Source organism: Saimiri boliviensis, chromosome 6 (genome assembly GCF_048565385.1).
Source record: "Saimiri boliviensis isolate mSaiBol1 chromosome 6, mSaiBol1.pri, whole genome shotgun sequence".
NCBI classification, from domain to species: domain Eukaryota; kingdom Metazoa; phylum Chordata; class Mammalia; order Primates; family Cebidae; genus Saimiri; species Saimiri boliviensis.
Window position 1 is genome coordinate 125,267,068 of NC_133454.1, and position 135,153 is coordinate 125,402,220.

Consider the following 135,153-nt stretch of genomic DNA (forward strand, 5'->3'; position numbering starts at 1 on the left):
TGCTTCTGAGGCAGCTGCTGTGACCGCTTCCACCCCAGCAGAGAAAATCCGGGTAGCTGGCACAGCGTCTCATGACTGACCAGCAGTGGAGCTGGGATGCCACCTGCCCGGCCTGGCCCAGGGTCTGCTCAGTAACCGCTGACACTGTGGGTGGAGGAAGCAGGAACGGCCTTAGGGTTGCTCTGGGAGACTGATCTTTCTGGGGCCCTGGTCCGTGGGTCCCAACTCAGGGCTCTTCCACCAAGCCTGGCCAGATGGATGAGAAAGCTACAGGCCAGGGACTTTGATCTTGCTCCGGGAGGCCTGAGAAGGGTTAGTACTGGGCACTGTGAGGTGAGGGAAGACATCCTTTCCCAAGGCTCCCGGTAGCAAGCCCAGAGGACTAGAAAGGGCCCCAACCCTCCTTCTGTCTCTAAATAGCTGGTCGTGAAGGATTTCTCTTTTTTTTTTTTTTTTTTTTTTTTTGAGACGGAGTTTCGCTCTTGTTACCCAGGCTGGAGTGCAATGGCGCGATCTCGGCTCACCGCAACCTCCGCCTCCTGGGTTCAGGCAATTCTCCTGCCTCAGCCTCCTGAGTAGCTGGGATTATAGGCACGCGCCACCATGCCCAGCTAATTTTGTGTATTTTTAGTAGAGACGGGATTTCACCATCTTGACCAGGATGGTCTCTATCTCTCGACCTCGTGATCCACCCGCCTCGGCCTCCCAAAGTGCTGGGATTACAGGCTTGAGCCACCGCGCCCGGCTAGGATTTCTCTTATCTAGAGAGGCCTCTCTGTGAAAGTCTAGCCAAATCCTATCTCCTATCCCAAGACGTGCAGCCCCACTGTTGGGAACTCAGGGGACTGCTCACCACCTGAACCTCAGGAGGCAGGACACCGCCTCCGGGAAGCAACGGTGGGGCAGGGGTGGCAGGGGCTCCTTCCCATGCCTCAGATGAGCTCAGGTGGGTGCCGTGCTCTGTGCACGCACCCAGAAGATCTCTCCTCCCTAGCAGGGTGGGGCCAGACAGTCACATTTCAAGGCCCAGAATATTCTCCAAGCTCTGTAAGATGGCGGCTGTGAGGGAAACACACAGCCGTGCAGCGCCTCTGAAAGAGAGAGGAGGCTGATTAACCCAGAAGAGGCGGCATGGCCAAACTACGAACACTACGGAAGCCCAAAAGCAGTCTTCTGCATCAGACAGAACGAAGGCTTCTTGGAAGAGGTGGGGCTGGAAGAGCAGGAGGATGTGAGCAGAACAGAGGACCAAGGTGTTTCAGGGAAGGGAGGTGGGCTCAGGCCTGGGGAGAGGAGTGAGGCAGGAGGAGGGCGGAAGCCTCCCTGCCTCCACTAACAGCCGACGCCTCTTCCTTCAGCCAGTCACACCACAGGCATCTTTTGAGTCCTGCCTAGGTGCCAGCAAGAACTTGTAACTAAACAAGATTCAGAGACATAGGAGAGTTGGGGGACCCTGCCAGATGGCCTGATCAAGGACGCCTGGAGAGTCCTATTTTTATTCCTAAAAACACAGCAACTAAGTACAGAGTGGGAAGAACTTTACAATGACAGCAAGTGCCACTAAATTTATATTCTATCTTGGAATTAAAAAAAAAAAATTTTTTTTTTTTGAGTCGGAGTCTCTCTCTGTCACCAGGCTGGAGTGTAGTGGCAGGATCTCAGCTCACTGCAACCTCCACCTCCCGGGTTCAAGCGATTCTCCAGCCTCAGCCACCTGAGTACAGGCGCACACCACCGCACCCAGCTAATTTTTGTGTTTTTAGTAGAGACAGGGTTTCATCATGTTGGCCAGGATGGTCTCCATCTCCTGATTTCATGATCTTTCTGCTTTGGCCTCCCAAAGTGCTGGGATTACAGGTGTGAGCCACCGCACCCTGCCTTTCTTTTTTCTTTCTTTCTTTCTTTTTTTTTTTTTGAGCTGGAGTTTCACTCCCTTTGCCCAGGCTGGAGTACAATGGCGCCATCTTGGCTCACTGCATCTTCTGTCTCCCAGGTTCAAGCCATTCTCCTGCCTCAGCCTCCTGAGTAGCTGGGATTACCGGCACCCACCACCACGCCTGGCTAATTTTTATATTTTTAGGAGAGACAGGGTTTCACCATGTTGGCCAGGCTGGTCTTGAACTCCTGACCTCAGGTAATCCACCCATCTTGGCCTCCCAAAATGCTGGGATTACAGGTGTGAGCCACCGAGCCTGGCTCCATAAAAACTCTTGAAGACACTTGCTGGAAGACTGGCAGAGGCAAGGAGACCAACGGCCGGGGAATTGCTCTGGAGGAGGGGCCGAGGGCCAGGCCTGCTCCTGGAGAACCTGCGGAACGCGGGCTGGGAGGCAGAGAGCAGTGCAGGCAGCGGGAGACTCTTCCAAGCACCCCAAGCCCCAGCTGCCGGGAAGGGCTGGAGGGCTGCTGGCCTGGCTAGAGGTCGTTTGCTGGGACTCACTAGAGGGAACCAATTCCGGTGCTGCTTGTGGGACACAGCCCCAAAATCCTCTAAGGCCAAAGCGCACTGGCTGTCGCTTCCAGGCCTGCTCGTCAGATCCCAGATGGCAGAACCAGGGAGAAAATGCTGGTGAGCTGAATGGGATAGAACAGACAGCCGAGCAGACAGCCAGGCCTGAGGCAAGGTCGCTCCCTGCACTGAACCTGGACTCGCAGTGGGCAGGGGCTGCCTCTGACCCTCTCACCGTCCCCTGGGTCCACTCCCTTGGGCGATGGCAGCCAACTGACCCAGGATGTCCCACCCTCTTCACAGCCAAAGTCACTCTCTCTTCCTTAGCCCCTCAGGCCAGCTCCCTCCCCCAGCTCTGGAGTCTGTTTGGCTCCTACTCTCCTGCCCCCCACCCCCAGCTCCAGGGCTGGCTCTTTCAGTCTCTACAACCAGTTCACTGCCCTCCTCCCCCACTCCAGTTTTCCCCTGCAGCGGTGGTGCGGGAGTGGTGGGGGTGGCAGGCGGGCTGCATGTGGGGGCTCAGGCACCTCGTCCCTGCGGGACCCACGCTGGGGAAAGTAGAGTCCGGTGTGGGGATCAGGGTCTTGGGAAGGGTGCTCCCTTGTGAGTGAGTCTTCCAGGTTCTGTTTCCTGATCGTAGCAGCTGGGTGTCAGGGCCCGATTTCCTCCGTTCCTCACTTCCTGTCTCTCTAAGAAATGGTTCCATATAAGCCTACTTTGATCACTCTTTTAAAACAGAATAAAACACCAACAAAACAAGTCATATAAAACGGTGTTCAGAGGCCAGGCGTGGTGGCTCACGCCTGTAATCCCAGCACTTTTGGAGGCGGAGGTGGGAGGATCACCTGAGATCAGGAGTTCGAGACCAGCCTAGCCAACGTGGTGAAACCCCGTCTCTACTAAAAATACAAAAATTAGCCGGGTGTGGTGGTGCACGCCTATAATCCCAGCTACTCAGGAGGCTGAGGCAGAGAATTGCTTGAATCCAGGAGATGGAGGTTGCAGTGAGCCTAGATCATACCACTGCACTCCAGCCTGGGTGACAGAGCGAGATTCTGTCCCAAGAGTGCTTGAGGCAAGATTTGGCTTTAAGGGCAGAAGTGAATAGTCCTGTAATCACAGCTAATCATGGCTTGGGCTGCCTGAGCTCCTACTACGCATCAGGCCGAAGCCTCTGACATCACCTCTAGTCCCCAGAACAACCTTCGGAGGTAGCTATTATTGTTGTTATTTTTAGACAAAAAAACTGAGGCTCAGGGAGATTAACCATCTTGCTCAAGGTCACATGGTGAGTAAGTGGTGAAGCTAGGCTCTGGCCTGACTCCTGCTAGACTCTAGAGTTGGGGTTCTTGTCACTCGAGTCCTCAGTGCTTATGACACAAGGGATCCTTCCCACTCAGTTCTTCATTCCATCTCTGGACATTCAGTCTCTGCACCCACTCTGTGCCAGGTTTTGAGGACGCAAAGATGCCTAAGATGAGCTCCATCCAGAAGGTTACCTTCAAGTCGGGGAAACAAACATGGCCTGGGCCAGGCAGCGGAAGGGGAGGGTGAGAACTGAAGACTGGAGGGGGCCCGGCTGCCCCAGGGTGCAGCGACTCCACCACCACCGACTCCACCCTCCAGCAGAAATTGCTGAAGCTCCGGAATATCACCCCATGTCAGAAGAGTTGAGAAAAGACAAAGGAGGAAGAAATATACAGGTGGGCACCTACCTGCCATCTGTCTGGTATATTGCACATGGCATCTCATTTACTCTTCCAGCAGCCCCTAGAGGCTGGCACTGTTACTGTCACTTTATAGACAAGGAAGGTCAAACCTACAGAGGTAAAGAAACAGCCAAGGTCAGCCCACATTCCCTGCAGAGCAGAGCGTCCCACTCCGAGCCTGGGCTCTCTCTAAAGCGTGACACTGTCTTCCCAAGAATATGCGAAGGCAGAAGGAAAGATGGTGGGGACACCCCGAAGCCCAACTGCAGAAAACTAAGGCCAAGATCCGGAGGGAGACCACAGGTGCCCGGGGCTGGCCCCACCACACCACTGCCAGGTGTGTTTGTTCCTGCTAATGTCACAGCCACAGTTGTCTCTGAAATGTCCCAAACCTGGAGGAAGGGTGGGACAGAAGGGCAGGAAGGAAGATGCTGGGGGATCCGGAGGGAGTGAGGACATTCCAAACCCACAGGATCTCTGGAAGGAACTCCCGACATCCACCCCCGACATGCCCTGACCTCCTCCTCCAGTTTCCATTTTCCAAAGCAATGATCTTGGTGGGTAAGAAACTCATCCTGCCCTTACCGCCTCGGCCTTGGCGGGGCCAGTCCAGCCGGTTCCCTCCACCCTCCCCCTTGAGGACTCCAGGCAGGTAACAGGCCTGGGCGCCTCCCTCCCCACGCACAGCGGACTGACGGAGGAGACCAGGAGGACTGGAAGGACTTGCATCCCTGTTACCAGCGGCACAAATAAGAAGCACCAGTGGTAATAACAGGATAAGGACGCTCTCACCAGCACTCAGGCCTTGCTAGAGTTGGGGCTCTGGTGGACTGGGGCTCCCTGTGTGCCGGCCAGACTGGTGCCTCCTTGCCCACCCCAACCAGCATGCTCTCCTTTGACTCAAAGGCCCCCTAAGTGTCTGCTCCCCTCCACTGCCTTCCCGGGAGCTCTAAGTGGTGTTCCTGCCAGGGTTCTCTGAAGCCTTGTGGAGGAACTTCTGTGGGGCGACCACAGCCCTCAGGCTGCAGCCCTATAAGGTAGGTGGTGGGTACTGGAGTCAGGGCAGAGGGGCTGAGAGCTGCCCTGGCTGAGTTAGGTGCCCAGGTTGGGAGGAAGCATTTCCTACCTAAGGAGGCCAGGAGTCCTCTCAGAAGTTTGATTTGTTTGGGGTTTGAAATTTCAGCCTTAATATAAAGAGTTCCTACATCTGTGTAAGACAAATAAAATGAGGCCAGGCGTGGTGGCTCATTCCTGTAATCCCAGCACTTTGGGAGCCCGAGATGGGCAGATCCCTTGAGGCCAGGAGTTAGAGACCAGCCTGGCCAACATGGCGAAACCCTGTCGCTACTAAGAATACACAGAAAAAATTAGCCAGCCCTGGTGGCGCACACCTCTAATGCCAGCTGCTCTTGGGGCTGAGGCACAAGAATTGCTCGAACCTGAGAGGTGCATGTTGCAGTGAGCCAAGATCACACCACTGCACTCCACGCTGGACAGCAGAGCAAAACTCCATCTCGAAAGAAAGAGAGAAAGAAAGAGAGAGAGAGAGAGAGAGAAAGAAAGAGGAAGGAAGGAAGGAAGGAAAAAATAAAATATGCACCATGGGAAATGCAAACAGTATGGATTAACTTCATAAAAGAGCTTCAAATAATAATTACACGAAAAAATTCAACTTCATTCATAATCCAAGGAATACAAATGAAAATTAGATATTTTCTACCCATAAACAAGTCTATCAAGGCCTGGTGCGGTGGTTCACGCTTGTAATCCTAGCACTTTGGGAGACCGAGGGGGGCAGTTTTGCTTGAGGCCAGGAGTTCAAGACAAACCTGGCCAACATGGTGAGACCCCCATCGCTTAAAAAAAAAAAAAGAAAAAAGTCTATCGTAAAACTAGTTACAATATTGAAAAAGTAGAAACAATCTAAATATTTATCCTGAGTACATTAAAAATTATAATGAGGGCTGGGAGTGATGGCTCACACTTGTGATCCCAGCACTTTGGGAGGCTGAGGCGGGCGGATGATGAGGTCATGAGATAGAGACTATCCTGGCCAACATGGTGAAACCCCTGTCTCCACTAAAATACAAAAAATTAGCCGGGTGTGGTGGCGCACACCTGTAGTCCCAGGTACTTGGGAAGCTGAAGCAGGAGAATCACTTGAACCCAGGAGAAGGAGGTTACAGTGAGCCGAGATTGCACCACTGCACTCCAGCCTGGTGACAGAATGAGACTCCGTCTCAAAAAAACAGAAAAATAAAAATAAAATAAAATAAAATAAAATAAGCCGCATGTAATCCCAGCACTCTGGGAGGCCAAGGCAGGTAGATCACTTGAGGTCAGGAGTTCAAGAAACAGCCTGGCCAACATGGTGAGTTCATATCTCTACCAAAAATACCAAAAAAAAAAAAAAAAAAAAATTAGCCAGGCATGGTGCTGTACTCCTCTAGTCCCAGCTACTTGGGAAACTGAGGCACAAGAATAGCTTGAACCCGGGAGACAGAGATTGCAGTGAGCTGAGATTACACCACTGCACCCTCTCCTGAGCAACAAAGTGAGACCCTGTCTCTCTCTCTCTCTCTACATATATATATATTCTAATGAAATATATGTATCTATTAAATATGATGGTATAAAAGTTTTTCAGGAAAATGCTTATATTAGCTTAAAAGCAGGTTCCAAAACAGTATTATGGGGTAGGCACACTTGTTGTTTTTATAAACATAAGTCAGTCCACATGTCTGTAGGAAAAGTGCTTACCATAGCCGGGCATCATGGCTCATGTCTGTAATCCCAGCATGCTGGGAGGTCAAGGCAGGCAGATCACGAGGTCAGGAGATCAAGACCATCCTGGCCAACATGGTGAAACCCCACCTCTAAAAAAAATTTTTTTGGCCGGGAGTGGTGGCTCAAGCCTGTAATCCCAGCACTTTGGGAGGCCGAGGTGGGTGGATCACGAGGTTGAGAGATCGAGACCATCCTGGTCAACATGGTGAAACCCCGTCTCTACTAAAAATACAAAAAGTTAGCTGGGCATGGTGGCACGTGCCTGTAATCCCAGCTACTCAGGAGGCTGAGGCAGGAGAATTGCTTGAACCCAGGAGGCGAAGGTTGTGGTGAGCCGAGATCGCGCCGAGATCGCGCTGGGCATAGGGGCTCATGCCTATAATCTCAGAACTTTGGGAGGCCAATCACGAGATCAGGAGTTTGAGACCAGCCTGGCCAAGATGGTGAAACTCCATTTCTACTAAAAATACAAAAATTAGCTGGGTGCAGTGGTGGGCACCTGTAATCCCAGCTATTCTGGAGGCAGAGGCAGAATCGCATGAATCCAGGAAGGAGGTTGCAGTGAGCCAAGATCGTGCCACTGCACTCTAGCCTGGGCAACAGAGTGAGACTCTGCCTCAAAAAACTAACTAAATAAAAATAAATAAATCAAAGCAGGTTCCAAAACAGTGTTATGGGGTAGGCACACTTGTCGTTTTTATGAACATAAGTCAGTCCACATGTCTGCAGTGAAAGTCATGGAAGGGTAAACACTATAGTGTTTATAATCTTAAATTCTTGCTCAATGGTGAAATTATGATCTTTATTTTCTTTGGTTTTTCTATATTTTGTACTGTTTTCTTCAATCTTCCCATATTGCTTTTGTAATGAAAAGAAATCTTCTTAGTGATTTGAAAGAGTTCTTCAGGAAAGCAATGTTGGAATAATTCACTGTACAAGGATGTTCTTTGAAAAGTGACAATTCCTGCTAATTTAGGCCGGGCGTGATGGTGGCTCACACCTGTAATCCCAACATTTTGGGAGGCTGAGGCAGGGGGATCACGTGTGAGGAGTTCGAGACAAGCCTGGCGAAACCCCATCTCTACTAAAAATACAAAAAAATTAGCAGGGCGTGGTGGCGGGTGTCTGTAATCCCAGCTACTTGGGAGGCTGAGGCAAGAGAATCACTTGAACCTGGGAGGCAGAGGTTACAGTGAGTCAAGATCACGCCACCGCCCTCCCTCCAGCCTGGGCAACGGAGTGAGACCATGTCTCAGAAAAACAAAACAAAACAAAAATTCTTGCCCATCTGATGGTTACAGAAATGGGCTGGGATGGCAATGGGTGGGAGGAAGACCGAGGAGGTAAACTGCTCCAAATCCATGAATTCTGACTTTGATGTTACCATGAAATCTAAAGGGGGGTCAGCAACACTGTGTAGAAAGCACAAAGAATGTGGAGTCCCCGGACACTGAGTTCAAATCCTACGGCTGCTTTGAGGAAGCGGCCTTAGCTTTCTGAGACTCACTGCCTATAACGTGGAAGTAATAGCAATGTAGGATGACGGTGAAGATTAGATAAGATAATGAGTTGCTTTGTGAGGCAGAGAGCGCTAAACAAATGCTGGATGTAGCAAACAGTAACATCCATGTCTAGTTTAGCTTTGGCCAGAAGGGCAGCAGCTGCCGTGGCTGAATTTGCCCTGACTGCTGAGAACGCTGAGCCCTTTGCGGGTGAGAGACAATTTTCCCATAGTGTTCAGTCAAACTCTTGGATTTTCCAATCCACAGTGATCTAGAATATAAAAATAAACTAGCTGGGCACGGTGGCTCATGCCTGTAATTCTAGCAGCTCGGGAGGCTGAGGCAGGAGGATCACATGAGCTCAGGAGTTTGAGACTGACATTGTGAGATTCTGCTTCTGCAAAAAATTTAAAAATCAGCCAGATGCAGTGGCAGGTGCCTGTAGTCCCAGCTGCTTGGGAGGCTGAGGTGGGAGGATCGTCTGAGCCCAGAATTTGAGGTAATAGTGAGCTATGATGACACCACTGCATTCCAGCCTGTGTGAACAGAATGACACTCTGTCCCAGGAAAAAAAATTTTTTAATTAGAAATAAAAATAAAAACAGCCGGGCGCGGTAGCTCAAGCCTGTAATCCCAGCACTTTGGGAGGCCGAGGCGGGTGGATCACGAGGTCAAGAGATCGAGACCACCCTGGTCAACATGGTGAAACCCCGTCTCTACTAAAAATACAAAAATTAGCTGGGCGTGGTGGCGCGTGCCTGTAATCCCAGCTACTCAGGAGGCTGAGGCAGGAGAATTGCCTAAACCCAGGAGGCAGAGGTTGCGGTGAGCCGAGATCGCGCCATTGCACTCCAGCCTGGGCAGCAAGAGCGAAACTCCGTCTCAAAAAAATAAAAAATAAAAATAAACTTATTCTGAGTTAAGAGGAAGGTGTCTGGTGGCCTGCTGACTGCCCTTGAGGCGTGAATGTGCGGTCCCTGATGAAAACCCCTGGTGTGCCGTGTGCTGAGCACCGGGAAGGAGAGAAAACGGCACAAAATGCAGACACCTGTGACTTCCTTCACCTACACCTGTTTACTGATGTTTTGGCAAAATGCTTGGGGGCTGAGTTGGGTGGACAAGGATGCCACAGCTTGTCATCTAAGGAGCCTGGGAGAGGCTGGGTGGCAGTTCTGGTTAGATGGGTCCCCACCCTGCACAAGATAGATGGGCAGGCTCATGAATCATGAGCCCCTCGTGTTCATAACCGATTAGCTAGGTTGTCACAGTGCCACTCTTGTCTCGCCCACAGTGTGGCCCCAGATATCCTCAGAGGGCACCGCAATCTTCAGTCCACCCAGATGAATAGGTTTACAAATCCAATGACAAGTTCAGTACTGACTGTGTTTGGAGGCTGGTTCTTGACTGTACCACTCCAAGTCTTCAAATGAAAGACAATGTTCGGGCTGGGCACAGTGGCTCACGCCTGTAATCCCAGCACTTTGGGAGGCCGAGGTGGGCGGATCACCTGAGGTTTGGAGTTTGAGACCAGCCTGACCAATATGGTGAAATCCTGTCTCTAAAAGAAAAAAAAAAGAAAGACAATGTTCACCCTTTTTTTCTTCCTTTTCTGCTCCTTCTAGGATACCTCTCAACACATTTTCTGTTTTACCTCCTTTTCTTTCAAGGGCTCATTTTAATTGCTCTTGCTCCCCTTGTTCCTCAGTTTCCCTCACCTTCTCCTCATGTTCTCCTCTCTCTGCCTCTGGATCTAGCATCTTCCTCTGTGCTCTTCACGTCACAGGCACCTGCCACCAGGAGCCACTGATGCCAGGCTGTCCTGAGCTAACACACAGGGAGAACCATGTGACGAGGGGGCGCAGATGGTAAGGCAGTCACTGGCCAGCAGGATGGGGCTGTCCTTGCCATCGGGCCACCCAGGCTGTGGCTCCTGAGCTTCGTGGTCCTCTCTCATCACTGACCCCCTCTCTGAATTCTCCCGCAAGCCTTTTACAATCTTTTCAAACAGCATTTCTCCCCATGCTCCTGCCAGCCCTCCTCCCCTGCCCTCCCTCCGCAGCTGCTGGTGTGGACATGCCGTAGACCGAAAGTGCCACTCCAAGTGTGGTTTCGCTTGGTGAATAGAGAGGCAGGGGGTGCCTCTGCGCCCAGAGGTGGGAGACGCCATCTGGGACTGGCCTGGCACTTGGGTTCAGCCAGCACGGCTGCCCCCCGTCCATCCCAGGCTGTTCTGTTGATCCCCGCTATCGAGCGGAGCGTCAGGACAGGAGTTTTTCTGTCTCCTTCCTGTCTTGGAACCCCACCCACTATGTTTTTTCTAATCTGAATTTCATTTCGAAATCTCCAGCCCAAGGGGTTTCCCAACACCTCCCAGTTTTGAATCAACCTGCTGATGCCAGCACTCCCAGATGAGGAATAGAGATGTGAGGTGGGACCTGGCCTGGCACTATGCCCCGGAGACACTCCTGTGCCTGCAACAGTCATTGACAGGTGGCATCTGGACAAACAAATCTAGTCCCCTCCTTAGCTTCCATGAAGGAGATAAACAAGTGGGTATAAGCTGAGGACAAGGCTGGGAGTGGAAGTGTAAGAACAAGGACTGGCCAGATGGCAACACCAAGTCGGCCAGGCTCCTCCCCCAGAGACGCAGCTGCAGGTCCAGCCTGCATCAGGTGGTCCTCTCTGGCAGCCACAGAATCCTCTGCCCCCACAGTGTCCCCGTGGAAGCCATGCCCAGTCTCTCTCGGGCCACCCCACAGCAATATGCGTTTTAGTTCCTACCTATGGCTTCGTGGGGCAGCCTTCTGGCAGCAGGGGTCCAGACCCGGCAGCAGGGTCTAGCGAAAACACAGAGAATTGAGCCAGTCTTCCTCTTTGTCCCACTGCGGCCTCGGGGTACGGTCATTCTACAAATGGGGGCTGAAGGGCAGCAACAGGGATAGAATGGCAACCTGGGTCTGTGTGTCATATTCTAGCCAACAAAACATCCCGCCTTGGATTTTATTTTTAAAATCTATTCAAAGCCTCAGTTCTGCATCCAATTCCCAGAGAGCCCAGAGGTCCAAATGGGCAGAGTGGCATGCCAGCACCAAGCCACATCTGGAGGGATCAGCACCCTCTCACGGAGGTGACCACCATCGCAGACTGGAACTGAGCCTCTCTCTGATTTGAGGAGAGTGAACACCTGATACCACAGCAGGCACCTGCTCTTGGCACTTGGTGTCACTCTTGCTTCATCTTGGCTCAGCTTAAAGCCTTCGATAGACTGGTGGTGATCACCACGGAAGAGAACTCTCTCCTTCGCCCTCCCCACCACCCGCACTCACGCACACTCACACATGCACACCCACACGCATCATACACACATGCACGCACATGTACACACATGCACACGTGCATGCACATGTACACACACCTACATGTGCATGCACACGCACACATGCGCATAAACATGCACCCAATGCACGCACACACATACGCACACACGCACACTCATACACATGCACACGCACATGCACACACATGGACATGCACACACACCGCACACGCACTCACACATGCACACAGCCACATGCACTCATGCACACACACACACATGCACACTCAAACATGCACACACCCACATGCACTCACACATGTACATCCACACGCGCACACACTCACCCACACTCTCACACATGCACACTCTCACACATGCACACACACCCACATGCACACACACCCACATGCACACTCACACACATGCACATTCACACAAATACCCGCTAGAGCAGGAGCCCATCTCTCCAGGAGGCAGGGCACATGTCCAGGCAGAAGTATGAGAGCCGTGTTGTGGCACAGGAGGCCCCCACGGCAGATGGTGGGGAGGAAGGGCCATGTGGACAGGCAGGGGTAGGGTTGGGAGGGGTCCTCATCTTCTTGAGCAGGGCCCGGGAACCAAGTCTTCCGGACTTTGTTGACTTTACCAACATATTCTTAAAACTTGAAATTACTCAGAAGATAACCCAACAGCATAGACATGCACACATAAACAGCAAGCATCCATTGGCACCACTGTGGCAAACTGTGGCAGAAACACAGAGGGATCCATTCCAGGTGTGAGGCTGGCTCTCCCTCTTCAATGTGGTGGCTACCCAGCCTTTGTCAATCGCTAGTGCAGCGCTTCACAGACTTTTTTCTGCTAAGACTGGCTTTTGGCCACCCAGAAAATGTGATGTGCCCTTTCGGTGGGTATAATTACTTGGCGTGATAGAACATGTCCTCCTCTCAGGCTTCAGCACCGCTGCTGCAGCTTCCCAGCCCCTCTCAGCCTTGGTCCTCAGACCTTTCCTCCCTCAGACAACAATAAAGTGATGAATCCCATTGGACTTTGGAGGTCTTCTAGAGTCACCTGCAAACTCCACTCCTCCCTCCCAACGTTGTCTCTAGAAGAGTCCTTTGTCCTCAAGGCTCTCCTTTTGGTGAAGGACCCTAATGGGGACACAGTGCCTTCTCTGGGACACACAGCCATAATATTCTTCTCATAAGAAATCCAACTCTTTGGTCAGGCGTGGTGGCTCACACCTGTAATCCCAGCACTTTGGGAGGCTGAGGCGAATGGATGACTTGAGGTCAGGAGTTTGAGACCAGCCTGGCCAATATGGTGAAACCCCGTCTCTACTAAAAATACAAAAATCAGCTGGGTGTGGTGGTGCATACCTGTAATCTCAGCTATCTGGGAGGAGGCTGAGGCAGGAGAATCACTTGAACCCAAAAGTTGGAGGCTGCAGTGGCCGAGATCGCGCCACTGCCCTCCAGTCTGGGCAAGAGAGTGAGACTCTGTCTCAAAAAAAAAAAGAAAGAAAGAAAGAAAGAAAAAGAAATCCAACTCCTCTGCTACCCATGAGGGAAAGTGGCTCAGGATGAAAGAGAAGTTTGACAGTCCCTAAACATCACAGGCTTAAGAAGAGCCATTACCCAAGAAGTTGGTGTGGAAAGGACTGCCTGCCCCAGCCACAGCTGTCCTCTACCCACACTCCACCCTGCCGCAGGTCACAGCACCATCAGCTGAAAAAGCCCAGTGAGATCTGGGTTACAGGGCTTGAGGCTGCCTTGATTCCTGGCTGTCTAACAGCTGGGCCATCCTGGGCAAGAGCTCCCCCGGGAGGTATGGGGGAGATTCTCTGTGCCCTGTCATTCTGACATCTCCCTGCACAAGGGAGCGGGTGAACCATGTCCTTGCCACTTCATCTTTGAAAACATCTCGTAAAATCGCATCAGAGAAAACAGTCTTTTCATCCCACCTATCATTAGTTTCCAGAACAGGGGCTGGAAGTAGGCAGCCTCCCTGAGAGTTTACAGGATGAGGCAACACAGGCGTCTGAACTACCATTTAGCCTATTTCTGGAGATAAGCCTGTTGATGTCAAAGTCAGGAATGACCAACTCCAACCAAGTGCCCTGTAGGACTGGGTCTGTGGTATCTCCTTTCTCCCGGCCACCATCCTCAGGGCAGGAGACAGAAACCCTAGACCATGGGGGTTTGTGAACTGATCTAGGTAAACAATAACAAGTTGGGCTGCACTCTCCCTGAGGTAGTTCAAAGTACTTTATCACCACTGCCTCACTGATCTTACCAACATCCAAGGAAGGAAGGAAAGAAAAAAGGCAGAAGCCTTCTCTCTCTCTTTTTTTTTTTTTTCTTTTTTGTGAGATGTAGTTTCTCTCTTGTTGCCCTGGCTGTAGTGCAGTGGCGTGATCTCAGCTCACTGCAACCTCGGCCTCCCGGGCTCAAGGGATTCTCCTGCCTCAGCCTCCAGAGTAGCTGGGACTACAGGCGCATGCTGCCACACCCAGCTAATTTCTGTACTTTTAGTAGAGACATGGTTTCACCATGATGGCCAGAATAGTCTTGATCTCTTGACCTCATGATCCACCTGCCTCAGCTTCCCAAAGTGCTGGGATTACATGAGTGGGCCACCACGCCCGTAGCCTTCTCATTTCATAAAGCGAAAGTGAATGGGGGCTGGTCACAGTGGTTCACACCTGTAATCCCAGCACTTTGGGAGGCCGAGGTGGGTGGATCACCTGACATCAGGCGTTCAAGACCAGCCTGACCAATATGGCGAAATCCTCTCTCTGCTAAAAATACAAAAAATTATTCAGGCGTGGTGGCAGGCGCCTGTAATCCCAGCTACTCAGGAGGCTGGGACAGAATTGCTTGAACTCAGGAGGCAGAGGTTGCAGTGAGCCAAGATCGCACCACTGCACTCCAGCCTGGGCAACAGAGCAAAACTCCATCTCAAAAACAAAAGTGAATGGGAAGTGGAAGCTTTTAGGTGAACCAGCCTCTGTTCACCCATGGTCAGTGAAGAAGAACAAGTACCGCAAATATACACAATAGCACTAATGGTGGGGGGCACACAAACAAACTCCGAAGCCCTGACTCTGGCCCACGGCCAGAGAAAATAAAAAAGATTCCTGATCTGGGGAGAGGGGTCCTCAGTTGAGAGTTGGACGGTTCAGACTGATTTCAAAACACGGGCTGAATTTCACCCCTCTATGCTAGCAAGGGTATCAAACCACAAACTCCCCCTGCCCTGACTTCACCAAACTTTGTAAATAACAGAGACGCGCGCTTGAATAATTAGAAGAAAAAGCTGTCAGCTAAGTGGCTTGAGAAGGCTTAGGTGTGGCTGGCAGCATTCTGTGTATTTTCTCTACAGCCAAATGTGTAAACGGTCAGAAATGCTAGTTTAATGAGCTTATAAATTTGGAGTGACTCTTTACATCTGACAGTGAGGTCTGGGGTTCAACTATTTCACCTTTGAAATCAAAGAAGCTGTGATGGGGTATTCATCTCTGACCAATTCTTCCAGAATGTTCCACAGGTTTCTTCCTCACACTTTATGATCCTACCTATTTGACCCAAACAATTCGCCCTCCAGTGTTTTGTGGAGGGGATAACAACTCTGGGTATTACAAGATGTTTTCTGACACCTTCTCTCTCTCCTTCCTCCTTGGTCTGCCCTGGGCTACCTATTGCCTCCTAAACTCAAGCTTCCCTTACCAACGTGCCTGAGACGGATACTTGTCCTGGTTAACTTCTACAAATTCACAAGATTCTCTAACGCTCAAATTCAAAGCACTTGCATCTCTGGGTAATCATTGTTTGCTATAACGCTGTTTAGCTTTTTCTATCTACAATTCTTCTAAACGTTGATCTCATTGAACTTACAAGAGACTGCATCTTGTGTGCCACTTGGCACTCAGCTCGTGTAAACAGTGTCTTGCTGACAGGGTAAGTCTAGCGCAAGAAACCACCCCGTCAGCAGCACTGTCCTACATACTACAAATCCATGATGGCCTCAGGGGCTCCCCACCAGGCACAATGGGTGATGTCATTCTTCTGGGGCTTGGCTAGGCCATAGCTGGGTCTAGAGGCGCTCGCTCTTCCCAGTCCATTTATTACAACTAATATTTGCAATGCCGCTTCAACATTTCCCTCTATTTCTGATTCATGCCAGCCTAGAGCCTTAGACAGACAGAACAAGCCTGCAGCTGAACACACTGTTACCACTTTTTTTTCCCCAGAACCCTAGGAAAAGGTTGTTAATAACCAGGGCTATGCATGACCTTGCCGTCCCACATCATGGAACTGTTTATTAAACAGACGGATGGACTACCTTATAATTAGGTCAACGACATATACTCCGATTCAAGCCCTTGGTTCCATTCCTTTTCTAAGATTAGGGAATTTCTCAATGACCAACAACGCAGAAATGGCCCCCCTCACGTCCCCAGGGAGATTGCTCAGCCTATGGCCACCCCGTGAAGATCTCATGACTTCTGGTATCTGCCCCAATAACCTGAGCCTCTTATCTGAGAGCTACGGTTTTGTCAGACCCTGTTGTTCGCATTTGCTTTCCTGTGCCTGCGAGGATGGAACCCGGACAAAGCGGAAGTCCTGACCTGGCGTATGCTGGCTGGACGGGTAAACACCCTCAGATAAGGAAGACTTGGGAAAACCATTGTGACGTTCTAAGAAGAATGCAAGGTGTAAAAGTTCCGATCCCACTCTCCCACCCCTAAACCAGTTGAGACACAGACTTGCCCTTCCCCAGGTTGACTTGGCGAAACTAGATAGCATCTCAATCTGCACTCCCTCCCTCCCAAGTGAATCAGTGGCCGACGAACCGGTTACCTCCCCAGGCTCCCTAGAGACAACTCCAAGTACAGCCTAGGGGCTGCCGGCTTCTTTTGAGGAGCCTGGCATCCTCGAGAGTGCCGCTCCAGCCCCCTGCTTTGGGCAGATGCCTGGGGAGGATTCAGGGAAGAGGTATTCTGCCATGGACCAGCGCAGGTCCAAAGTCTGGAGAAGCGCCCAGGAGCAAGAAGAAACGAGAGATGAAAGGAGATGCCTGAGGTGCCGCAGCCCAGGTCTCAGCCGGGCTAGAGACCTCGTGACCAAACAACACTGAGTTCTTAGCCGTGATGGAACTCCCAGATTAGCTCGGCTTTCTTCCTTTTGTTTTGTTTTGTTGTATTCATCTCTGTAGCATCTGTTTTCCTCTGGGCATGTGACACTTCCACTTTTTCTCTTCTTTGGTCCTCTTCCCGAGGTTCTGATTCTGTGCTGGATCAGGTCAGGAGGGATGGATTGTTCCGATACACATGGATATGCTGGATCAATATGCTGATCTGACACTCACTGAGAGTTCTAAACCGGGAATCACAGCAGTTGAAAGACACGGCCCCTGCCTCTTGAGCTTCTTTCTGTGGGACCCAGCAGGCTGACGGGCACGCCCAGCTTTATGCATCTGCCCTCAGGAGAGCTGCACAGCCTCTGATTTTTCTCAATGGAAGCCTCATCTCTTACTGACCCACTGGGTAATTGGATTGATTACCCAAGACTGATCACTTGGCCAGGGGCGGTGGCTCACATCTGTAATCCTAGCACTTTGAAGGCCAAGACGGACGGACCACAAGGTCAGGAAATGGAGACCATCCTGGCCAACATGATGAAACCCCGTCTCTACTAAAAATACAAAAATTAGCTGGCTGTGGTGGTGTGCGCCTGTAGTCCCAGCTACTCAGGAGGCTGAGGCAGGAGAATGGCTTGAACCCGGGAGACGGAGGTTGCAGTGAGCCAAGATCGTGCCACTGCACTCCAGCCTGGCGAGAGAGAAAGACTCTGTCTCAAAAAATGGATCTTCTGCTGGTAACAGCTGGTTAATTAGTCTCTGGTTTTCTGTCTTCCTACTCAAATGCCGGAGAAGAGCTCCTCTGTATTTAAATATGCCCAAGCATGAATCTCCGGTCAAGTGAAGACTATTTCTAGAAAACGAGTAAGTCTTCCCAAATTCATGTACCTCAGCTAGGACTGCCATAAATCAGTTTTTCTTGAATTGGTCTCCATTGTGTATCCCATTTTCTTCTCATCTTTTTTTTTTTTTTTTTTTTTTTTTTTTTGAGACGGAGTTTCGCTCCTGTTACCCAGGCTGGAGTGCAATGGCACGATCTCGGCTCACCGCAACCTCCGCCCCCTGGGTTCAGGCAATTCTCCTGCCTCAGCCTCCTGAGTAGCTGGGATTACAGGCACGTACCACCATGCCCAGCTAATTTTTTGTATTTTTAGTAGAGACGGGGTTTCACTATGTTGACAAGGATGGTCTCGATCTCTTGACCTTGTGATCCACCCGCCTCGGCCTCCCAAAGTGCTGGGATTACAGGCTTGAGCCACCGCGCCCGGCCTCTTCTCATCTTTTTTTTAATTGCCAAACAAGAAGTATGCCACCCAAGCCACAAAACGGTAGACAACCAATTTCCATCCTGCTACAACGAAACTTCTCTAAGGTTCTACATATACAAGCAATTATTACCAAAGGACTTGTGCTGTAAGGGAAGAAGAGGAACTGGAAATATTCCAGCTAGCACCAGGACTTCTGGGGACCCCAGCTCTGCCTGGCTGCCTGGGTCTGGTCATTCCCAAGGAGATAATGTCTACGGCTGCTGACAGGTCTCTCTGGTGGCCACGTTTTCAGAACTGGGAATTGGTGGCTGTCTGATGCGTAGTCTGACAAAGGGCCAGTGTGTCTCTGTCCCAGAAATTGAGATTGTCCCAGAAATCTGAGGCCACCTGGTTGCTCGCAGGACAGCTCTGAGAAGACATCATCCAGCTGATAAAGCAGATGTTCAAACTCTCCTCCAAACCCACCTGCTTATTCACAGTTTGCAACTCTCCAACCCCTAGCAGTCTCTTTTTTTTTTTTTTTTTTTTTTTTTTTGAGACAGAGTCTTGCTCTGTCACCATGTGCTTGGCTGGAGTGCAGTGGCGTGATCTCACCTCACTGCAACCTCCGCCTCCTTGTTTCAAGCAGTTCTCCTGCCTCAGCCTCCCGGATAGCTGGGACTACAAGGGTACGCCACCACGCTCAGCTAATTTTTTTTTTGTATTTTTAGTAGAGACGGGGTTTCACCATGTTGGCCAGGATGGTCTCGATCTGTTGACCTCGTGATCCACCCGCCTCGGCCTCCCAAAATGCTGGGATTACAGGCTTGAGCCACCACGCCTCATTTTTAATATGAACTTGAGTTACCACTCTGGAAATAGGATTTTCCCCCATATCTGACTTTGTCCTTTCTGTTTCTGACTAACCTCCAGCAGCTCGTAGGCTTCACTCATGTGTGTTCAACAGCAATTTATCAAGCACCTACTGTGTGAGAGGCACTATGCTATGCAGATTCTGAAAACACAACAGTGACAGTGACAGTGAGGTCCCTGCATCCGCAGGACTCACAGTGTGGTGGAGGATTTCGACAGTGAATGGATAATTGCCAAAAAACTAATTTAAATTATGATACATGCTTATAAGAAAAAATGTGGGCTGGACACGATGGCTCACACCTGTAATCCCAGCACTTTGAGAGGCTGAGGCAAGTGGATCACAAGGTCAGGAGTTCAAGACCAGCCTGATCAACATGGTGAAACCCCATCTCTACTAAAAATACAAACATTAGCCAGGCATGGTGGTGCGCTCCTGTAATCTCAGCTACTCAGGAAGCTGAGGCAAGAGAGTCGATTGAACCTGAGAGAGGGAGATTGCAGTGAGCCGAGATCACGCCACTGCACTCCAGTCTAGGACACAGCGGGACTCCGTCTCAAAAAAAAAAAAAAAAAAAAGAAGGCCGGGCGCGGTGGCTCAAGCCTGTAATCCCAGCACTTTGGGAGGCCGAGGCGGGTGGATCACGAGGTCAACAGATCGAGACCATCCTGGCCAACATGGTGAAACCCCGTCTCTACTAAAAATACAAAAAAAAAATTAGCTGAGCGTGGTGGCGTACCCTTGTAGTCCCAGCTATCCGGGAGGCTGAGGCAGGAGAATTGCCTGAACCCGGGAGGCGGAGGTTGCGGTGAGCCGAGATCGTGCTATTGCACTCCACCCTGGGTAACAAGAGTGAAACTCTGTCTCAAAAAAAAAAAAAAAAAAAAAAAAAAAAAAGAGAGATATGCTAGGCCAGGCATGGTGTCTCAGGCCTGTTATTCCAGCACTTTGGGAGGCTGAGGCAGTAGGATCACTTGAGACCAGGAGTTTGAGACCAACCTGGGCAATACAGCAAGATCCTGTCTCTACAAAAAATAAACGAATGAGTCATGGATGCACGACTGTGGTCCCAGCTAGCTACTCGGGAGGCTGAGATGGGAGGATCGCTTGAGCCCAGGAGGTTGAGGCTGCAGTGAGCTGTGATTGTGCCACTGGACTCCAGCCTGGGCAACAGAGCCAGACCCTGTCTCAAAAACAGAAAGAAAAGAGAGAGATGCTAGTAGTAAAGGAACGTAACAGACTGCACATTCCCCGAAGGCGGGTATTTATGGCCCTGTATCTAGCTGGCTCTTTCCAGATTCAAAAGTAATTATCCCAAAAGAAGGCTTTATGGTTAAAATAAAACCACAGTCCAAAAGCTATTAGAACTGGACTTTGAACAAATGCCAAGAGGACAGTTCTGGACATCTTGACAGAAAAAGAAAGAGACCCACCAGAAGGAAGAAATCTAAAACAAACAATAAAAAATTAAGTAAAATGTTGAAACCTGTTCAACCACCCTACTTCAGTTAGAACGCACTTTTTAACCACATTAGGAAAGCGAAACTCGCCGTGGGTGGGGTGGAAGCGCTGCCAGGTCATCCTGTCTAAAGAAACTCGGGTCGCGCCTACCTGAGGGACGTGCGGGCGCGGCTCGGCCCCCACGCGGCGCCCCGACACCCAGCCGGCCGCCCGGCTCCCGCAGGCACCGCGCCCGCCCCGGCGAGCACCAGCGCATCACCCCGGTGACGTGGGTCACCTGCCCTGATGCGTTATTCCACCGCTTGATGAAGAAACCAGCATCTAAGAATACACAGAGGCGCACATTAGCGTGCACGAAAATGCCCCAGGGAGCTGAGAGCTGGCGAGGTCACGAGTGCCGGGCTCTGGGCGGGGGCTGAGGGCGCAGGTCGGCGAGGCCCGGCCGGGGCAGGAGCGGCGATCCGAGGCCGGCTCAGCGGCGCCCCCTCCTGGAAGGCCGGTAGCGCCTCGCGCGCGGTTGCCGGATGGTCCCGCGCGCGTGCCGCTCTCCTTCCAGCCGGGCGCGCCGCTGCCCCCTGTCGGACAAACGCTTTGACCGTCGACTCAAGCAAGTATCAGACCTCAGCCCCGCTAGGTGGCAAGCACGCCCAGCCAAGCCTCAGTTTCCACATCTCTCAAATGGGAACGACGGCAACGCTATCTGCCTTTACGCCCCTCAGAGGGTGACCAGGGGCAAATGAAGGAAGCTTCGCTGTTTCTCTCTAGGCAGGCCTCCTGCTTAGGCCCTAGCAAAATCCAGGTCACCTCCCTGGGGTCAGCTTCTCCCCCGTGTCTGAACTAGGAGCACAGTTATAAAAACCAGAGTCATGTTGTTCTAAGAGTGGCATCTCTCTTCTAGTAGCTTCGATAACTCCACAAATGTATTTAACATGATTTTCTTTCTTTCTCTCTTTTGTAAGATAAGGTTTCACCATGTTGGCAGGCTGGTTTTGAACTCCTGACCCCAGGTGATCCACCCACCTCAGCCTCCCAAAGTGCTAGGATTACAGGCGTGAGCCACCGCGCCCGGCTAACATGATTTTCAAATAATTTTTTTCTTTCTTTTTTTTTTTTTTTTGAGACGGAGTTTCGCTCTTGTTACCCAGGCTGGAGTGCAATGGTGCGATCTCGGCTCACCGCAACCTCCGCCTCCTGGGTTCAGGCAATTCTCCTGCCTCAGCCTCCTGAGTAGCTGGGATTACAGGCACGCGCCACCATGCCCAGCTAATTTTCTGTATTTTTAGTAGAGACGGGGTTTCACCATGTTGACCAGGATGATCTCGATCTCTTGACCTTGTGATCCACCCGCCTCGGCCTCCCAAAGTGCTGGGATTACAGGCTTGAGCCACCGCGCCCGGCCTTTTTTTTTTTTTTTTTTTTGAGACGGAGTCCCGCTGTGTCCTAGACTGGAGTGCAGTGGCGTGATCTCGGCTCACTGCAATCTCCCTCTCTCAGGTTCAATCGACTCTCTTGCCTCAGCTTCCTGAGTAGCTGAGATTACAGGAGCGCACCACCATGCCTGGCTAATGTTTGTATTTTTAGTAGAGATGGGGTTTCACCATGTTGATCAGGCTGGTCTTGAACTCCTGACCTTGTGATCCACTTGCCTCAGCCTCTCAAAGTGCTGGGATTACAGGTGTGAGCCATCGTGTCCAGCCCACATTTTTTCTTATAAGCATGTATCATAATTTAAATTAGTTTTTTGGCAATTATCCATTCACTGTCGAAATCCTCCACCACACTGTGAGTCCTGTGGATGCAGGGACCTCACTGTCACTGTCACTGTTGTGTTTTCAGAATCTGCATAGCATAGTGCCTCTCACACAGTAGGTGCTTGATAAATTGCTGTTGAACACACATGAGTGAAGCCTACGAGCTGCTGGAGGTTAGTCAGAAACAGAAAGGACAAAGTCAGATATGGGGGAAAATCCTATTTCCAGAGTGGTAACTCAAGTTCATATTAAAAATGAGGCCAAAGGCTGGGCGCAGTGGCTCATGCCTGTAATCCTACCACTTTGGGAGGCGTAGATAGGTGGATCACTTAAGGTCAGGAGTTTGAGACCAGTGGGGCCAACATAGTAAAACCCTGTCTCTACTAAAAATAGAAAAAAATAGCAGGGCATGGTGGTGCACACCCGTAATCCCAACTACTGAAGAGGCTGAGGCATGAGAATCTCTTCACCCTGGGAGGCAGAGGTTGCAGTGAGCCGAGATTGCACCACTGCACTCCTGTCTGGTGACAGAGTGAGACTCTGTGTCAAAAAAATTTTTTAAAGGCCAGGCACAGTGACTCATGCCTGTAATACCAGAACTGGGGGAGGTCAAGGTAGGAGGATCACTTGAGCCAAGGAGTTCAAGACCAGCCTGGGCAACAAGGTGAAACTGCATCTCTGCAAAAAATACAAAAATTAGCCAGGCACGGTGGCACATGTCTGTAGTCTCAGCTACTTGGGAGGCTGAGGTGGAAAGATTGCTAGAGCCTGGGAGGTGGAAGCTACAGTGAACCATGATCACACCACTGTACTCCAGCCTGGGTGACAGAGCAAGACTATGCTTCTAAATAATAAAAATAATAAATAAAATAAAATAAAATAAAAATGAAAGGGCAGGCTCAGTGGTGAGTGCCTATAATCCCAGCTATTCAGGAGACTGAGGTTGGGGGATCACTTGAGTCCAAGTTTCAAATCCAGCTTGGGCAATATAGGAAGACACCATCTCTATTTTAAAAAGAAAAAGGAGGCCGGGCGCAGTGGCTCAACCCTGTAATCCCAGCACTTTGGGAAGCCGAGGCGGGTGGATCACAAGGTCAAGAGATCGAGACCATCCTGGTCAACATGGTGAAACCCCGTCTCTACTAAAAATACAAAACATTAGCTGGGCATGGTGGTGTGTGCCTGTAATCCCAGCTACTCAGGAGGCTGAGGCAGGAGAATTGCCTGAACCCAGGAGGCGGAGGTTGCGGTGAGCCGAGATTGCGCCATTGCACTCCAGCCTGGGCAACAAGAGCGAAACTCCGTCTCAAAAAAAAAAAAAAAAAAAGAAAAAGGAGGCCAGGTAGAGTGGATTATTCTTGTAATTCCCAGCACTTTGGGAGGCCAAGGCGGGCAGATCATGAGATCAAGAGGTCCAGACTATCCTGGCCAAATACGGTGAAAGCTTGTCTCTACTAAAAATACAAAAATTAGCCAGGCGTGGTGGTGGGCACCTGTAATCCCAGCTACTCGGGAGGCTGAGGCAGAAGAATCGCTTGAGCCTGGGAGGCAGAGGCTGCAGTGAGCCGAGATCGTACCACTGCACTCCAGCCTGGGCGACAAAGTGAGACTCCGTTTCAAAAAAGTAAAAAAGACATAAATAAATAAAAGGCAGGGATGATGGAAAAGGTTTTTAAATAGAAAGAGGTTGGTGGTTGCACAACACTGTGGAATGCACCAAATGCCACTGAATTGTACGCTTTAAAATGATTAATTATATGTTATATGCATTTCACCTCAATAAAAACAAATGAAAGGGCAGAATTGTAATATAATCATTATGATCCTTCCTGATTTAGACACTACAAATACTTGATGAAGTCAACATAAAGAGAGTAACTTTTGTACAATGTTCTACAGTTGACATAAACATTTTCCTAGAAAGGATTTCATTTGTCCCTCCCAACAAGCCTATTAACTTGCAAATGAGGAAAACAGGATTGCAGATCAGTGGCACACTCCCACTAGGGGGCTCTGCTCTTTCGGCTCCCCGCTGTGAAAGGACTTCCTCCAAACCACCACTTCCTCCTCCCCTCCTGCTGGGCTCCGCTTCAAGAGTCACCAGAAGGGCCTTCCTCAAAGATTCACCCTCCTCCCCGCTGTCATTCTCTCTCCCTTACCCTGCTTGAGTTTTTCTTTAAAATTCTTAGGACATACTACATATTGACATGATTTCGTTCCATTATACATTGCCATGTCCCCTTCCACGATAATGTAAGCACCAAGAGAACACAGGTACTTGTCAGTTTGTTCTCTGTTGCAATCCTGACATCTGGAATGGTATCTGACAAATAATAGGTGCTTAATAAATATTGTTACATGAATGAATTTGTTAAATAAATGAATAACTTTACCATGAACTTGGCCAGATCTTTGGAGAAGCCAAGGCCTTTTAGGTCACACCACAAAAGTAATGTGATGGAGATAAAACAGCAGTTGTGAGAGGCCTGTGATGAAGTGCTACCCAGTTCACCGGTTATGTCCTGCATGTGCTCCCCGGATCCCCCAGGGCAGGTACCTATCTGCCACATCCCTGGCTCCCAGCACGGTGCTCGACACCTAGGATTAGGCACTGGTCTGCATCAGTAGAAACAATGGATTCTGAGCAACACACACATGAGAACAGAACTGGCCACAATGCACAGCCTGGTCCCACCCTAGTTGTGGACATGGCGGGGAAGGAGGAGTCTCTGAGGACCAGAGGAAGGAGGAAGGAGGACAGGCAGGACAGGGGTCAGAGTCCAGGGAACAGCAGAGCATGGCCTTGTGAGCCCCACGTGATCTGTGCAGAAATGGCTCCCAAGACCAAGCTGATCTGCAGTGCGAACCTTGCACGATCACTTCTTGTTCCCGGGGGAGAACCTGCAGGGCTGGCCTCTCATGAGTGGGATCAACGTGGCCTGACAGGATGGATGACCCCTGTGCTATGGACAGTGAGCCTCTGAGAGGCGGTGGCCACTCCATAATACTGTCCAGTGGCTGCTGATAAATTCCTGCCAGCAGTGGCCGCCTTCTTCCAGTTCCTCAGCCAGGCAGCCAGGTGTGATGGAAAGTTGTCAGGTATAACTCAAAGAACATAGATTAAGAGTCAACTGCAGCTTTGCTGGCAGCTCTGCTTCCTGCACCTGTTTGAACCTGTATCTCTACGGGCAGTATACAGATTGCAACAAAAAACTCACACAGGCATGGAATGTGGTCATTTGTCCAACCTGGGCATGGGCTCAGGGAACTATTGTTAAACTTTAAATGGAACAAAGTATTTAATACAGACAAATGCCTGTTTGCCAGTGTGGAACTCACACTTGAACATAATGGTACAGAAATATGTTTTCACCCTTTAATAAATCATAAAAGTTTACTAAAATATTCTTTTTTGGGGTGGACTGAGTTTCACTCTTGTTGCCCAGGCTGGAGTGTAGTGGCACGATCTCGGTTCACTGCAACCTCTGCCTCCCGGGTTCAAGTGATTTTCCTGCCTCAGCCTCCCAAGTAGCTGGAATTAGAGGTGCCTGCCACCAAGCCTGGCTAATTTTTGTATTTTTAGTAGAGACGAGATTTCACCATGTTGGCTAGGCTGGTCTTGAAAAAATATTCTGAAATGGAAATTTTCTTTCTTTCTTTTCTTTTTTTTTCTTTTTTAGACATAGTCTTGCTCTGTCACCGAGGCTGGAGTGTAGTGGCACAATCTTGGCTCACTGCAACCTCCACCTCCCTGGCTAAAGTGATCCTCCCACATCAGCTTCCCAAATAGCTGGGCCTATAGGCATGTGCCACCACAATACGCTAATTTTTGTATATTTTGTAGAGATGGGGTTTTGCCATGTTGACCAGGCTGGTCTCAAACTCCTGGACTCGAGCAATCTGCCCACCTTAGTGTCCTAAAGTGCTGGGATTACAGCTGTGAGCCACTGCACCCAGACTCTGAAACTGAATTTCTATAGAAAATTCCAAGCTTTGTAAAGTGTGGTCCACGCCCCCATAAACAAACATCCACAGGTACACATGCATGCACGCGTGCGCGCGCACACACACACACACACACACACACAATCTTTCTCCAAAGCTTCCTTATCGTATGTCCAAAGTACGCAGCTCAAAATTCAAGCAAATTATTCATTACAAAACAAATTTTTAAAAAATCCCAACATGATTTGCATATTGGTGATAGGCCGTTACTTGCTGTTTGCCATGGTACGATTTGTATTTTGCTTTAATTTATGCTGGATTCAGGAACTGTGTCCATTTGTCTTTCCTGCACTACCTGTGCAGAACCCTCCTCCCTGTGGGCACTCAAGCATGGGTGGGCATTTAGTCTTTCTCAATTCCCACAGCATGTTTTTATCTTACATTGCCTAAAATTCAGAAAAGGTATTTAGCCATCAGTGGAGGCCTGGGCTTGGCATGCATTAAATGAACAAATACAGCCTGGCGTCAAAGCCAAGCTGAGCAGCACACCTCATGAACAGCAGAAAGGTGGGCTGGGCGCCGTGGCTCATGCCTATAATCCCAGCACTTTGGGAGGCTGAGGCAGGCGGATCACGAGGTCAGGAGTTCAAGACCAGCCTGGCCAAGATGGTAAAACCCCATCTCTACTAAAAATACAAAAATTAGCTGGGCGTGGTGGTGGGCACCTGTAATCCCAGCTACTTGGGAGGCTGAGGCAAGACAATTGCTTGACCCAGGAGGCGGAGGTTGCAGTGAGCCAAGATCATGCCACTGTGATCTAGCCTGAGCGACAGAGCAAGACTCTGTCTCAAAAAAAAAAAAAAAAAAAAAAAAAGGAACAGCAGAGAGGCAGACCCAGGTGCCTGCAGAGGTGGCAGGAGACCCCATACAGACCAGTGGGGCCTGGCCAACGCGGGGTACAAGCCCCAGGTGAGGGAAACACGGAGAAGCAACTCCAGTTCTCAAATGGGCCCAGTGTGGCCAGATCTTCTCATTTTCCAAGAAAAGCCAGAAATGTACTTTTTAATGTGAATCTCTGCATTTTAAAAAGATACTAATTAATTCTAAATATGGTCTTAAAATAGTCTACGGGACAAACACAACACATCTATGGGGGACGTGGCATTGGAGCCACTTGGGAGCTCTCTGGAACAGAAGATGGCTGCAGCAGGCTCCTGGCCCAAATCGGCCATTCCTTAACTGCTGCCTAGAGCAGTGGCTTCACCTCCCAATCATGTGGCACTGAAGACCCAGCCAGCTGCTGGAGCTACTACCCCATAGGTCCAAATCCTCCTCACTCCACCACGTACCACCAACACATACTAGCTATGTCGCTTTGATTGCCCACTCTGACGGGCTTCCATGCCACCCATAAAATGTGGATAGTAATACAATCCTGCTGATAGCACGGTTGTGGGATTAAGTTAGATAACGCAGAGTAAGCATTTCATGTTAGCTGCTGCTGTCTGTGTGCCTGGTGGCTCCTTCCTTACTAGCCATTCACATTCATCAGCCAATTCTGTTAAACAGGACTTTTCATACTCTCTCAAGTCTTGTTTTTATTTCTTCTCTCTGCTGTAATTCATAACTTCATCTTATCTACACTGAATGGTGTGTGTGTGTGTGTGTGTGTGTGTGTGTGTTTGAGACAGGATCTTGCTCTGTCACCCAGGCTGCAGTGCAGTGGTGTGATCAAGGCTCACTATAGCCTCAACCTCCCAGGCTCAAGTGATCCTCCCACCTCAGACTCCTGGGTAGCCAGAACTACTAGCACATGCCACAATGCCCAGCTAATTTTGTTTATTTTTTGTAGAGATGGAGTCTCACTCTGTTGCTCAGGTTGGTCTGGAACTCCTGGACTCAAGCAATCCTCTTGCCCCAGCCTCTCAAAGTGTTGGGATTTCAGGCTTGAGCTACCACTCCAGGTCTGAACTACTCACCATAACAATCTAGTAATCATATCTCTGCTTTACTGCGTGCCTGCACACCATGCCTGGGTGAGGTGACTCCATCTCTGCTTTGGACTTCTCTGTGTGAAGCATGGATCTGATGGCATCATCTTCCCTGTCACCTACAGAACAAGAGTCGCAATTCCTTAATCCTGCCTTTGAGGTTCCCTCCCCAGTCTGGCCCTAGGCTCATATCCTACCAGTTTCATTAACATTCTCTCTGCTCTGGGCTGCGTGTGGTAGCTCATGCCTGTAATCCCAGTACTTTGGAAGGCCAAGGCTGGTGGATCACCTGACGTCAGGAGATCGAGATGAGCCTGGCCAACATGGTGAAACTCCATCTCTACTAAAAATACAAAAATTAGCCAGGTGTACTGGCACATGCCTGTAATCCCAGCTACTTGGGAGGCTGAGGCGAGAGAACTGCTTGAACCCGGGAGGCAGAGGTCGCAATAAGATGAGACTGTGCCATTGCATTCCAGCTTGGGTGACAGAGCAAGACTTTGTCTCAAAAAACAAAAACAAGCAAACAAACAAAAAAACCAAGGCCAACAGCCTGGTTTTACACACTTTTTGCATTCCCAGAGGGTACATGGTAAGTGCACACTGTTTGTTTGCTGAATGAATTAATGGGACCAACTAAGAGTGCATTTTAACCAAAAGTTAATGCTACTTTTTTTTTTTTTTTTGAGATAGACTCTTGCTCTGTCACCCAGGCTGGAGTGCAGTGGCATGATCTCTGCTCTGTTCACTGCAACCTTGCCTCCCAGGCTCAATCGATTCTTCAGCCTCAGCCTCCCAAGTAGCTGGGACTACAGGCACACACCACCACACCTGGCTAATTTTTGTATGTTTAGTAGAGATGGGGTTTCACCATGTTGAAACCCCAGGTTTCAGGCTGGTCTCAAACACCTGACCTCCAGTGATCCTCCTGCCTCGGCCTCCCAAAGTGCTGAGATTACAGGCGTGAGCCACAGCACCCAGCCAAAAGTTAATGTTACTTTAACAAATGCTATTGCCAGAAAGAAGGCTGGGACTACACAAATAATAAAATAATAAAAATATATAAAATTAGCCAGGCTTGAGCCCAGGAGTTTGAGGCCAACCTGGGCAACATAGCAAGACACTGTCTCTATTTAAAAAATATATAAATATATCTAAACACACACAAGTATTACATACATATTTAACATACGTATGTTTATTTATATACATATATAAATGTATACTGTACAAATTAAATATACATACATGTATGTATGTATATTTAAATATATATATATATATATATATATATATATATGTATATAAAATCGGTCTGGAGCCCTGGAATGTGTACGCTTTGGTTAATTTTAGCAGAAAAGGGTATTACCTATGCAAAACTCTAGCTACCTAGAAAACTGAAAATATCTGCACTTACGAGGTAGTTGGCATTTGTCACGGTATCTTGGTCTTCATTTTTCTGTGGCCCTGGTGAAATGAATCTAGATCCCAGGAGAAAATGCAATCCAGCCAAAGAACGAATGTAATTGTTTGATTCATCATTTGTATACCGTGCAGTGCAATTTTCACACAGCCAAAAACTGCCCAAGTATGACCTCAAGCCTGTATGGGCCTCTTTTAAGAAAGGCAATTCCCCAGCACTCAGAGAGTTTCCAGAGGAGGCTAGGAGTGATGATCTCGGGATGGCAGAGATCTAGGAAAGAAAATAAACATCACTTTTTTTGGACATTTATATTCTTTTCTTTTCTTTTCTTTTCTTTTTTGAGACAGAGTCTCACTCTGTCACTCACCACTCAGGCTGGAGTGCAGTGGTGCTATCTCGGTTCACTGCAACCTCCGCCTCCAGGATTCAAGTGATTCTTGTGCTTCACCCTCCCAAGTAGTTGGGATTACAGACACACACCACCACACCGGGCTAATTTTTGTATTTTTAGTAGAGATGGGGTTTCACCACGTTGGCCAGGCTGGTCTCAAACTCTTGACCTCAGGTAATCTGCCCACCTTGTCCTCCCAAAGTGCTGGGAGTACAGCTGTGAGCCACCATGCCCAGATAATATTTATATTTTTAAACACTTGCCACTGAAGTGTTCATCCAGCAAGCATGCGCTGAATGAATGGAAGGGTTGTTATACAGCCTCATTCCCTATCCCTATGCAGGATCTCAGGCCTTGCTCTGGCAGGTGAGGAAGCTGAGGTCCAGGGTTTGTCTAGTAAGAACAGAGGAGGCCGTTCAGCAGACAGAGCGGTTTCCAGATCAGCTCTGGAGTCAGGCTGCCTGGGCTCTGTGCTTGGCTCCGGGAAGAGTTGATAGAGTAACAGTTCCTACCTCAAAGAGCTGTTGGACTAAATTATAGTGCTTAGCATGGTGTAAAGTGTAAAGTGGTTTATAGTGTAAAGTGCTTAGCATGGTGCTGAGTAACTTACTCTGATTATTACAAGAATTCAGCAAGTGTTAGCTGTCATCATCATTTGTCAAGAAGATCTCGCTAGGAGGCTTGAGCTATCTATAGCTTATCTTTATAACTCTGCCCACATCCAGTATCTCCACTTTATTGTCTAATGATGGGATCAGAGTTTCCAGAAAATGGAAGAGCAAGCTCTCAGCTTCTGCCCAATAAAGAGACAGAAATAGCGGAGTCAGGGAGAAGCAAACAGGTCTCATACAAAGAATGCCTGGTTGTGCAACTGGCTCAGCGTAAAAATAGATCTGGACTCTCAATGGCCATGCAAGAAGGAAGAAAACAAAAGCGCACGTCTTTATGCTGCTGAGGGAAATTCTATACCTAGTGAAACCTCGAGTACGAGTATGGAACAAAGACAGTTTCAGGCTTTTGAGGCTTCAAAAAATGTGACATATTCTAAGAAACAGGGTAAATCATTACAGTAATTTCTCAACAGATGTTAAATAATGCTAGACTGACAAAGTCACTGAATATGACGGGTTGATTCATTCTGCAAACACATGCTGAGTGCTACTACATGCGGGTTAGACACTGGACTAGAGAGGGCAACCAGACAGACACACATTGCTGCCAGTATAAGCTCACTTAGATCCTAGTGGGGAGAGATAAATGTAAACAGCTACAGTAAGAAAGCTCTGAGTCAGACGGTGATGAACATGATGGAAAAAGAGAAGTCAGGGCCTCTAGCCTCAACTTCCAGTTGAAGAACTACAGGAACTACAACAGATAGAAGAATGAACTAAATGACACCATCAGGACACAACCAGGTAAGTCCAGCATGTGAAATGTCAGTAAGAAAACTGACCCGAATGGGCACAGTGGCTCATGCCTGTAATCTCAGCACTTTGGGAAGATGAGGTGGGTGGATCATTTGAGGTCAGGAGTTCAAGACCAGCCTGGCCAACATGGTGAAACCCTGTCTCTATCAAAAATACAAAAATTAGCCACAGGCCTATAATCCCAGCTACTTGGGTGGCTGAGGCAGGAGAATCACTGGAACCTGAGAGGCAGAGGTTTCAGTGAGCCGAGATTGTGCCACTGCACTCCAGCCTAGGCAATAGAGCAAGACTCAGTCTCAAAACAAACAAACAAACAAACAAACAAACAAACAACAAAAAATCCTGTAATAGAAACACGTACTTGGCCAGGCTCCACAATCCTCTCCCTGCACCCTGCTGCTGTAACCTCTATAGCAAGGGCCATGCAGATATACCCTAGACAGATTGGAGAATTCTCTGGAGAAACCAGATGGTCTCTTCAATAAGATCTAGAGATTCTGATATTGGATGTACCCAGTAAAAAACCCTGCTTGCGGGCCGGGCGCGGTGGCTCAAGCCTGTAATCCCAGCACTTTGGGAGGCCGAGGCGGGTGGATCACAAGGTCGAGAGATCGAGACCATCCTGGTCAACATGGTGAAACCCCGTCTCTACTAAAAATACAAAAAATTAGCTGGGCACGGTGGTGCATGCCTGTAATCCCAGCTACTCGGGAGGCTGAGGCAGGAGAATTGCCTGAACCCAGGAGGCGGAGGTTGCGGTGAGCCGAGATCGCGCCATTGCACTCCAGCCTGGGTAACAAGAGCGAAACTCCGTCTCAAAAAAAAAAAAAAAAAAAAAAAAAACAACCCTGCTTGCTGCAGTCACTACAGAGTGAAGGCCATAGATAAACAAGCCCCATCCATGCACATTTTGCTTCCAGTGGCCTCTGCTTAATGCCTCAGTCTTAAATATGAATAGCCGAAGATCAAACATTTGAGGAAAACTTCCAACAATACACACACACACACACACAAAGGAGGGCTGGGGAAGGCAGGGGAGGGAAACTTAGGAAAAACAATAAGAAAAGTGGAAGAAAACTTGAAAACTGGAAAAGTCCTTGGAGAGCTAAGAGAACAGGCTCATGAAACAAGAACAGAAATACTATATACAAGAAAAGAAGCAATCAATGAACAAGAAAGTTAAAACGTAAAATTTCAACAGAAAGGATAGGAGGATACACTTAATAAAGTTGAAAGTGGATCTCATGAAAAAAGAGATGAGATTGGTGGTTACTGGAGGCCAGGAAGGATGGAGGCAATAAAGACATGTTAATTAATGAGTAGAAATGTACAGTTAGATAGAAGAAATGGGACCTAGTGTCTATAGATCTGTAGGGTGACTATAGTTAACAATAATCTATTGTACATTTCAAAATTGCTAGAAGAGAATGATTCAAATATTCCTGGCATAAAGAAAAAATAAATATTTAATATGATGGATATTCCAATTGCCCTGATTTGATCTTTACACATTATAGGAGTGTATCGAAATATTACATGTACCCCCAAAATATGTACATCTATTATATATCAATTGTTCTGAAGTTGATGAAATTGCCCAGAGAGTAGAACAAGAAGAGGAAGACAAAAGGAGAAAAAAAGATAACAGCTATAATTCACGGCCCAAGATCCTCTAGTAAAGCCAGAAACAATGGGATGAGGATGCAAGGTTGAGTTAGGGAGCAGTAGCAAACAGGTAATTTACATAGAGAAGAAAAACACTATCTATAGAATTAAAAGAAAAGAACAACAACAAAAAAAACTTACAAATAGCAATATTTGGAAGTTAGAAGATAGTAAGGGAATTAGCCAGGCATGGTGGCACATCGCTGTAATCTCAGCTACTTAGGAGGCTGAGGCATGAGAATCACTTGAACCAGGAGGTGGAGGTTGCAGTGAACCAAGATCATGCCACTGCATTCCTGCATGGGTAACAGAGTGAGACTCTGTCTCAAAATAAATAAATAAATTTAAAGGAAAAAAAGAAGAAGATAGTGAGGAAATGCCTTCAAAAATCTAAGGGAAAAATATTTCCAGCCTAGAATTCTATACCTAGCAAAACTATCAGTCAATTATGAACAAAGAATTGAGATTTTCAGACAGATAGCATCCCAAAGTTTACCTCCCATAGTTATTTTCTCTAGGAGCTATTAGATGATGCACTTGACCAAAGTGAGACAGTAAAACAAGAAACAGGAAGATCTAAGATCCAGGCAGTAGGAGTGCAACACAGAAGAATAAAGAGAGCTGTTATTGACATAGGAATTCTGCAGGACTACTTTCCCAAGGGCAAGCCTAGTTTCCCAGGACACAGGTCAAGAGACCCCACTGACAAAACAGGATACAGTAGGCCAGGTGGTGGCTCACACCTATAATCCCAGCACTTTCGGAGGCCAAGACAGGCAGATCACTTGAGATTAGGAGTTTGGGACCAGGCTGGCCAACATGGTGAAACCCCATCTCTACTAAAAATACAAAAATTAGCCGGGTGTGGTGGCAGGTGCTTGTAATACCAGCTACTTGGAGGCTGAGGCAGCAGAACTGCCTGAGCCTGGGAGGTGGAAATTGCAGTGAGCTAAGATTGTGCCACGGCACTCCAGCCCAGGCCACAGAGCAAGACTATCCAAAAGGGAGGGGAGGGGAGGGGAGAGGAGGGGAGGGAAGTCAGGAGGGAGGGAGGGAGGGAGAAAGGGAGGGAGGAAGACAAAGAAGGAAGGAAGGGAGGAAGGAAAGGAGGGAAGGAGGGAGGGAGGAAAGGAGGGAAGGAGGGAGGGAGGGAGGCAAGGAAGGAAGGGATGGAGGGAGGGAGGGAGGGAAGGAAGGAAGGGAAGGGAAAAGAAATAGTGAAGGACATACCAATAAACACAATCACCATTATAGCATGTGGCTTCTTATGTTTTTTCCTCACTTCTTTCTTATCTCCTCTCCTCCTGCTTTTGTCACTTGGGAGCCCTTCATTCTTCAGGATCTTCTTTCAGAAATTTTGCCTACTTCAGCCTGCACCTTATTCCACAACCCTCGAAATCTATCCTTTATCCTGGTGCAATTCTCCTCCATCTCATACACCCCATCATGTGTCAGACTAAATCCTTCTAGCCCATCCTCCATCCGTTTTTCAAACATCTCCCTATGAGCTCCCCAGTCACAGCTTTTCTCCCAACATCCAAGTTTCCTCTGTCAACACGTTACCACGTCTTCTCTTTCTTCTCCATATGTTCCCACTTCTCTCTGAACCACATACTCCTGTTTCCTTTGATTCTGGCCTCTGCCTTCAGCCCCAGCAGCTCTTCTAACTCACTTCCACTGTCTTTTATTTTAGGCTCAGACTCTCTCGTTTCCTGTCTCAACTTTACCCCTTCGGTGTCAATAATGTTCTGCCTGGCTCTAATTTCTCCTCTGACTTTCAGTACTTCCCCTGTCTGCCTCTATTTCCTTCTTTGGTGTCAACCCTTCATCTGTCTCATTCACTGGTACCTTCACCTATAACATCTTTCTTTTCCGTAGAAACAGATTCATCAGTAATGTCTCTCACTTCAGGCAAGATGCCCCCCTCAATTTCCACTCCTTCCTCAGTCCCTTGCAGTTCATCACTCCCTTTGACACTTTCAAAAGGAATTTCCATCTCATCATCAGTAAATGCCATCACTCTTTCATCACCAGTAACTTTTATCACTTTTTCAATGTTCTCATTTATGCTCCCCATTCTTGAACCCTTCAACTTCTCCCCATTGGTCCCCAACTTCTCCTCACTAGATCTCAGGTTCTCCGCGCTTGACCCCAGCTTCTCTCCACTCAACCTCAGCTTCTCTCTGCTTGATCCCAGCTTCTCTCCACTGGTTCCCAGCTTCTCTCCACTGGATCTCAGGTTCTCTCCACTCGATCTCAGCTTCTCTCCACTCGATCTCAGCTTCTCTCCACTCGATCTCAGCTTCTCTCTACTCGATCTCAGGTTCTCTCCACTCGACCTCAGGTTCTCTCCACTCGATCTCAGGTTCTCTCCACTCGATCTCAGGTTCTCTCCACTCGACCTCAGGTTCTCTCCACTCGACCTCAGGTTCTCTCCACTCGATCTCAGCTTCTCTCTACTCGATCTCAGGTTCTCTCTACTCGACCTCAGGTTCTCTCCACTTGATCTCAGCTTTCTGCCACTGGACCTCAGGTGCACTCCACTGGACTCCCACTTCTCTTCCCTGGACACCAGCTTCTCGCTACTAGACCTCAGCTTCTCTACACTTGATCTCTTTTTGTCCACACTCGGCCTCGGCTCCTTCTCATTCTGCCCCTGTTTATAGCCTCTGGATCTCAAGTCCTCTCCACTGGTCCCTACCTTCTCCCCAGGAGACCTCGACCCCTCTTCAAACCCAGACCACCCCATAGGCCTTGCTGTCATCCCTACACTCTTAGATTTAGCCCTTATTTTGTGTTTGACCTCTTGCTTTCCCCAAATCTCCCTTGGGCTGTCTTTCCCCAAATCTACTAAAGCTTGTGATGCACTTGCTCTGCGGCGCAGCAGCTTCACATCCATCCCTTCCTGACTCGGGCCTGATTTCTCTTTCAAGCCCTCCTTTTCCATATCTTCCAGTCTCCAGGACTCAGACTCCAGCTTTGGCTTTTGAGTGTTTCTACTCAGAAGCTCCACTCTCTTCCCAATCACCATGAGGCCGTTCCAAGGTCCCCAGGTTTTCTCTGGCAGCATCGGCGCCCCCTCGTAGCCCGGCTCCAGTGGCGACTGCCCGCGGAACCCGACCTTGCCAGGGGCGCCCTGGCTTCGGGCCTTGGGGAGCCCCCTAGTCCTCTTAGGCTGCTTACCCCGCCGCTCCCTCCCGCCCAAGGGCGGAAAACTGAACAGAACCCCCTTCTCCACAGACATAGTCCCCTGCCCTGGCCCCTGGTCCACCACCCACATCCCCACCCCCGCTCCCCATTCCCCGTCCCCACCCTGCCACCCTCACTCCCTTCCCCTTCCTGTTCCCCTTCCCCTTCCCTTTCCCCTTCCCCTTTCCCTTCCCCTTCCCCTTCCCCTTCCCCTTCCCCTTCCCCACCGCCTGGTGGTAGCCAAACTGGGCGAGTGCGCACGCGCAGGCCGCACGTGGCGGTTGGAAGCAGGGGCCTGGAACAGCGGCACGAGGTTGGGGTGTTAGTCCGCCGGAGACAGGAGGGAGACGCGGCACGCGGCCTCTGCGACCCTAGAGCTGTCTTGACCCCAGCTCCCACACTGTCGCCTATCACTGGCCTACTCTCCATGCCGCGTGCCCCTTAAAAGCTGAGGCCTGGGCCAGGAACCGCAGACATTCCAGCCAATGGCGTCACGTACAGTAGCCCCGGTATCCAATCGAAAGGCGCCGCTGAGGGAAACGGGTGGGAACCGCCCCCGACTCTAGGCGACTTCCTGGCCGGGCGGGGGAGAGCGTCTCAGTCAGCTGAGAGCATCCGGGCTCGGTCGATTCTTCTGGCGAGTTACGGGGTCGACCTGCGGGAGGACCCGGGCAGTGGCCGGACGCTGAAGCCGTGTGTGCTGCAGCCCAGGAGAGCGATGGAGGTGCATCCGGAGGCTGGGAAGGAGGGCAAGGTAGAGAAAGGATGAAGACCCCCGCCAGCCTCCCCTCACTCCGTGAGAGCCCGTGATGCCCAATCATGCGGTGGCGTGTGCGCGCGCGCCCGCGTGTGTGCGCGCTCGTCTGTGTGTCTGTGGTCCGCCTGTGTCTGTGTTTCTGTGTGTGTATGGTCTGCATGTGTCTGTGTATGTCGGTGTGTCTGCATATGACTGTGAGTGTGTGTGTGTGTGTGTGTGTGTACGTCTCTGTGTGTCTGTGTGTCTCAGTGTGTGTATCTGTATCTGTGTATCTGCGTGTCTCTGTGTGTCTGCATGTGTCTGTGTGTATGCACGTGTGCGTCTGTGTGTGTGCGCGCGTGTCTGTGTGTGCGTGCGTCTGTGTGTGCATGTCGTGTGTCTGTGTCTGTGGTCTGCATGTCTTTGTGTGTGTGTCTGCGTGTATAGTCTGCATGTGTGAGTGCACATGAGATTCTCTGCGTCTGTGTGTACGTGTGTGTCTCTGTATCTGTGTATGGTCTGCATGTCTTTGTGTCTGTGTCTATGTCTGTGTGTGTGTCTGTGTGTGTGTGTGTGTGTGTGTCTGTGTGTGATGGTCTGCATGTGTCTTTGCCTATGTGTGTGGGTATGTGTATGTCTGTGTATCTGCGTGTGTCTCTGTGTGTCTGTGTGTGTACGTCTCTGTGTGTCTGTGTGTCTCTGTGTATCTGTGTCTGTGTGCATGTGTGTGTGTGCCTGTATATGATCTGTGTATGTCTTTGTGTGTGTCTATTTGTCTGTGTGTCTGTGTATCTGTGTGTGTTTCTGTGTGTCTGTGTGTGCATGTGTCTGTGTTTCTATGTGTGTCTGTGTGTGTGGATGTCTGTGTTGGTCTCGTGTGTCTGGATGTGTGTATGTGTACCCATATGTCTCTGTGTGTATGTGTGTGTCTGCACAAGTGAGAGAAGGGAGACTTGAGCAAGGGGGTGGGAAGCCTCTGTGGCACCTGCGTGGGATGCCAAAGAGGACAGTGTTTTGCCTTTGTCCTGACAGATGGAAAGAGACCTGTCACTGTCACTCTTACCCTCCTCAGAACCAACTCATGCTGGCTTGATGAGGGTAGGGGGTGAATGGGGGAGGAAGGCTGGATGTTAGGGATTGTCCTCTTCTTTCCCAAGGTGAGGGAATCCTGTTCAGCACTAATGGCTTCACTTGTGTTCTGAGTTCATATAATCATAAGAACATTTCTTCCTTTGGACTTCATTCAGCAAGGAGTTGTCGAGCATCCACGTTGTGCCAAGGATGGTTACAGCACCCAAGAGAGGTGCCCCCTTTTGGGAGTTGGAGGCATATGCCTAGTGGGCTGTGGCTGAGGATGAGGATGAAGCAGCTGTGGTCCATCTTTGAGGCCTCAGCCCCCTCCACCAGCTGCCAAGCAGTGTAGGTCAGAGGAGAGATACTAAGGCAGCAAGAAGGAGGCTGGAGACTAGGGGACCTGCTGCGCCAGTGAGCCAGACTGTATGTGTTTGGGGTCTGGGGCAAGTGGGAGAGCCTGCCTTGGTAGTGTCAGAGAAGCCAAGAAATGAGGAGTGGGGTTCAAGTGGTTTGGAGGAACAAGAGGGACTGAGAGACACAAAGCTGGAACAGAATATGTCTGCTTCAATGTTTATCTATGTCATCTTCATGGTTAAAGTAGTTAACATATATAAAATGCTTAGGACATATATATCAAATGGTTAGAGCTGTGCCTAGCATACTGTAAAGGCCAACATAAGAGTTAACTATTATATTATTATTATTATTATTATTATTATTATTGTAGTAGTATTATTGCTGTATTTTCTGAGGGTGTGTTGAGCTATTGAACAGATGGATGCACCACCCAGCCTTTGCAGGAGCCATAATCTCTGGAAGTTCACTACTAATACTTACCCTCTGGGTTAAGATTGCCTTCTCTAAGATCCTCCTTTAAATATAGAGACATAAAAGAATATATAAGTAAAAATGTTAATAGAGGAGAAAATGAAATAATATAAAATACTGGCCAGGTGCAGTGGCTGAAGCCTGTAATCGCAGCACTCTAGGAGGCCAAAGCAGGCAGATCACTTGAGGTCAAAAGTTCGAGACCAGCCTGGTCAGCATGGTGAAACCCCATCTCTACTAAAAATACAAAAAATTAGCCAGGCATGGTGCCACGCACCTATAATCCCAGTTACTTGGAAGGCTGAGACAGGAGAATCACTTAAACTCAGGAGGCAAAGGTTGTAGTAAGCTGAGATCACACCATTGAACTCCAGCCTGAGCAACAAAGCAAAACTGTCTCAAAAATAAATAAACCCACAGGATTATAAATAGTTCTACCATAAAGACACATACGCACATATGTTTATTGCAGCACTATTTACAATAACATAGACCTGGAACCAACCCAAATGCCTATCAGTGATAGACTGGATAATGTGGTACATATACACCATGGAATGTAGCCATTAAAAAATGAGATTATGTCCTTTGCAGGGATGTGGATGAAGCTGGAAGCCATAATTCTCAGCAAACTAACACAGGAGCAGAAAACCAAACACCACATGTTCTTACTCAAAAAAAGCAAGATGACAAGTTGGTAGCCTGCTACATCAGTAATTACAATAAATATAAATGGACTAAATTCTCCAATTAAAAAAACATTGTCAGATTGTATTTTGGAAAAAAAAACAGACAACTAGAGTCTGTTAAAAGAGACATATTTTAAATATAAGGACACAGAAAGGTTGACATAAATGGGTGGGAGCTGAGCATAGTGATGCCCACCTGTGGTCTCACCTATGTGGGAGGCTAAGGTGGGCAGATTGCTTCAGCTCGGGATTGTTTGAGGCTACAATGAGCAATGAGCTGTGATTGTGTCACTGCATTCCAACCCAGGAGACAGTAAGATCTTGTCTTATATTAAAAAAAAAAAAAAAAAAAAAAAAAAAAAAAAGCCCAGGCGAGGTGGCTCACACCTGTAATCCTAGCACTTTGGGAGGCAGAGGTGGGTGGATCACCTGAGGTCAGGAGTTCAAGACCAGCCTGGCCATCATGGTGAAACCTCATCTCATCTCTCTCTCTCTCTCTCTCTCTCTCTCTCTCTCTCTCTCTCTCTCTCTCCATATATATATAAAATCAGCTGGTTCTATTTCACAAAAAAAAAAAAAAAAAGAAAGAAAGAAAGAAAAAGAAAAGAGGGTTGGGCACAGTGGCTTATGCCTGTAATCCCAGCACTTTGGGAGGTCAAGGTGGGCAGATCACTTGAGGTTAGGAATTCGAGACCAGCCTGGCCAACATGGTGAAACCCCATCTCTACTGAAAATACAAGAATTAGCTGGGCATGGTGGCACATGCCTGTAATCCCCACTACTTAGGAGGCTGAGGCAGGAGAATGGCTTGACCCCAGGAGGTGGAGGTTGCAGTGAGCTGAGATTATGTCACTGCACTCCATTCTGGGTGACAGGGCAAGACTTTGTCTCAAAAAAAAAAAAAAAAGTATATCAGAAATAAAGAGCAATGGCCAGGTGCAGTGGCTCATGCCTGTAATTCCAGCACTTTGGGAGGCCAAGGTGGGTAGATCACCTGAGGTCAGGAGTTTGAGATCAGCCTAGCCAATGTCATGAAACCCCGTCTCTACTAAAAATACAAAAATTAGTAGTGGCGGACACCTATAATCCCAGCTTCTTGGGAGGCTTAGGCAGGAGAATCTCTTGAAGAGGCAGAGGTTGCACTGAGCCAAGATCATGCCATTGCACTCCAGCCTGCATGATGAGAGCGAAACTCTGTCTCAAAAAAAGAAAAAGAAATAAAGAGGGACATTTTATAATGATGAAAGAGTTGATTCCACAGAAAGATAAAACAATCCTAAATTTATATGCACCTAATAAAATAGCATCAAAGTAAAAGATGACAGAACTAAAAGAAATAATAGGCAAACCTACAATTAATAGTAAATAACTTATTATTATTATTATTATTTTTAGAAAAGGGGTCTTTTTATGTTGGCCAAGCTGGTCTCCAACTCCTAAGCTCAAGTGATCCTCCCACCTCAGCCTCCCAAAGTGCTAGAATTACAGATATGAGACCATGCCCAGCCCAGTAAGAAATTTTAACACAACTCTCAACAACTGTTAGAACAAGCAGACGCAAATATCAGTAAGGATTTAGAAGATTTAAATAGGCCGGGCGCGGTGGCTCAAGCCTGTAATCCCAGCACTTTGGGAGGCCGAGGCGGGTGGATCACGAGGTCAAGAGATCAAGACCATCCTGGTCAGCAAGCTGAAACCTCGTCTCTACTAAAAATACAAAAAGTTAGCTGGGCATGGTGGTGCGTGCCTGTAATCCCAGCTACTCAGGAGGCTGAGACAGGAGAATTGCCTGAACCCAGGAGGCGGAGGCTGCGGTGAGCCGAGATCGCGCCATTGCACTCCAGCCTGGGTAACAAGAGCGAAACTCCGTCTCAAAAAAAAAAAAAAAAAAAAAAAAGATTTAAATAACATGATTAATCAACTTGATCTAATTGACTTATGTAGAGCTCTATACTCAACAACTACAGAAAGCACATTTTTAAAAATGTACATGAAACATTTACCAAAATTAATGATATATTCAGCTATAATGCAAGTATAAATAAAACTTAAAAGACTGAAATCATATAGAGCATATTCTCTGCTCCAGAATTAACAAGGAATCAAAACAAAAACATAACTAGATTATAAAATATTGGATATTAAGCAACATGCTTCTAGATAACTCAGAGATCAAAGAAGAAATTATAATGAAAAATAGAAAATATTTTTAAATTGAGGATTATAAAAATATGACATATAAAAACTCATAAGATACACACAGTGTCCAGAGGGAGATTTATACTACAACATTGCATATTTTAGAAAAGAAAGCCTTGAGTATATGACACTAAAGAAAATAAGTTATCATATTTTTTTTTTTTTGAGACAAAGTCTCACTCTGTTGCCCAGGCTGGGGTGCAGTGGCACGATCTCAGCTCAGTGCAACCTCTGCCTCACAGGTTCAAGCAATTCTCCTGCTTCACCCTCCCCAGTAGCTGGGACTATAGATGTGTGCCATCACAACCAGGTTTTTTTTTTTTTTTTTTTTTGTATTTTTAGTAGAGACAGGGTTTCACCATGTTGACCAGGCTGGTCTCAAACTCCTGACTTCAGGTGATCCACCTACCTCAGCCTCACAAAGTGCTGGGATTACAGGTATGAGCCACCACAGCCGGCTGGAAAATAAGTAACTTAAAAAAATTCTTTTGGGCTGGGCATGGTGGCTCATGCCTGTAATCCCAGCACTTTGGGAGGCTGAAACGGTTGTATCAGGAGGTCAGGAGTTCCAGACCAGCCTGATCAACATGGAGAAACACCATCTCTACTAAAAATACAAAAATTAGCCAGGTGTGATGCCAGGCACCAGTAATCCCAGCTACTCAGGAGGCTGAGGCAAGAGAATTGCTTGAACCTGGGAGGCAGAGGTTGCGGTGAGCCGAGAATGTGCCATTACACTCCAGCCTGGGCAAAAGAGCAAGACTGTCTCAAAAAAAAAAAAAAGTTAGAAAAAGAAGAGCAAGTTAAACCCTAAGAAAATAGAAGGATAAGAGGATAAGCACAGAAATCAATAAAGGCTGGTTGCAGTGTCTCACGCCTGTAATCCCAGCCCTTTGGGAGGCCCAGGTGAAAAGGGAGGATCACTTTAAGCTCAGGAGTTTCAGACCAACCAGGGCAATATAGTGAGACCTCCCCTCTACTAAGCAAACAAGCAAACAAACAAAACTCAATAAATAGAAAATGAACATACAAATAGAGAAAATCAATAAATCGATAATGCCAAAAGTGGTTTTTAAAAAAATATTAATAAAATTAATAAACTAGCAAGACTGACAAATGAGAGATTGAGAGAGCAGAAGAGAGACGGAGAGGAAGGAGAAGAATACTAATTACCATTATCAAGAATGATAAAGGGGATGTCACTAGAAACACTACAGACAAAAAAAGACAATGAGTAGATTGAACAAGTTTTTGCCAAACTCTAGGTAATTTAGATGAAATGGACAAATTTATTGAAAAAGGCAACTTACCAAACCTGAAAGAAGAATAGAAAATCTAGGTAGTCCTTTACATATTATAGGAATTGAAACTGTAATTTAAAACATTTCCAGAAATCTCTTTCTAGCACAAATAAAATCATGTGAAAATTCTTCAAAACATTACAGGAGAAATAATACCATTTTTACATACATTATTCCAAAAAACAGAAATAGAAGGCACAGTTTCTGTCTTATTTTAGGAGGAGAGCATAACCTTGATACAAATATCTGTCAAGGGGAGATACAGATGGTGGTGAGGATTGCACAACAATTGAATGGACTTAGTCCCACTGAATTGTATGCTTAAGAATGGTTAAAATGGGGCCAGGCACAGGGGCTCAGGCCTGTAATCCCAGCATTTTGGGAGGCTGAGGCAAGTGGATCACCTGAGGTCAGGAGTTCAAGACCGCCTAGCCAACATGGTGAAACCCTGTTTCTACTAAAAATACAAAAATTAGGCTGTGTGTGGGGGCTCATGCCTGTAATCCAAGCACTTTGGGAGGCCGAGGTGGGCAGATCATGAGGTCAGGAGATTGAGACCATCCTGGCCAATCTGGTGAAACCCCGTCTCTACTAAAATATAAAAAATTAGCCGGTTGTGGTGGTGTGTGCCTGTAGTCCCAGCTACTTGGGAGGCTGAGACAGGGGAATCACTTGAACCCAGGAGGCGGAGATTGCAGTGAGCTGAGATCTCGCCACTTTACTCTAGCCTGGTGACAGAGCAAGACTCCATCTCAAAAACAAACAAACAAACAAATTAGCTGGGCATGGTGGCAGGTGCCTTTAATCCCAGATACTCTGGAGGCTGAGGCATGAGAATCACTTGAACCCAGGAGGCAGAGGTTGCAGTGAGCCAAGATTCCACCACTGCACTCCAGCTTGGGCAACAGAGCAAGGGCACTGTCTCAAAAAAAATGGTTAAAATGGTAAAATTTATATTATATATATTTTATCACAATAAAAAATTGTTAGGAACATTACAAGAAAGGAAAAATACATGTTAATATCTCTCATGAACATAATGAACATAGATGCAAAAATCATAAAATATTATCAAGTTGCAGCTGGGGTCCAGGCATGGTGGCTCATGATTATAATCCTAGAACTTTGGGAGGATGAAGCGGGAGGATTGCTTGAGCCTAGGAGTTCAAGACCGCCTCGGGCAACATAGAGAGACCCCCGACTCTGCAGAAAAATTAAAAATTAGCCAGGCGTGGTGGCATATGCCTATAGTCCCAGCTCCTTGGAAGGCTGAGGCGGGAGGATCACTTGAGCTCGGCAGGTTGAGGCTACAGTGAGCTGTAATCATAACACTGCACTCCGACCTGGGCAACAGAGTGAGACCCTGTCTCAAAAATTTAGAAAAGAAGGTTGAGGCTGCCCATGGTGCTCATGCTTATACTGCCAGCACTTTGGAAGACTGAGGCAGGAAGATTGCTTGAGCCCAGGAGTTGAGCTGACAGTGAACCATAATCATACCACTGCACTCCAGCCTGGATGACAGAGCAAGACACTGTCTCAAAAAAAAAAAAAAAAAAAAAAATCAAGTTGAATATAGAAAAGGATAATACTTCATGAACAAGGCCTTCTTTCAGGAATGCAAGGTGGTTTAACATTTGCAAATCAATCAATAAAATTCAGCACATAAACAGGTAACAAGAACATTCATATGATTATCTCAATCAAGGGAAAAATAGTTCATAAAAATCAATACTCTCCTCAAATTAGACATAGCAGGGAGCTCCATTAAGCTTCATTAAGATATCCTTGATTAAAAAATATCTAAAAACACTTTGGGGTTAAGTTTTGAATGAAGTCCCTCTTAGATCAGGAACATGTCATCATATCACCACTTCTACATTGTACTAGAGGTCCTGGCAAGTGTCATAGGGCAGTAAAAAGAAATAAAGGTATAAAGGTTAGAAAGGAAGAACTAAAACTGTCATTATTTTAGATTATAGGACTGTATATGTAGGAAATCCAAAAGAACGGGAAGTTGGCACAGGCCTGTAATCCCTGAACTCCAGCAGGCCTAGGTTAGGAGATCTCTTGAGCCCAGGAGTTCGAGACCAACCTGGGCAACATAGTGAGACTCTATCTCTGCAAAAAAATGCAAAAATTAGCCGGGCATGGTGGCAGATGCCTGTAGTCCCAGCTACTCAGGAGCCTGAAGTGGGAGGATCCCTTGAGCCTGGGAGTTCAAGGTTGCCATGAGCCAAGATGGCACCACCACACTCCATCCTGGATGACAGAGCAAGACCCTGTCTCAAAAAAAAAAAAAAAAAAAAAAAAATCTACAAACAATTAAATTTATAAGTGAATTCATTGATTCTGTGACTAGAATTTTTAAAAAGTGAATTCAGCAAGATATTTTAATAATTTATTAAAATTAAAAAGTAAATTTGCCTGGACACATGGTAAATATATAAAAATCTATTATATTTCTTTCTTCATTCTTTTTCTTTTCTTTTCTTTTTTCTTTTTTTTTAAGACAGAGTCTTGCTCTGTTGCCAGGTGCCAGGCTGGAGTTCAGTGGCGCGATCTCGGCTCAATGCAACCTTCAAGCAATTCTCCTGCCTCAGCCTCCCAGGTAGCTGGGACCACAGGCACGCACCACCATACCCAGCTAATTTTTGTATTTTTTAGTAGAGACAGGTTTCACCGTGGTCTTGATCTCTTGACCTTGTGATCCGCCCACCTCGGCCTTCCAAAGCACTGGGATTACAGGTGTGAGCCACCAAGCCCAGCCTCTTTTTTTTTTTTTTTTTTTTTTTTAGATGGAGTTTTGCTCTTGTCACCCAGGCTGGAGTGCAATTAAGCGATCTCAGCTCACTGCAACCTCCACCTCGCTGGTACAAGCGATTTTCCCACCTCAGCTTCCCAAGTATCTGGGATTACAAGTGCCCACCACCATGCCCAGTTAATTTTTGTATTTTTAGTAGAGACAGGGTTTCAACATGTTGACCAGGCTGGTCTCGAACTCCTGACCTCAGGTTATTCACCAGCCTCAGCCTTCCAAAATGCTAGAATTACAGGCATGATTGGCCTTTTTTTTTTTTGAGACTGGGTCCTGCTCTGTCATCCAGTCTGTAGTGCAGTGGTGTGATCGTGGCTCACTGCAGCCTCGACCTCCTGGGCTCCAGTGATCCTCCTACCTCAGCCTCCCAAGTAACTAGGACTACAGGCAGCTGCCACCACACCTGGCTATTTTTTGTATTTTTTTTTGTATTTATTTATTTATTTTTTTTTTTGTAGACACAGGGTTTCACCATGTTGCCAAGTTGGCCTCGAACTCCTGGGCTCAAGTAATTCTCCTGCCTGAGCTTTCCAAAGTGCTGGGTTTATAGGCATGAGCCACCATGCCCAGCCTATTGTGTGTCTATATACAATTATAAGATGAAACTTTTAAAACTATCATTTAAAAGGCAAAGAAAGGCCAGGCACAGTGGCTCACGCCTGTAATCCCAGCATTTTGGGAGGGAGAGGAGGGGATCACCTGAGATCTGGAGTTTGAGACCAGCCTACCCAACATGGTAAAACCCGGTCTCTACTAGGAATACAAAAATTAGCCAGGTGGGGTGGGGTGAGGGGGGGGTGGTGCCTGTAATCCCAGCTGCTTGGGAGGCTGAGGCAGAAGAATCCCTTGAACAGGGGAGGCAAAGGATTCAGTGAGCCAAGACCGAGCCATTGCACTCTGACCTGGGCAACAAGAGCAAGACTCTATCTAAAAAAAAAAAATGAAAAGCAAAGAAAAAAGAATCATCAAATACCTAGGAATAAATATCATAGAAGACATGCAAGACCTTTACACAGAAAACTACAAAACATCAAAGAAGATCTAAATAATTGGAAAAATATTATTTGTTTTTAGATTGGAAGATTAAAAATTATAAATTATAAAATTATAAAGAGATCGATTCTTCCCAGATTGATCTATATATTTGATATAATCACAACAAAAATCCTAGTACATTTTTTAGGCAAAGAAATTAACAAGCAGAATATTTGTAGAAACGTAAATGATCTATAATAGCCACAAGTATTTTGAAAAAAAGTATAAAGTTGGAGGCTTTGCACTGTCTGATTTCAACTCTCACCTGTCAAGTTACAGTAATGAAGACAATGAGATATTATCATAAGGATAAACATTTAGACCAATGGAACACAGTAGAGAGTCCAAAATTTGTCACTTTTAATAGGTCAATTGATACGTGTACACCAAAGCAATTCAATAGCAAAAAAAAAAAAAAAAAAAAAAAATCTTTATAACAAATAGTGCTGAAGTAGCAGGCCACATGGCATAATGAATCACAACCCATGCCTCACACTGCATATACAAAGTGAATTGAAAATGGCCAGGTGTGCTATAATCCCAGCACTTTGGGAGGCTGAGGCAGGTGGATCATTTGAGGTCAGGAGTTTGAGACCAGCCTGGCCAACACGGTAAAATCCCATCTCTACTAAAAATACAAAAATTAGCCAGGTATGTGACACATGCCTATAGTCCCAGCTACTTGGGAGGCTGAGGCAGGAGAATCACTTGAACCCAGGAGGCGGAAGCTGCAATGAGCCGAGATCCTGCCGCTGCACTCCAGCCTGGGTGACAAAGCAAGACTCTATCTCAAAAAATTAAAATTAAAAAAATGAATTGAAAGGCCGGGCACGGTGGCTCATGCCTGTAATTCCAGCACTTTGGGAAGCCAAGGTGGACGAATCATGAGGTCAGGAGATCGAGACCAGCCTGGCCAACATGGTGAAACCTCATCTCTACTAAAAATACAAAAATTAGCTGGGCGTGGTGTCAGGCGCCTGTAATTCCAGCTGTTTAGGAGGCTAAGGCAGGAGAATCACCTGAACCCGGGAGGTGGAGGTTGCTGTGAGCCGTGCCATTACACTCCAGCCTGGACGACCTGAGCAAAACTCCGTCTCAAGAAAAAAAAAAAAAAAAAAAAAAAAAAATTGAAATAGATCATAGCTGGACAGGGTGGTTCACGCCTACAATCCCAGCACTTTGGGAGGCCAAGGCGGGGGGATCACTTGAGGTCAACTTTGAGACCAGCCTGGCCAACGCAGTGAAACCCTGTCTCTACTAAAAATACAAAAATTTGGCCGGGCGCGGTGGCTCACGCCTGTAATCCCAGCACTTTGGGAGGCCGAGGCGGGTGGATCACCAGGTCAAGAGATCGAGACCATCCTGGTCAACATGGTGAAACCCCGTCTCTACTAAAGGTGCAAAAAATTAGCTGGGCATGGTGGCGCGTGCCTGTAATCCCAGCTACTCCGGAGGCTGAGGCAGGAGAATTGCCTGAACCCAGGAGGCGGAGGTTGCGGTGAGCCGAGATCACGCCATTGCACTCCAGCCTGGGTAACAAGAGTGAAACTCCGTCTCAAAAAAAAAAAAAAAATAAATAAATAAATAAATAAATAAATAAATAAAAATACAAAAATTAGCCAAGCATTGTGGCAGGTGTCTGTAATCCCAACTACTCAGGAGGCTGAGGCAGGATAATCACTTGAACCTGGGAGGCAGAGTTTGCAGTGAGCCAAGATCATGCCACTGTACTCCAGCCTGGGCAACAAAGCAATACTCTGTCTCAAAAAAAAGAAAGAAAGAAAGAAAGAAATGGATCATAGACACAAGAGCTAAAACTATAATGCTTCTAGAAAAATAAATAGAATATCTTCATGACCTTGGGGTAGGCAAAGTTTTCTTCAACAGGACACAAAAAGCCTTTACCATAGAAGAAAAGACTGTTAGGCTGGGCGCGGTGGCTCATGCCTGTAATCCCAACACCTTGGGAGGCCGAGGTAGGCACATCACCTGAGGTCAGGAGTTTGAGACCAGCCTGACCAACATGGAGAAACCCCATCTCTACTAAAAATACAAGTTAGCTGGGCGTAGTGTCGCATGCCTGTAGCCCCAGCTACTTGAGGCTGAGGCAGGAGAATCACTTGAACCTGGGAGGTGGAGATTGTGGTGAGCCGAGATCGTGCCATTGCACTCCAGCCTAGGCAACAAGAGTGAAACGCCATTTCAAAAACAAACAAACAAACAAACAAACAAAAACTGTTATGTTGAGCTTGTAACATTTAACATTTGAACCATTAAGAGAGTCAAAAGGCCAACTATAGACTAGGAAAAGATGCTAACCAAACATATAATCAACAAAGGGTTTATCTGCAGGAACAGAGTTCCTACAAATTACTGAGAAACGGATAATCTGATCTTTCAAAGAGGTGGAAGGAAAGAACCAGAGACCTGAACAGGTGCTTCACAAAAGAAGATATGCAGATGGCTGATAAATGCAGAAAATGCCGCTCAGCATCATTCTTCACCAGGTAGCACCAGTGACACTCCCCAGGCCTCAACTAACAGGGCAAAAGTAAAAAGACTAACAACTCTCAGCTATCACAGTGGTTTGTGCCCAGATTCATCTATATATTCGACACAATCACAATCAAAATCCCAGTATGTTTTTTAGGGGGTAGAAATTAACAAGCAGAATATGTGTAGAAATGCAAATGATGTATAATAGCCAAAATGATTTTGGAAAAAAAGAATAAAGGTGGAGCCCTTACGCTATCGGATTTCAAGTCTCACCTGTCAGGTTACAGTAATCAGGACAGTGAGATGTTATCATAAGGACAAACATATCGACCAATGGAACAGAGAGTCCAAAGTTTATTATACTTAATAGGTCAATGAATATGTGTACACAAAAGCAACTCTCAGGTACTCCAGAGGATCGCCTGAGCCCAGTTCAAGACCAGCCTGGTCAACATTAATGGGACTTTGTTTCTTTAAAAACAAAAAAAGAGGCCAGGTGTGGTGGCTCACGCCTATAATCCTAACACTTTGGGAGTCCAAGGCAGGTGGATCACGAGGTTAAGAGATTGAGACCATCCTGGACAACATGGTGAAACCCTGTCTCTACCAAAATATTCAAAAATTAGCTGGGCATGGTGGCAAGCACCTGTCGTCCCAGCTATTTGGGAAGCTGAGGCAGGAGAATTGCTTGAACTTGGGAGGTGGAGGTTGCAGTGAGCCGAGATCTTGCCACTGCACTCCAGCCTGGCACCTGGTGACAGAGTGAGACTCTGTCTCAAAAAAAGAGAAAGAAAAAGATAAAAATGACTAACAATTCACCGGGTGTGGTGGCTCAAGCCTGTAATCCCAGCACTTTGGGAGGCTGAGGCGGGCGGATCACGAGGTCAGGAGTTCAAGACCAGCCTCACCAATATGGTGAAACCCCCATCTCTACTAAAAATACAAAAACTGGCCAGGCGCAGTGGCTCATGCCTGTAATCCCAGCACTTTGGGAGGCTGAGGCGGGTGGATCATGAGGTCAGGAGTTCAAGACTAGCCTCACCAATATGGTGAAACCCCGTCTCTACTAAAAAAAAAAAAAAAAAAAGACTAACAATTCTTAACTATTGGCAAGGATGTAGTACAGCTGGAACTTTCATGCACAGTGCTGCTGGGAGTGTAAATTGGTTTAGTCACCTTAGAAAATTGTTTGGCAGTACTGACTAAAGCGTTTTAAACATACAATATGCCTTCCCTGTGACCAAGCACGTTGCTTCCGGCCCTTTGGAAGGCTAAGGTGGGAGGATTGTTTGAGCCCAGGAGTTGGAGAGCAGCCTGGGCAACATAGTAAGACCCTGTCTCTAAAAAAAATAAAAAAAAAAATTAAAAAAAAAAATTAGCTGGGCATGGTGGTACATGGCTATAGTCCCAGCTACTCAGGAAGCTGAGGCAGGATGATCACTTGAGCCCAGGAGTCTGAGGCTGCAGTGAGCTACGATGGCACCACTGCATTACAGCCTGAGTGACAGAGAAAGACCCTGTCTCAAAAATAAATAAATACATGTTGAATAGCTCAATGCAAGAGCAAGCTAGTAGCTCAGTGTCTCGTGGACCTTTTTACTTGGAGAAATACACATGCTTTGCATGTAAGCTGTTGCCTCTTGGCACCAAAAGTAGTAAATGGAATGGTTTTGGCAACCCCCACCAGAAGAGGTGGGAACACCTCATCCAACTCACTTGAAGCCTTGGTTAAGGAATGCCTGAGGAAGCCAGCTGGGGAAGGGGTGGGCAAGTAACTGAGAAAGGGCATGGGGTTGGGAATTAAGAAACTGAGTTTCGCCCGGCGCAGTGGCTCATGCCTGTAATCCAAACACTTTGAGAGGCTGAGGCAGGTGGATCACCTGAGGTCAGGACTTTGAGATCAGCCTAACTAACATGGTGAAATGCAGTCTACTAAAAATACAAAAATTAGCTGGGCGTGGTGGTGCATGACTGTGGTCCCAGCTACTAGGGAGGCTGAGGCAGGAGAATTGCCTGAACCCGGGAGGCGGAAGTTGCAGTGAGCTGAGATTGCACCACTGCACTCCAGCCTGGCAACAGAGCAAAACTCCATCTAAAACATCTAAAAAAAAAACAAACTACAAAACAAAACAAAAAACTGGGTTTCAATCTGGTACTGTTGCTTTGCAGCTGCATAACTTTAGACAAATTACTTTACCTCTCTGGTGGTCTCAGCTTCAATATCTGTAAAATGGGAAGCATTCTGCCTGCCTCCAAGGATGGAAAGGTTAAAATGTTTTGGTAGTTCCCAAGCTCAGGTCAGTGCCTTATCGGGACCCCTCTCTGGTGACCTGGGGCATTGTGGAAGCAGTGCTGCTGAAGAGGGTTCTGCAGGTGGACCAGGCCTTCAGGGCAAGGAAGGGCAAAGGGGCCACGCTCAGCCAGGCCAGAGACCTCCTTTCCTCCACAGCCTTCCTGCGCATTGGTGGAACTGCAGGGAGACAGCTCCTTACAGGTGGAGATCTCTGACGCAGTGAGTGAGCGGGACAAGGTGAAATTCACTGTTCAAACCAAGGTGAGGCAGTGCAGGCCGCGAGCAAATGTGCTGGTGGCTGCCTGCAGGAGGCCTCCCTCAGGGGTGGTAGGCACGTGCCAACACAGCCTGTGGGCCCTGTTCCTCCACCTGGCACTTGCCCTCAGTCCCTTCTAGAAAGTGAGCATCTTGGCTAGGCTCTGTCCCTTCTAGAAAGTGAGCATCTTGGCTAGGCTCTGGGTGTCTTTGCCTGAGGCCCTGAGTCCTAATCATCCCCATCCACCATTCTGAATGACATCATGGACACCTGAACCCTAACTGGGTCCTCCCTGGAAAGTGGGATGAGGGGAACCCAAAAGTAGGTGCCCAGGAGACTTGTTGAGGCAGGGCTTGGGGCAGAGAGGGACCTCAGACGGCCTTCCTGCTTCCAGAGCTGCCTCCCTCACTTCGCCCAGACTGAGTTCTCAGTCGTGCGGCAGCACGAGGAGTTCATCTGGCTGCATGACGCCTACGTGGAGAACGAGGAGTACGCCGGCCTCATCGTGAGGAGGGGCCGGGCAGGGGCTGGGAGGGATAGGCAGAGCATTGGGTGAGGACCAAAGGCTGTGATGGCCGCCTTGGCAGTGAGAGGTCTCCCAGCTCCATCCCTCCTTTGAGCAGATCCCCCCAGCCCCTCCAAGGCCAGACTTTGAGGCTTCGAGAGAAAAGCTGCAGAAACTGGGTGAGGGGGACAGCTCTGTCACTCGGGAAGAGTTTGCCAAGATGAAGCAGGAGCTGGAAGCGTGAGTGCCACCTCTTTTCCCTGCTATGCCCAGAGCCCACCTGTCTTCCCCAGCTATTCCCCCAATGAATGTTTAGCAACCCTGACCTCTGACCCCGGAAAGGGGGCAGACAGGATGATGGGAGCTGAGCAGGGCCTGTTTGCCGCTGCTGCTCTCGCAGGGAGTACCTGGCCATCTTTAAGAAGACAGTTGCGATGCACGAAGTCTTTCTGCAGCGCCTGGCGGCCCACCCCACACTGCGCCGAGACCACAACTTCTTTGTCTTTTTGGAATATGGACAGGATGTGAGCTGGGCCAAATCCCTAAAATCACCCCTGGGGCAGGAGTCTAGCTTGGGTCGGGAGGCCCCCAGGGTTGGCAGGGCTGGACAAGCGACCCAAGCGGGCCCAAGCCTGTGTCTCAACTCCGTCAGTGGCTTGTGACACAGGCTGGGAGGCGAGAACGCCCACCTCACCATCACACCCTCCTTGTGTGCCTCAGCTGAGTGTCCGGGGGAAGAATAGGAAGGAGCTCCTGGGAGGGTTTCTGAGGAATATCGTGAAGTCTGCGGATGAAGCCCTCATAACTGGCATGTCAGGGCTCAAGGTAACCCTCGGGGCTCCTCTCTAGATTGAACCCAGTGCCTCAAGTCCACAGCACAGACTGAGGCCCAGGCTGGCTGTGGGAGGGAAGCCAGTGGTGGTGCCTGGCCTGGATTGGGAAAAGATTTTGACAACGCTGGGTGCCTGTGCTGCCAAGCTCCTTGGTGACCCAGTGTAAATGGGCTCCTGCCTGGCTCCCTTAGGAGGTGGATGACTTCTTTGAGCATGAGAGGACCTTCCTGTTGGAGTATCACACCCGTATCCGAGATGCCTGCCTGCGGGCCGACCGCGTCATGCGCTCCCACAAGTGTACGCAGGGCCCAAGGGGTCCTGGATCCCCCTGCCCCTCTCCCCAGCGGTTCGACTCCTTGGGGGAGAGAAGAGAGCAGGGCATGCCACAAGCACCAGGGCTTGCCATGCAGATGTAGGGGCTCTGATGGGGGTTGTTCCCCAACAGGCCTGGCAGATGATTATATCCCTATCTCAGCTGCACTGAGCAGTCTGGGAACACAGGAAGTCAACCAGCTAAGGACGTGAGGACTCCTCCCACCTCTGCCCTCTCCCAATGCCTGTAATACCATGTCTTCCCATGAGGGGTCACTCTGTAGATGTCTACTGTCAGCTCTAGGTGGGAGGTGTAGGCTCTCTCGTTGGGGGAGGGTGGTGGGAGGGACAGGGGAGAGGGAGATTCCTGAGGAGAGGCTGAGGCAGAGAGGTTTTGAGCTGTGTCTCAGCCCCCTACGCTAACTCCTCCCCACTGTTTCCTAGGAGCTTCCTCAAATTGGCAGAGCTGTTTGAACGGCTGAGGGTAAGTACTGCCTTCTCTTTCCTGGTGAGCTTTGGAGGGAAGATGAGCCCTGGCAGAGGAAGAGCTCCAGGATCATCTTGGGATGTGCAGTGATAACTTGCGCCCACTGGCAAGTTCGGTTCACACTCCAAACTAGTTTAATAAGAGGTGGGGTGAAGTCAAGAATCCAGCTGTGTGTGTGTGCGTGTGCACGCATGTGCACACACACACACACGTGGCAGGGGACGGGTGGGAGGCACAGGGTGTGTCCAAACCTCTGGCAGGCTGCACCCAGCTGCCAGCACACTGCCCGGGTACACACTTCCCCCCTCTTCCCCAAGAAAGTCACCGGAGTGTCTCCATCTTCCTAAAATGTCCGTTAGACTGCATTTCTTCCTGCCTCTTTTGGAAGCTCCCCAAGCCCCAAAGCCCAAAGTCCTGAGCTTCCATTTTCAGCCTCCTGTGCTCCAGCCTCTGCCTCCATTCCCTGCTTTGCCCAAGTGCCCTCCCGGAACCCAGGCTTAATACAGGTTATACCCAGGCTTGCACTGCTGCCAAGCCCTCAGCTCCCTCTGTCTGGCTTTTACTTAGTCCCCAAGATCCAGACTAGATGCCATTTCCCCTGTGAAGCCTTCCCTGGCCTCCTCCCCTGAACACCAGGTCTGACCTGAACAGTTACCTAAGGCTTCTTTGCTGGATATTTAGATGAGGAGGCACCTCCCACCCTTTAGCTGCCCCTCTGACAAGCCCCCTTCCCAATGCCCACCTTTCTGATGCAGAAGCTGGAGGGCCGAGTGGCTTCCGACGAGGACCTGAAGCTGTCAGACATGCTGAGGTATTACATGCGTGACTCACAGGCAGCCAAGGTGAGAGGCAGCCCCAGAGCGGTGCTCAGGCCTGGAGACCAGGACAGGGCAGCAGTGATCCTGTGCCCATGGTCCTAGGACCTGCTATACCGGCGGCTGCGGGCACTGGCTGACTATGAGAATGCCAACAAGGCACTGGACAAGGCACGTACCAGGAACCGGGAGGTTCGGCCTGCTGAGAGCCACCAGCAGCTGTGCTGCCAACGCTTCGAGCGCCTCTCTGACTCTGCCAAGCAAGGTGAGCCTGCAGCCCCCAGCCCGGAGCCACCTGTCCCACCTTGCCCAGGGCCCCATGCCTCTTCCCCTCCTCTCCAGAGCTCATGGACTTCAAGTCCCGCCGGGTCTCCTCTTTTCGAAAGAACCTCATTGAGCTGGCAGAGCTGGAGCTCAAACATGCCAAGGTGACACCTCCAACCTCCCACCCCCCACAGGCACGAGGGTATGCGTGCATGTGTATGTGCGTATGTGGGTGTGTGCATGCACATGGTGTGAGGGGCCATCCATGAGAGTAGCCCCAGCTAAGGCTCAGGACCCTTACCTTCTTGGTAAGAAGCCCCAGTTAATTGCACCTGTTATTGCAGAGCAGAGGCGTGGGGAGCAAGGGGGCATCTAACATACAGAAAGAATGGCACTGACTCAGGGAGCAGGGGACCTCAAGGACCTGTTTCTCCTTTGCAGGCCAGCACCCTGATTCTCCGGAACACTCTTGTCGCCCTAAAGGGGGAGCCTTAGAGCAGCCAGACTTCTGCTAGACCTTGCTCTGGGATCTCTAGTAACTGGGGTATCCCAGACCCCTCTCCAGCAAGATGTCTCCTTCCCTAGCACAGCGCCACTAGCCACATTGTCACTGTGCCCCACATCCTCCCAAGGAAAGCCTGAACCCCCTACCCCAAGCACCGCCAAAGGTGCCAGGCCCTGTAAGACACAGGGCAGCATGGGCATAATTGGCCACAGGTCAGCAGACCCCCAGGGACCCTGACATCCCCTCCCCACCAGGCTGAAGAACAGCCTCTACCCTCACCCGTGGCCTTGAAGGAATCACAGCGCACTTGATCCCAGCCTGTTCTCCTTCACAAATAAAAACCATGGTTTTGCAGCAAGGGGGCCTATTGTCCTTACTTCCCACAGCTCAAGAGTCCACCAGGGACACCCTCTGCCAAGGCAGTATGAAGATCAGATCCTGGGGACACCACAGAAGGCACCCCTGCAGCATCCTCTGCCCTCTCTCCAGTGGCAGCACACTCCCTGTGGGAAGGCAAGACACCCAGAACAGTCTTCCAGGTTTGCCCCCACCCCCATAAACCCTAGCACCAAGATGAATCCCAAGTTCTCCACACCAGTTTCCTAGCCAGAAAAGGGACCTAGCCCTTCCTTCCAGAACCACTCATGAGCTTCCAGGAGTTAAGGAGCCAGCTCTGTCAGGATGCAGCCTCCCTTCTCAGTTCAGGTGACTAGGGAGGATATATAGACCTCACATTAGCACTCCAAGTTCACCTCACCCCTAGGGCCAGACTTCTTGGATGTCTTTTGCCTGCTGGGCAGGTGAAAGCCCAAAGTACAAGCTGGAAAACAGCCCATAGCAATGCTGGCAAAAGGCACCAGCAACACCCTTTTGGTTAAACATAGGGAGGCGGTGCTTAAGACACCTGGGTCTGAAGTCCTGGGCTCCACCTGGGTGGCCCCACCCTCAACGGACTCCAGCCACATCTACAGGTCAAAGGCTCAACTTGGCCTCTTACTCACAGCAGCTGCTGGACCTGACCCTCATAAATTTGAGTCAGCCATCCAGGGCAGACAGACCAAACGGAACCTTACAGATACCTGTGACGTGCCTATCAGCCCACACCCAGGCAGGGACAGAACAGAGTTATCAGATGGACCTCACTGCTTAACCAGGCAAAGCTACAGAGCAGCCAATTCAGGCCTAAGTCACTTCTGCTGGAGAACCCCTATAGCCAGCAGCCGACACACCCACTCCTTCAACAGCCAGTCTGGTGTCAACCACAGCACCAACAGAAATAATGGTGAACATCGGAAGAGCATTTCAGCCAGTCACAAGCCAGATAAGGGTGTATAGGGGCTGGCTGGGCATGGGGTACAGAGAACAGAGAGAGTACCATTTTCCCAGTGAACCCCACTTCCCTAAGGTCTCCTGGGCCCCAACCTTGAAACACACATCTCATTAATGAGTCTTTTTATTGTCTTTTTTTTTTTAATCGAAGGTCCCTTAGTGATCCTGCTTCCATGAGTAGCAGTGACCAGGGGAAAAGGGAGAGGAACCAGCCGGCACAGGGAGGGGTCATCTCCACAACATTCCATTTATACACAGAACTAAACAGACAAGCACAGAGTCACTATTGCGGTTAGAAGTTGGCAGCATGGGAAGGGGGAGGAACAAGTGGGGATTGGGGATGTTGTTAAAAAAAAATACAGGCTCCCCCGACAACTGGGAGGCCTCAGGGGAACTTGGTCTGCTTCAACCCAAGAGGAATCAGAAGATCAAAAGCAGTTTGGGAAGGCCAGAACCGTCAGGGATGGAGGGAGGAGGAAAATCCAGGGGGTGGGGGGTCTGTTTGGCAACTGGGGTGAAGGGATTGCCCTCCCCCTGCTGGGATCCCCCCAGCCCCTCCGGTCTGGCAGGAAGGGGGCAGACTGCAACCCCCAAGGGCAGGTGTGGGGCTGCCAGATGCTCCAGGCAGGGGGCCAGAAGGGGCTCACAAAGGCTTGCCCTCCAGGGAGATGACGGCACTGCCCCCCAGCTTCTCTGCCAGGGTGCAGCGGTCCTTGACCTCCTCGTAGCAGTTTGCTTGCAATTCATGCTTGATCCCTGTAAGGAAGAAGGGGGAGCATCTGTGAGCAGGAAGCACCGGGGTGGGGGCAGAAAGTTTCTGTGCTGGGGAATGAGCCAATCAAAGCAGATGGAAGGAACAAGCAGGCGGTGAAGACAAGGGGGCAGACCCCCTCTGAATGCCATTCACCCTACCCTGCAGCCAAGGCCAGAGCAGAAGGGCACTCAGTTATCAATGCTGGCCCTTACCTGTCAGCTTCTTCTTGATGGCGTCCTTGGAGCTGGCATAGATCATTTTGCTCTTAAGGGGCGCAGACTCAGGAGCCCTGAACAGAAAGATGCATCAGGCAACTCACAGCAACAGCAAAGCCATAGGTGACTTTGAGAAACCCTTGGGCTGGCAGTGAGGAGTCTTTTGTTACAACTTCTACCCCAAACCCACACCTCTGGAGCTACAGATGAGAAAGGGGGAAGGTGATAGAAAGAAGTGCCAGGATGAAGAAGAGCTCACCAGAAGATAAACACCAGGTCCTCCTTCTTGCTCTCCTTGGTCTCGTAGGTTGCATCATAAAGGGCATAGCGGCAGTCCTTATCTGGTAGCATCTTGACAAAGGTGGCGTAGGGGTCATCGACAGTTTGGCCCACATCGCCCACCAGGATCTCCTTGCCCTCCTCCAGGATGATGTTCTTCTTGTCCTCACTCAGGCAGAAGAGCACAGCCTTCTTGCGCTTCTTCACCTCCTCTGGCGTTGAAGACTTACGCACCTTCATGTCATTGAATACCTTGATGACTCCATCAGAGACAGCCACACCAGAGGCCTAGGAGACATGCCACATATCCCTCCTCAAAAAAAAAGCTTCTAGGAAATTGCCCCTTGTTTTCTCAGTTCTCAGTCTGCGCCCGGCCCTAGTGCCCTTCCCAGGGCAACTTACTGGTGTTCCCAACCCAGGCCACTGTCAAAGAACCAGGAAGGGACACAAACCCTGTACGGCAGCCATGGCTTCTGATAACCTAGTTCAGCAACCCCTCCCCTTATTTTACAGGAAATAGTAAACTCGTGAAAAGCAGAGCATTTACCGAGATGTGGACCCAAAATTAAAAGATCCACTGGCTACTCACAGTATTTGCTCTCAGCCTTTAGGTAAAAGTGGTGACCTCGAACTTCACAGACAGGAGGACCCAAATACCCGAAGCAAGACTCCTCTTCAGAAAGAGCCGAGAACCCACAATGCTAGATGGAACCCAGGGACACTGAACAGTTGCAACAAATCCACCAGAACTGCTTAATGCAGTTATTACACAAACGACGCCTGTTCCCTGCTAGTCTTTCCCAACCAAAACAAGAATCACAACCCCCACTAAGGACCCTGCCCGACAGCTTATTTCTTCTGGGAATGGGCCCCAGAAGTCGCTGGTAGAAATTGACATGCCAAACTCAAGTGTCCAGAGGCCTCAAGAGCTCTTTAAACTCCTACTCTGCACCGTGCTTCGGGGTGCCCGAAACAGGAGACTGAGGGACTGACCACGGTAAATCTGCTCCCCCGAACTCCCCGGAACTGCAGAGGAAACTTGCCACGTGACCCAGCCGCTTCCGGAGTGGGCGGGGAAAAGAGATCGGCTAGGCTCGGCCCCCTCCCCAGTAGACAAACGCGTACCCTAAAGGCAGCAGCACCTACAGGTCCCTAACCCTGTGGAATCGCCTTAACCAACGGGCAAATCAGACCCATCTGCGGCAGGCAGGAGCCTGGGCAAGCTACACAACCTTCGGTTTTCCCAGCCCTCCGGCCGTATGCAGGGGGCGGGATGGTTTCCGGGCGGTGCCCGCCTGGGTCACTTCCCTAAACTCGGCTCCACCCTCAGGCCCATCCGGGAAGGCCCCTCTCGCCCAGAGCTTCAACGCCGGCGGCTGGGCCTGAGAGTGCGCGCACGCGCCGGCGGACAGCGCTGTTCCAGCCCTCGCACGATGCACGGGTGAGAACGCAGCTCGATGGGGTGCGCTCCAGAGCCGGCCACAGTCTCTGCGATGCCCCCTCCAAGCCTTGCGGTGCAAGGCCCTAATCGCAGGCACCCATGCCCCAACCAGGACTCTGCTGTCCCAGCATCCCCCCTCGCCGCGACAGCGCTCGCCCCTCCCCGGCGCAGGCATCTCTGCCACCTGCTCCTGAGACGGACCCGGCTGCCGAGGGAGGGTGACGCGGAGACAGGAACAGCCTTGGGTGGGGCGCGCGCGCCGAAATCTCTCGCGCGCTTTTCCCTCGCCGCCCCCAGGCCGGGTTTGGACGCCGCGTGCTCCAGTCGAGCGCGCGCCCCTAAGAAACAACGCACGACGCTGGCCGTTCCGCGAGGGGCGCGCCGGCGCGCGCCCCAGACCCCTCCCCCCGCGACCGCTGTCCGTCCGCGCGGGCGCACCAGCGGGTGGGGGAGGGGAGAGGAGCCCAGGGAGCGCGCGAGCGACGTCCAGGCCGGCGCCCCCGGGCGCGCACGCGCATTCCGGTACCGCCCGCCCCTCCGTGCGAGACCCTCATCCCGCCCGGGGCGCTGGGGGAGGGGGTGCGGACATCGCTCCCACGTCGCCTCCCGCGCGCAGGCGACCGACCCGCAGCCGCCTCCCTCGGGCGCCGTGGCCTGCCGCTCACCATGTTTCCGGAAGCGAAAAGGAGAGGGCACGGAAAGCCGCAGAAGAAGAGAGCGCTGCAGCCGCTGCCGGGATCCGACTGAACGCGGCCTCTCCCGGCCCCTTCCGTTTAGTAGGAGCCGCACAATGAGGGGCGGGGCGGGCTTCCGCCGCTCCCTCCGCGGGCCGACGGGAAATGGAGTCCGAGGGCCCTGCGCCGCCGCCGCGCTCGCTGGGTAACGGAGTCTTACCGCCGGCCGGCCCCGCGCCGCAGTGCATGCGGGGAAATGTAGGCCCGGGCCGCGGGCAGGGCCGCAGAGCGCAGCGCGAGCCCATTGGTCCAATTTAACAGGAACTGCTCTGAGTCCTGCGAGGCGGCGCTCAGTAAAATGACCCGAAAACGATCCCGGATTAAGCGGCTTTTTATCCCGCAGCATCAAGGCTTTCTTAAGACCCATCTGATATTATCTGGATTCCTTGGTCTGAAATTTTTGAGTAAGGTTAAGGTTTTGCTTTTCTGAATTGAAGCAACTATTGATTAGTCTGGAATCCCGTCCTTAAGCAAAGAAAATCACAAGTATGAAGACGTCAGGCCGACAAACACTAGTACTCTGCATGTGCAAAGCTACTCTCGTCTTCTGAAAAAAGGCCATGTGCAACGTCAGTAAAATAAAAATAGGAGAAAAAGGCACAGGGGAAAGGCTACAAGGAAATCTCTGAGAGCTCTGTTCTTTTTTTTTTTTTTTTGAGATGGAGTTTCGCTCGTTACCCAGGCTGGAGTGCAATGGCGCGATCTCGGCTCACCGCAACCTCCGCCTCCTGGGTTCAGGCAATTCTCCTGCCTCAGCCTCCTGAGGAGCTGGGATTACAGGCACGCGCCACCATGCCCAGCTAATTTTTTGTATTTTTAGTAGAGACGGGGTTTCACCATGTTGACCAGGATGGTCTCGATCTCTTGACCTTGTGGTCCGCCCGCCTCGGCCTCCCAAAGTGCTGGGATAACAGGCGTGAGCCACCGCGCCCGGCGAGAGCTCTGTTCTTGTTTAAAGATGTTTGGCAAAGTCATGAGGCGATAATGGGTAAAGACGAGGAATTGTGCGTTCAATTCAAGGCCTCTTTAGGTGCCTTTTACGTGCCAGTGAAAAGGAACAGATACGAAACCAGACTTGAACCCAACTCTCGAATTTATAGCCAGGCATATTGCTCTTCTAACACCTGTAAAGCTGAGACAAGTTCTGTGGTCGTATATTCCCTTAAAAAAGAAACGAGCGGGGGACTCCGGGATGATTTCCTTGTCCTAGAACAGTGACCACAGCCTCACGCTCAGGAACAGAAGACTGGGTCGCCAACAAGTCGGAGTCAAACCCAGAAACGGACCTGGGGGGCCTTCATCCCATAATCGAAATTAAGGTGGTAAACGGAGAGCGATGTTTGGAAGTGGGGTACCTTGCGGAGCATGCCGGGGGTTGTAGTCGGGGACGTTCCACAGCACCGCCCGCCACCCCGGGCTCCCAGCGCACCAGGTGAAGACTGCAGCTTGACCCCCATCTCCCGCGAGCGCCCCTGCCTGAAGACGAGGCTAGCGCCACCTTTCTCGAGTCTTAAGACTTGTTTCCAAGAGCAACGAGGAGGGGGACGGGGCTTCGCAGTTACCCTGGAGACGCGCTCCTGCCCGCCCCTAGCCGCGAGATGCCCTACATGTCCTTATTAGGAAAAGAGACTCGAGGGGGCGGGGCCAGCCCGACAGCCGGCTTCGGGCTCCTTATAAGGCCGCGGCGGGAGGGAGGCGGGAGCCGGAGCGGGCTGGCGGAATCCGGAGGGGCGGGCCTGGAGCGCTGGCGCCCACCTCTCTCTTCCTCGCGGGCTCGAGATCCGCGTCTCGCGACTTCCGGCATAACAGCTAGAGGCCGGGTGTTGCTTCAAACCCTGGCGAGTCGCCTGCGTCCGACTCAGCTATACGTGTCCTTCGGCATTGTCAGGTTGAAACCCTTTGTAGGGTTTCCATCTGCAACCTCCCTGAGGGTCTCCCACATCCGACTGGCCGCAAAAACGACGAAGTGCTCTCCCGTCTACCTGTGTTCGGGCGTCTTAACCCGCCGCCTGCTCCCCCCGCCCCCGAACCCAACCACGTGACCACCTCAGGTCTCCCCAACTGCCAAGGTGCCCAGGCACCTCTTAATTTACAGTTCTCCTTCCACTAGGGCCTCTGGCCCCCGACCCCCAATGTCCTATTTTGGGCCTTCTCGGCACGTCCCCGACTTTCTCCCCACCGCGCACTCTGCCCTGTACCCCGGGGATGAAGGCCACCGTTTCCTCCAGGGGTGCTGCAGCTCCTCCTGCCTTACCTTTGTGGCCTCATCCCCTCCGCCCCTTTCTGGGTGTCCCTCCCACCGGTATGTTTGCACCCGTTTGTTTCCCAGCCCCCGCCTCTTCTGGACTCTTCCTCAAGCCCAGTCTCCATCTCCAGCCTCCTCTTCAAGCTCAGGCTGAAACTGACAATCTTAGAGACCTTAGAGCGGCCAAGTTCAGGTTGGGCCCTTAAGCACCGCCCAGCCAGTCCTCCCCCGTCACAGGGGGCGCTGTCCGCCTTCCTCTAACCTACACAAAGATGACCCCGCTCTCGAATCTGAGGCGACTGGAAGGAGCAGGTCCAGGTTCCGGGGGCTGGGGTGGAGCGCGTCCCTAAGGCAGGTCCTGGCCGGAGCGGGGCCGAGGCGAAATATTGTTAGAGACAACCCGCGCACCAACCGCTTGGAGCAGCGCAGGGGCGGGAGGGCAGGTTCTCTCGTTAGTGCCCCTTGCGTAGGAGGGCCCGTGATCTCAGCGGTCCTGCCCTCAGCTCCCCTCTTCTGCCGCCCTGCCCCGGACCAGGTGTTCGAATCCCGACTCCAGAACTGGCGGCGTCCCAGTCCCGCCGGAGGACCCGCCCTCGGGCTCATGGCGGCACCCGTCCGCCTGGGTCGGAAGCGCCCGCTGCCTGCCTGTCCCAACCCGCTCTTCGTTCGCTGGCTGACCGAGTGGCGGGACGAGGCGACCCGCAGCGGGCGCCGCACGCGCTTCGTGTTTCAGAAGGTGGGTCCTTGCGCGGCCCGATGGGAACAGCTGCTGGCCAGGTCAAGGCCTGCCCTGACCGGGTACCCTACCCCTGCCCCGCCAGGCGCTGCGCTCCCTCCGGCGGTACCCACTGCCGCTGCGCAGCGGGAAGGAAGCTAAGATTCTGCAGCACTTCGGAGACGGGCTCTGCCGGATGCTGGACGAGCGGCTGCAGCGGCACCGAACATCGGGCGGTGAGCGCCTCGGAAAGGGGTCGGTGATCCCCTGCCTCCCCCAGGTGCAGCCTCCGTACTCACCTGGGATCCCTTGGCTTCAGGCTCCCCACTCCCGTCCAAGTTGCTGTTCGGCCTCGAGCTAGTGGCTGGCGCTCCCTGAGCCACCCTCACCGGTCTCACGTACCATCTGAGCAGGTTGCATCCCAGACCCTCGCCGCTGTCGGATTCCATGGATTGCGGAGTTGACTCTCTTCTGCTCCCGCAGGTGACCATGCCCCAGGCTCACCATCTGGACAGAACAGGCCAGCACCGCAGGGGCGACCTGCAGAAGTCCAGGACTCTTCCATGCCAGTGAGCAAGGGGCAAGGGGAGTGGAAGGCAAAGTGGGAGTGCGGGAGTATGATTTCCTGGCTTGGGGGATTTGGCAAGCCTGAGTCCAAATCTCACTAGCGATGCCTGGCCTCGGGCAAATGACTTAACCTCTTTTATACTTAGTATTTTAACCTGTGAATGGGAATATTGGTAACAGCCAATGAGAGAATTCCATGATCAAGCTACTTAGGGAGCGCGGCTCAGTTAGTTACAGGGTCATCGTCATTCAGTTTTCCTGTCTAATCACTCCTGTCCTGCCCCGCGTCATAGGCCTGAGGCCAGGCTGGGCATACACCCCCACCAGCTGCCCCAAACTGCCTACTGTCTCATCCCAGATTTGCAGGGGGTCATCGCATCACCTGGCCCATCTTAGAGAAGGAAACTGAGACTCAACTGAGTGACTTACCCAGTGCCACGAAGCCTGTGAAACCTCAGCCCTGCCAGGGACTTACTGGAAGATGACTGGCTGGCTTTCATGTTCAGAGCTCCTCTGTTCCTTTCAGGTTCCTGCCCAGCCCAAAGTGGGAGGCTCTGGCAGCTACTGGCCAGCTCGGCACTCAGGAGCTCGAGTAATACTGTTGCTGCTCTACCAGGAGCACCTGGTGAGCACTAAGCTACACCAGGAGGTGGAACCAAGGCAGTGGGGTGGGAGGTTCCCAGAGATGCCTGGCCAGGACAAGACAAAGATTATCCCAGCCACCTGAGAAGGATGAGGAAGGGCCCTGGCACTGAGCCTACCCTGTCTCTTCTACCATGGTTTCAGAATCCTAATGGCCACCAGTTCTTAACCAAGGAGGAGCTGCTGCAGAGGTGTGCTCAGAAGGCCCCCAAGGTGAGCACAGGGGTCAGGGAGGACAGGCCAAGCAGCTCTGGAGCCCACCAAAGACTGCCCTTTCTTGCAATGGGCACATGTATGGCTCATGGCTGGGGACACAGGGAACATGGACTCATGGTGGCAACAGGTGCTCTCTGAGGGTCTCTTTTCCGATCCACAGGTAGCCCCTGGGAGAGCTCGACCCTGGCCAGCCCTCCGCTCCCTCCTCCACAGGAACCTGGTCCTCAGGACACACCAGCCAGCCAGGTGGGGCCAACTGCAGGAGATACAGGAGGCAGGGATGGGAGAGCGTGCATGACCTTCTTCATGGGGGCTTAGAATCACCCAACAACTCCCAGAGCTGATGCTGTTGAGGTTGGGGGACGTGGGCCTTCCCTCAGGAGCTCCCACTGTGGGATACCTGGAGGGTACCTGGAGAGAACAGTCCAACCGTGCAACAGTGGGAGTGGGAGGGCACCATGGGTTTTGAAGGAGTAGAAAGCCTTTTCGGAGGAGATGGTATTTGACACATTTCAGGATTTGGCAGGTAGAGATGCAGGATAAGTATTCTGAGGAGGAGGAAACAGCATTAGCAAAGACGGGAGAAAGGAAATCAGGTCCCCGACTGACTTATTGCAGACCTGAGAATGGCACTGAGCAGGTCCAAGGAACTGCTCTAAAAGCCAAGAAGACCGGGAGGCGCTGGAGCCACTGGGGTCATTTGTGCAGGGCGCCAAGGGGGCAGTGAGGCCAGCCCAGCTGGGGGCAGGCAGGAGAGCCTGCCAGGAATGAGTGAAAAAGGGAGAGCTGTGTTTGTCCCCTCTGCTTCCCAGGTACTCATTGACCCCAGAGGGCCTGGAGCTGGCCCAGAAGTTGGCTGAATCGGAAGGCCTGAGCTTGCTGAATGTGGGCATCAGGCCCGAAGAGCCCCCTGGGGAGGAGACAGCAGTGCCAGGAGCAGCTTCAGCAGAGCTGTGAGGAGGAGGGGGAAAGAGAGGAAAACAGGGAGAAGGGGATGGGAAATGAGGCCAAACCCTGCAGCTGAGCTGTGGCCGCCCCCTGCTGTGGGTGGGTGGTAGGTGCTGGGTGGTGGGTGGTGTGGGTACAGGGCACTGCCCTGGCATGAGGGATTCTGGCCTCACACACCACCCCCACTTAGTGCCAGTGAAGCGGGGGTCCAGCAGCCGCCACTAGAGCTGAGGCCTGGAGAATACAGGGTACTATTGTGTGTGGACACCGGCGAGACCCGGGGGTGAGTGAGGTGGGGAGAAACAGAGACTATCGGAGGAAGCTGGGGGGGGGTAGGCACTGCCCGGCCCTGCCCTGATCTAGGCTTCCTTCCTTGCCACTCCAGGGCAGGGCACAGGCCAGAGCTGCTCCGAGAGCTACAGCGGCTGCACGTGACCCACACGGTGCGCAAGCTGCATGTTGGGGATTTTGTGTGGGTGGCACAGGAGACCAATCCTAGAGATCCAGGTGAAGGGCCATGGACAGGCCAGCGCCAGGGGCAGGGCCTGGTGGGTGGGGCATGGCAAGCTAACGGAACCCTTCCTGGCTCCTCAGCAGCAAGCCCTGCGGAGTTGGTGCTGGACCACGTCGTGGAGCGCAAGCGGCTGGATGACCTGTGCAGCAGCATCATTGACGGCCGCTTCCGGGAGCAGAAGGTAACTTCGCTGGCTTTGCCAGGCTCCCTGCCTGCTCTGGGGCCCCCTTTTCAGGCCAGAGCAATCCAGGAGCACTTCTGGCAGCCTCCTTGAGGCAGAGCCCTTTGGACTCCAGCCACACCCACCCTATGGCTGCTCCAGGATTAGACGCCCACAGGCCCATCCAGGCGCACAGTAGGAAGGCAGGGTACCTGCATTCTTGGTCTGAGCTCAGGAGCAGATCAAAGATCCCTTGGGTATCCAGTTCCTCGGTCTTGGATAAACAAGGCTCAACTCTCCAGGACTGGAAATACAGGCGCTGTACCTTGGTACTTGCTGCTGGGCAGACCCCATAGTCACAGAGACCATGTACAGGCCCAGGGCAGGCTTGAAGGATGGGCAGTGTTCAGAGGTGGAGGAAGGGCTTTCTAGGCAAGAGTGTCAGTACGAACAAAGCCACAGAGGCCCCTCTGAGGCAGGGGGAGAGGCCAGGGAGGATTCGGAGGCTAACTGCTGGGACCAGGGTCACAGCACCATTTTGAGTGTGACATGATGGATGCCCAGGCACATGGGCATCCAGCCGGACGGACCCTCCCTGCCTACTCTGTCCACTTCCCCAGTTCCGGCTGAAGCGCTGCGGCCTGGAGCGCCGGGTATACCTGGTGGAAGAGCATGGCTCAGTCCACAACCTCAGCCTTCCAGAGAGCACGCTGCTACAGGCTGTCACCAACACTCAGGTGAATTGGGAGGGCAGAGGCAGGCAGGGGGCCCTGTGGTCTGTGAGTCATGGTCTGGGCCAGGAGCCACCTTCCCTCTCTTGGGTCTTCTTTCCCAGGTCATTGATGGCTTTTTTGTGAAGCGCACAGCAGACATTAAGGAGTCAGCCGCCTACCTGGCCCTCTTGACACGGGGCTTGCAGAGACTCTACCAGGTGAGCAGGGCCCGCAAGGAATTTGCCTTGCCTGTGCGTCCCCAAGAGAAGCAAGGTGGGTGAGATCCCCATTTCTCAGGCTGAACCCCTGAGGCTGAGGACTGGGCAAGAGCTGGCTGGAGTTGTCCCTTCGAGCTCCAGCCCGGCCTCAGTTCCTTCTTCCCTCAGGGCCACACCCTACGCAGCCGCCCCTGGGGAACCCCTGGGAACCCTGAATCAGGGGCCATGCCCTCTCCAAACCCTCTCTGCTCACTCCTCACCTTCAGTGACTTCAACGCAGGAGCCATCAAGAACAAGGTACTGCCTCTTCCCTGCTTCCCTGACAGGGCCTGGCCCAGATCACCCCTGATCCAGCCCTTCCCCAAACCCAGGCCCAGTCAGTGCGAGAAGTGTTTGCCCGGCAGCTGATGCAGGTGCGTGGAGTGAGTGGGGAGAAGGCAGCAGCCCTGGTAGATCGATACAGCACCCCTGCCAGGTAGGCCCCCGAGGGCCCTTAGGTGTCCTCAGCCCCTGCCCTCCATGCATGGAATTCACCTTAATCCATGCCTTGTATGGGCTGTGCAGACCCAGAGATGGACAGATCTGGCTGAAGTCCAGGGTGCTCGTGGAGGTCAAATGGGGAGGAAGCCAGCAGGCCCACACCAGGCAGTGGAGGCCACAGGAGGGAGGGAGACATCCCACCTGGTGGAGCAGAGGCTCCCTAGAGAAGGGGGCTGAGCCATTAAGGGTAGTGAGCGTGACAGTTTGGAGCCCTTGCTGGTTTTGCCTCAGAGTTCCCACAGGGAGGGAGGATAGGCAGGCTGGTGTGGGGCCTTGTGTGCTGGCCTCAGGAAGTGGGGCAGTGGCCTGAATCCTCTATCCCATGCTGACCCCTCTGCCTGGCCCCTCATGGTATTGGCCTGGTGTGGACCACTGTCAGCCTCAGAAACTCAAACCCCTGCCCCCCAGCCTCCTGGCCGCCTATGATGCCTGTGCAACCCCCAAGGAACAAGAGACACTACTGAGCACCATCAAGTGTGGGCGTCTGCAGAGGTGAGGACAAGAGGCACAACCTGGAGGGAGTGGGGGGCCGGGGCTGCCCTAGGCCCAGGGCGTGACCCTCACTGCCTCTCATCCTGCAGGAACCTGGGGCCTGCTCTGAGCAGGACTTTGTCCCAGCTCTACTGCAGCTACAGCCCCCTCACCTGAGCTTATGCCACGAAGCAGCCCCCAGCTCCCATCTGTCTGCCCACCCAGGCTAATCAGCCTTTCAGCCAGCATCGTTTGGGGTACAATTAGAATCTAAGTGTTTGCAGCCATATGTCCTATACAGGAGATGCCTGGCCCTGGGGGCCTTGTGAAATATGCAGGAACCAGAGATACCATCTGGTCCAGTGGTTTTTAAACGAAGCTGCTTAGGACCTGGGATTCTCTGGTCCGGGAGATGGAGTCAGTGGGGCATTGCAGCTTTGGATCGACTTCATATCTTCAGTTGGTCCTTATCAAATAAAACTTCCTTAGAAGTGCAAAGGGAAAATAAATAAAACTTGCTGGGAAAATAAAATTAATAAAAATAAAATTTTCTAAAAGAAAAGCTCAAAAGCCACTAACAGTCCAGTTGCCTCATTTTATAGAAAAACAGGCCCAGAGAACCACTAGGATTTATCAAAATGTACAGCTTGAGACAGAGTTAGGACTGGAACCCAGGGCCTCCTGACACTATCCAGAGTAGAGTTTCTCAGGACCCCTGCAAAGCAGCCAAGTCCAGATCTCGGGGCCAGGGCCTGGAGTCCGCCCTCCTAGTTACCTCCTCTGCTCTCGGGGTGACTGAAGCCTGTAGTACGGAGCTCCCAGCTCCTGTCAATGGGACCCCCTGGGCCTGAGCACACAGAGACCCCCCACTTAGGTGGACTTGGCCTGCCCCCCACAGGTGCCAGCCTGCCCCAGCCTGAGGCTTGCTGCAGTGTGACCCTCCCACCTCAGCCACCAGGACGCCTTCTTTCTCCCTTTATTGCTTTTCTCATTCTGCCCCTCACAACAGGCTCCTCAGCTAGGGGAGCTGCGGGTGGGTGGCTCCCTCCTCCTCAGAAGGTGTAGGCCCCCACGAAGACGGTGAGTCTCAGTACAGAGCTGGCCCGGTAGCTCATGAGGGAGTTCATGGTGACCATCTCCAGGTCCAACACATACTCCCGGGGGCCTGTCACCGGCCGGGCGAGGACCAGCATGGCGCTGACGTTGTTGATTTGCTGCAGGGCAGTGGGTGGGGGGACATATTTATTGTGTCAGCCTGTGTGCTAGGCCTCTGCCCCAGTGTCGCCTCCCTGCCCCATGGCCGTGAGGTGGAGAGACAGCCCTGGCCAGGCTGTGACCCCAGGCTCTCATCCGGGCTGTCATCTGGCTCCTTGACACCCTTGACGTCTCTGCTCCCCGACTCAGGAATCTCCCACTGGGGCTCTTCCCACCCTTTCCAGCTAGTTCTGTCTAACCCAGGCTAACTGATGATTCAAGGCCACATGTTGCTCTTGGGAGTGGTGGGATCTTTGGTGACCCAAAGTGAGCAGACTCCCTTCAGAGCATTCGATTTTTTTTCTTTTTCTTTTTTTTTTTTTTTTTTTTTTTGATATGAAGTCTCCCTCTTGTCCCCCAGGCTGGAGTGCAATGGTGCAATCTCAGCTCACTGCAACCTCCGCCTCCCGGGTTCCAGCGATTCTCCTGCCTCAGCCTCCCGAGTAGCTGGGATTACAGGCACGTGCCACCATGCCTGGCTAATTTTTGTATTTGTAGTAGAGGTGGGGCTTCACCTTGTTGGCCAGGCTGGTCTCAAACTTCTGACCTCAGGTGATCCACCCACCTTGGCCTCCCAAAGTGCTGGGATAATAGGCTTGAGCCTCTGTGCCCAGAGCATTAATGGCCTGGAGCATTCAAGTTCAAAAAGAAAGAGAAGCGCTGGTACCAGACAAACTCCTGCTGAGACCCGAGCAAGCCGTTTCCACTCACTGTGACCCATCCCCGGCCCCTCCCACCTTAACAGCTCCACCAGCAAGGAGTGGACTTTCCGACCCCAGGCCCCTACACATACCATTCCCTTGGTTTGTGGGTGAAGAAATTGAGATTAGATATGGGAAACCAGTACTGGGATTCAAACCCCGGGGTCCGAGTGCTTCGTTAGAATTGCATTTAACCATCTCTCCGTACCAGGAGAATTTTGAATACCTCCTCTTCCTGCAGAAACCCCAACTCCCAGGGACGGGGCTTTGAGAGGAGAGGCGGGGCATAGCCTGGCCCAGTACCCACTTAAAGCTTCCTAGAGTGCATGTCAGTTGAGGGTGCAGAAGCCTTACCCTAATGTAGAAGTCCCCCTGCGAATTTCCCGCACGGATCTGAAAGGCATTGTAGGCGCCAGGGTAGACGGAGGTCGCCTGGATCTGGAACACGTCGGCGGGCACACTCCGCTCTGAGGTGATGGTCATGTAGCGGTGCACGATGGACGAAGGTTGCTCTCGACACAGAGGGTTGGAGGCTGGGCAGAGGCAGCGGCTAGAGACCCCAAGGTGGGGAACACAAATGAGGTCCTTGCCTGTCCCCTCCCCCCCCTCCCCCCTGCCACCACCACCAATTTCACCTACCCTACAAAGGGAAGAAATCCCAAAAGGATCCTCCCACCCCTGTGACTGGTTGTCATGGAGGACTACAATTCCCATCAGCCCTCAAGGGCACTCACTGGCCCAAATAGATGCCAGTCAGCCCCAAAGCCCCCTGGGAGACATAGTTTCTGTGGGAGCCAGGCACTGAAATGACTCACTTGTCAGAGACCTGGACATAGGGCTCCACGCAGCGGTTGGTGTCCACGCAGCGGTAGCCCCCATGGAAGTTGACACAGGTTTGGGCCTCGGAGCACTGGTGTGCACCCGACTCACACTCATCAATGTCTGTGCCAGGGGAGAGGGGCTGGAATCCAGGGCGTCAGGCTGCTAGCTCCTGACACTGTCCTGCCCATCCCACCGGGTAACCTGTACCTTGGCAGAGGCGTGTGGCCAGCAGCTGATAGCCCTGTGGGCAGTGGCAGGAGAAGCGGCCTGGCTCGTTGACACAGCGGTACTGGCAGAGGTAGCTGGAGTAGCTACACTCATCAATATCTGAGGAAGCAGGGGGATGGGGACCCCAGGTCAAGGGCAGTCCTCACCATTCAGTCCCACAAACATTTCCTAAGAGGGCCCAGCCCCATGTTAGGCTGAATGCAGAGACAGGGGGATGAGACGAGTCCTGCAAGGCTCAGCAGGAAGATGGAGGGTTCAGAGAAAGCTCTGCACAGGCTGCCCCAGCTCACAGACCTCTCTGCCCAGGACTGGAAGAAAGCACTAAACAAAAGCACTGGGAATCTAGAGACTTGGGTGTGAATCCTACCAGCTGATTTGGGGGAATCTCACTTTCCCAATCAGTAAAATGGGTGGATTAGACTAGATGAGATGTGTGGGCCAGGCCTGTGCTGTAACCTGCCCAAGTCCTGCAGCCCACAATCAGCCCGAGCACCCAGTGATCACCTCCAGCCAACTGTGAGCTGCACGGGCAGACCATATCCCTTCTCTTGTTCCCCTCATGCTGCCACATAGCAATGATGCCTCATCCCGCAGCAAAGCATAACATAGAAGGTGCATGCCAGTTCACGGGGTGAGAGAAGACTGGGATGGAGCCCTGGCCCCATCTCATCCTGGGTGTATCAACTTGGTCAGGTCATTAACTTCTCTTAGCTGAATAATGAAAGTCACCATTTACCCAGGATTTTGTGCTTATTTTTATGTAATCCTCCCAACAAATGTGGAGGGAGATATTAATGTCCTCATTTTGTAGAGGAAGGAAAAAAACCATACCTCCTAGGATTCTTGAGAGGAAGGAGGCCAAGTATGTCAGGGAATACACCGAGAGGGGAGGGTCTCATTAAGTGGCAGTTCATTCACTTTCAAGCACTGCGGCTTGAGACTTGCTGGAGCCCCTCTATCACACTGGCTCATCTAACCCTCAAGACACTCCATTTTATAGAAGAAACAGGCTTGGAGAAGAGTGACTTGTCCTACTGCAAAATTCAAATGCAGGTGAGCCTGACACGAGGGAAGAGTGGCGCCCACATCTGTTCTCCCAGTGGGCTTCAGTAGGGACCTCGCTGCCTCTCCCTGTGCCTTCCCACCAGCCTGGCAGTGCTCCACAGCCAGCAGGGTGGAGTACCCAGGAGGCAGCTGGATGCACAGTGACTCGACTCGGAGGCCTCAGATGGAGACTGTGTGGCAGGAGGCACAGCACAGGTAGGGCCTGGGGACCCACAGAGGAGCACACAGCAGGCGTACAGCCCTCACCGCTGCAGGAGAAGCCATCTCGGTGCAGCTCATAGCCCTGGTGGCAGCGACACAGGAAGGTCCCGTAGGAGTTGAAGCAGCGCTGCTCACATGGGGCCCCCATGTCACACTCGTTCACATCTGGGGGTGCCAGGAGAAACAGAAGGTTGTGAAAGCCGAGGAGCGGCCCAGAGCTCCCACTCTACCTGGGCTGGTCAAGGAGGGAGCACCCCCATCTCACACCTCCCTGCGCAGGACCCAGGAGCCTGGCCCGGCCCAGCCTCACCCACACAGGAGCGGTTGTTAGGTCCCAGCTGGAAGCCCGGCTCGCACTGGCAGCGGAAAGAGCCAGGCAGGTTCACACAGCGGTGCTGGCAGTAGCGGTAGCGGCACTCATCTATGTCTGGGATAGAGGCAGAAAGAGGGCAGAGAGCAGGTGGGCCCAAGCTGGCTGGGACTCAAGGCTTCACCACCCATGATCCTGCCTGTGTCCAGGGAGCTGAATTGGGCAGGGTCAGCCAGGACACCCCCCAAACACACCCCCATACAATCCTCTGTGTCTGATGACAGGAGGGTAGAGGTGACAGGGGTGGGGGGAAGCCTGGGTTGAATGGGGGTCAGGTGCTAGGGCAAGGGCCAGACCAGGGGCACAGAGCCGGGACTAGAGAAGCCGCTCCCTGGACTCACCCACACACTCGGGCCCGATCTTGCGGTAACCATCAGGGCAGGTGCACTGATAGGAGCCAGGCAAGTTATGGCAGTCCTGGCTGGGGCGACAGTCGTGCAGGGCCTGGGCACACTCATCCACATCTGTGAGAGACACCACTGAGCCCCCACCTGGGATCCTGCACACCACCCAGTATGACAGATAGATCCCACACTTGGATTCAGTCCTCTCAGCAGCACACGGAAGAGTTCAGTACCCAAGAGGCAACGGGAAAGGCACCCTAACCTCCAACACCGCGTGTTGGGGGTTGCATGGGGATAAGGTCCTGTCCACACACCCCCAGCAAGACTGATTCCTGCACCCTCCTTCCTCCAAGGCCCGAGGCTCCCAGGGAACAGACACTGGAAGACAGAGTTCCTGCAGTGTCTCTGCAGCAACTGAGGGGAGAGGCCCGGAGCTGGATTTAACAGTGGCACATGAGCTGGGGGCACCTGTGGCAGGTCCCAAACAACCTGAGTGTCTGGATGAGGGTGTGGACATCACTAGTGGCCCTTTTGAGCCAGGGAGGAACATGAGGTCTGAGTTTAAGAAGCTTGGTGAGAGGACTGGAAGCCAGGCACCAGAGCAGGCCCCACTCACCCACACAGCTTTCCTGATCGTCGGGCTCATAGCCTGGTGGGCAGGGGTTGGGGTGTTGAGCAGGAGGCACTGGTGGCGGGGGTCCCTCGCCGTGTAGGTCGTTGATGACGGCAGCGGAGCGGGGTAGGCACAAGTAGCCCCCGTAGTGGTTGATGCACTTCATTTCCCCCTTGCAGGCCTCAGGGATGGTCAGACACTCGTTGACATCTGCAGAAAGGGGCCTGCTGGGCACAGCTCATCTCCTGGGCTGGCCCTGGAGGGAGTGGAGGCAGGAGCCCAGCTTGGCTTTCTCTGAGATGTTGAGATGCGTGGCCCCAGCAAAGCCTTCCCACTCTACTCGGCAAGCTGAGGCTGCCTGCCCAGGACCCCTCCCCAGGGTCGGCCAGGGCGGCAGTTCCCACTGTTGCCCTCATTTCTGGCCTGCAAGTGGGTCTCTATCCCTCCCCACAGCCCTGGCCCTAGCTCAGCCCAAGAGGGGGCCCTCCTTACCCACCCCTGGGGACACTGCCCTCCCAGGTTGTGATGAGACAAAGAGCTGGGTCAGGAGAGTAGTTCAGAGAAGGCGTACAGGATCCAGCTCCTCTGAGGGACAGGGGCAAGGTTTCCTGGGTTTCTGGGAGAGGGTGAGGCCACCCCTAGCTGAACTGGCCTCCAGAGAACCAGGGCTGGCCTCGGTGCAGCAGAGCTGGGCACAGGACCGGCTGCTGCAGCTCTTGGAGGTGAGGCTGTCCCTTGGAAAGCAGCTATCAATCCCTTTCCCCGTTCCTGGGGGTGTTTGGTCCCCCAGGCACACACACCCCGGCAGTGCTGGCTGTCTGGGTCCCACTCATAGCCATCTGTGCATTCCTGGAAGGGAAGCAGAAGTGGCCAGTGGTCACCCTCAGATCTTCAACTGGCCAGCCAAGACTAGGGCCTGAGCCTGGCCACCCTCCACCCGCTCCAACAATGGCCCCCAGCCCTCCACCAGCCAGGGGAGGGAGACTCTTCCCCGACAGTAGACACTCCGGGGTCCCAGTCTCTTCCTCTCTGCCCATCCCGTCCCAGGCCAGCGGCCTCCACTGTCCCCACCGTGTAGCTGTCGGGCTCTTCGGAATCCTGAGGAGACGCTGGCCCGGAGAGCAGCAGCAGCAGTGCCCAGAGCAGTAGAGACCCCGGGAGGCAGGAGGCGCAGGGGAGCATCCTGGGGCTGCGAAGCGGTGGACACGGGTCAGGGGCCTCTGCGGCGGCACCCCCACTCCCTGTACCGGAGCCCGAGCCCAGCCCCCGCCGTGGCCTGCTCAGGACCGTGCTTGGGCCCCGGGGCCTCCAAGGGCTGGGGGCCGACTCCTCTCGCAGCCCCAGGTCCCGGGCCCACTCACCCCAGCCACCCCGCCCCCGCCCCCTGCCCCTGCGGAGAAGGCCGAGGAACGCTGGCCTCTGGACGCTACGCGCCGCGGACTCGGCCAAAACTCCGGCCTGCGCCCTCCCCCACAGACGGCCATGGCCACTCACTTGGGCCCGCGACGCCCCCGCGGCCCAAGGCTCTGGCGGCTCGGTTGGCTCCGGCAATGCCTGCGGGCAGACGGACGGGCGGACGGCACAGCTCCCTGGACGCGCGGCCCCAGGAAGCGCCCCCGCCCGCCCGCCCGCTTGCCGCGGCGCGGCCCACCCCGGCGTCTCCGCCCGCCCTTCGGCGGATTCCTGAGCCCGCGCCAGGGGGAGGGACCCCGACCCCCGGCTTCTCCGCCCCCGGCCAGCCACAGGCCCCCACCCGGCCCCCTGCGGCGCCGCCCGGAGCCTCCTCTCGGGGCCAGTCCAGGGTCCCCCAGCGCTCGACCTTGATGCCAGGACCCCAGACTCACCCGGGGTCCCCTAGATGCTCACCAAAAATGTCATCCTGCGCACCTAGATCCTACCTAATCTGCACCCCCAGAATTCCATCCTGTGCACCCACACCGTAATCTCGGAGCCCTCAGATTCACATTCTGCGCCTCCTGAGATCGCCCTTGGTACCTACAGCCCACCTAACCAGTCCTCCAGACAGACCCTCAATCTCCTCCCTGAAGAATTTTATTCTCTGCCCCAGACCGTCATTCTAAAAGATCTTAAAACTTCATCCAGCGTCCCTAGACCCTTGCCCAGGAACCAGAGGCTCCCAGGAGCAGAACTGTCCTTCTCGCTCCCTCCTGCCCTCCATCCCGGGGACCGTCTTCACTCCGGTGGTCCGTTCACTGCGCACTGCCTTCCCCACACCCTCCACCCACAAAGCTACAAGTTTTGGGGCGGGGGCGCCAGTTCCCTTTTGGCACAAAATGAATGGAAGCCCCTGAGAAGGAGGGCAGGGCCGATGTTGGACATGCAGGAGGCCAGGGTCGGGTGCCCACGCACCTCCCCGACCTCCTCCCACCTGCCCCCGCCCGGTTTCCGCCTCCGCCCCAAGTAGGGGCGTGATCCTGGGGGCGGAGCCTGGGCGGGGCTGGCTCCCAGGAAGGGGCGTGGTCACCGTTTGCCCACGTCTCTGGGCGGGGCCAGGCAGGAAGGCAATGCGTGTCCGGGGGATCCCCAGCCTGGGGACTCGCCCTTACTTTCCCCTTCCCATCCACGCTAATCCCCGCAGTTGCCCTCAACGTGATCCCGGGAAGGGAGCCTGCCCAGGAGGGGACTTGCTGGTGGGTGCCGAGGTGAGCGCCTGGGGTTCAGGTGAACTGCGCAGTGCCCCCTCCTCGCCACTCTGCCACCATCATCCTTCCCAGCCGCTGGGCCCAGGGGGTTAAATAATAGCTCTTTAAGGGGCCGGGCGCAGTGGCTCACGCCTGTAATCTCAGCACTTTGGGAGGCCGGGACAGGTGGATCACTTGAGGTCAGGACTTCGAGACCAGTCTGAACAACATGGTGAAACCCGGTCTCTACTAAAAATACAAAAATTAGCCAGGGGTCGTGGCGCCTGTAGTCGCAACTACTCAGGAGCCAGAAGAATCGCTTGAACCCGGGAGATGAAGGTTGCAGTGAGCCCAAATCACACCAGTGCACTCCAGCCTGGGTGACAGAGTGAGACTCCAGCTTAAAAAATAATAAGGCCGGGCAAATTGGCTCACGCCTGTAATTCAGGCACTTTGGGAGGCTGAGGGTGGTGAATCACCTGATGTCGGGAGTTTGAGACCAGCTTGACCAACATGGAGAAATCCTGTCTCTACTAAAAATACAAAATTAGCCAGGCGTGGTGGCGCCCCCCCCCCCCCCCCCCCCCCCGTTATCCCAGCTATTCAGTAGGCTGGGGCAGGAGAATCGCTTGAACCTGGGAGGTGGAGGTTGCAGTGAGCCAAGATTGCTCCACTGCACTCTAGCCTGGGCAACAAGAGCAAAACTCCGTCTCAAAATACTGTTACTACTAATAATAATATTAATAGCTCTTTAAAACGAGAAGACAGACAATAACAAGTGTTAACAAACATATGGAGAAATGGAGCTCTCATGCACCGTTGGTGGGAAAGTAAGCTAGTGCAGTGGCTTTGGAAAAGGGTCTGGCAGTTCCTCAAAATGTTGTCACATGACCCGGCAATCTCATTCCTGGGTATACATACCTAGGATAATTAAAAAGATATGTACAGCCGGGCGCAGTGGTTCACGCCTGTAATCCCAGCACTTTGGGAGGCTGAGGCAGGCGAATCACCTGAGGTCAGGAGTTCGAGAGCAGCCTGACCAACATGGTGAAACCCTGTCTCTTAAAAAAAAAAAAAAAAAGGTATGTACACACACAAAAATCTGTACATGTTTATAGCAGCACTGTTTATAAGAGCCAAATGCAGAAACAGTCAAAAGTCTGTCACCTGATGAGTAATAAGATGCAGTACATCCATAGAGTGGAACATTATTCAGCCATAAAAAGAAACAGAAGTACAGAGGCATGCTGCAATACAGGTGAATTCTTGAAAATATGTGAAGTGAAAGAAGCCAGACACAAAAAGCCACATATTCCATTTATGTGAAATAACCAGAATAGGCAAACCCAGAAAGACAGAAAGTAGATTAATGGTTGCCAGAGGAAGGTGGGAAATGGGGAGTGACTGCTAATGGGTCTGAGATTTCTTTTGAGATAATGAAAATGTTCTAAAATTAGTAGTGATGGTCACACACATATACTAAAACTCACTGAATTGCACACTTCCAAAAGGTGAATTTTATAGTATGTAAATACCACAAGAGGCCAGGCACACACCTGTAATCCCAGCACTTTAGGAGGCCAGGGTGGGTGGATCACCTGAGGTCAGGAATTTGAGACCAGCCTGCCCAACATGGCGAAACCCCGTCTTTACTAAAAACACAAAAATTAGCTGGGTGTGGTGGTGAATGCCTGTTGTCTCAGCTACTCAGGAGTCTGAGGCAAGAGAATCAGTTGAACCTGAGAGGTGGAGGTTGCAGTAAGCAGAGATTGTGGCACTACACTCCAGCCTGGGTGACAGAGCAAGACCCTGTCTCAAACACACACACACACACACACACACACACAAGGCAGGAAAGGAGTGCCGCTACCACTCCATTTCACAGGCAGGGAAGCTGAGACTTGTCCCGGGTGCAGCCAGAGTAGTAACGATGGACATGCACTCAAGCCTCACAGGCTTCATGACCCTCTTTGCCCCGTATTAGAGCATTAAGGACCCACCCTGCGAACACCTACTCCCTCCGTGCTAGTCACAGTGGTGTGTGCTCCACTATCATTCCACTCAAGCCTCAGCCTGAGAATTGTCATTGTCAATTAGAGATGAAGAGCTGAGGCCCAGGGGGGATGATGTAATGCACAGCTGCCACACAACCTGGACCTGAAATGCCATCTTTGCACCATCTGGCCCGAGTCAGCCTCCCATTTGGAGCTGCCTCCTCAGGATTCCTCCCCCAGCCTCTGCAACCCCGGTGACATTCCCTGCCTTCACCCGCTCTGCATTGGGTCCCTTTCAAGGTCCCAGATACCACTGGATCAGTGTCTCTCTTCTACCAAGCAGTGAGCTCGTCTCAGGCAGTGAGGCCCCTTACCCATGGCCCAGCCCTTACTGAGTGCCAGCCGGGATCTGCAGGGTAGGCAGGTGAATGAACAAATGAGTGAGCAGGTGGACGAAGTTCACTGATTCACTCAACAAACGTTTACTGAGTGGCCACTGTGAATCAGATGCTGTGCTAGGCACCAGGGACACAGCACTGACCAAAACCAGACCCCAACCTCCTGGCTTTGGGGAGCTCTCGATCAAGGGAAGGAAGAAAAGGATCAAAGAGGAAGGCCACTGAGTCCCATACCTACAGTCCCTTTTCCCCTTGGCCTCCTACCATCCTCTTCCACCACAAGAGGCCCACGCTGGGACCTCCGTCTCTGAGGGCTGACATGGAGCCTTAACCATCAGCCACACACAGGACAAGACTGGCTGGGGCCCATAACTGGGCTCTGGAACCACAGGGCCAGGAACCACCCTGTGGATGGTCTGTCCACGGCCTTTCAATAAAGGCAGCACCACGTTTTTCAAATAGAGAGGCCCCTTGGCTTATTCCGAGGGCAGGGTGACAAAGTGGAGCCTCAAGACTCTGGAGGACTCCTAATAAATAAATGAGGTAGTGAGCACATGAGTGAATAAATCCCAGGATCAGAGTTGTCCTCTGTCTCCCACCCCATGGAACCCTAGAAAGCCAGCTTCTCACATCCGTCTCTTGGTCACCAGTTCTCAGCTTGGAGGCCTATAGGGGAGGTCCCCAGCCCAAGGACCCACTTAGAACAAAGGCAGCAGGAATGAGTGTTAATGCCGCTGCCCAGCCCTTGACCTCACAAGTCAGGTTTTGACCTCCCTCTGTCTGTGATGCTCACCCTGTTATCTTTCTGGCTCCTCAGCCCCCTCATCCACATCCCTAGACCGTGCGAGGGATGAGGAGCGGGAGGCACTAGCTGCCACTTGCTGCTCCTGAACTCTACAATTTCCTGGGGTTTTTTTGTTTTTTTTTTTTTTTTTTTTTTTTTCTGAGACGGAGTTTCGCTCTTGTTACCCAGGCTGGAGTGCAATGGCGCGATCTCGGCTCACCGCAACCTCCGCCTCCTGGGTTCAGGCAATTCTCCTGCCTCAGCCTCCTGAGTAGCTCGGATTACAGGCACGTGCCACCATGCCCAGCTAATTTTTTGTATTTTTAGTAGAGACGGGGTTTCACCATATTGACCAGGATGGTCTCGATCTCTTGACCTCGTGATCCACCCGCCTTGGCCTCCCAAAGTGCTGGGATTACAGGCTTGAGCCACCGCGCCCGGCCTGTTTTTGTTTTTAAGATGGAGTTTTGCTCTTATCGTCCAGGGTGGAGTGCAGTGGGGCAATCTCGGCTCACTGCAACCTGAGCCTCCTGGGTTCAAGTGATTCTCCTGCCTCAGCCTCCCGAGTAGCTGGGATTACAGGGACCTGCCACCATGCCCAGCTGTTTTTTTTTTTGTTGTTGTTTGTTTGTTTGTTTTTTTATTGTTAATAGAGACGGGGTTTCACCATGTTGGCCAGGCTGGTCTTGAATTCCTGACCTCTGATGATCCACCTGTCTCGGCCTCCCGAAGTGCTGGGATTACAGGCGCGAGCCACTGTGACTGGTCTGGTTTTGTGTTTTTGACACAGGGTCTTGGACCCAGGCTGGAGTGCAGTGGCATGATCATAGCTCACTGCAGCCTTAATCTTCCAGGCTCAAGCAATCCCGCTGGCCTCAGCTTTCGCAGTAGCTGGGACTACAGGAGCGCACCACCAGGCTTGGCTAATTTTTTTTATTTTTAGTAGAGACGGGGCCTTGCTCTGTTGCCCAGGTTGATCTCCAACTCCTGTGCTCAAATGATTCTCCTACCTCGGCCTCCCAAAGTGCTGGGATTACAGGCGTGAGGCACCGTGCCCGGCCTGCTTTCCGGTTTAAAACTCATGATGAGGCTGGACGCGGTGGCTCACGCCTGTAATCCCAACACTTTGGGAGGCCGAGGTGGGTGGATCACAAGGTCAAGAGATGGAGACCATGTTGAAACCCCGTCTCTACTAAAAAAATACAAAAATTAGCTGGGCGTGGTGACGTGCGCCTGTAGTCCCAGCTACTTGGGAGGCTGAGGCAGGAGAATCGCTTGAACCCAGGAGGAGGAAGCTGTGGTGAGCCGAGATTGCACCACTGCACTCCAGCCTGGCGCCTGGTGACAGAACAACTCTGTCTCAAAAAAAAAAAAAAAAAAAAAAAAAAACTCATGATGATCAATTGTTCAGTCAACAAACACCTAGTGAGCCTGCCTCATGCCTAGCCCTGTACTGGACGATGAGGACACAAGTGAACCAGACACTTCTGGTGTGGCTGGAGGCAGATGCCCAATGGGCACAGGTGCAGCTGGACTCAAGGGGCTACAAAGCTTCTGCCAGAGGTTGGGGAAGCAGGGAAGTCTTCTTGAAAGAGACAGCCCTGGGCTGGGCGTGGTGGCTCAGGCCTGTAATCCAAGCACTTTGGAGGCCAAGGCAGGCAGATCACCTGAGGTCAGGAGTTCAAGACTAGCCTGACCAACATGGTGAAACCCCTTCTTGAAAAGAAAAGAAAGAAAGAAAGAGACGGCCCTTGACCTGACTGAGCTTTGTAGGATGATAAGTAACAGTGGTTCCCTTGGTCAGGCACATGGCTCACACCTGTTATCCCAGAACTTTGGGAGGGCGAGGTGGGTGGATCACCTGAGGTCAGGAGTTCGAGACCAGCCTGACCAACATGGTGACACCCCGTCTCTACTGTAAATACCAAAGTTAGCTGGGCATGATGGTGCACCCCTGTAGTCCCAGCTACTCAGAAGGCTGAGGCAGAATTGCTTGAAACCAGGAGGCATAGGTTTCAGAGCGCCGAGATCATACCATTGCACTCCAGCCTGGGCGAAAGCAAAACTTCATCTCAAAAAAAAAAAAAGTGGTTCTGCCGGGCGCGGTGGCTCAAGCCTGTAATCCCAGCACTTTGGGAGGCCGAGGCGGGTGGATCACGAGGTCGACAGATTGAGACCATCCTGGTCAACATGGTGAAACCCAGTCTCTACTAAAAATACAAAAAATTAGCTGGGCATGGTGGCACGTGCCTGTAATCCCAGCTACTCAGGAGGCTGAAGCAGGAGAATTGCCTGAACCCAGGAGGCGGAGGTTGCGGTGAGCCGAGATCGCGCCATTGCACTCCAGCCTGGGTAACAAGAGCGAAACTCCGTCTCAAAAAAAAAAAAAAAAAAAAAAAGTGGTTCTATAGTGGTTCCCTCCATCCCCGCCCGATCGTCAGCGGCCTGTGGCTCCCGTTGGTTGCCTGCTGAGATCCCCACTGATGTCTATATATTGTCACTGCCCACTTAGCATCTGTCTCACCCTCGTCTCCTTAAGGACAGATCCATCTCTGTAGCCGTAGAATTGCCCAGAACAGTGTGGGCCTAGAGCCTGTGCTGAATAAAGGAAAAGGAATGGACTGGGTGTGGTGGCTCACACCTGTAATCCCAGCATTTTGGGAGGCTGAGGCGGGTGGATCACGAGATCTGGAGATTGAGACCAGTCTGGCCAACATGGTGAAAACCCATCTCTACTAAAAATACAAAAATTAACCAGGTGTGTTGGCATGAGCCTGTAGTGCCAGCTACTTAGACAGGAGGCTGAGGCAGGAGAATCGCTTGAACCCCAGAGGTGGAGGTTATAGTGAGCCGAGATTGTGCCATCGCACTCTAGCCTGGACGACAGGCAGAGGAAGACACTGTCAAAAATAAATAAATAAATAAGAAAAAATAAGAAAAAGAGTTTACCACTTCTGTCTCTCGTTCTCTCTCTCTGATTCTCTGTGTCTGACTTTCTTTCTTTCTCTCTTTCTCACTCTCTCTGACTCTCTCACTCTCTCTTTCTCATTCTCTCTCTTTCTCACTCTCTCTGACTCACTCTCTGACTCTCTTTCTCACTCTCTCTGACTCTCTTTCTCACTCTCTCTTTCTCACTCTCTCTGACTCTCTCTCTTTCTCACTCTCTGACTCTCTCTCTTTGACTTTCTCTCTCACTCTCTTTCTCTAAAAAAAAAAAAAAAAAGAATAAGAAAAAGAAGTGGGGTGGGGAGCAGAGAGGCAGAGGACTGAAAGCCTGAAGGCCTGAGCAACTCATGCGCTCTAAGGGTCTGCCCACCCCCCAGCCTGGCTTCCCCCTCGTGGTTTCTCCAGCCCGCCCTCACACCCTCTACCTTCATCTGCACGGCTTCCTGCCTCCACACCACTTCAGACTGCACTGCCATGGCTCTGACTGCCCATCCCTCCTGCCTCCTGGCCCTGCTGGTGGCAGGCCTAGCCCAAGGCATCAGAGGCTCCCTTACGGCCCAGGTAAGTGCTCCCAAACCCTTACCTCTGCCAGTCCCACACCTGGTGTTACCCCTTCAAAAACAGCTGGCCTGTCATTCCCACTTTTCAGAGGGAGTCACTGAGGCTGGAGAGAGGGCTGACGTGCCCAAGGGCACATGGGAAGACAGAGAAAGCTAACTGGCTGTCCCCTAGCACAGTCCTTGCACAGGTGGGAGCGAAGGTGGGGTCCCCGAAATGATTCCTCTGCCCACTGCCCCTCTCCACCTTTGGCTCCTTGCCAGGATCTAGGTCCCCAGCCGCTGGAGCTGAAAGAGGCCTTCAAGTTTTTCCAGAGGCAGTTCAACCGGAGTTACTTGACCCCAGAAGGTATCACAGGCCGCGTACATCTCCAACCCCCACCTCCCAGGTTCAAGCGGGTCTCCTGCTTCAGCCTCCGAGTAGCCCCACTACTTTTTCATTTTTAGTGGAGACAGGGTTTCACCACGTTGGCCAGGCTGCTCTCGAACTCCTAACCTCGGGTGATCCGCCTGCCTCAGCCTCCCAAAGGGCTGGGATTACAGGCGTCAGCCACCGTGCCCAGCCAAGAAATCAAAGCTCAAGGTGGAGAACAGTCATGGCCAAGGCCACTCAGCAGGACAGGGGGTGTACTCCCTGTTTTCCCAAAGGCACGAGTGGATCCAGGATCATTCTTTGCTATGGATCTGGAGGGCGGCGGTGGCAGGTGGTGGGGTCCTGCCCTAGTCCTGTGTGGTCCCCTGGCTCCACAGTCACTTCCCGATGGTTCTAGGCAGTGAGCAGGGGACCACCCCCTAGTCATGCATTCATTCAGCAAACACCCCAGGACACCCGTTTTGTCCTCCAGTTGGGGATTTCTTCTCTGTCCCATGATATAACCCCTGCCGCTGCCCTCTCGCTGTGCTCTCTCACAGGGGACTGGTCTGTGTGTGACTTTTAGCCCACGCTGCCTGTGCCCTGTCGTCTCCTACCCCCGCCATGTTCCAGCTCTCCTCCTGTGGTCGGAGGTGTAAAGGAGGCAGCCTGGCAGGAAACTGGTCTCCAACCACACCCCCTTTCCTTGAGTCACTGCCACCAGACCCCTTGCCTGGCTGCCCACCTAGGGTGACCGAAGATGGTCCTCTCGCTGCCTCTGGGGAAAACCTAACCCTAGGTGGGCTGGGTAACCACTTCCTTGGCCTGGGTGTCTGCAGTGGGGCCTTGTGGGGGCTACAGGAAAGGAGCCAGCGCTCAGCTGGGTGTGGATGGGTGGGTGTGGGTGGAAGGGTGCCCAGCCAGCGGCTACTTCCTGCCCCTGAGGGCCTGGGAGCCAGCCTAGGACAACTCCCTCTTGGTCCAGAGCACGCTCGCCGCCTGGACATCTTTGCTCACAACCTGGCCCAGGCTCAGCAGCTGCAGGAGGAGGATTTTGGCACAGCTGAGTTTGGGGTGACTCCATTCAGTGACCTCACAGGTACCATCAACCCTCCTGGCCCGTAGGTGGTAGGTGGGGAAAGGACACTGGCAGCTGGACTGAGCGGATCTTCAACTTTCACTTCCCAGGGAAGGAAATTCATTTCCCTTACTACTGGGGGCTTGTGTGCTGGCATCAAATCACCCAGCGCAGGGGCAGAATCTCTGCAGCCCTGTGTTCCAACCAAGCCCAGCCCAGCCTTGGGGCCAGTGTAGAAGCTGCAGGGAAGCACCGAGCAGGGAGCCCAGCCCCTCTAGGCTCACCACCCCTGCCTTTTTTTTGAGGACAGGGTCTTTCTCTGTCTGTCGCCCAGGCTGGAGAGCAACAGTGCAATCTCAGCTCACTTAGTCTCCACCTCCTAGACTCACATGATTCTCCCCACCTCTTTTTTTTTTTTTTTTTTCTTTTTGAGACGGAGTTTTGCTTGTTACCCAGGCTGGAGAGCAATGGCGCAGTCTCGGCTCACTGCAACCTCCGCCTCCTGGGTTCAGGCAGTTCTCCTGCCTCATCCTCCTGAGTTGCTGGGATTACAGGCACGCGCCACCATGCCCAGCTAATGTTTTATATTTTTAGTTGAGATGGGGTTTCACCATGTTGACCAGGATGGTCTTGATCTCTTGACCTCGTGATCCACCCACCTTGGCCTCCCAAAGTGCTAGGATTACAGGCGTGAGCCACCGCACCCGGCCTCTCCCCACCTCTTAGCCTTCTAAGTAGCTAGGACTACAAGCCTGCACAACCACAGCCAGCAAATATTTGTATTTTTTTTGTGGAGATGGGGTCTCGGACTCCTGACCTCAAGTGATCCGCCCACCTCGGCCTCCCAAAGTGCTGGGATTACAGGCGTGAGCCACCACGGCCCCCATCCTTGCCTTTTTGCCCCTCAGGGCATTATGGGACAAAAATGGCCAAGGGCTGGAGTGGGAGTGGGAGAACAGGGAGAAGCAGTCAAAACAGAGACCTCAGTGGCCCTGTCTGTTCCCCAGAGGAGGAGTTTGGCCAGCTCTATGGGCATCGGAGGGCAGCTGGAGGGGTCCCTGGCATGGGCAGAGTGGTAGGGCCTGAAGAGCCAGAGGAGTCAGTGCCTCACACCTGCGACTGGCGGAAGGTAGCCGGCGCCATCTCATCCATCAGGAACCAGGTATCTGCCTCTGGTTCTCACCCAGCTCGCTCCAATTCAGCTTAGTGGTGGGAAGGAGAGGGATGGGGCCCGAACACCTAGCCCTGCCCTACCCTCTCACCCTCCAGGGAAACTGCAATTGCTGCTGGGCCATGGCAGCGGCAGGCAACATCGAGGCACTGTGGGGCATCAATTTCTTGAAGTTCGTGAACGTCTCTGTACAGGGTAGGGCTGGGAGAGGGCTCGTGTGTGACAGACGAGGGAGGCCTAGGGGCCTGGTCACCCACACTGTCCCTTCTTACACCAGAGCTGCTGGACTGCGGCCGCTGTGGGAATGGCTGCTATGGAGGCTACGTCTGGGAAGCATTCTTAACTGTCCTCAACAACAGTGAGTGCACAACGCCTGCCACTCTGGACATCTGCCTGATCACGGGGTGGGCAGGATCAGAGCCCCCTCCTTGTCTTGCTTATCTGTAGGCGGCGTGGCCAGTGAAAGGGACTACCCGTTCCGGGCCAACTTCAGACCCCACAGATGCCACGCCAAGACGTCCAACAAGGTGGCTTGGATCCAGGACTTCATCTTTCTGCCGGACAACGAGCAGAGTGCGGGCAGGACAGAGACACAGGCGGATGGGAGGGACAGGCAACAGGGCAGAGGCAGACATGCTGGGCTACCAGGCTACAGATAGAGACAAGACAGGGTGGATGGAGCGAAGGAGCGAGAGAGAGACCCACGTGCCCATGTGGCAAGGGTCTGATGATGCTCCCATCCCCAGGAATTGCCCAGTACCTGGCTACTTACGGCCCCATCACGGTGACCATCAACATGAAGTACCTGAAGGTAGGATGGGGAAGCTGATGGGGGAGGGGCATACAGGGGACTTGGCCCCACACTCAGTACCTTGGCCCCCACCCCCTGCAGCTATACCAGAAAGGTGTGATCAAGGCCAGTCCCACCACCTGTGACCCCCAGTTTGTGGACCACAGTGTCCTGCTGGTGGGTTTTGGCAGCGACAAGTCAGAGGGGATGGGGGCAGAGACAGTCTCATCCCCGTCTCGGCATCCACGCTCCACCCCATACTGGATCCTGAAGAACTCCTGGGGGGCCCAGTGGGGAGAGGAGGTGAGTGTGATCTATGGGTGGAGGGGGGCGCAGAACAGGCCTCTTCCCACCTGCCCGCCCCCATGTCCCCTAACCTCCTAGGGCTATTTCCGGCTGCACCGAGGGAGCAATACCTGCGGCATCACCAAGTACCCTGTCACTGCCCGCGTGCAAAAACCGAATGTGAAGCCCCAATTATCTTGCCCTCCCTGAACCCACCTGGCCCCTCAGCTCTGTCCTGTCAGGCCAACTGCCTCCTCGCCAGCCCCCATCCCCAGGTTTTTGCCCATCCTCCCAATCTTCTCAATATGGCCTGAATAAACCAAGACAAGACCTCTGGCTTGTGAGTAGGCTCTTCTAGTGGATGGGTCAAGCATAGACTCCATTCCCTGAAAAATGTCCCGGTTCCCAAGGGGCCGCTGTGCATGTCCATCCTTGTACACTGACACCAGGTGCTCAGACACAGACACAGGCACATCTGCATGCCCCCCACCTGCTCCCCAGAGCAAAGACCAGTCTCCAAACTCACGGCAACTTTATTGTCAGTGTGGGTGCAGTGGTGGGAGGGGTCTCAGTCATGATAGAGGCGCAGGAGGCAGCCACGGAGGGTGCCCATGTAGCGGTCCCAGAGGGTCTGGTGTCTGTAAGAACGGGAACGGTGACAGCTCAGTTTTCCCAACATTCACCATGGCGGGAGGCCGTGCCCTGAACACTTTCTGCACCTTCATTCAATTTGCCCTCAGAAAATGCTTCAGTTCTTCTTATGATGAACCCCAGCTCACTGAGGAAGCCGAGGCATGGAGAGGTTAAGAAACCTGCCCCAAATCACACAGCTTTTTTTTTTTTTTTTTTGAGATGGCATCTTGCTCTCTTGCCCAGGCTAGAGTGCAGTGGTGTTATCTCGGCTCACTGCAACCTCCACCTCCCGGGTTTAAGCAATTCTCCCTCAGCCTCCTGAGTAGCTGGAATTATGGGTGCCAGATGGGATTTCACCATGTTGGTCAAACTCTTGACCTCATGATCTGCCTGTCTCGGCCTCCCAAAGTGCTGGGATTACAGGTATGAGCCATCGTGCCCAGCAATCACACAGCCTTCTAAGATGGGGAGCCAGAGCTTTGGTCCAGAGACTTTCCCCCACCCCTGGGTCAGCAGAATGGGGAACCCTGAGTCTGTAGGAGGCAAGTCCCTGGAGATGGCTGGCTGGGGCAAGGCCAAGCTGGACAGGAGGCCAGAGTTGCTCACCGGAAGCCATCGAGGGAGTGGACAGACGCTGAATACTGATTTAGGAAGAACCTCACGTCGCTCAGTGGCCAGTGGTCGGAGCGGCAGGGTTCCACAAACTGTGGGCCCAAGGGAATACTTAGCACTGGTACAGGCTGGGGACAGGCCAGGTTGGGGGTCAGAGGGCATGACAGCTCACCTTCTCCACAAGGTCCACAAACAAGTCTCTGACATCCTTATTGTGGGTCAGCTTGGCGGCCACATTCACCAGCCCCCGGGATAGGTTCTGTGGGGCAGGGATCCTGGGAGTTCTGCCTTCTGCCCCAGAAGTTGGGAGCTGAGCACAGAAGCTGGGGGAGGAGCAGGTCCCTCCCCAGATCCATCCACCTCCCTCCATCAACCAAGTCCCCATTGTTTGTGAGCTGCTCCCCTCTGCGGCCGCCAGAGGGAGCAGGACTGCCACCTGCCGGCCAGTCCCCTGCAGGGGCAGAGCTGCCTGGTAGGGGTGGTGATCTGGAGGCTGAAGATGCCAAGGGATAGAGGCTAGATGGGACCACAGACCTTGAAGTTGGCTTCCATCTCAGAGAAGACGCCCAGCTTTCCCCGGAGAGCAGTGCACACTAGGCTGCAGAGAGACAGGGTCATGCCTATAGCCACTTGGGCCCCTACTGCAGGCCCTGCCCCAAGGACCCCCTACAAGGTCACCTCTTGTGCAGGTCCAGAAGGTCCTTGTCAGCCACTAGCACCTTGAGCTCCTTCAAGTCCTGGAGAAATTCCTTATCTAAGTCCATGTCCATGTCATCCATCTGCGAGTCTGTGAGGCCAGGAAGGGAGTTGGGGTAGGTGATAAAAACCCCTCCCTTGATAGCCTCAGCCTTTCCTCACCAGCCACCCCAGGGGGCAGAAGAGGAAATGGAGTGGCAGAGATGGGGGAGTGACATGCCCCGGGCCACAGAGGCAATGGGACCTTTGTCTGCAGACATGGCATGTGTGGGGAAAACATCCCATGAGCCGGGGCAGCCTGGGTGGGGGCCGTGAACACCAGCGGATGCTGGGAACTGGGGGCCTGTGGGAGAAACTACTGGTGGGGAACCAGGTCCTGAGGATGGGGAGGTGTCCAGGCACCTGGGACAGTGGGGGCCTCACCGACGGCTCCAAGGGTCCAGTTTTGGATCATGAGCTCAGCGCAGAAGGCAAAGTCACCGAAGCTCAGATACTGCAGTTTTTTCTTCCCTGTCTCAAAGCGGTTGTTAGCAAAGAAAACGATGGCTGCATAGTCCCTGCACAGAAGAGAGGACAGTCCTCTCAGGGCTTGAAATTCCTTCTTAGGAAGCAGCTCCCACCTGCAACCTCAGCTGGGTGTCGGAATTCTGGCCTCTCTCTGCCTTAAATCACTGTGTGATGTGTCTCAAGTCACCTCTCTATGCCCCTCCTCATCAATGCGAAGAGAAGTTTCCAGCCCAAGTTTTCTTTATGTATATTTAAAGATGGGGTTTCTCCATGATGGCCAGGCTGGTCTTGAACTCCTGACCTCAGGTGATCCACCCACCTCGGCCTCCCAAAGTGCTAGAATTACAGGTGTGAGCCACTGCACCTGGCCAGCTCAAGTTTTCTAATGGCAGTGTGAGACCATAAGGGTAACAGTTACCTTTTACTAAGCACTCCCTAAGTGTGGCACCTTTCAACAGCCCAACTGGAAATTGCTGGACCATGCTTTGAATCCAGGTCAGTATGGTCCAAAGATCAGACTAAGCTGGGTGTGGTGGCTCACGCCTGTAATCCCAGCACTTTGGGAGGCTAAGGCAGGTGGCTCACTTGAGGTCAGGAGTTCAAGGCGGGTGGCTCACTTGAGGTCAGGAGTTCAAGAACAGCCTGGCCAACGTGGTGAAACCCTGTCTCTACTAAAAATACAAAAATTAGCCAGGTGTGGTGGCACATGCCTGTAATCCCAGCTACTTGGGAGGCTGGGGCAGGAGAACTGCTTGAACTGGGAGGCGGAGGTTGCAGTGAGCTAAGCTTGCACCATTGCACTCCAGTTTTACAAGAGTAAAACTCTGTCTCAAAAGAAGTAGAGGCCAAAAGTGGGATAAATATCCTCCCAGCATACTGAGGAGGCCAGAAGGGTTGGGGCAGGGAAGTGGTGTGCAGGATGGGGAGGTGGCAGCTCCTCACCTGGCCAACCGGTCAGAGAGGAGGAAGTGCTGCTGAATATTGTCCACCAGGGAGCCCCGCATTTCCTCTACCACCTTGAAGACTCGCTTAAAGTTGTCAAACTGCAGGGCAGTTAGGGTAGGAGAGAGGAGGGGTCAGAGTGCCCACTGCGTCGCTCACCCAATAAACCACTTTTTGAACATCTCTCCCTTACCCACCCACCTATCCAGTCAGCAGAGACTGATTTAGCATTTGTCATTCCTTCAACCAACTATTAGTTATTAGTACTTGCTGTCAACTCAAATGCTTATCAGCTCCTGCTGTATCTTGCCCTGGATAAATGTTTACTCAATCTTGTCTCTAAATCCAACCCCATTTAAGCACCATGCTCTCTAGATCTTTAGGAGTTTGAATTGGAAGAGACTTTCCTGGCTAAGCCCCAGGAACTAAAAAAATAAGTAAATGCTAAGCTATATACAGGAAGCTCACAGGAGATACAAAAAGAAAGGCATCAAAGGCCCAGAAGGGTTACTTCTTCCGGGTATATCAAAAAGGCTGTGGAGAAGGTAGCATCTCACCTCCCGTCTTGGATTTCAAGGGGTAGATACTGCCAAGAACAGTACCCTCCAGGTAGAAGCAACATGAGTAAAGGAAAGCCTGGGGCTGGAGAAATGTAAGCTTAGAAAGGTCCGCAGGGATGAGATCACAGGACAGTCCATAGGTTAAGGCCAAGGAGTGCAGCTACTACCCAGGGAGCAGCGGGAGCCAATGGGAGCCAGTGGAAGTTTATAAGCAGGGGTCTGATAAACTTTCAGGTCAGCTCTGGGCTTCTGAAAGATCACTCTGGCCATAGAGTACAGGATAGCTTAGAAGGGGCAAAAGGGAGCTGAGCACAGTGGCTCACACCTGTAATCCCAACAGCACTTTGGGAGGCCAAGGCGGGTAATCACCTGAGGCCAGGAGTTCAAGACAAGCCTGGCCAACATGGTGAAACTCTGCGTCTACTAGCAATACAAAAAGTAGCCAGGTGTGGTGGCGGGAGCCTGGAATCTCAGCAACTGCAAAGGCTGAGGCATGAGAATCGCTTGAACTGGGGGCGGGGGAGGAGACTGGAGGTTGCAGTGACCCGAGATCATGCTACTGCACTCCAGCCCGGGTGACAGAGCAAGACTCTGTTATAAAACAAAAAGAAGGGGCAGGGCCGGGCGCGGTGGCTCAAGCCTGTAATCCCAGCACTTTGGGAGGCCGAGGCGGGTGGACCACGAGGTCAAGAGATCAAGACCATCCTGGTCAACATGCTGAAACCCCGTCTCTACTAAAAATACAAAAATGAGCTGGGCATGGTGGCGCGTGCCTGTAATCCCAGCTACTCAGGAGGCTGAGGCAGGAGAATTGCCTGAACCCAGGAGGCGGAGGTTGCGGTGAGCCGAGATTGCGCCATTGCACTCCAGCCTGGGTAACAAGAGCGAAACTCCGTCTCAAAAAAAGAAAAAAAATGATTAAGAAGGGGCAAAAGGGGAAAGGGGGAGAAGGCTAGGTATGAAGCTGCTGCCACAACCAGAGGCTGGAGCTGCAGCAGTGGCCAACGGGAGGGAGTGAGGTACAGATGGGATGTCAGGCCCGTATGGGTGCAGTGCCCACCTGTCTCCGGCAGCTCTTGAGGGTGATGCCTGTTTTGGTGCTGATATCATCCAGGTCTTTCTTGGTGCCTTTGGACAGCTTCTTGCCCAGCACCTCCCGAACAAAGGCCTCGTCAAAGGCATAGTACCTTGTGGAGTCAGAGAACACCACTAACCCTCCATAAAAGAGAGGAAAGGGGGCCTGGCAGGGCCCGGGTCTGACCCCTTCTGCTCTCAACTTTCTGATGGCTAGGTAAGTCCCATCCCTCCCTGGGCCTGTTTCAGCACGCAAAATGGATATACAGTCAGACCGGTTGACGTGCCCCCCATCCCACAGGGTGAGCACCTCTCGATGAGTAGTGCCTGCCTGGAGGGCGGGATCTGGAAGATGAGCTGGTGCAGTAGCTTGGGCGGTGCGTGCAGCAGCCGCTCCAGCATGTGAAAGGTGCGGTAGTGGTCCATAGTGTCGCTCTGCAGCACCGCTGCCGTGGCGCCCGTCTGCTCCAGGATTCCCGAGCGCACCCGCAGGGCCACCGCGTCGGTCACTGGAAAGTGTGGGCTTGCATCAGGCCCCGCCCTGCCGACGCCAGAGGCCCTTCAGGGATTCCACCCCCGATCATTATAAAACCCTTTATTCCCAGGCAGCTGCCCAGTTCCCTAAATGATGCCCAAGTCCAAGCCCCGCCCTGCCTCCAATTCAAAACAATCGCTCCGCGGACGGGCTCCCCAACATGCTCCTCACGGACCCGAGTAGCCATCTAGCCAGAGGCGATACACGTCCTCGTCGATGAGTGTCGTGTTCCCCACAAAGATGTCCAGCTCGCTAGTCATGGCGACGCCCGGGGCCGCAGCGCCCCGAGCAGGACAGAGGACTGCTAGGGCCTGGCGCGCCGCCTCCGGGCCACTTCCGGGAGCGCTGACATTCCGCTCCGGGCACCCGGACCCAGCAGAGGATCACTTCCGGGACACAGCCAATGAGAGCGGGGACGCGGAGGGAGCGGTGAGGGAAGAGATGGGGCGGCCTGCGCGGAGGGGCAGCGCCTCCTCCCGCCGGGAGGGGGAGTCCCGGGCCCCGGCGGGTTGTCGTCCCCAAGCCGGCTGCCGGAGCGCGTCTGCCGGGAGTGCCTCCTCTTCGTCTCCCCGGTCCCCGCAACCTCTCCCCTCACTTCCTCCTGGCTTTTCTCCCACCTCCTCTGCCCTTTTTGGGACCGCCTAAGTTTGACCTGTATCCCGAAGTTAGGAGTTTCACAGGGCTCTATCCTAAATCTCTTCTCCGCAAAAGGGGTGTACGGCCCGACTTCCTCGGGCTCTTGCTGGAGACCCCTCTGTCCATCCTGTGCATAAGCACCTCTCCTGGGCTTGGGGCACCTGCCTCCAACTTGGTTTTAACCACACCCGCACCCCCAGGAGCTACTGACGTCTTTAATTCTGCCCTCGGAGCTCTTCCTGGAAGTCCACATCCGGAGGGGCCGCCCATCGGCCAAGTCTGTCCACTCTCTCTTCCCGTAAGCCCCTCAAAAGCTCGACATACTCCAGCCAGCCCTTTCTCTCTCCCCATCTGTTTCTTTCCTGCGTCCCTGTCTCAGTGACAAGCCTAACATCCACCAGTTTTCATGCGAGAAACCTGGGCGTTCTCCCAGACTCCTCTCCACATTCGGTTGGGCTGATTTGCCTCAGGAATAGTCCCAGTATCTGTCCCCCCCACCGCCACGGATGCTGCCCCAGCCGTCTTTCTGCTTAGCTCTCATCTCCCTGCCTGTGTCGCCTCCCCGCAGGATCCGGCCCGCACAGAGCAGCCCAATCTTTTTAAATGCATATTTTCAAATGTTACTCTCTTAACATCCTTACTGGCCTTTGGAAACGCTCCAACCTAGTACTGAAAGTTCTTAAGAATCTGGCTTTTGCCTGCCCTTGAAGCCTCACTCTCTCAGCATTTTCTGCACAGATCGGCTTTTCAAAAATCATCAAGCTATCCTCATTGTTCCTAAAGCAGCTAGGCTCTTTCAGGCACCGGTGCTTTTCACCATGCTGTTCTCTCTCCCTGAAATAGCTCTTGGCAAAGTCCTGGGCATCTACCAGAGCCTCTTGGATAGCATCTCTTTTGAGAACCCACTTAAGGACCCTCAGACCATACTCCCCACCCCCCATTTGTTTCTTGCTTAACACAGCTTGTCTCCCCAGACTGCGACCTCCTTGAGGACGGAATCAGTATTTTGGTTAAATCTATTTTTGCATGGGGCTTGCACATAAAACACGTTTATTGAGCAAACGAATCCTGTATGTTCCTCCCCCAAGGCAGGAAACGCTCCCTGGGAGGGTGAGTAGTCTAATGGTGAGCTAGGACGTTTGGACTCAGGCTTCCGAGGAACCGGGAGCGATCCTCAGTGAGCCAAGACTTCGGAACTTGACCAAAGGTAATGAGGGACTGGAGACCGGTCCCTCTGACTTCCGTCGGGCATAAGCGGGAGTCAGGGGGCAGACGCCTGCATCTTGGTTCTCACAAGAGCCGAGAGGCCTAAGCTCGAGCTTAGGGAGATCTGGAACTTGGCGGTTCGAAGCGCCCAGTTTCGGCTTCAGACCAATTGCGGAGGGCGATGACGCGAGGGTACCTTGACATCGAGAGTCAGTAACACCCGGAGTAGTTGAGGAAGGGGGCCCTCTGAGCTCAGGCCCCGCCCCTTTCCGGGGGGCGGCGTTTCACCGGATTGGTCGTCCTTCCATAACGTCATGCGGCTCCGCCCCGGCGCGCGCGCCCCGCCGCGTGCCCAGCCCAGGTAGCTGCAGCAGCCTACGCTGCCTCGGCCACTGCCAGCCGCGCGAGGAGCCGGAGCCGGAGCCCGAGCCTGAGCGGCGCCGGGCCCGACTTGGGGCTCCTGGGCTGCGGCGGCGGGCGGGCGATGCTCCAGCGGCCTGACCAGCCATGGAGGCCGAGGCAGGCGGCCTGGAGGAGCTGACGGACGAGGAGATGGCGGCGCTAGGCAAGGAAGAGCTGGTGCGGCGCCTGCGGCGGGAGGAGGCGGCGCGCCTGGCGGCACTGGTGCAGCGCGGCCGCCTCATGCAGGAGGTGAATCGGCAGCTGCAGGGCCACCTGGGCGAGATCCGCGAGCTCAAGCAGCTCAACAGGCGCCTGCAGGCAGAAAACCGTGAGCTGCGCGACCTCTGCTGCTTCCTGGACTCCGAGCGGCAGCGCGGGCGGCGCGCCGCGCGCCAGTGGCAGCTCTTCGGGACCCAAGCATCCCGGGCAGTGCGCGAGGACCTGGGCGGCTGCTGGCAGAAGCTGGCCGAGCTGGAGGGCCGCCAGGAGGAGCTGCTGCGGGAGAACCTGGCGCTTAAGGAGCTCTGCCTGGCGTTGGGCGAGGAGTGGGGTCCCCGCGGCGGCCCTGGAGGCGCGGGGGGCTCAGGCGCCGGGCCAGCACCCGAGCTTGCCCTGCCCCCCTGTGGGCCCCGCGACCTAGGCGATGGAAGCTCCAGCACCGGCAGCGTGGGCAGTCCGGATCAGTTGCCGCTGGCCTGTTCCCCCGATGACTGAAGGCGCTGCTTCCTCCACGCCGACGCCCGCCCTGATTGCTCCCCGAGCCCTGGGACTGCTGTGAACCGCCGGACCTGGACGCCGTCCTGGCTGCGCAGGAGGGGCCCACTGGCATGGACTGAGAAATCCTGACACCGAGGAGGGCCCCTCGCTCTTGCTGGCAGGGCAGCAGGGGGACTGAAGGCTGGAGTGGAGGGACGTGCTGGGGGTTGGATTGGGGTAATAAACCAGGACGGAAGCGGAGCCCTTGGCCTGGGCAGCGTCTGTTTGGTATTCGCTGGGGTTGGGGCAAGGGTGGGGCACTGAAACAGGGTACCATTCCCATCCAGAGGGCCTGTAGAACTAATGATCCCCCCCATTACCTCTAGCCAGTGGTAAACCAGACTTCCCCGATCGGGTGCCGGGACCCGCCATAATCCGGCCCCTGAAGTGGCTTCAGCTCCCTTCCCGGCTCCTTCCTGTCCAAGACAATGGGGCAGGAAGCAGGTGCTGGGGACCTAGAACCAGTCGGCTGCCTCCTCTGAGGCTGGAAGGGGCATAACAGCGCAACCCCCCACCCCACCCCCAGAAGGTACAGGCAGCAGCACTCTGGGCCCCGACGGGGAGAGGGACAAGCCTCTTTGCTTTTACGCCAGAGGACTCTCTCCTCTCAGTCCTGGAGATGGGGCCGAGCCGATGTAGCCCCACTTGTCAGATAAGACAAAGTCCAAAAATATCAAAGAATTTGTCCAAGGTCATGCAGTGAGTCTGTAGTGCTACGGCTGGGACCTAGGGCTCCAGATACACTCCCGTTAGCCTCTGGGTCCAGTGAGGCACCCAAGCCACAGCTTCCAGCCTTTTATTCCATTTTGGTAGATTTGTATAAAAATACTCTCTTTAGGAAAATAAATAGCAGCTGCCCTCGCTATGGAGGCTTGGATTCCCCTGGAGCTAAAGGCTTCTCAGAGCTGAGATCTGCAGATCAGCTCATCACCGAAATCTTGGGCGCCTCCTGAGCTGTGTGGTTCAGGAGGGACCGGCAGAATGCCCTGGTCCAATCATCTGCTGCTGCTGGCAGTGGGGCTGGTGAGTTAGTGTTCTAGGTGGGTAAAGTGGCACCTTCTGTCGGGGATAGGGTTGGGTGGATCGCAGGAAGAGAAAGGGTGATGGAAAATGTGGCAGTGGTCTGGAAGGTGTTAGGGCTCCAGAGGACCTCTATAGATCTACGAAGTCTCTGGGCTGCCAGGATTCCTCTGGCACAAATGGGAAATACTTTGTCTCTGATTTAGTGCAAATTGTGCTAGAGAAGCCAGCTCTAGAGAAACTGGGCAGCTTTGGTGGCCCCAAGTTGGCTCTACTGTGAAGCACAATATGATCAGTCTCATTAGAGGGATGGAGAAGAAACTGCTGGAGTTGGGTGTGAGATACCATCCAGGCCAGCTGGACTGGTGGGGGAAGGGGAGGAGACAATGGTTAGGGTGCTTCACAAAGCAAGGAGGGTTGGGGAGCCAAGGGGGTCAGAGGATGGGTCTCCGCTGCTGCTGCTACTCTTGCGATGAGCTGAGGCACAGGGCTCAGGAGTGCTGGGGTAGGTGAAGACCAGGCTGGGAGTAAAAGGAGTTAGGGAGGGTGTGGTCATGAGTGTGGGGGTGTGCAGTGCCTCAGGTTCAAGCACAGGCCCTGGGGAAAGGGAGATGCAAGGTACAGGGCGGCAGGATGCTGGCGGGCTGCTGGTGCGCCTGGTACTGCCTGTGTCCCCCTCCTTGTCTCCTTCAGGGATTTTGCAGATGGGTCGGTGGGCTTCCAGCACCAGCTCCAGGCGCTCCTTCTGCTTCTGCAGCTCCTCAATCTCTCGCTGCAGCCCGGATTTCTCATCTTCCAGTTTGTCAGTCTCCTGTAGATCAGGAGAGGAGTCAGGAAGGTGAGGGCTGAATACCCCAGAGCCTCAGATGTTTGAACTCAGGGTTCTGAGGAGCTGGGCTTGGCAGTGGGGGGTTGGGGGTGATGGAGAGTCTCTAGCAAGTCTGTACTGCAACTCCCATGAGCGCCTGGGAGAAAATGGGCACGACTCCCATCAGGCCCAGGCGTTTTAGGAGATTGCTGGCACCAGGCGGTGGCTCAGGCCTGTAATCCCAGCACTTTGGGAGGCCAAGGTGGGCGGATCACTTGAGGCCATTTCGAGACTAGCCTGGCCAACATAGCGAAACGATGTCTCTACTGAAAATACAAAAATTAGCCGAGTGGGGCAGTGGGTGTCTGTAGTCCCAGGTACTCAGAAGGCTGAAGCAGGAGAAATGCTTGAGCCTGGGAGGCAAATGTTACAGTAAGCCGAGATCACACCACTGCACTCCAGCCTGGGCGACAGAGCAAGACTCTATCTCAAAAAAAAAAAAAAAAAAAAAAAAAAAGAGATTGCTGGCTGAGCTTCAGCTCTGCTCTGCTACAAGTGAGACCTGCTGCAGTCAATTTGTTTTTTCTTTTATTTTGAGATGGAGCCTCACTCTGTCACCCAGACTGGAGTGCAATGGCGTGGTCTTGGCTCACTGGGCTCACTGCAACCTCCCCCTCCCTGGTTCAAGCGATTTTTCTGCCTCAGCCTCCCAAGTATCTGGCACTACAGGCACATGCCACCACACTTGGCTGATTTTTATACTTTTAGTAGAGACAGGGTTTCATGATATTTGCCAGGCTAGTCTCGCACTCCTGACCTCATGATCCGCCCACCTCGGTCTCCCAAAGTGCTGGGATTACAGGCGTGAACTACTGCAACCTCTGCCTCCCAGGTTCAAGTGATTCTCCTGACTCAGCCTCTGCTGCCACGCCTGGCTAATTTTTTTTTTTTTTTTTTTTTTAAGTAGAGATGGGGTTTCATCATGTTGTTCAAACTGGTCTCGAACTCCTGACCTCAGGCAATCCACCCACTGTGGCCTCCCAAAATGCTGGCATTACAGGGGTGAGCCGCTGTGCCCAGCCCAACTGCAGCCAATTTTTAATTGATTTTTCCTCATCCTTTCCCCCAGGGACTGCCCTTCGGACAAGGAGCAAGGATTGGTGGGGAGGGAGCTACATATACTGGGGCTCTGGGGCCTCCCGGGAGATGGGGTCCCTCTGAGCTTGGTGGGCCAGGGCCTGTGCTCACCGCCTGCAGGAAGTCGGTCAGTTCCTTCCTCCGGTTCCTGCACTTGGCCGCAGCCAACTTGTTCCGCTCGCGCCTTACTCGGCGGCGCTCCTCTTCCTCTGGGCTGATCTGGGGGTGAGAAGAGCAGTGAGGAGAACCCTGGGCCATTGGCTGCCTGGAACTCACCCCTCACGGTGGCCCAGTGGTAGGACCCTGGCAGAGGTCATGGCAACACAGGGGCCCCCTCCGCCTGTGATTTAGGGATCACTGCACCCAACCGGTTCCCTGCAATGAGGCACTGTCTTCTTGGATTGGTCAAATTTCCTCCTCACACCTAGCTTTAGGGCGCATTCCTCTCCCATAATGTCCTCCCCCTCCATAAACCGTAACCCTCCTCATCTCCTAGGACTCAACTAAGATGCTCCCACCTCCAGGAAGCCCTCTTATTCCCCAGCCAGAAGTGACCTTTCCTCCGCAGCCCCCTCTTTGCAGCACCCTCATCCTTCTGCATCTCTGGACAACCAAGTCTCCTCTTACCCCATGAGCTGTAAGCACTAGGAGGGGCTCATGAGTGTTGCGGATTAAGTTGCAATTCGTTGGAAACCTACTATGTGCCAGCTAAGTACTTTACATAGATTCTTGTTTTTTCACTGAGAATATGCAGAACAGAAACTTTTTTTTTTTTTTTTTTTTTTTGAGTCTTGCTTTGTTGCCCAGGCTGGAGTGCAGTGGCACGATCTTGGCTCACTGGAACCTCTATCTCCTGGGTTCAAGCAATTCTCCTGTTTGCCTTAGCTTCCTGAGTAGCTGGGACTACAAATGTGCACCATGATTGTGGCTGATTTTTGAATTTTTAGTATGCACTGGGTTTCACCAGGTTGGCCAGGCTGCTCTCGAACTGCTGACCTCAAGTGATCCAGCAGCCTCAGCCTCCTAAAGTGCTGGAGTTACAGGCATGAGCCACTGCACCCAGCCTTTTTTTTTCAGACAGAGTCTCACTCTCTCCCAGGCCGGAGTACAGTGGCCTGATCTCGGCTCACTGCAACCTCCACCTACTGGGTTCAACTGATTGTCATGCCTCAGCCTCCCAAGTAGCTGGGACTGCAGGCATGTACCACCACATGTGGCTAATTTTTGTATTTTTAGTGGAGACAGGGTTTCACCATATTGACCAGGCTGGTCTCGAACTCCTGACCTCAGGTGATCCACCTGCCTTGGCCTCCCAAAGTGCTGGGATTACAGGCATGAGCCACCATGCTCGGCATCTTTTTCTTTTGTAGTGACAGGTCTTACTGTGTTGCCCAGGCTGGTCTGGAACTCCTGGGCTCAAGGGATCCTCCTGCCTCAGCCTCCCAGAATACTTGGATTACCGGCGGGAGCCACCACACCCAGACTTTTTTTTTTTTTTTCTTTAACATAGATTCTTTTTTTTTTTTTTTTAAGAGACGAGGTTTCACCTTGTTGGTCAGAGTGGTTTTGAACTCCTGACCTCAGGTGATCCACTCACCTCGGCCTCTCAAAGCGCTAAGATTACAGGCGTGAGCCACCACGCCTGGCCTTAATACAGATTCGTAACCCAACTTTCCATGAAAAACTGAAGCCCGGGGAGGATAACTTGCTCCTGGTTCCAGACCAGAACTTAGAACCTACTGACTGTATTCTATACTGAGTGACAAGCCAGGTGAGGGAGACCATTTCGCAGAAATGATCCAACTCACAGCTTACAGACCTACCTGGGAGAACCCAGGATCAAAAGGTCACCCTCAGGACCAGGCTGAAAGAAGGACATACAAGAGGGGTTACCCCTGGCCCGCTTCTGTGGCTCACACCACGGTCCCTTCTCACCACAAAGGCCAGACATTCTGTTCTGGGAAAGCTGTCCTTGGCTGATCTTTCATCTTTCCCAGGGCCCTAACCTCTCTCCCATCCTCTACCCAGCCTGCAGAGCAAGCTTTGTAACCTCATCCCCTGGAGTCTCCTCCACCAAAATGCCCCAGGGAGGGGAAAGATGAGCCTCTCCTTTAAAGACTCTCTATCTCTTACTTATTTTGATAAGGGCCTTGGGGAGCCAAGAGTTCTCAGTTACCTCTGCTTCGAATCTTCTGTTAGCTCCCAGTGAGACTGAGTGGCTTGGTGATTTATTTATTTATTTTTGGTAGAGACAGGGTCTCTCTATGTTGCCCAGCCTAGTCTTCAGCTCCTGGCCTCAAGCAATCCTCCCGCCTAGATCTCTCAAATTGCTGGGATTACAGGCATGAGCTACTGTACCCAGCGCTGGCTTGGTGGTTTGGATCTGACTTCAGAGTTCGATAGACCTGGGGCCAAGACCAGTCCTATATCATTACTCACTGTATGCCTTCATTTCCTTGGTAGAAGATGGGGAAAACCAGGTACATTCCCCAGAGGGATTTTGTGAGGATTAAATGAGACAGGGAAACTGAGACTGAGGGAGTAGCTGAAGGGAACCCTCTTCCTGTTCTCTTCCAGGCAACATAAGCGCCCCATCTATGCACATGAGCAGGTAGACACCCCCTCACCATTCCATGTGCACATCTTACATGTTCTCACCTCCACCTCCATCCTTGATCCTGCTATCCCCTCTACCTGGAATGTCCTTTCCTTCATCTCTGCCTCTGCCAGTCCTACCCATCCTTCTAAACTAATATGCCACCTTTTCCAGGAAGCTTTCCCTAATCCAGAAGTGACTGATTTTACCCTCTGGGCCTCCACTTTGGGCTCCTATCACTTTTGGCCTTGGGCAGTAGTCACTTGCAGCCTACCCTCGCCCCTCCTAAATCTGTACTCTTCTGTCCGGCAAGAGCTTCTCCATATCCTAGCACTCCCAGGAGCAGCTGGAACCACTGCAATGCCTCTGTGCCTTACCTGTTCACAAGGCCTTCGACGTATCCCTGGAGGCGGCCCCAGGGCCCGGATGACTCCTGGCCGGGGTTGTGGGGGGCTGTACTGAGGGTAGGTCAGAGGCCTGGGGTAACTGCTGGGCCCCAGGAAGTGAGGCTGCACCATCCACTGCAGCTCCTGACTGCCACTCATGGTGTTGATGCTTGGCACGAGGTGGAACTTCTATGGGATAAGAAATGGAAGGCCACAGATGAGGTCCATGTGGATTGAGGGGCTCCCACTGGGCAGAGGCTACACTGCCGTCTACCTTCAAAGTACTGGCGAGCTCTGGGAACAGAAAGAGCACAGCTTGGCAGTCAGAGTCTGACATGGTGGCAAATCCCTACTCATAAGCTGTATGACTTTGGGCAGGTCACATAATCTCTCTGTGCCTCTATTTCCCCATCAGAGCTAACATCTATAAAGTATGAACTTCCAGGAACTGTCCTAACCACTGTACAAATACTGACTCATATAATTGGCACAATAGTGTCTTCATTTTCTTTCTTCTTTTTTTTTTTTTTTTTTTTTTTTTGAGATGGAGTCTCACTCTGTTGCCCAGGCTGGAGTGCAGTGGCACAATCTCAGCTCACTGCAACATCTGCCTCCAGGGTTCAAGCCATTCTCCTGCCCCAGCCTCTCAAGTAGCTAGTATTACAGGCATGCACCACCATGCCCAGTTAATTTTTGTATTTTTAGTAGAGACAGGATTTCACCATGTTTGCCAGGCTGATCTTGAACTCTTGACCTCAGGTGATCCACCTGCCTCGGCCTCCCACAGTGCTGGGATTACAGGTGTGAGCCACCACGCCTGGCATAGTAACTTCATTTTCAGACGGGAGAACAGTTGTCCACAGATACAGAGCCAGTGAGTAGGAAATGGGATTTGAGCCCAGCAGCTAGGCTCTTACCCACTCCTGCACTCATCTGCATGAAGAGGATAATTACAGCTCCCAACTCAGGGGATGACTGTGAGAATCAGGTGTGAGAATGTGTGTGACAGTCTAGTAAGTGGCAGGTGCCCAGTGCAGAGGGGCTGAGGCAGGAAAGATTCACTGCTCTGGGTTCAGGCTATTCCATTTTTTTTTTTTTTTCTTGAGACAGGGTCTCATTCATTCTGTCACCCAGGCTGGAGTGCAGTGAGCTGCAGTCTCAAGCAATCCTTCCACCTCAGCCTCCCAAATAGCTGGGACTACCAGTGTGCACCACCACATTTGGCTAATTTATTTTTTATTTTTTGAGACGGAGTCTTGCTGTGTCACCCAGGCCGGAGTACAGTGGCACAATCTTGGCTCACTGGAACCTCCACCTCCGGGGATCAAGCGTTTCTCCTGTCTCAGCCTCCTGAGTAGCTGGGACTACAGGTGCCCACCACTGTGCCTGGTTAGTTTTTGTATTTTTAGTAGATACAGGGTTTCACCATGTTGACCAGACTGATCTTGAACTCCTGACCTCAGGCAATCTGCCTGCCTTGGCCTCCCAAAGTGCTGGGATTGCAGGTGTGAGCGATCATGCCCAGCCTGGCTAACTTTTTAAAATTTTTTGTAGAGATAGGGTCTCACTAGGTTGCCCAGGGTGGTCTCAAACTCCAGCTGAAGCAATCCTCCCACCTCAGCCTCCCAAAGTGGAGATGATAGGCATTCTGGCATGAGAGGCTGTCTCAATTCTAATCTCAGCCCTCAGCCACTTACTGGCTGTGTGACCATGGGCAAGTTACTTAACCTTCATGTACCTCAGTTTCCTCATTTTTAATAGTGTTACAGGTGAGGATTACAGGATTTCATTGATGCTAAGAAGTACCCTTTAATAGGTGTGAAATCATAGTTTAATTGGCAATTTAAAAATTTTAGTGGGCTAGGCATGGTGGCTCACACCCAGCACTTTGGGAGACTGAGGTGGAAGGATCAGTTGAGCTCAGGAGTTCCAGGTCACACTAGCCAACACAGTGTGACTTTATTTCTAAAAAAATTTTAAAACTTAGTTGGGTGTGGTGGTGCGTGCCTGTGGCCAGGTTGCCTCCCAGCTAGGATCCCAGTAGGATCAGTCGAGCCCAGGAGGTTGAGGCTGCAGTGAGCTCTGATTGTGCCGCTGCACTACAACCTGGGCAACAGAGAGGGAGTCCCTGTTTAAAAAAAAAGAAGAAGAAGAAGAAGAAGAAGAAGAAAAGAAAAGTAAAAGAAAGAGAGAACATTAGTGGCATAAAGTAATGGGGTCTTAAATCCATGAGGGCTTCGATTCTGTGAAATACGGCAAGTGATGTGGCAAGCACCCAGCACGACGTCCCTGCGACCGTTCTATTAGCCAGCTATCAGAGGAGTGGGTTGGGATGGGGCTCAGTGTTCTGGGAGACGTGGGTTCGAGCTCTGCTGCTGTGCCCTGGGTGTGGGTTCCCGGTCGTCCGGGAAGCTTCCCACAAGCCCAGGCAAGTCCCGACAGCGGTAGCCCGAGCCCAATCGCTGCGGGCCCGGCGGCCCAGTGACCCCAGTTCCGGGTTCGAGGCACCGCCGGCGGCATCTCCCGCTCCCGAGGTTGTCCGGGCCCGGGCCAGGAAGGGAGGGGCGCTCCGGGTGACTCAGCCGCCGTGACTCGGCCGCCGTGACTCGGCGGAACGGACGCCCCTGTCGACACGTGCTCGCAGCCCCTCGATAGGAAACAGACACCTGCAGCCTCCCGGGTACCCCCGGTGGGCAGCGGGCGCCGTTTTTCGGGGGCGAGAGTGGGTCGCGGGAGTTGCCCGCAGCCTGACCCCGCGCAAGTCCCGGAACCTCGCGGGCTCTATTAGCCGCATTCAGCAACGGGGTCGAGGGCCGGTCTCCCGGGACCTGGAAGGTTCCACTGCCGCGGCCCCCTTGGGCTCCCCTAGCCCAGAAACGACAGGGACTTGGCGACGGAGGGGCGAAGGACAGACAGGCGGACGGACACGCGGACGGTGGCAGACGGGGCCGAGACTCCCACCCTGGCCCCGCTGCTCTCCCGACGGATCCCGCTTCCCTCCTGTGTGGGGACGTCTCTGCCCGGACCCAGGCTCCAGAGCCCAGGAATTCAGCCCGAGGCGAAGAGACCCTCCGACCCGTCAGGGCCGGGCCAACCCAGGCGCCTACGCCCCTTCCGAGGCAAGGGGGACGCACAAGTCAGAGGTGGGCAGGAGGCGAGAGAGCGGGCGCGGAGACGGAGGGACGGACGCGCGCGCCGAGGGACAAGGGGACAGCTAGGAGAAGGGAGGCTCGCGGATCTGGGTGACCCCGACTGCGCGGTGGGGGAAACTGGCCCCAGACGGCGAAGGGGCAGGATCGTCGCCCCGGCCCCCAGCCCGGCCCAGATTCCTGTTCGCGGCTCCAGTCCCGGAGCGTGCGGGAGCTGACCCCGGCCTCCCACGCGCAGTCCTCCCGGAGACCCCCGGCGTCTGACCCCACTCACCTGCTGGGCCGCCTGCCCTGCGGCCGGGGGCTGCGCCGGGGCGCCGTACCCGCTGCCGTTCCCGGAGCTCGGGCCGGGTTCCCCGAAGTCTCGGAACATGCCCGAGGCTGGCGGCTCCGTGGGGTCCGCGACTGCTGGTTTCTGACTCACCCGCGCTGTGCGGAGTCTTTTCTTTTTATGAATGAAAAGTTCTAGGGCTGAACCACTGCGACCGCGGGGGGTGGGGGCGTTGCAGCGGCGCGGTCACCTCCAGGCTCCACCCCTGAGACGCGCCGCCGAGGCCCGTCGGTCTCAAACTTGGTGACGCCTCCCCTAGCCCGGCGGCCGCTTTTTCACCGGCTTAGGGGCCGGCTCCGCGTCCCACGGCGGCGGCGGGCCCGCCCCCCTGACGTAGCTGCCCATACATGGTGCAACTTCCTCGCCGCGCCCAGGTGGAGCCCCGGGTTCCCCCGCGGACTGACGCACCTGCCTGAGCCCGCGCCACGCCCCAGCCCTCTCGCGGTCTGGGTTGGCCTCCGTTTCTGCTCCGACAAAATAGCACGAAATAAACACGTCTCAATAATAATAATAATAATAATAAGACAAACAAACAAAAAGACAAAAATAAAAATAAAAAATAAATAATCACGTCTCCAGGAGCCACGCCAACCGCCACCCAAAGCTTCGTGGAGATCTTTCCACTGGCCTTGTTTTAAGACTTCGAGTATATGAAAAGTGAATAAATGATAAACGAGGGTTACAAAAATGGTGACATTTTATTTTATTTTACTTTATATTTTTGAGACAGGGTCTCTGTCACCGAGTCTGGAGTGCAGTGGCGCGATCTCCGCGCACTGCAGCTTCAACTTCCTGAGCTCAAGGGATCATCCTGTCTCAGCGCCCTTTCCAAGTCAGTGTGACTACAGGCACTCGCCACCATGCCGGGCTAATTTTTGTGTTTTTTGTAGAGATGCGGTCTCGCAGTGTTGCCCAGGCTGGGTGATATATTTTGAATGTTTATGATGAAGTAATGCTTTGAACTAACCACACATATAATGCAATATAATTGTATCACTCAGATTAATTTCAGAAGCTGTGACAACTTTAATTCAGGGCCACTACAGGTGTCCTGAGGTCTGATAAACGCCATCTTCTTTACTGTCAGTGCCTTTTGGAGACTGTGTGGCCATCAGTTTAGTCTGGAGAGTATGTCAAAGGTGAGTGTGAATGTGAGGCCATGGCCAAATGGGAGGCAGGCACCATCCTCATCCCTGTTTTACAGGTGGGGAAACTGAGGCTGAGAGATGCTGAAATGAGTTGTTCCAGGTTACTAAGTGAGTAGCTGACACAGGTTGCCAAATCACAGCAGTGGGAGCTCCAAGCCCAGGCTCGGCCAAGATTTTTTAAAGCCCTTATGGCTTCACAGAAACCTTGTCGCACATGCAGAACATTAGTGCTGAGCACCATCCAAAGCTGCTTCTCTGATTTCTTCCATCTAACAGATGAGGAAACTGAGGCCCAGATGGAGTACTGAGCTGCCAGTTTTCACACAGCTACAGAAAGGGGGCTGGGGCCGGGTACAGTGGCTCATGCCTGTAATCCTAGCACTTTGGGAGGCCAAGGCGGAGGACCATTTGAGACTCCATCTCTACCAAAAATTTAAAACTTTTCCAGACATGGTGGTATGACTGCCTGTGGTCGCAACTATTCTGGAGGCCGAGGTGAGAGGATGGCTTGAGCCAGGGAGTTTGAGGCTGCAGTGGGCTGTGACTCTGCCACTTCACTCCAGACTGGTGGACAGTGCAAGACTTAAAGTAAATAAATCAAGAGGGCTAGGCTTTCCTGCTTCTCCACGGTCCTTCCATTTCATCAGCTCTAGCTTTGCCCTCTGGGCTACCTTCCTTGGTAACACAGGCCAGCAGTCTGTGGGTGCACTCAGGACTTTGAGCCAGGAAGGCCAGTTTGGGGCTGGGGTTCTAGTCCCAGAGCTACCATTTTCTGTCTGTGTGACACTGGGCAGGTCACCTTCCCTCACTTGGGCCTCCCTGCTGATCTCATGGAGCTGTTGTGGGATCAAATGAGATCACAGATGTGAAAGTGCTTTGTAAGCTGTAAAGTGTTGTGAGCTCAGAAAGTGGTTAGGAGCCTGGTGCTTCTCCTTCGCCTTTGCTCTACCCAGTGTTCTTGTCATCCTCTTGCCGTCATCATCTTTGTGTTTGTGTGTGTGTGTGTGTGTGTGTGTGTGAGAGAGAGAGAGAGAGAGAGAGAGAGAGAGAGAGAGAGAGAGGCAGGAGAGGAGAGTGTTTTTGAGGCAGTGTGACCCATGGACAGAACATACATGCCGGGGTCAGACAGCTCTGGGGTCCGGGTTTGAACGTGGTTAGGCTGCTCACCAGTTGTGTGACCTAGATGAGGCCCACAATCTCTCAGAGCCTCTGTTTCTTCATCTGTGAAATGGAGACATAATGTAACTATCTCAGGATTGTTGGAGGACAGAAATCATGTCACATGCTTACCGCAGCACAGAGTAAGAATTACCCTAGCTAGTTTTGGAATAAAAAGTCAGGGGCCAGGCATGGTGGCTCACGCCTGTAATCCCAGCACTGTGGGAGGTGGATCACGAAGTCAGGAGTTTATAGACCATCCTGGCCAACATGGTGAAACCCCATCTCTACTAAAAATTAGTTGGGCATGATTGTGTGCACTTGTAGTCCCAGCTGCTCAGAAGGCTGAGGCAAGAGAATCGATTGAACCTGGGAGGCGGAGGTTGTAGTGAGCTGAGATCGTGCCACTGCACTCCAGCCTGGGTGACAGAGTGAGACTCCACCTAAAAAAAAAAAAAAAAAAAAATGCCAGCGCAGTGGCTCACACCTGTAATTCCAGCACTTTAGGAGGCTGAGGCTGTAGCTGGGATTATAGGCATGTGCCACCAGGCCACCTCTGCCTCCTCAAATCGATAGAATCCAGGAGGTAGAGGTTGCAGTGAGCCAAGGTCATGCCATTGCACTCCAGCCTGAGCAACAAGAGCGAAACCCTGTCTCAAAATAAATAAATAAATAAAATAATTTGACAAATTGTAGTGAAAATGAATTTGCATTTTTTTTTTTTTTTTTTTTTTTTTTTGAGACGGAGTTTCGCTCTTGTTACCCAGGCTGGAGTGCAATGGCGCGATCTCGGCTCACCGCAACCTCCGCCTCCTGGGCTCAGGCAATTCTCCTGCCTCAGCCTCCTGAGTAGCTGGGATTACAGGCACGCACCACCATGCCCAGCTAATTTTTTGCACTTTTAGTAGAGACGGGGTTTCACCATGTTGACCAGGATGGTCTCGATCTCTCGACCTTGTGATCCACCCACCTCGGCCTCCCAAAGTGCTGGGATTACAGGCTTGAGCCACCGCGCCCGGCGAATTTGCATGTTAATTAAAAGCCCCAGGGATGAGAGTCTTTGGGACTGACCACATGTGAAGGCACTCATACAGGACATATGCACACACATGTGCCCATGCACACACACACACACACACACACACACACACACACACACACACCCCGATGTCCCAACTCCTCGGCAGAGCCCAGGCTGGACAGGTCAAGGGTGACACAGGTAGCCAGGGGAGGGATGACACAAGTCAGCCTTGACTGCATTCACTTGCCTGCTCCAGAAACATCACCCTGCACCTTAAGCAGTGGATGCTGGAGTCACTGGGGCAGCTGAGGGAGCAGAGGCTCAGGTCTGGGTGTGTGTATGTGATTACATGACTTTGAAAGTCTCTTCCTGCTCTAACCGTCACTGGAGCCACAAGGAGGTCCTTTCAGAGGGAGCACATTCCAACCTCCTCAGTCACTAACCCCCGCCTTGTGGCCGTAGAAACGTTCCTGGCCTCTGACCTCACCATATTCCACCCAGTGGAGGCCAGGAGAGAACCCCAGGGGGCCACAGCCATCGCTGGAAGTTTGGGGGCAGGGAGGCCTGAAAGACCATGCCACCGTGCCTTGGTGGCCCTCTAAGACTGGCTCAGTCCCTTCCCCTTTCTGAGCACCAGAGAATCCCCGCCTTTTGGGACTGCAGTGAAGGAAAGGAGACTTGGCACCCCATGGGTTCTCAGTGTGGCCAGGGCGTTGGAGGTGATATTTATGTTTATCCGTTTCTATTCACTTTTTAATTGAAGTTTACATTGTTTTTGTTTGTTTGTTTTGAGATAGGGTCTCACTCTGATGTCTAGGCTGGAGAGCAGTGGCAGGGTCGCAACCCACTGCAGTCTCAATCTTCTGGGCTCAAGCAGTCCTTCCTCCTCATTCTCCCGAGTAGCCGGGGCTACTGGCACATGCCACCATGCCCAGCTAATTTTTTTAGACCCAGGCAATCTGCCTGACTGCGTCTCACCAAGTGCTGGGATTACAGGCGTGAGCCACCACTCCTGGCCTTTGAAGTTTATGTTTTTACTTGAGATTACATTTGTGTAACAAACAACTACTTTAAAGTGTACACTTCAGTGGCATTTATTACATTCACAATGTACCACCACCACCTTTCTTTAGTTTCAAAACTTCATGACTCCAGAAAAATGCCCCATACCTATGGAGCAATCAGTCCCTATTTCCCCCTTCCCTCATCCCCTGGTATCCACTAATTTGTTTCCTGTCTCTATGGATTTGCCCATTCTGGGCATTTCAAGTAAATGGACTCATACATTATGTGGTCTTTTGTGTCTGACTTCTTTACTTAGCATAATATTTTCTCTCTGTCTTTTTTATTTTTATTTTTATTTTTTTTATTTTAAGATGGAGTCTCGCTCTGTCACCCAGACTGGAGTGCAGTGGCACAATCTCAGCTCACTGCAACCTCTGCCTCCTGGGTTTCAAGTGATCCTCCTGCCCCAGGCTCCTGAGTAGCTAGAATTACAGGTACCTGCCACCACACCTGGCTAATTTGTGTATTTTTAGTAGAGATGGGGTTTCACCAGGTTGGCCAGGCTGGTCTCAAACTCCTGACCTCAGGTGATCTTCCCACCTCAGCTTCCTAAACTGTTGGGATTACAGGTGTGAGCCACTGCACCCGGCCAGCATAACATATGAAGGCTCATTCATGGTATAGTCTGTATCAGTACTTTGCTCATTTTTTTGGCTGAGTATATACAACTATTTATTCATAAGTTGATGGACATAGCATAGTTGCACTGTTTGGCTATTATGAATAATGCTGTTATGGACATTTCTGTACAAGTTATTATGTGGATATGTTTTCCTTTCTTTTTTTTTTTTGTTTTGTTTTGTTTTTTTCTTTTTTGAGATGGAGTCTCACTCTGTCGCCCAGGCTGGATTGCAGTGGCACGATCTTGGCTCACTGCAACCTCTGCCTCCTGGGTTCAAGCGATTCTCCTGCCTTGGCCTCCCAAGTAGCTGGGATTACAGGCGGGTACTACCATGTCTAATTTTTGTATTTTTAGTAGAGATAGGGTTTCACCGTATTGGTCAGGTTGGTCTTGAACTCCTAACCTCGTGATCCACCTGCCTCAGCCTCCCAAAGTGGCTCATGCCTGGGATTACAGGCATGAGCCACCCCACCTGGCATGTTTACCTTTACCTAAGAGTGGAATTGCTGGGTTGCATGGTAATCTTCTGAGGAACTGCCAGACTGTTTTACAAAGTGACTATGCCATTTTACATTTCCACCAGCAATACACGAAGGATCTAATTTCTCCAAATCTTTGCCCACCCTTGTTATTTTCCGTTTGTTTATTTGTTTATTTTTGTAGAGACGGGGTTTCACCATGTTGGCCAGGTTGGTCTTGAACTCCTGACCTCAAGTGATCCACCTGCCTCAGCCTCCCAAAGTTCTAGGATTACAGGTGTGAGCCACCGTGCCTGGCCTATTTTCCATTTTTTAATTAAAGGCATCCTAGAGGTTATGCAGTGGTATCTCATTGTTTTGATTTGATTTGCATGTCCTTAATGACCAATGAACATCTTTTCCTGTGTTGTTGCTTTCATCTGTATATTTTTAGACGAATATCTATTCAAGCCTTTAACCATCCTCCCCCTTTTTTTCATGTAGAAATGGGGTCTCAACATATTGCCCAGGCTGGTCTCAAATTCCTGGTCTCAAGTACTTCTTTCTTTATTTCCCTTCATGCTGAAATTACAGGCGTGAGACACTCACTGCTCCCAGCCATTGCCCCTTTTTTTTTTTTTTTTTTTTTTGATATGGAGTCTCATTCTGTCACTCAGGCTGGAGTGCAATGGCATGGTCTTGGCTCACTGCAGCCTCCACCTCCCAAGTTCACGTGATTCTCCTACCTCAGCTTCCCAAGTAGCTGGGATTACAGGCATGTGCCACCACGCCTGGCTGATTTTTATATTTTTAGTAGAGATGGGCGTTTCACCATGTTGGCCAGGCTGGTCTCGAACTCCTGACCTCAGGTAATCCACCTGCCTCAGCCTCCCAAAGTGTTGTGATTATAGGCGTGAGCCACGGCACCTGGGCCTGAAAATTGTTCTTTGATGCACAAAAGCTTTACTATTTTTTCTTAAGTTCAGTGTGTCTTTTTGCTGTTGTTGCCCATGCTTTGGGTGTCTAATGTAAGAAGCCATTGCCAGCCTTTTAGTCCTTGCACACAGGGGAACAAGGTCGTGAAAAAAAGGTCCTGGTGAGGTGCCACCATTTCTTCCGTCCTCGGTCTCTGTGCCTTTCGCAGAGCTTCCAGCAGCGCTATGTTGGGCCAGAGCATCCGGAGATTCACAACCTCTTCGGTCTGTAGGTGCCACTACAAGGAGGGCCCTGGGAAGAATTTACCATTTTCAGTGGAAAACAAGTGGTGGTTGCTAGCCATGATGTGTTTGTACTTTGGACCTGGATTTGCTGCACCCTTCTTTATAGTAAGACACCAACTGCTTAAAAAATAAGGATGTTTCAGTTCATCCATTTAGCAGATATGAAGAGCATTTTAAGAGGTGCAGTCTCTAGGCTGGGTGTGGTGGCTCACACCTGTAATCCAAGCACTTTGGAAGCCAAGGCGGGAGGATCACCTGAGGTTGGCAGTTCAAGACCAGCCTGACCAACATAGTGAAACCCTGTTTTTTTGTTTTTTTGTTTTTTAAAAAAAAGAGGTGCAGTCTCTGGAAAATGCATCAAACTTGAACTATAGATGCGTGTGTAGGTAAACTTATGACGTGAAAAAAAAAACAGACTCCATGGCCAAATTCAAGGTCATAAAGTTTTACTCCTATGATTTCTTCTAAGAGTTTTTATAGCTTTAGCTCTTAGATCTAAATCGAAGTTAAGATTTAAACATACAGTGAAGTGCATACATCAGTGTGTTCAGCTTAATGACTTTATAAGAATTTATTATTTGTTATTATTTTTAAGACAAGGTCTTGCTCAGTCTCCTAGGCTGGAGTGCAGTGGTGCAACCATAGCTCACTGCAACCTTGAACTCCTGGGCTCAAGCTATCCTCCCACCTCAGCCTCCTGAGTAGCTGGGACTACAGGTCTGCCACCACACCAATTACTTATTTATTTATTTTAGTAGAGGGGGAGCTGTTGCTAATCTCAAACTCCTGAGCTCAAGTGATCCTCCCACCTCAGCCTCTCAAAGTATTGGGATTACAAGTATGAGCCACCATGCTCAGCCTCAATGACTTTACATATATATAAACCCATGTAACTACCACCTTATCATGATGATGTTTTCAGCAACTGAGAAGGCTCCTTGTGACTCCTCCCAGTTATACCCCCACCCATAGGTAGCCACTATTCTGACTTCTGTCATCATAGATTAGCGTGGCTTGTTCTTGAACTTCATATACATGGAACCATATGGTGTGTACTCTTTTGGGTCTGGCTTCTTTTACTCAACATGTCTGTGGGATTCTTCTGCATTATGGAGTGACCTGGTAGCTTGGTCTTTTCTGTTGCTGCATCCCGCTGCACAAATCTCCCACAATCAGTCTCTGCATTCTCCATTCCCCTGCTGATGACGTGGAGGGGGGCTTCCAGTTTTGGACTTTTATTTTATTTATTTATTTTTTTGAGGCGGAGTTTCACTCTTGTTACCCAGGCTGGAGTGCAATGGCGCGATCTCGGCTCACCGCAACCTCCGCCTCCTGGGTTCAGGCAATTCTCTTGCCTCAGCCTCCTGAGTAGCTGGGATTACAGGCATACGCCACCATGCCCAGCTAATTTTTTGTATTTTTAGTAGAGACGGGGTTTCACCATGTTGACCAGGATGGTCTCGATCTCTTGACCTTGTGATCCACCCGCCTCGGCCTCCCAAAGTGCTGGGATTACAGGCTTGAGCCACCACGCCCGGCCCCGGTTTTGGACTTTTATGAATAAGGCTGCCGTGAATATTCTCGATACATCGTTTTGGGAGCCAGTTACATTCATTTCTCTTGGCTATATGCCCAGCTTGGGAGGAATTATTGGGTCATATGGTTGGTGTACATTTAGCTTCAATTGATTCTCTCCACCAGTGCTCCAACGTGGTTGTATGATTTTACCTCCCACCCACACTGTTCAATGGGCAAGAGTTCCAGTTGCTCCACATCTGGAGACGACTTTTCTTTTTTAGACAGAGTCTTGCCGGGCGTGGTGGCTCAAGCCTGTAATCCCAGCACTTTGGGAGGCCGAGGCGGGTGGATCACGAGGTCAAAAGATCGAGACCATCCTGGTCAACATGGTGAAACCCCGTCTCTACTAAAAATACAAAAAAATTAGCTGGGGGTGGTGGCGCGTGCCTGTAATCCCAGCTACTCAGGAGGCTGAGGCAGGAGAATTGCCTGAACCCAGGAGGCGGAGGTTGCGGTGAGCCGAGATCACGCCATTGCATTCCAGCCTGGGTAACAAGAGCGAAACCCCGTCTCAAAAAAAAAAAAAAAAAAAAAAAAAAAAAAAAAAAAGGACAGATTCTTACTCTATCATCCAGGCTGGAGTGTGCAGTGGCACAATCTCGGCCCACTACAACCTCTGCCGCCCCAGTTCAAGCAATTCTCCTGCCTCAGCCTCTCAAGTAGCTGAGACTATAGGCACCTGCCACCACCGCTGTCTAAATTTTGTATTTTTGTAGAGATGGGGTTTCACCATGTTGGCCAGGCTGGTCTCGAACTCCTGACCTCAGATGATCTACCCACCCTGGCCTCCCAAAGTGCTGGGATTATAGGCATGAGCTACTGTGCCCAGACTGGACATCACTTTTTTTTTTTTTTTTAGACAGAGTTTTGCTCTTGTTACCCAGGCTGGAGTGCAATGGCGAGATCTCGGCTCACCGCAACCTCTGCCTCCTGGGTTCAGGCAATTCTCCTGCCTCAGCCTCCTGAGTAGCTGGGACTACAGGCACGCACGACCATGCTCAGCTAATTTTTTGAATTTTTAGTAGAGACGGGGTTTCACCATGTTGACCAGGATGGTCTCGATCTCTTGACCTCGTGATCCACCCACCTCGGCCTCCCAAAGTGCTGGGATTACAGGCTTGAGTCACCGCGCCCGGCTGGACATCACATTTTAATCCACTTCTACACACATTTATTTTCCTTGGTCCTGGCCCCATTCTTTTCCCCCTGAACGCCCTCCACAGCTTCCAGCTCAGCACTTCCCACCCACCAGCCTTAGGGATTATTTTAATCATGAAGAATTTTAAGAGTTCAAGACCAGCCTGTCCAACCTGGCCAGCATTTCACCCTCAGACTTGGACCTGCCCCAGCTATGGCACCTTTGGCATTGCTACGCAGGAAGTCTTGACGCTGGGGAAGGGATGGGCCGAGGGGTGAGCTTGGCGTACCCCATGTTCTTTTAGATTATGTGCTGCTTGGGAGGCTTGAAGGGCTAAGAGGATAGTAGTTCTTGCGCATTGAACTCTGTTGAACCATTCCAAGTAATGTATTGAATTCTCCCAGCAACTCTGTGAGATAGATGATATAATAATACTCTTTCTTTTCTTTTCTTTTCTTTTCTTTTCTTTTTTTTTTTTTTGAGTCGAAGTTTTGCTCTTATTGCCCAGGCTGGAGTGCAATGGTGTGATCTCCACTCTCAGCAACCTCCGCCTCCCAGGTTCAAGCGATTCTTCTGCCTCAGCCTCCCGAGTAGCTGGAATTACAGGCATGCACCACCATGCCCGGCTAATTTTGTCTTTTTAATAGGGAAGGGTTTTCTCCATGCTGGTCAGGCTGGTCTCCAACTCCTGACCTCAGGGGATCCATCCATCTTAGCCTCCCAAAGTGCTGGGATTACAGGCTTGAGCTACCACGCTTGGCCAATAATACTTACTTTACAGATCAGGAAATGGAAGCACAGAGAAATTAAGCAACTTGCTAACAGCCACACAGTGAGGAGGAAAGTGTGTGGAATCAAGACCCTCGCAAACCGGGTGGGGCTTGGCCGAATGCACAGGCTTTTTCTTTGTAGGCACCTATTCACTCTGTGCCAGGCTGCCAGATCGAGCCCCTCACCTTTGCACAGACGGTTTCCTCTGCCCGAGGGACCTCCCTGGTCCCCTCACCTGGCTGACGGTCTCTTGTCCTGCAGTTTTCAGTTTCCTCACTTCCTCAGCAAGGGCCTCCATGAGCCCCAACCCAGGTGAAATCCCTTATGCAATACAGTCCCTAGTACGATGCAGGACAGTAACGTTTTACTTTTTTTTTGAGATGGAGTCTCACTCTGTCGCCCAGGCTAGGGTGCGGTGGTACAACCTTGGCTCACTGCAACCTCTGCCTCCCAGGTTCAAGTGATTCTCCTGCCTCAGTCTCCTGAGTAGCTGGGATTATAGGTGCAGGCCACCACAGCAGGCTAATTTGTTTTTAATATTTTTAGTAGAGACAGGGTTCCACCATGTTGGTCAGGCTGGTCTCAAACTCCTGACCTTATGATCCACCCACCTCGGCCTCCCAAAGTGCTGGGATTACAGATGTGAGCCACCACACCCAGCTGAGGATATTACCTTTTATTCTCCCTGCGTGGAATAATGTTTGAAGGTACTGCATTTTGGAGAAGGATATGCATGTATCTATATGTATATATCTATCTGAATCTACCAAGTTGATGGCCATAAAAAGGGGGTGTGGAGAAGAAATTTTTATTTATTATTAGTTTTTAAGACAGAGTCTTGCTCTATCATCCAGCCTAGAGTGCAGTGGCACGATCTCGGCTTACTACAACCTCCTCCTCCTGGGTTCAAGCAGTTCTCTTGCCTCAGCCTCCTGAGTAGCTGGCATTACAGGCACCTGCCACCACACTCGGCTATTTTTTTGTATTTTAATAGACACAGGGTTTCACCATGTTGCCCAGGGTGATTTTGAACTCCTGAGCTCAGGCAATCGGCCTAACTTGGCCTCCCAAACTGCTAGGATTATAGGCGTGAGCTACCACACCTAGCCTGGAGAAGAAATTATTTTTAAACATTGTTTTTAAATTTTTTTTTACATTAAAAACATAATTGCATTTCTTTTTTGACTAGTTAATACATTAAGATATTTTAAGGCCAGGCACAGTGGCTCAAGCCTGTAATCCCAGCACTTTGGGAGGCCAAGGCGGGTGGATCACGAGGTCAAGAGATCGAGACCATCCTGGTCAACATGGTGAAACCCCATCTCTACCAAAAATACAAAAAATCAGCTGGGCATGGTGGCGCGTGCCTGTAATCCCAGCTGCTCAGGAGGCTGAGGCAGGAGAATTGCCTGAACCTGGGAGGTGGAGGTTGCGGTGAGCCGAGATCGCACCATTGCACTCCAGCCTGGGTAAGAAGAGCAAAACTCCGTCTCAAAAAAAAAAAAAAAAAGATATTTTAAAATCCAAAAGTTACAAAAGGGGTAGCTTGAGAAGCCTCCCCTCTACTGTAACCAGTTTCTTGTGTTTTTTTTTTTTTTTTTTTTTTTACCTAGAGGGTAGCTTATGTACATCCTTTCCTTTCTTGCTTTTTTGTTTTGTTTTGTTTTTTGCTTTTTTGTTTTCTTCTTATCTCGGAAGATCTTTCACTGAGCATATGTAGATCTGCCTCTATTAAAAGAAAAATCTGACAATCCATGAAAAAAAGAAAAAAATTGTTTACTATGATTTATGAAAAAAAGAAAAATCTGGCTGAACACTGTGGCACAAGCTATAATCCTAGCACTTTGAGAGGCTGAGGCAAGAGGATCACTTGAGCCCAGGAGTTGGAAGCTGCAGTGAGCTGTGATCAGGCCACTGCATTCCAGCCTGGGCAACAGAGTGAAACCCTGTCTCACAAAAATGAAAACAAAAGCTCCCTTGTTGAGGTGTATCTTACATTCAGTAGAACACACACTTTGTTAATGTGCCAGTCGTGTATACACCTGCGTAGCCACGTTCCAATCCAGATACAGAACATTTCCATCCCCCTAGAAAGTTCTCTCCTGTCCCTTTGCAGTCAACTCCCCCACCCCAGGAAATCACTTAACTCATTTCTGTTGTCACCAGTTAGTTTTGTCTCTTGCAGAATTTCATGTCAATGGTATCGTTCAGCACGTGCCCTTTCATGCCTGGCTTCTGTCTCCCATTGCACAGATGTCCCACCGTTTCTTTATCCATTCTTCTGAATTAACTGAACTAAAAGTTGAATGGAGCCAGATGTAGGGAAGGTAGGGACGATTAAAGACTTGGTCCCAGGCCAGGGACAGTGGCTCACGCCTGTAATCCCATCACTGGGAGGCTGAGGTGGGCAGATCACCTGAGGTCAGGAGTTCAAGACCAGCCTGGCCAACATGGTGAAACACTGTCTCTATGAAAAATCCGAACATTAGCTGGGTGTGGTGGTGGGTGCCTGTAATCCCAGCTACTCAGGAGGCTGAGGCACGAGAATTGTTTGAACCTGAGAGGTGGAGGTTGCAGTGAACCAAGATCATGCCATTCCACTCCAGGCTGAGCGATAGAGTGAGACTCTGACATAAAAACAAACCAACAAAAAAAAAAACCCTTGGTCCTCCTGGTCCCACAAGGCACTTGCACCCCGAAGAAGTGGTCAGACACTCAGAATAGTCCTGGTGCTAAGGAGACAGTGCTAGCGGGTAGCCAGAGAGTGCCAGGACCATTACTGGAGTCCCAGGAAGGAAGAGTTCTTTCCAACTGTGGTGGGGGTGGGTAGGAGAAGCCTTCCTGGCAGAGGAGGATTTGGGGAAGACACTCATAAAAAGTGGGGCTCCCTTTCCCTCATCAGCCACCTCTCCAGCCCAGGTCTGTGGGGCAAAGTCGAAGCCATAGTCTGGCCTGGATGGGTCTCTAGTAGTTCGTTAAGTGGCTTTGTTATGTGACTTTGGGTCAGTCTCTTTCCCTCTGGGAGCCTCAGTTTCCCCTTCTTGCAGATCAGTGGTTTACATACTGGGACCCTGAAATTAGAGGTTTCCATGGAGATGGCAGGGGCTGGGATGGGGTTTTGGGCCCCTCATCCTTGCTTCAGTGAGCGTCGCTCAGCAGGCAGGTGCGGCTCTGGTGGTGGATGGGTGGAGTTTAAATTTCAGTTCAGCCACTTCCTGGCTGGGCAAGCTAGGCAATTCCCTAACTTCTCAATGCCTCTGTTTCCTCACTTGTAAAGAGGCTCCTGGCCAGGCACAGTGGCTCACGCCTGTAATCCAGACACTTTGGGAGGCTGAGGCAGGTGGATCACCTGAAGTTGGGAGTTCGAGACCAGTCTGACCAACATGGAGAAACCCCGTCTCTAATAAAAATACAAAATTAGCTGGATGTGGTGACGCATGCCTGTAATCCCACCTACTTGGGAGGCTGAGGCAGGAGAATTCCTTGAATCTGGAAGGCAGAGGTTCCGGTGAGCTGAGATCGCGCCATTGCACTCCAGCCTGGGCAACAAGAGCTGAGCCGAGATCGCATCATTGCACTCTAGCCTGGGCAACAAGAGCAAAACTCTGTCTCAAAGAAAAAAAAAAAGGTAATAATCGAACCTGCTTTTCAGGGTTGTTGGGGAGTGCTGAGCCATGGCAAGGACAGGGCTGAGCATGGATAAACGTTAGTGAGAATTTTCTTGCTTTTGGACTTTATGGGCAATTTCCTCTGAAGGGAGAAGTCAGGGCTCTGCTGTCAGTGCCCAGGAGGGATCTGCCCATCAGCCTGGTCCCTTAAGTTTCTTGGAGTGGCTCCTGCTTCCTGCAGACCCAGGCTCCAACAAGTTGGAGCCTGTCACCCAGTTCTCAGTTTCCCCCTAACTCCTCAGACTTGGGACATACCCTGACCCCAGTACTCCATGGGTGCCAGCTCCTGCTCTGGGCCAGGAGTGGGATGAAACGCTCATCCTGGATGAAAGGCTGGCAGGCCTGGGCTGGGCCAATAAACCGCCCCACCCATCCTGGGAGGACCTCTGGGCAGCGGTGTAAACTGAGTCATGGGGGGTGAGGGGGTGAGTCACACAGCCTGGGAGTGGGAGCCAAATGGGGCAGAGCTCGCCTGTGTGGGGTCCCTGGCCCCATCTCAAACAGCTGCAACTCTCAGCCCAACTCTGACACCCACCAGGCCCCTGGCCCATGGCAGAGGGGAGTGGGGCCAGGCCAGGTTCCCAGAGGGCAGGAGTCCAGAGGCTGGACTCCCAGTGCTCACGAATGTGTCTGTGTGTGAGTTTGTGTCATGTGTTGTGAGGGGCGGGTGGCAGACAGGAAAGGGAGGCTCTGACTCGGAGGAAAGAATGGATTAGGGTTTGGAACAGAGTCAAAGCCCTAGAGAGATTTTGGCGGGAATGCTTCACTGCCCTCTCCTGGCCTCTGAGGGTTGGGCTGATTTTCCTGCCAGCTTTCTCCTTTTAGGGGAGGGAGGAGGAGGAGCTGGGGCCTGGTGGGTGACCTGCCTGTCCCCTGGGGTCTCCAGAGGGCAGAGTCAGACGGAGGAGAGAAGATCCCCAGAAACCAATTTGGACTTCTCCCCAGAAAGGCCTTTACCCTCAGGGGCCAGAGTTGCCCGGGGACCAGGGACGAGATCCCTGCGACACTGGTGTGTGCAAGGACTCCGGGGAGTCGTGGAGGCCCCAGAGCATTTCTAGCTTTGACCCCGGCCAAGTTGCCAAGTTACTTAACCTCTTTCTGCCTTGGTGGTCTGTGAGGACCACAATGAGTTAATGCACCTAAACGGCTTAGGGTGTGTCTGGCAGCGCAGAGTAGGTCTATATACATGTTTGCTTTTTTTTTCTTTTTCCAGACAGGTTTGCCAGGCTGGAGTGCAATAGCTGGATCACAGCTCACGGAAGCCTTGACCTCCCAGGCTCAAGCGACCTTCCTCTCTTAGCCTCCTGAGTGGCTGGGAGCATAGGAATGCACCAGCATGCCTGGCTTTTTCTTTTTATCTTATGGTAGAGATGGGGGTCTCACTGTGTTGCCCAGGCTGGTCTTGAACTCCTGGGCTCAAGTAATCCTCCCGCCTTGGCCACCCAAATTGCTGGGAGTATAAATATGACTCACCGTGCCCAGCCCCTGTTTACTTTTACTATTTGAGCTTGTTTTCTTATCTATAAAATGGGCGAGAAAGGATGCCTGAGGTGGCCCTTGTCCAGCTTTCTCTCTGGTCCCAGTCTCTGGTTTTATTCCCTGGGAAGTTGCCCCCTAAGCCTTGTCACCTTGCCTGACTCTATCTCCCTGGGTTTTTTCCCCAGTAAGCAAAGAAAGATGGGGTTGGTGGGCTTCTCAGCTGTGTGTCCTCGGGTTTACCCCTTGGTGCCTGGGGGATGTGTGTCACAGGAGGGGGGAGTTTCCCTCCTCAGATGAATCAGCCGTGTGACCCGATCCTCATCCCTGCCAGAGCCCTTCCCAGCAGGCGGGAGTGGGGCGCAGCTGCCCCACTGGGAAAATCCCCCAAATCCTGCCAAAGCTCTTGGTGAAGCGTTCTCCTGACTCAGCTGTTTCAGTCCTCTTTGAGTCTGCCTGAGTTCCAACCGGAGTCAGGAGTTGGGCGGATTCTGTCCTTCCCTGGACAGACCCTCTGGAGCCTCCTCCCTGGAATCTGGGGGTTTGCAGCATGTGGGATGGGAGGAAAGGAGTTGATGGGGGGCCTCAGTCACCCTTCCTCTGGTTTTATAAAAGGAGCAGAGCACAAGGCCTGTCCAAGTTTGCCCAGCGCCCCCTGGGCCGAAGGCAGTTCCCTGCTCCAATGTAGGAAGAGGCCAGCCAAACAAGGCAGAACCCGCTGCCAGCCCCAGGGGGCGGGTCTTGGGGGGCCATTGACCTGGCAGGGGAGCAGTGCCCACTGTAGACCTGGAGACCCTTCCTGCCCGGTGTGCTTGGTCATTGCACTTTCTAGGCCTCAGTTTCTTCATCAGTAAAAAAGGACTTTTGGCCAGGCATGGCGGCTCATGCCTGTAATCCCAGCACTTTGGGAAGCCGAGGCAGGCAGATCGCCTGAGGTCAGGCCTTCAAGACCAGCCTGGCCAACATGCAGAAACTCCATCTCTACTCAAAATACAAAAAAATTAGCCAGGCATGGTGGTACTTGCCTGTAATCCCAGCTACTCAGGAGGCTGAGGCAAGAGAACGGCTTGAACCCGGGAGGAAGAGATTGTGCTCTATTGCACTCCAGCCTGGGCAACAAAAGCGAAACTCTGTTTCAAAAAAAAAAAGGACTTTTGGCTGGGAACGGTGGCTCACGCCTATAATCCCAGCACTTTGGGAGGCTGAGGCGGCGGATCAGCTGAGGTCAGGCATTCGAGAACCATGTGGTAAAATCCCGTCTCTCCTGAAAATACAAAAAAATTAATGGGGCGTGATGGCATGTACCTGTGGTCCCAGCTACTCAGGAGGCTGAGGCAGAATTATTTGAACCCAGGAGGAGGTTTCAGTGAGCTGAGATCATGCCACTGCACTTCAGCCTCAGCCTTGGTGACAGAGTGAAATTCTGTCTCAAAAAAAGAAAAAAAAAAAAAGGGACTCAGTTTTGGCCCAGCTTCTCTCCCAGGTGGCTCTGAGGACCCAACCTCCCACGTGCTTTAGAAACCAGATTCTGAGTCCTTGCAGGGCTCATCTATCTTTGCAGCCTCACCCCAGGAGCACTTCAATAAAGCGGGGGTTCACCAGTGCATTAGGAGCCCTGGAGGGGGGTGACCTGGGTTTGAATCTTGGCTTTGCCACTGACTTGCTTTGTAACCTCCAGCCAATTATTGAACTTGTCTGGACCTCAGTGTCCTCTTCTGCAAAACAGCAATAATAATAGAGCCAGGTGAAACTTAGATGAAATCATGTAGGTAAATGCTTAGCACCATGCCTGGCTCTTGTTATGAATAGAATGAGGAAACGGAGGCCCAAAGAGAGAGTGGCTTTAATTCACTCACTCATTTATTCAAGAATGTTCACTGGGTGCAGTGGCTCATGCCTGTAATCCCAACACTTTGGGAGGCCAAGGCGGGTGGATTAAAAGGTCAGGAGTTCGAGACCAGCCTGGCCAATATGGTGAAACCCTGTCTCTACTAAAAATACAAAAAAAAAAAAAATGTAATCCCAGTTACTCGGGAGGCTGAGGCAGGAGAATTGCTTGAACTCAGGAGGTAGAGGTTTCAATGAGCTGAGATTGTGCCACTGCACTCCAGCCTGGGCAACAGAGCAAGACTCCAAGTCAAAAAAAAAAAAAAGAATGTTCTGCTGGGTGCAGTGGTTCATATTTGTAATTCCAGCACTTTGGGAGGCTAAGGTAGGAGGATCGCTTGAGCCCAGGAGTTCAAAGTTGCAGTGAGCCATGATCATGCCACTGCACTCCAGCCTGGGCAACAGTGCGAGACCCTGTCTCAAAAAAAATGTTTACTTGGCATCTGCACTAGGCTGGGCCCTATGCCGGATGCTGGAGGATAACGCATAGCCACTGTTCTGAAGGCACCTGACACGCAGATGAGAGAAGCAGGCGGGTGGGAGTTGTGGGAGCCTCGGGGACATGCCTGGGACAGTTGGGGTGAGGAAGGTTGCAGGAGGATCCTGAAAAATTAAACCTGAGCCGGTGGGTTTGTGACATGGAACCAGGAAGGGAACTGGGCGAGGGTAAGCCAAGTAGAGGCTACGGCACAAGCAAAGGCGTGAAAGTGAGAAAGGCCAGCGTGCGTGCAAGAAAGTCACACGCGGCTTAACGTTCTTGGACAAGGAGTGTGAAGCAGGGAGTGGAAATTGGATGAGGCAGAAGGGTCTGGCAGGGGCTGAACCTGAGTCACCAAGTACTTCGTGTAATAATTTATGGAGTCGTTCTGGCTAAGCCCTGTGCTAGGCTCTGGGGACAGGGCTGAGATCTAGACATTGTTCTTACCTTCACGGAGCACAGTATGGGCATGGGCCTTAGGGGCCAGCAGGAGACGGACATCAATCAAGCCATTACACAAGTCAACACACACTCCTGCCATCAGGGCTGCAAGGCAGGTGTTCAAGCAGAAGGAACAGCCTGAGGCCCAGGGCTGCTCACCAGGTGGTGAAGGAAGTGCCAGCTGGCTCCAGAGGGGTGAGCATGGGCAGAAAGGGGTGGCCGAGGGAAGCGGGGGCAGTCGATGGGCACCAGGTCATGTCCAGTGCAGGAGAGTGGACTCTATTCTGCAGGCCACAGGGAGTCACAGAAGGGCTTTTGGCAGAAGGACATGGTCACTCTGCAGGAGGGATCTGTTGACCTGGCTGTGGAGAATGGAGGGGGACAAAGGGAGAGTGGAGGTGGCTTGGGAGATGGGTTGGCTGGGGCAGGGTACGGGGATGGAGAGGGACTGTGTGTGTGACACACTCAGCTACAGAAGAAGCCAGCGCTGTTGACCCCACTTGGGCATCTCCGCTGGATCCATGAGGTGCCTTGGCCCACTTTGGTCGAGTGCAAGGCACTGATGGACCACCCAGCTCTGGGGACTTCCCAAGGCTGGGCAGAGGGGGACTCAGACCTGGGGAAGCTCAGGGTGGGGAGGAAGCTGGAGAGAGCACTGAGCCAGCATCTCATGACTCAGCCACTTCCACCCAGTCAGCCCGGTGGCATCTCCGCTCCCCTGCTCTAAATTCCAATTCGGTGAGACTGCTGGAGGCTGAGTCAGCCCCGGCATGGCACGAGAGCTGTGTCCCAAGGGGCTCCCTGCCAGACACCCTGGCACCCAACCAAGACCAGGGCCAGACACAGGGCTGGAGAGGTGGAGGGGTGCAGGAGCCAGGCTCCGACAGCAAGTCCCAGCAGAGCAGGGCAGGCTAGTGAGATCACGTGGGTGAAAGGTGCTTCGTGCGTTGTGAAAACCTCAGTGAGTTTTCCTTGGTGAGCGCAGGGACCTCACTGCCTGAGAAAGGGAGTGGGATGCAAGTCTCACTCTGCCCACCTCATCATATGACACTGAGAACACTCCTTTCCCCTCTTGGCTTCAATTTCCTTGACCACACAATGGGGCCAACGTCTCCTAAAGAAGTTCTAATAAATAATACATATGAAAAGTGCTTTGCAAACTGTCCAGTGGGCCCTGTAACAGTCAGGGTGGTAGGGGAGGAGCAATGGCAGGCTTCCAAAGAGACCACTCAGGGTTGTGCAGGTTGTTCACTGCACAAGGATGTCCAGCCCAGGGTGTGGAAATCCAGCCCATCCTCTGCTCCCAAACCATATACCCCAGCCTAGGACTGCTTGGACTTACAGGGTTCCTTTCTCTAATAAGCACGTGTGCACCCTGAGGGCTAGCAGTGGCCCCTTAGATGTTCCTGGAGGAGTCAACCCCTGGAATTATGGGAAATCACTGAGAAATTGATTTGGGATGGAGGAGAAGTGGGGCTGCTTTTGCAGAGGTTCTAATGACAGGGCCCAGCCTCAGCAGTGAGGCACATCTTACAGCTAGAGGCAGCTATGAGGGTCTGGCTGGGTCAAGGGGGTAGTCTCTCCTGGCCCTGCCTCTCTCTAGCAACCAAAGCAGGTAACCACCAAGACAGTATTTTAAAAAACACTCAAGACACAGACCCAAGATGGGTTTTATTGAAATGCCAGGAGCAGGCACATGTCAAAGTAGGCAAGGAAGGGGTGACAGTGGTGGTGCAGGCCGTGTGAATTGGCAGGGATGGGCAGGTCTCATGTCCATGGCCCTGGCATTCCCTCTGCCAGGGGATGAGTAGGCACAACTACCCTCCCCCCAAAATGGCATGCTCAGGCCAGCGGGGCCCCTACCCTCTGGACCATGAAGGCTCCAAGGACAGGGGCTGGAAGCACTAAGTTTTCTCCCTTGTGAGGGGGAAGGAGACAAGGGGAGATGCAGGAGGAAGGGGAGGTATAGCGGGGATGAGCGTGGCCAAGGAAGGCTCTCCTAGGTGTCTGCACCCAAACCCTTGTCCTGGGCAGTGGAGAGGAGCAGCATTAAAAAGGGGGGCTGAGGGTTCGTCCCTCGGGAACCAGCGCGCCCCAGCCTGTGGGGGCTTGAGCCAGCCCTGAACAGAGGGCAGAAGTTCAAGCGGACTGAAGATTCAGGTTGCTCCCAAGCGATCTAGTCCCCAGAGCTGGAGGGTTGGCCTTCATGGGACAAGGAGGAAGACAGGAGGATCCATCCACAGCATGGAGGAGGCACAAGGCAGTCTCCCCAATTTGGCCCCTCTAGGTCAGTTCCACGTTGTTGGCACGGTCAAGCACTCGGGAGCCACGGGCACCACCCCCAAGCTGGAAACGGCTCTCATAGAGAGTGGGGCAGAGGTGCCAGCGGTTGGCCCGGTAGATGCCCAGGTAGGTGTAGACGTCAGGCTTGTAGGTGAGCAGGCACTTAATGCCCGCTGCACGGATGGCTGAATCTGCCTCCAGTACACCCAATCGGTCCGTGAAGTCGTCCGTGTAAACACAGATGACCTGGCGCCCACCCTCCTTGGCCCGTGGGCTCACCTTGGCCACCTGAAGCTGGCCTTCAACCACGGCCCGGGCAATGCCAGCCCAGGCGTGGTCCAGCTTGAAGCCCGGTGCCAGATGCATCAGCCACTTGCCCGAGAGCACATGGTGGGTGATGGCCAGCTGTCGCAGGGTACCTGGAGTGATGGGCCGCCCGCTCGTCTGCAGAGCTTCCCAGGCTGCCTGCAGGCCCTGGACGTCCCCGGAGTTGGGGCTGTAGCCGTGCCCATACACTGCAATCCAGCCCACAGGCTCTGAGTTGGGTGAACCAGGGTCCCCATAGCGGGTAACTTGGGATGGTGGGTACTTGGCCAGCCAGTCATCCAGCTCGGTGGCAGGCGTTGTTCGGGCATCAAACACTAGCCAGGGGTCCATGTCAGCTGCCATGGCCTCTGCAGCCAGGTGCTCAGCGGTGAAGCCATCCTCACGGCCACCTGGAGAGTCCTCCTCTTCTAGCTCCTCACCTGGTTCCATCCTGCTATGAGGGAACCCAGACAAGGCGGAGTCAGAGGCAGTAACTACAGGTGCTAGGCACGGGATTAAACTGTGGCCCTGGGTAAGAGTTACTGTCGATGCGCCTCAGTTGCCTCATCTTTACAATGGACCAATAACTGTTCCTGTCCCGTAGATCCGTTGTGAAAATTAGATACCTGAGGAGTGGGCGCTCCAGAAGGGTTGCTACAGTTATTACTATTCTCCTTGACTTATAGACAAGGCAACTGAGGCTCAGACAAAAAGGAATTGCCCAAGGTCACACCCGTAGTGTGTGACAGAGCCGAAAGGTGAATCCAGGCGCGGGAGCATCGCCCCAGCTACACCTCCCGGCCCTGGCAAGGTCCCCTTTTCCGGCAGGTATCCGGAGCGCTAGCATTTAACGGAGAGAGGCAGAGAAGCGCACGTTCGCGCAGCGCCGGAGGCCGGCTCTGTAGGGCCAGGCCTCCTGGGCAGGCGTCATCGGGGCCACTTAAAGACGACGACACTGAGGCCCAGAGAAGGCACGAGCCGGTCCGAGGCCAATGGGGCGGTGCCCGGACTCGAACCTGGACTTGTTAGAGCCTGCAGGAGCGCAGGCTCCGGCCTTGCCGCGCCCGCCGCCATTAGCGCCCACGGCTCGAGCCGCGCCCCAGCCCCGGCCCCGGCCCTGCCCCTCCCGCTGCCCGCAGTCACCTCCGGCCTTCGCTGCGTTCGACGCCAACCCAGCCCCGGGCCCGACTCCGCTCCTGCCGGTGTTCCGCGCCCCCGCCGCCGCGCCCCGCCCCCGCCACGGTCGCCGCTGCCGCCGCCGCCATCTTAGCGCCGCGCCGCCACGGGGCGGGACCGCCGGCCACAGCGCCGCACCGCGGGGCGGGGCCGACAGGGGAAGGGGCGGGGCCTGCGGCGAGGTGCTGCTCGGGGGGCGGGGCCATCGCGGGAACCCAGGGAGGGGCGGGCCGCGGGGGGCGGGGCCAACGTTCGCTCTTCTAGCCTTGCGGGCGGGCGGGAGCGGCGGTCCAGACCCGGGACGGACGCGCACAATCCGGGAGGCTCCAAGCAGAGGGCACTAGGGCCCGGCGAGCGGCGTCTTAACCAGCGGCGCTAGGACCCCGCGGGAAGCAGCGGGGGCGGAGCGGGCGGCACCAGGACCCGGGGGAACCGCGGCGGGCGGGCGGCGAGCAGGCCCGGGAGCCGGGAGGCTGCGGGCGGCGGCGCTGGACCCGACGCAGAGGGAGAGGCCTCGAGATGCCGAGCAAGAAGAAGAAGTACAACGCGCGGTTCCCGCCGGTGAGCACGTGGCAGAGCCCGGCAGGAGTGGGCCCTGCTCCCGGGAGGCTTAGGCCCAATTCCCGCTGGGGAGGCGGGCGCGCCGCGGTGTTCGGGGGCCTGGACGCCCCGCCCCCTCCGTGTCCTCTCCGCGTCCGCGTCCCCCGCCCCTTTTCTCCGGGGATGCCCCTTCCTCCCCCAGCATCCCCTTCGGGGACGGAGGCGACGGGGTCTGAACTCTGCTCCCCCACCTGCAGGCGCGGATCAAGAAGATCATGCAGACGGACGAAGAGATTGGGAAGGTGGCGGCGGCAGTGCCTGTCATCATCTGTATCCTGTCGGGGTCTGGCCGGGTCGAGGGGCGTGGGGGAGGGAGGCAGCAGGTCGCCCTCTCCCGCCCCCGCGTTCTCCTTGACGCCCCTCAGCCCGGGCGCTCGAGCTCTTCCTAGAGTCGCTGTTGAAGAAGGCCTGCCAGGTGACCCAGTCCCGAAACGCCAAGACCATGACCACATCCCACCTGTGAGCGGCGGGGCTGGCGCGGGGAGTTCACACGCGGAGGGAGGCAGAGCCTGGATAGCGAGGGAGGTGGGCGGTGGCTGGGACACTAGCGAGGCCTCAGACTGGTGGAGGAGGGGCTGGGCGTCCCGGCAGAGGGAGCCACCTGAGCAAAGGAGGGCAGATCTGGGGGTGGTAATGGGGCCTGGGTGCCAGTCTGACATCCGGGGCCCCTTGCTGTCACTCGTTGAGGGTCTGGGTGTCTGGGCCCCTCTTGAGTGCCAGCCCCTCCCCACCTCTTCCAGGAAGCAGTGCATCGAGCTGGAGCAGCAGTTTGACTTCTTAAAAGACCTGGTGGCATCTGTGCCCGACATGCAGGGAGACGGGGAGGACAACCACATGGATGGGGAAAAGGGCCCCCGCAGGTGCGCCCAGGGCCTGGCATACAGTGGGGAAGGCCAAAGCCACAGGGCTTGGGGGTGGCCGAGGAGTAGGGAGACCTCTGGGCAGATGGACTGTACCTTCCCAAAGGGGCCGGAAGCCAGGCAGTGGCAGCCGAAAGAACGGTGGGATGGGAACGAAAAGCAAGGACAAGAAGCTGTCCGGGACAGACTCAGAGCAGGAGGTGAGTGAGGCCCCAACCCTTCGGCCTGCCCTTGGTGATGGGACCGGCTGGAGGCTAGCTCTGCCCTTTTCTGTGACCTCTTTGTACCCTAGTTTCTTTGTAAATTGGGGCTATGAGGTCTCCAGCTGTCTGCCACTCCCAGTGATGGGCTCATGCCTTTTCTTGTCAACTCTGACCTCTGCGGTGCTCACAGGATGAATCTGAGGACACAGACACTGACGGAGAAGAAGAGACATCGCAACCCCCAGCCCAGGCCAGCCACCCGCCTGCCCACTTTCAGAGGTGAGCAGCCCAGAGGCTCGGGAGGGCGCTGGCAGACTCCCCAGAGCTGGCTAACCCCTCCTGCTTTTCCTGGTTCTTTGGTCTTGCTGACTGTGGCAGATTTGGGGGTGGGAGGAGAATAACTGAGGAGGGCTTGAAGGCAGGAGACTGTTCTTCCGAAAGATCCTGTCCCACCCTGCCAGCGCCCATGGGTGGAGCCTGGGCCTACCCTGCCTGAACTGCCTTGAGCCTTGGTCCCATGCATCTGGAGGGTGGTAGTGGGAGGGAGGATGGGGAAGGGAAGGTCTTGGCAGCTGCCCCTGTGGAGGGCAGGTGGGGCTCAGGCCTGACTCCCCCCTGCCTTCTGCCCTGCAGCCCCCCGACACCCTTCCTGCCCTTCGCCTCTACTCTGCCTTTGCCCCCAGCGCCCCCAGGCCCCTCAGCACCAGACGCAGAAGATGAAGAGGATTACGACTCCTAGCGCCCTCTGCCCCCCAGGCAATAGCCCCTTTTAGTTGGTTTTAGTTGCTCTGGGGGGAGGAGGGAAGGTAGAGCTGTTCTTGAATTTATTAAAAAAATTAATAAAAAGGGAATCATCAGTGTCTGTCCCAGGCTGTCTGGAGGATGTCATGGTTGCTGTCCCATCCCCCCACCTGTCTTCCCACATGAAACTGGGAGCTGGGCCTGGGTCAGTGGCAGGTGAAGCGGTAGCGAGGGAGGGAGGTGTCAGCTGGGGAGGCTGGAGGCCCTGGCTCTGTTGAGCAGCACCAGGGCTGCTGACCGACTGAAGGGACATGGGAGAGCTTGCAGGTGCCGGGCACTCGGGGGACATTGCTGACCCCCAGCAGGCTGCTGCCCTGCCCTGAGCAGCCTCTTGTCTCTGATGCTGCTGTGATGGCGTAAGTGGGACAGGGAACAGGAACAGATCTTGGAAACTGTAGAGTCCTGCGCCCGGTGCAGTGAAGGGCATGTGGGAAGGAGCAGACATACTGAGATTGTGCAGGGCCTTGAAGGTGGTTTTTGCACAGGGCAGTGACACAGTCTGTTCATCCAGATGTTTCAGAGCGGACCCAGGAGCTGCACTGCCCATAAAGCAGAGGTACTGGGTGAGGCTGGGGTAGGTGCAGGTGGCCCATGTGGGGCCTCCTGGGGCCCGGGAGACATTCAGTTTTAAAGGTCTACTGGCACGATGGCACATACCTGTGGTCCCAGCTATTCAGGAGGCTGGGGCCGGAGTTCGAGGCAGCAGTGAGCCATGACTGCACCACTGCACTCCAGGCTGGGCCAACAGAGCATTACCCTGTCTCAAAAAGAAAAATCTCAAAAAAAAAATGTATGTATGTATACTTTGTTTCTTAACAAACTCACTGGCTTTCTTGTGGGCACTAGTGGCAGCAGAGAACCAACAGAAGTCTGGGTGAGGGTGATGGCAGCTAGAGCAGGGTGAGGTAGGGGCACAGTGAGCGGTGGGCAGGCTCGAGTCTGTGCTGGCCTCGGCCTTGAGCATGGAGATGGCTGGCCTGGACATGGAGGTTGAGGGGATTGTTAAGGGTGACCCCCGGGTTTCTTTCTGCAGTGGCTTTGGTGGGCAGGGGCTCCTTCCCTGCTGGGGGCCACAGGGAGAAGAACAGGATTCGGCCTGAAGATCACAGTCTGGCTGTGATGAATCAGCCGCCGATGGGAGGTGCCTAGTAGATTCGTGAACGTAGCGAGACAAAGATGCATGTGAGCCTCAAAAGCAGGTGACCTCGCTAAGCTGGGGTGCTGGAGCAGGTCACCCAGGGAGACGAGGGTGGCCAGAACCCAGGCCACCCAGGATCCATACTGGTGCCCACCCAGGTGTGTGTGGCAGCAGGGAGAGGTCAATTATCAGACGCCGTGGACAGGAGGTGGTACCTGCGAGCTGCCCCTCAGCTTTCCTGGAGCTTCCGCCAGTACTGCTTGGGCCTTGGTAGTGGTTGTAGGGGGCAAGGGGGTTAGAGGTGAGAGACCCTGAGGCATGTGAAAGCGGTACTTAGAGATCCCAACCAGAGACCGCTTAGAGTAAGGGGCACAGGAGTGGGGGGTGGTTTGTTTATTTAAATATATATATTTATATTATATGGTAAATATATATAAATTTCCCATACTATATGGATGTATGGGGGTGGATTTTAGATGGCAGGAATGTAAGCCTTTAGAGAGAGAGTGGCTGCAGGAACAGGATGGGAGAGAATTGATAGGGTGAGGTAGAGGAACCTCAGGCCAACCCCAACCTGCCAAGGGATAGGCAGTGAGTGGGTTTTGGGGAGAGGATTGAGGTAACATTTTTTTTTTTTTTTAATTTGAGATGGAGTCGCTCTTTCACCCAGGCTGGAGTGCAGTGGCTTGATCTCGGCTCACTACAGCTTCTACTTCCCGGGTTCAAGAGATTCTCCTGCCTCAGCCTCCCAAGTAGCTGGGATTACAGGCACCCTCCACCACTCCTGCCTAATTTTTGTATTTTTGCTAGAGGCAGGGTTTAGCCATGTTGGCCAGGTTGGTCTCAAACTTCTGACCTCAAGCGATCTGCTTGACCTCGCCTCCCAAAGTGTTGGGATTACAGGCGTGAGCCACCTCGCCCAGCCAGAGGTAACACTTTTTTTAATTTAAATTTGTTTGTTTTGTTTTGTTTTGGAGCTAGGGCCTCTCTTTGTTGCCAAGACTAGCATGATCATGGCTCACTGTAGCCTTCTGGGCTCAAGGGATCCTCCCATCTCATCCTCCAGAGTAGCTGGGACTATAGGCGTGTATTGTTTGTGTGTACATGCACGTGTGTAGAGATGAGGTCTCATTATATTGCTCTGGCTGGTCTCGAACTCCTGGTCTCAAGTGATCCACCCACCTTGGCCTTCCAACATGCCGGGCTTACAGGCGTAAGCCACTGCACCTGGCTGGTCTTTGCAGTTTTTATCTTCCCAGATCTCTGATTTCTCTGTGAAGCAGGGGGCGGGTCTCCTTCCCTGAGTGAGGGGCCCAAAGAAGAAGAAGATGGGTTGAAACAGCCAAGGCTGATGAGAGGGTCAAGGATTTGAGGCATGGAGAGGGGACAGCCCTGGGGAGCTGGAAACTGGGCATCTGCGGGCCTTGCCTGCCTCTTCACGCCCGCTTTGGTCACAGTGCCTTTGGTTTCCTTTCGGGAACCACCTCTTCTCTGCTGGATCCTGTGCTTTGGGCAGCTGGGCCCCCTCCCTAGGGTGAGGGGTGTGAGTGGTGTAGCAGCCTATCCCCTCACAGAGCCACCCACACTCTGCCATTGATTGGTGCAGAGGTGGGGTCCTGGGCCCTAGAACTTCAGGTGGGACCATCGGGAAAGCATTTTGACGAGATCGCTGGCGAGATGACAGCGGCCACACTGGGGCAGCGGAGCTGGTGGAATGCGTGTGGGCCGGGAGCTGTTGGAAGCCACTTATTACCCCAAGGGCCCATCCTGCCTGAGAACAAAGCCAGCACAGGGAGCAGAGCCAAGGGGTCCAGAGACAAGAGCTTTCTGATGCCATGTGGGCACTTGGGGCTGAGCTGGCCTGAGGCCTTGTGTACCTTGGACTTCTTAGTCACATGAGCCAATAAACACTTCCCTCCTCTGAGCCAGTTTGCTTTCTGTCTTGTCCTGAAAGAGCTCTGGTTGACATAGGGCCTGTGGACAGGAGGTGGATCCCACTGACCCAGGGGCAGCTTTCTCTCAAAACAGATGGGGGCAGACCCAGGGAAGGTAGACCCTTGGGGTCACCAGAAGGAGGTTGTGCCAAGCGTGTGTAAGGAGTAGGAGAGGGAAAAACCCCTGGGACCCTATTGCTGGGTCCATCCAAGAGATGAGGGTCAGAACAGGGAGCGTTCAAGGTGACACCTGGAAAGGCGAGGAGGCTGGGGTACAGGGGGTGCCTCTCACTGCATAGGCACGAAAGGCCCAAGGAGGCCTAGGTGGGCGGGAGGAGCTGCTTGGAACAGCTGGCCTGCACCTCTGTATTCTTGGCCTGCTCGTTCAGCCTTGAGGCAGAGTGCTTAAGACTGGAATCTCTGGAGCCAGGTCCAGGGTGCAAATCCTGGCTCTTCCATTTACTAATCTCAGACAAATTCTCCAACTTCTCTGTGTGTCAGTTTTCTCATCTGTAAAATCGGGCTAGTTGTTACCTATGCTAATTATATGTACTATGTATTTTCTCTTTTTAAAATATATATGCTATATATTTAATAGTCACTCCTCAGTGTCCTGGGGGATTGGTTCCAGGACCCCCATGGATACCAAAATCCGTGGATACCCAAGTCCCAAAATTGGCTCTGCAGAGCCTGCCAATAGGCAAAGCCAACCTTTCATATCTACAGGTTTTACATCCTACGAATATTGTATTTTTGGTCTGCAGTTGGTTGAATCCACAGATGTGGGACCCACGGGTGTGGAGGGCCAACTGTAGTGTATATACCTATATGAGGGCAAAGCTTGCTGATGTCATAAAGCCCAGACATACTGGTTCAAATGCAGTGGAAGTTTGTATCTTGCGTGTAGAAGGTTCATAATGGGATTTATCTGATCAGTGGGCAGCACTTCTCTAAGAGGGATTGTAGGGATGTGGCTCTTTTGGTGCCATCTTCCTCAGCCTGTGACTTCCAAGGTGACTGTGGAAGGGGAGAGCTCGGAGCTCTTGGAGGTTTTAATGGGCTAGGATGGGAAGTGGCCCAGTGCCTCTGCTCACCTGCCACTGCTAGGAGTTTCTGCTGACCTCACAGGCCATGGGCGGGGCTTGGCCCAGCCTGTGCCAAGTGTTAGGATGCAGCCTCCTGAGACAGAGAGCAGGGGCCCAGGGGAGATGGTGTTCCTGGCTGGGCGATGTGGCCCCTGGGCACCTCCTAGGAGTGGAGAAAGATGGCTTATGCCCAGTGGATGCCACTGGACACCGGGAAGGGACCTCCTATCAGTGCCCTGTCTGCAGGGCTCTGCTGGGGAACCGATGATTTTCTCTGTCTTTTTTCTAGCTGTGGGAAGCCTCCAGCCAAGTCCATCTGAATGTCTTAGTCTGATCTCAGCTGTGCCCAGGGTGTAGGTGTGACCAGCATGTGAAATGGGGAGCAGCTTCTGAGGCCAGCATGGCAGCCAATGACAGTGGTACTCCCTGCCAGGTGGAGAGCCACTCTCTGTAGCCCACCACAGGGTTCCATCAGCAGATGTTTCCTGAGCACCCAACATCGTTACTCAGCAGGGAAATGAGGTAACAGTCACCCACCAAAAGTCTGACAAGAGTCTGACATCCCTTGCCGGGAGCAGTGGCTCATGCCTGTAATCCCAGCACTTTGAGAGGCCGATATGGGCAGATTACCTGAGGCCTGGAGTTGGAGACGAGCCTGGCAAACAGAGTGAAACCCTACCTTTACTAAAAATACAAAAATTTAGCTGGGCATGGTGGCGGGTTCCTATATATCCCAGCTACTTGGGAGGCTGAGGCAGGAGAATGACTTGAACCCAGGAGGAGGAGGCTGCAGTGAGCTAAGATCACACCATTGCACTCCAGCCTGGGCAACAGGAACTAAACTCTGTCTCAAAAAAAAGGCTGGGCGTGGTGGCTCACGCCTGTAATCCCAGCACTTTGGGAGGCCAAGGCAGGCGGATCATCTGAGGTCAGGAGTTCAAGACCAGCCTGACCAATATGGTGAAACCCCATCTCTACTAAAACCACAAAAATCAGCTGGGCATGGCAGCACATGCCTGTAATCCCAGCTACTCAGAAGGCTGAGGCAGCAGAATCACTTGAACCTGGGAGGCAGAGGTTGCAGCGAGCCGACATTGTGCCACCGCACTCCAGCCTGGATGACAGAGTCTCAAAAAAAAGAGTCTGACACCCCCAAATACTGGAGAGGAAGTGGCTACACAGCACTCACACATGGCTGGCAGAAATGTCAGTAGGTACAACCACCTTGGAAAACCATTCAGCAGTTTCTTTTTAACACACACACTTCCCCTATGACCCAGCAGTTCCACTCCTAGGTAGCTACCCAAGAGAGATGGGGGCATAGGGCCACCGAAAGACATGTACAAGGCTGTAGCCCCGAACTGGAAACATCTCAATGCCCGTCAACAAGAGCATGAATGCATAAATGGTGGAATATTTTATGATAGAACAGCAGTCAAAGGAACCGCTGTCACAGGCAACACCGTGGGAAGGTCTTATAGACCTTATGTGGAGCAAAAGAAGCCAAACAAGAAAGTGCACGGACGAGGCCGGGCACAGTGGCTCATGCCTGTAACCCCAGCAATTTGAGAGGCCGAGGTGGCCGGATCACAAGGTCAAGAGATGGAGACCATCCTGGCCAACGTGGTGAAACCCCATCTC

General features: G+C 52.5%; 10 protein-coding genes, 1 long non-coding RNA gene and 1 pseudogene across 27 annotated transcripts; 6 read left to right on the top strand and 6 right to left on the bottom strand.

Moving 5' to 3' along the window:
* Positions 1-7,644: 7,644 nt before the first annotated feature.
* Positions 7,645-36,277, bottom strand: LOC141584911 (uncharacterized). 3 transcript variants are annotated; one of them, XR_012518206.1, is made up of 4 exons: positions 34,314-36,277; positions 29,595-29,870; positions 28,166-28,296; positions 7,645-11,366 (listed from the first exon to the last, which is right to left on the bottom strand). It is a non-coding gene; the product is annotated as an uncharacterized LOC141584911 (long non-coding RNA). The 3 variants fall into 3 exon arrangements; XR_012518205.1 differs by lacking the exon at positions 34,314-36,277 and having other exon boundaries at positions 7,645-10,005; positions 11,229-11,366; positions 29,595-34,074; XR_012518204.1 differs by lacking the exon at positions 34,314-36,277 and having other exon boundaries at positions 29,595-34,073.
* Positions 36,278-36,509: 232 nt separating this feature from the next.
* Positions 36,510-56,073, top strand: SNX32 (sorting nexin 32). Of its 3 annotated transcripts, XM_003937711.4 has the most exons (13): positions 36,806-37,026; positions 51,895-51,999; positions 52,389-52,499; positions 52,618-52,739; positions 52,900-53,023; positions 53,220-53,324; positions 53,524-53,629; positions 53,778-53,853; positions 54,089-54,128; positions 54,887-54,973; positions 55,052-55,211; positions 55,289-55,374; positions 55,652-56,073. In XM_003937711.4, exons 1-13 carry the CDS (start codon positions 36,991-36,993, stop codon positions 55,703-55,705), a joined length of 1,212 nt encoding a protein of 403 aa, XP_003937760.2. In that variant the 5' UTR covers positions 36,806-36,990; the 3' UTR covers positions 55,706-56,073. The 3 variants fall into 3 exon arrangements, with proteins under 3 accessions (XP_074257820.1, XP_010346633.2, XP_003937760.2); XM_074401719.1 differs by lacking the exon at positions 55,289-55,374 and having other exon boundaries at positions 36,510-37,026; XM_010348331.3 differs by lacking the exon at positions 52,389-52,499 and having other exon boundaries at positions 36,805-37,026.
* Positions 56,074-57,150: 1,077 nt separating this feature from the next.
* On the bottom strand, positions 57,151-60,501 carry CFL1 (cofilin 1). Its single transcript, XM_010348332.3, has 4 exons — positions 60,399-60,501; positions 58,273-58,580; positions 58,011-58,087; positions 57,151-57,800 (listed from the first exon to the last, which is right to left on the bottom strand). The coding sequence occupies exons 1-4, from the start codon at positions 60,399-60,401 to the stop codon at positions 57,688-57,690; spliced, it is 501 nt and encodes a 166-aa protein (XP_010346634.1). The 5' UTR covers positions 60,402-60,501; the 3' UTR covers positions 57,151-57,687.
* Positions 60,502-60,577: 76 nt separating this feature from the next.
* On the top strand, positions 60,578-68,990 carry MUS81 (MUS81 structure-specific endonuclease subunit). Of its 6 annotated transcripts, none has more exons than XM_010348338.3 (16): positions 60,578-63,448; positions 63,534-63,663; positions 63,911-63,996; positions 64,521-64,619; positions 64,781-64,849; positions 65,013-65,098; positions 65,665-65,805; positions 65,991-66,083; positions 66,164-66,243; positions 66,395-66,495; positions 67,095-67,211; positions 67,310-67,405; positions 67,574-67,702; positions 67,777-67,880; positions 68,354-68,437; positions 68,527-68,990. In XM_010348338.3, exons 1-16 carry the CDS (start codon positions 63,314-63,316, stop codon positions 68,591-68,593), a joined length of 1,617 nt encoding a protein of 538 aa, XP_010346640.3. In that variant the 5' UTR covers positions 60,578-63,313; the 3' UTR covers positions 68,594-68,990. The 6 variants fall into 6 exon arrangements, with proteins under 6 accessions (XP_010346640.3, XP_010346641.3, XP_074257818.1 ...); XM_010348339.3 differs by having other exon boundaries at positions 66,398-66,495; XM_074401717.1 differs by having other exon boundaries at positions 66,186-66,307.
* Position 68,991: 1 nt separating this feature from the next.
* EFEMP2 (EGF containing fibulin extracellular matrix protein 2) lies at positions 68,992-75,672 on the bottom strand. Its single transcript, XM_010348334.3, has 11 exons — positions 75,509-75,672; positions 75,086-75,203; positions 74,815-74,863; positions 74,018-74,224; positions 73,399-73,521; positions 72,998-73,114; positions 72,733-72,852; positions 71,401-71,520; positions 71,187-71,313; positions 70,726-70,921; positions 68,992-69,630 (listed from the first exon to the last, which is right to left on the bottom strand). Exons 2-11 carry the CDS (start codon positions 75,194-75,196, stop codon positions 69,469-69,471), a joined length of 1,332 nt encoding a protein of 443 aa, XP_010346636.1. The 5' UTR covers positions 75,197-75,203; positions 75,509-75,672; the 3' UTR covers positions 68,992-69,468.
* A 7,547-nt stretch (positions 75,673-83,219) lies between these two features.
* On the top strand, positions 83,220-87,533 carry CTSW (cathepsin W). 4 transcript variants are annotated; one of them, XM_003937714.4, is made up of 10 exons: positions 83,220-83,339; positions 83,600-83,684; positions 84,673-84,786; positions 85,773-85,927; positions 86,035-86,131; positions 86,214-86,294; positions 86,384-86,509; positions 86,683-86,747; positions 86,829-87,029; positions 87,111-87,530. In XM_003937714.4, exons 1-10 carry the CDS (start codon positions 83,253-83,255, stop codon positions 87,219-87,221), a joined length of 1,122 nt encoding a protein of 373 aa, XP_003937763.1. In that variant the 5' UTR covers positions 83,220-83,252; the 3' UTR covers positions 87,222-87,530. The 4 variants fall into 4 exon arrangements, with proteins under 4 accessions (XP_003937763.1, XP_074257823.1, XP_074257821.1 ...); XM_074401722.1 differs by lacking the exon at positions 83,220-83,339 and having other exon boundaries at positions 83,474-83,684; positions 87,111-87,531; XM_074401720.1 differs by lacking the exons at positions 83,220-83,339; positions 83,600-83,684 and having other exon boundaries at positions 84,312-84,786; positions 87,111-87,533.
* FIBP (FGF1 intracellular binding protein) lies at positions 86,509-92,958 on the bottom strand. Of its 3 annotated transcripts, none has more exons than XM_074401723.1 (11): positions 92,746-92,955; positions 92,346-92,544; positions 92,022-92,148; positions 90,402-90,502; positions 89,355-89,509; positions 88,935-89,043; positions 88,791-88,854; positions 88,429-88,515; positions 88,251-88,348; positions 87,538-87,649; positions 86,509-86,741 (listed from the first exon to the last, which is right to left on the bottom strand). In XM_074401723.1, exons 1-10 carry the CDS (start codon positions 92,828-92,830, stop codon positions 87,580-87,582), a joined length of 1,095 nt encoding a protein of 364 aa, XP_074257824.1. In that variant the 5' UTR covers positions 92,831-92,955; the 3' UTR covers positions 86,509-86,741; positions 87,538-87,579. The 3 variants fall into 3 exon arrangements, 2 of the variants coding, with proteins under 2 accessions (XP_074257824.1, XP_003937761.1); XM_003937712.4 differs by having other exon boundaries at positions 89,376-89,509; positions 92,746-92,951; XR_012518207.1 differs by lacking the exons at positions 86,509-86,741; positions 87,538-87,649 and having other exon boundaries at positions 88,260-88,348; positions 88,429-88,547; positions 92,746-92,958.
* Positions 92,959-94,719: 1,761 nt separating this feature from the next.
* On the top strand, positions 94,720-95,771 carry CCDC85B (coiled-coil domain containing 85B). The gene has a single exon (XM_010348345.3). It carries the CDS (start codon positions 94,920-94,922, stop codon positions 95,526-95,528), a length of 609 nt encoding a protein of 202 aa, XP_010346647.2. The 5' UTR covers positions 94,720-94,919; the 3' UTR covers positions 95,529-95,771.
* Positions 95,772-96,352: 581 nt separating this feature from the next.
* Positions 96,353-105,117, bottom strand: FOSL1 (FOS like 1, AP-1 transcription factor subunit). The gene is made up of 4 exons (XM_003937715.4): positions 104,941-105,117; positions 101,509-101,706; positions 98,647-98,754; positions 96,353-97,401 (listed from the first exon to the last, which is right to left on the bottom strand). The coding sequence occupies exons 1-4, from the start codon at positions 105,037-105,039 to the stop codon at positions 96,991-96,993; spliced, it is 816 nt and encodes a 271-aa protein (XP_003937764.1). The 5' UTR covers positions 105,040-105,117; the 3' UTR covers positions 96,353-96,990.
* Positions 105,118-111,517: 6,400 nt separating this feature from the next.
* On the top strand, positions 111,518-111,875 carry LOC120364651 (cytochrome c oxidase subunit 7C, mitochondrial pseudogene; annotated as a pseudogene). Its single transcript, XR_012517970.1, has one exon. The product of XR_012517970.1 is annotated as a cytochrome c oxidase subunit 7C, mitochondrial pseudogene (transcript).
* A 12,884-nt stretch (positions 111,876-124,759) lies between these two features.
* C6H11orf68 (chromosome 6 C11orf68 homolog) lies at positions 124,760-127,031 on the bottom strand. 2 transcript variants are annotated; one of them, XM_039471427.2, is made up of 2 exons: positions 126,859-127,031; positions 124,760-126,166 (listed from the first exon to the last, which is right to left on the bottom strand). In XM_039471427.2, the coding sequence occupies exons 1-2, from the start codon at positions 126,978-126,980 to the stop codon at positions 125,410-125,412; spliced, it is 879 nt and encodes a 292-aa protein (XP_039327361.1). In that variant the 5' UTR covers positions 126,981-127,031; the 3' UTR covers positions 124,760-125,409. The 2 variants fall into 2 exon arrangements, with proteins under 2 accessions (XP_039327361.1, XP_039327360.1); XM_039471426.2 differs by having other exon boundaries at positions 124,760-126,169.
* Positions 127,032-127,186: 155 nt separating this feature from the next.
* Positions 127,187-129,420, top strand: DRAP1 (DR1 associated protein 1). Its single transcript, XM_003937719.4, has 7 exons — positions 127,187-127,452; positions 127,689-127,761; positions 127,857-127,950; positions 128,232-128,351; positions 128,458-128,551; positions 128,745-128,833; positions 129,188-129,420. The coding sequence occupies exons 1-7, from the start codon at positions 127,411-127,413 to the stop codon at positions 129,291-129,293; spliced, it is 618 nt and encodes a 205-aa protein (XP_003937768.1). The 5' UTR covers positions 127,187-127,410; the 3' UTR covers positions 129,294-129,420.
* Positions 129,421-135,153: the final 5,733 nt, after the last annotated feature.

Excerpts from the sequence above, each read along its gene's own strand:
- CTSW (XM_074401720.1), top strand. The coding sequence starts at position 84,312 with ATGTTCCAGCTCTCCTCCTGTGGTCGGAGGTGTAAAGGAGGCAGCCTG. Across the intron at positions 86,748-86,828 it reads TCAACATGAAGTACCTGAAG|CTATACCAGAAAGGTGTGAT; the intron begins GTAGGATGGGGA and ends CACCCCCTGCAG. Across the intron at positions 87,030-87,110 it reads GGGCCCAGTGGGGAGAGGAG|GGCTATTTCCGGCTGCACCG; the intron begins GTGAGTGTGATC and ends CTAACCTCCTAG.
- CCDC85B (XM_010348345.3), top strand. The coding sequence starts at position 94,920 with ATGGAGGCCGAGGCAGGCGGCCTGGAGGAGCTGACGGACGAGGAGATG.
- FIBP (XM_074401723.1), bottom strand. The coding sequence starts at position 92,830 with ATGACTAGCGAGCTGGACATCTTTGTGGGGAACACGACACTCATCGAC. Across the intron at positions 92,149-92,345 it reads CAGGCACTACTCATCGAGAG|GTACTATGCCTTTGACGAGG; the intron begins GTGCTCACCCTG and ends TGACTCCACAAG. Across the intron at positions 89,044-89,354 it reads TGAGGCCCCCACTGTCCCAG|ACTCGCAGATGGATGACATG; the intron begins GTGCCTGGACAC and ends CTGGCCTCACAG.
- MUS81 (XM_074401717.1), top strand. The coding sequence starts at position 63,314 with ATGGCGGCACCCGTCCGCCTGGGTCGGAAGCGCCCGCTGCCTGCCTGT. Across the intron at positions 63,449-63,533 it reads CGCGCTTCGTGTTTCAGAAG|GCGCTGCGCTCCCTCCGGCG; the intron begins GTGGGTCCTTGC and ends CTGCCCCGCCAG. Across the intron at positions 67,703-67,776 it reads CAGGAGCCATCAAGAACAAG|GCCCAGTCAGTGCGAGAAGT; the intron begins GTACTGCCTCTT and ends CCCCAAACCCAG.
- DRAP1 (XM_003937719.4), top strand. The coding sequence starts at position 127,411 with ATGCCGAGCAAGAAGAAGAAGTACAACGCGCGGTTCCCGCCG. Across the intron at positions 128,352-128,457 it reads GGGGAAAAGGGCCCCCGCAG|GGGCCGGAAGCCAGGCAGTG; the intron begins GTGCGCCCAGGG and ends ACCTTCCCAAAG. Across the intron at positions 128,834-129,187 it reads CCGCCTGCCCACTTTCAGAG|CCCCCCGACACCCTTCCTGC; the intron begins GTGAGCAGCCCA and ends TCTGCCCTGCAG.
- CFL1 (XM_010348332.3), bottom strand. Across the intron at positions 58,088-58,272 it reads GACCTGGTGTTTATCTTCTG|GGCTCCTGAGTCTGCGCCCC; the intron begins GTGAGCTCTTCT and ends CTTTCTGTTCAG. Across the intron at positions 57,801-58,010 it reads CATCAAGAAGAAGCTGACAG|GGATCAAGCATGAATTGCAA; the intron begins GTAAGGGCCAGC and ends TCTTCCTTACAG.
- EFEMP2 (XM_010348334.3), bottom strand. The coding sequence starts at position 75,196 with ATGCTCCCCTGCGCCTCCTGCCTCCCGGGGTCTCTACTGCTCTGGGCA. Across the intron at positions 74,864-75,085 it reads AAGAGCCCGACAGCTACACG|GAATGCACAGATGGCTATGA; the intron begins GTGGGGACAGTG and ends CTTCCCTTCCAG. Across the intron at positions 73,115-73,398 it reads GATCGGGCCCGAGTGTGTGG|ACATAGATGAGTGCCGCTAC; the intron begins GTGAGTCCAGGG and ends CCTCTATCCCAG.
- SNX32 (XM_003937711.4), top strand. The coding sequence starts at position 36,991 with ATGGAGGTGCATCCGGAGGCTGGGAAGGAGGGCAAG. Across the intron at positions 52,740-52,899 it reads ATGAAGCAGGAGCTGGAAGC|GGAGTACCTGGCCATCTTTA; the intron begins GTGAGTGCCACC and ends CTGCTCTCGCAG. Across the intron at positions 53,630-53,777 it reads CGTCATGCGCTCCCACAAGT|GCCTGGCAGATGATTATATC; the intron begins GTACGCAGGGCC and ends GTTCCCCAACAG.
- FOSL1 (XM_003937715.4), bottom strand. The coding sequence starts at position 105,039 with ATGTTCCGAGACTTCGGGGAACCCGGCCCGAGCTCCGGGAACGGCAGC. Across the intron at positions 101,707-104,940 it reads CAGGGCAGGCGGCCCAGCAG|AAGTTCCACCTCGTGCCAAG; the intron begins GTGAGTGGGGTC and ends CTTATCCCATAG. Across the intron at positions 98,755-101,508 it reads GTCGAAGGCCTTGTGAACAG|ATCAGCCCAGAGGAAGAGGA; the intron begins GTAAGGCACAGA and ends TCTCACCCCCAG.
- C6H11orf68 (XM_039471426.2), bottom strand. The coding sequence starts at position 126,980 with ATGGCGGCGGCGGCAGCGGCGACCGTGGCGGGGGCGGGGCGCGGCGGC. Across the intron at positions 126,170-126,858 it reads GAACGCAGCGAAGGCCGGAG|CAGGATGGAACCAGGTGAGG; the intron begins GTGACTGCGGGC and ends GTTCCCTCATAG.